The sequence below is a fragment of the Mytilus trossulus genome, chromosome 14 (genome assembly GCF_036588685.1).
Source record: "Mytilus trossulus isolate FHL-02 chromosome 14, PNRI_Mtr1.1.1.hap1, whole genome shotgun sequence".
NCBI lineage: Eukaryota > Metazoa > Mollusca > Bivalvia > Mytilida > Mytilidae > Mytilus > Mytilus trossulus.
In genome coordinates, this window is record NC_086386.1 from 19,278,895 (window position 1) to 19,400,790 (window position 121,896).

The 121,896-nt window shown below is 32.1% G+C and overlaps 6 protein-coding genes and 1 long non-coding RNA gene across 7 annotated transcripts in view; 5 read left to right on the top strand and 2 right to left on the bottom strand.

Moving 5' to 3' along the window:
- LOC134695814 (E3 ubiquitin-protein ligase TRIM45-like) overlaps positions 1-2,077 on the top strand; it is a 2,190-nt gene extending 113 nt beyond the window's left edge. The window contains exon 1 of the mRNA XM_063557232.1: positions 1-2,077. This exon is cut by the window's left edge and continues 113 nt beyond it. Within this exon, the coding sequence (XP_063413302.1) occupies positions 108-1,430 (1,323 nt within the window). The 5' untranslated portion in view covers positions 1-107 and the 3' untranslated portion in view covers positions 1,431-2,077.
- A 24,654-nt stretch (positions 2,078-26,731) lies between these two features.
- Positions 26,732-32,740, top strand: LOC134695843 (uncharacterized). The gene is made up of 2 exons (XR_010102853.1): positions 26,732-26,876; positions 32,565-32,740. It is a non-coding gene; the product is annotated as an uncharacterized LOC134695843 (long non-coding RNA).
- Positions 32,741-36,920: 4,180 nt separating this feature from the next.
- On the top strand, positions 36,921-43,418 carry LOC134696434 (uncharacterized). The gene is made up of 4 exons (XM_063558246.1): positions 36,921-36,965; positions 39,670-39,808; positions 40,258-40,817; positions 42,444-43,418. Exons 2-4 carry the CDS (start codon positions 39,672-39,674, stop codon positions 42,758-42,760), a joined length of 1,014 nt encoding a protein of 337 aa, XP_063414316.1. The 5' UTR covers positions 36,921-36,965; positions 39,670-39,671; the 3' UTR covers positions 42,761-43,418.
- Positions 43,419-47,018: 3,600 nt separating this feature from the next.
- On the top strand, positions 47,019-54,944 carry LOC134696097 (uncharacterized). Its single transcript, XM_063557690.1, has 4 exons — positions 47,019-47,131; positions 51,859-51,997; positions 52,747-53,306; positions 54,433-54,944. Exons 2-4 carry the CDS (start codon positions 51,861-51,863, stop codon positions 54,771-54,773), a joined length of 1,038 nt encoding a protein of 345 aa, XP_063413760.1. The 5' UTR covers positions 47,019-47,131; positions 51,859-51,860; the 3' UTR covers positions 54,774-54,944.
- An 840-nt stretch (positions 54,945-55,784) lies between these two features.
- Positions 55,785-56,964, bottom strand: LOC134697547 (uncharacterized). The gene is made up of 2 exons (XM_063559828.1): positions 56,896-56,964; positions 55,785-56,257 (listed from the first exon to the last, which is right to left on the bottom strand). The coding sequence occupies exon 2, from the start codon at positions 56,145-56,147 to the stop codon at positions 55,785-55,787; it is 363 nt and encodes a 120-aa protein (XP_063415898.1). The 5' UTR covers positions 56,148-56,257; positions 56,896-56,964.
- Positions 56,965-59,545: 2,581 nt separating this feature from the next.
- LOC134695836 (leucine-rich repeat-containing protein 74A-like) lies at positions 59,546-89,002 on the top strand. The gene is made up of 13 exons (XM_063557268.1): positions 59,546-59,835; positions 74,910-75,159; positions 77,067-77,257; positions 77,653-77,760; positions 78,646-78,739; positions 79,166-79,215; positions 79,879-79,960; positions 81,033-81,118; positions 81,673-81,867; positions 82,584-82,679; positions 83,244-83,507; positions 87,845-87,930; positions 88,420-89,002. Exons 1-13 carry the CDS (start codon positions 59,776-59,778, stop codon positions 88,907-88,909), a joined length of 2,052 nt encoding a protein of 683 aa, XP_063413338.1. The 5' UTR covers positions 59,546-59,775; the 3' UTR covers positions 88,910-89,002.
- A 4,342-nt stretch (positions 89,003-93,344) lies between these two features.
- On the bottom strand, positions 93,345-121,658 carry LOC134697332 (transcription factor SPT20 homolog). The gene is made up of 24 exons (XM_063559540.1): positions 121,518-121,658; positions 117,481-117,568; positions 116,530-116,600; positions 115,690-115,756; positions 114,556-114,711; positions 113,620-113,655; positions 113,116-113,154; positions 112,208-112,315; positions 111,159-111,352; positions 110,591-110,738; positions 108,780-108,836; positions 107,927-107,983; positions 107,262-107,419; positions 106,623-106,655; positions 105,859-106,045; positions 104,685-104,766; positions 103,919-104,036; positions 102,862-102,911; positions 102,180-102,374; positions 100,547-100,839; positions 99,763-99,856; positions 98,944-99,071; positions 97,317-97,461; positions 93,345-94,033 (listed from the first exon to the last, which is right to left on the bottom strand). The coding sequence occupies exons 2-24, from the start codon at positions 117,514-117,516 to the stop codon at positions 93,792-93,794; spliced, it is 2,694 nt and encodes an 897-aa protein (XP_063415610.1). The 5' UTR covers positions 117,517-117,568; positions 121,518-121,658; the 3' UTR covers positions 93,345-93,791.
- Between the last annotated feature and the right edge of the window lie 238 nt (positions 121,659-121,896).

Genomic DNA, 121,896 nt, shown 5'->3' on the forward strand with positions numbered 1-121,896 from the left:
TAATGTATTAAATAGGAATGATTATTCAATAGTGCACAGGTGAAATGCTATAAATAATCATTCATTGTTGGCTGACACAACCAGGAAGTTATATGTTGTAGCGTACGATGGCTTTATCAAAAAGTTTTGATTCATTTTCTTGTCCAGTATGTTCAGAAACGTTAAAATCGCCAAAAATATTGCCATGCTTACATACATTTTGTGAGCAATGTATTCACGAATTCATTTTGTCTACATGTCGGAACAAGGACAATGTAATAAAGGACTTCAATTGCCCCGTGTGTAGAATAGTGGTCAAACCAAAAGATGCCGAAGCTACAACAGACAAATGGGCTGCAGCGATACAGGATAACGTAATTATGAACACCGTGTTAACAATGGCTCATGATGATAAATCTTTAGAATGTCATGCTTGCAAGAGACACGAACAAACATCAGAGGCAACATTCTGGTGTAAACAGTGCTATGAAGCTTTGTGTGAGAAATGCAATTCAATGCACAGTTGGATGAAACTTTCGATGACACATGATGTTGTTCAAATTGAGGAAGTTGGATGTAGAACACTCGGCATAGATCTAAGGGCAGTTTCAGAATACTGTCCTATGCATCCATTGAAAATGGTCGACGTTTTTTGTTTTCAACATAAGACAGCATGTTGCGGTTTATGTGCAGGCATCAATCATAGAAAATGCGAAAATGTGAAGCCAATCGAAGAAATTGTTCACAGTAGTGGCCCGTATAAAACGTTGCTTGAAAAACTTAATGATATTAAAGAGTCAACGAAAACGGTTTTGCAGGCAAAGGAACAAGAAAAGGTCAAAATCAAAGAAATTGCAAAAAACACAGAAGAGGATGCCGCAAATTTCATCCAAAAGAATAGATCAAAGTTGGATATTTGCTTCGAAGCATTTAAGAAACAATTGACAGTGTTTAGTGAAGAACAAAATACCAGACTTAACGTACGTATACGGTTACTAGAACAACTTATTAAGAGTATCGAACATTGGATCAAAGTTACAGAAGTTGTTCAAACTTCAGGAACCATATTACAGCTTTTCGTTCATGTGGAAACAGTTAAACAACAAATCGAGGCTAGCATCAAAGAGCTACAAAATCTTTGTAGCACTGATACCAACATTAACATTCGTTTCAAGAAAAATGACACACTTCAAAAGTTTAAGAGTGTTGAGCAAATTGGTACTCTCAGTATTGAAAAAAAGGAGATAGAAAGTAATCAGTTGGATAAAGTTTACCAAATGTGTTCAAACTTTGGGATATGTACCCAAAAATTTGAAGACATAAGAATTTATCATACTGGAACGATGCACGTTCCTGGGACAAAATTACAGTGTGGCGTATGCATTGCTGATAATTACATTTTGCTGCCGGGGCGACTCTTCTTTCAAACAAAGACGCCTTCATTTGGTTAACAAATCTACAGGGTTGACAACAAGTAAAACAGAGATAACTGGAGATGTTAAACGCCTATATTTCGATAGAGACCTCAGTCGAATATTTTTTTCATGCTATTATAATGAAATATTTTGTGCTGATTTCAAAGGCGAATCCATTGCTAATATCAATAAAATGCCATTTAATTCGGGATCTGTCGGAGCATTATGTAGATTCGATGACTATTTATATATAAGTGGAAACAGTTCAATAAAGAAATTTCTTCCATCTGATCCAGTGAAAGAAATGACAAACATTTTTCTTTCCAACAACAATTCTGACGGACTGAATGGTCTAACCGTTTGGAAGGAGAAAATATTCTACACAACAACTGATAATGAAATAAAATGTTCCACTTTGGACGGTCGTCAAATATTCACACACAAGAATAACCAGATGAAACAACCAGTTAGTATTGCTATGTTGTCTACCGACGTGGTCTTATTTCTTGACAGAAACTGTTCTTTACATGCTTTATCTAACGATGGCAAAAAGCACGCTACTCTGTTGGAAAAGTTCCAAAAGGTCGTTGATCCTTGGGACATGTGGATTAACATTGACGACAATACAGTGTATATAGCTGGAGGAGAGTATGTAGATGTTTATAAAATACAGTTTGACTAGATGTTTCAGTTCTTTTCAAAACTTAGTCATTTTGTAATTTATTTAGGATATTTATAAAATGACTAAAAACACAGTCATTTTGTGACTGGAATTTTGAAACAAAATTCAACACATATTCTTGATATGAAAATAACTAATGGATCAGTAAAATTAAAGTTATTCTTAAAACAAACCGGCTCGGAAAATTCATTTTTATCACTTGTTCGGTTTAATGAACGACATGGTTTTTGTACGTTAAGAATGTATACGTATTTCTGATAGTAATTTACTGATATTCTTGTCATGATGACAGAAAGAAAAAGAATGTGTCCATAGTACACGGATGCCCAACTCGCACTTTCTATGTTCAGTGTACCATGAAATAGGGGTCAATAGTTATCAAAGGTACAAGGATTATAATTTAGTACGCCAGACGCGCGTTTTGTCTACATAGGACTCATCAGTGACGCTCATATCAAAATATTTATAAAGCCAAACAAGTACAAAGTTGAAGAGCAGTGAGGATCCAAAATTCCAAAAAGTTGTTCCAAATACGACTAAGATAATCTATGCCTGGGATAGAAAATCCTTAGTATTTCGAAAAATCCAAAATGTTGAAAACAGTAGATTTATAAAAATGACCACATTATTGATATTCATGTCAACACCGAATCAACACCGAAGTGTTGACTACTAGGCTGGTGATACCCTCGGGGACGAAACGTCCACCATCAGTAGCATCGACCCAGTGGTATAAATAGTTATCAAAGGTACAAGGATTATAATTTAGTACGCCAGACGCGCGTTTCGTCTACATAAGACTCATCAGTGACGCTCATATCAAAATATTTATAAAGCCAAACAAGTACAAAGTTGAAGAGCAGTGAGGATCCAAATTCCAAAAGGTTGTGCCAAATACGGCTTAGGTTATCTATGCCTGGGATAAGAAAATCCTTAGTTTTTCGAAAAATCCAAAGTTTTGTAAACAGGAAGTTTATAAAAATGACCACATAATTGATATTTATGTCAACATCGTAGTGTTGACTACTGGGCTGGTGATACCCTCGGGTAAAACTCTAAGTTTGTAAATATCATATCCTAGGGAACTTCACTGTATGTACTACGTTTCCAGTTGATTGGACTTCCAACTTATTAAAAAAAATGCTTTGACCGAAAACTTTAACCTGAAGCGACCAAAAACTTTAACCCGAAGAGGACACTGTTATTTTTCTATGTTGTCTGGTTATTGGGACCGTGAAATTGGTGTGTGGGGGGGGGGGGGGGGGGGGTAACAGTTTAATTTGACATTAAGATTAGAAAGATCATATCATAGGGAACATGTGTACAAAGTTTCAAGTTGATTTGTATTAAACTTCATCAAATACTACCTTGACCAAAAACTTCAACATGAAGCGGGACAAACGGGCAAATGGACAGACGAACGAATGAACAAACGGACACACATACCGAAAAACGTAATGTCCGTAAGTGGGGCACAAACATGTTCTTGAAATAGAACAAAATTACAAATTAACTAGAATGATTTTAACGATATACAAGAAATATATAACTGTTCACAGGTTAGACGTAAAAGAAGAACAAAATGGAAATCAGGCTTAGTTTATTGCAATTTTACAAAATATAAACCTCGGAAAAACCATATCATGATAGTTTTATAAGGTCGCTATAACTTGATTATATATTCTCTGCTATGAGTTCAAATCTATACTATTAAACGAGAAGACCTCATTTTGGGTGTCGCTTCTCTTCTTTCCACAATAAATTAATCTTCATGCCTCTGTGTTCTATGGTCTTCTATATATACAGTGCATAATCGCATTTGTCATCCATTCATATGATTATCCAGATTGAGTTGTTTTGGGAGAAAAACGAGAAAAAAGTCGTCCGGATATGTTTCCGTCATTGGACGAAATTTTAAGTCAGGTTAGACTTCCGGTTTGCGTTTTTCTGTATACTTTTATCATACATATATACAACGAATAAAGTGTATTTTCTGTCTAATATCCGTCATTGGACGAAATTTTAATTCAGATAAGGCATCCGGCTTGCGTTTATTGTATACTTTAAAACAAATACATATATACTTGGAATAAAGTGTATTTTCTGTCTGATACCATTTTCAAGTTTACTATCCACGGCGGTCACAGAGTTTATTAAATAGAGAGTGTCTGTATAATATATCAATGACCACAGTGGATAGATTATTAAACTGAGAATTGAATTTAAAAGAAAATACACTTTATTTATAGTAATAAATGAATCAAGGACCTTTTCGGGACGTCGGGAACGGGTGTTTTTAAGATCGAAATTTCAGGATTGACCTTTTCGGGATCCGGGATTTCTTTTTTCGAATTTCAGGATGTCGAGATATGTAATTTGTATTTAATTCGGAACCTCGGGATTTCATGTTCTAAAGACTGGGATATCGGGATCAGGATCCCTCCTGGTGCGATCCCCCCTTTTATGAATGTTCATAATATACAGAGTAAGCGCTAACATTATCCATGTGTCATAAAATTAATAGAGAACTAACAAAAAAAAAGGATATCTTGTGTGGAAAAAGGAGGAGCCGGGCTAGAAAAACAATCATGTCCCAAATTACCTATGACTTTTGATACCTTTTCTGAAATTCTCCAGTCATTAAATTTTTTACAAAAAAAGAAGTTGAGGTATGAATGCCAATGAGACAGCACTCCGCAAGAGACCAAAATGACACCGAAATTAACATTTAAAGGTCACCTTACGGCCTTCAACAATGTGCAAAGCCGATACTGCATAGTCTTATATAAAAGGCCCCGAAATGACAATGTAAAACAATTCAAATGAGAATACTAACAGCCTTATTTATTCACAAAAAATGAACGAAAAACAAATATGAAACCCATAAACAAACGACAACCACTGAAATACAGGTCCCTGACTTGAATGTTCATAATATACTACATGTATGTTCATAATGAAATTAATAGAAAACAAAAAAATAGGAATTTTGGAAATAAAGAAGGAGGTTTAAAAAAACATTTTCCTGTCCCCATGTACCTATTACTTCTGATACTATTCCTGAAATTCACAAGTCAGTAAATCTTTTACAAAATTCTTCCTACAACACTTTACATACTTTCAACCACGCTCTAAATGCCAGCGATTTCGCGGGTGTTTTCTAGTAGTCCTTTAAACTAGATGAACAATTTTGTCGTGAATTTTGATGCAGATAAAAACTAGAAGTAGCAAAAGTTTTATCATTAAAAAACATAACCAACAAATACTAGCATGACCAACATTGTCAGTGGACTACTTATCGAAGTTTTAAGAAATACTTTACTGTCCGATGGTGTAAGTTACTGCTAGTAGTCCTTTGTTGAGTTTTGAATCATTGTCATTTTGTTTGGTTTCTTCTTCTAAATATTCTGACATCGGACTCTGTCAGGGACTTCTTTTAAACTTTATGTTCACTGATTATCTGTACACATAAGACTCATTAGTGAGTGGGCTTAACCTGTTGTATTGCTGTGTATTTGTTTATTTTACATTTGACTATATGTATATGGGAGGTTTAAAATGTTTAACTCAGCCGCATTTTTTAAAGCCTAATCCTAAGTCAGTAGCCTCTGTCCTTTGTTAGTTTTATACGTTTGAATTTTATTTAAGTCCGTTTATATGTGTGACTTACATTTCACTGAACTAGTACACATTTCTTGTGTTCAGGAGTCAGCCGAAGCTCGTCTCCAGGTGCGGGATTTTCTCTCTGTGTTGGAGACCCTTTGGTGGGATTGGACTGTTTCCTGCTCGTAGGTTGGGTTTTTGTCTCTTTGACACGTGTCCAATTTCCATTCTGAGTTTAATGAAACAGCAAATATATCAGGCAAATTTATTTTGCGTTTAGTATCATAGAAACAGTTTTTAGCTAGATATGTAACAGACAGAGAAACTCTACAATCAAATAGCAAATTGAACCTTACAATTAAGTCAACAATTATTAGTAGACTCATTATAGGAGTTATTGCCCTTGAATGAATAGTTTTATCCAATTTTTTTTCTATTTTTAAAGAAGATAGAGGGGAAATTGTAAATAGCAAAACTAATCAGCTAAATAAGATCTACAAAACAAAAACATAAAAAGTGACAGAAACAATCAGTTCACGTATTCTTGGAGTTCCCTTTAAAAAAAGTTTGCTAAATTTTAGAGGTATTACCTACTAACTAGGAAACTATAAAAGATGGGCTGAATTTTTGAATAGAAAATTGAAAAGATTTATTAATTAGGATGGGCCTAATTCTTGACATTGATCACGAAAAACAGCTGATAAGTGGAACCGGTTCTTTAAATGTGCAGAGTATGCATTCCATAATCATTTTATAATTTCATTAAGAGCGCTCTTTATGTTCACAAATTACTGGAAAATCATAAGGTCAACTGCTTGCTCATAAAGGCAAAGCATAAAAGTTGTACAGTTCCAAATAGAAGAAAACTTCTAAAAGACTTTGACAGCAGATTTACCCCTTCCCTTTCATGAATTTGACCTACCGAATTATACTTTTTACCGGATTTGTAATCACATAAGCAACATGACGGGTGTCGCTTGTGGAGCAGGATCTGCTTACCCTTCCGGAGCACCTGAGATAATCCCTGGTTTTTGGTGGGGTTCGTGTTGTTTATTCTTTAGTTTTCTATGTTGTGTCATGTGTACTATTGTTTTTCTGTTTGTCTTTTTCATTTTTAGCCATGGCGTTGTCAGTTTGTTTTATATTTACGAGTTTGACTGTCCCTTTGGTATCTTTCGTCCCTCTTTTCTTTAAGCAGACCAATATTAATAAAAACTTCAATATCCATTCAGTCATTTATTATAGTATCCTATCATTGCTGTAGAAGCGATTAAATATCTCAGTTGATATCCTTAAATCTGTATACATGATATGGGAAAGCTCCTTGGTCTTGGAAACGTTCGTGCATTTGGACACCCTAAAAAATAAGGCAGTAGATTAGTGTCTGAAACAGCTGATATGCATTTCTATTATCATGTGTAACTATGTTAACTTGATTTTCCAAATGTATTGATAAATGGTGCTGGAAGAAAATCATGGACCACTAAAATTAAAATAGTAGGCTCACCCTTCTATTTTCTATGATCATCTTCTGTAGATTGTAGAAAATTGTTTTTCCTGACTTACACTTTTTCATTTTTCTATCTATAATTGCATTAACATGCTAATTAAGGTGGTATGGGAGTCTAAAATAAAAATGATAGAATTTGTTCTTACTCTGTCAAAATGTAGTATCTATTGATACATGTTCAAAAATATTATAAAAAGGATAGGTCACCGCGCATTTTCTCAAGCTACAGGTTGTGACAAAATGACAAATTTTGTATGGATTATACAGGAAAAAACAACATTTTGTGAATAGAAACTAAACAAAATGATAGAATTGTAAAATAAATTAGGAAAAGATTGCTTTCAGACAATGCTTTGAGAATATCAAAAGAAAAGATAGGGTCACCGTACGTTTTTTCCGGCTAAAAGACAAAATAGGAAAATTTCATGTAGAGTCCTTAAGAAAATGCACTGTTTTAGAGTTACCTCCCTTAAATTGCCAATTTGAAAATATTCAAAAACAACCAAAAATAATCTACACTTGTAAAAATATTAATATTTCTAAGTTATATTCTTATAAATTGGTTCTTTTAAATGAAAATTCACATTTAATATCTGCATTCCTGCATCAAATTTTGCTAACTTGATAGAAAATATGGACCTTAGATTCTCTGTTTTTTACAATCCAAGATGGCGAAAGACACCCATACCACCTTAGATCACCTTAAGATACATATATATATATACAACATCCCAACACTTTTGTTACAGAAAATATACTTAGGACAGTAATACACGAAAAAAAGTATATGAGAAACAAAATTTACGACATCACTACAAATGAGAAAAGACTATCAACGAAACTTATTTTCAACATCACCACATGATTATCTGATTTGCCGGAAATTCTGGAATTACACCAGTGCTTGTTCGCGTTTTTTGTGTTTGTGATCATTTTATGAACTTCGTGTCCTAAATGCTCTTCGCACTTTATTTTACCTTTATAACATTTTTTATTCGAGCATCACGAATGAGTTTATTGTAGACGAAACGCGTGTCTGGCGTACAAAATTTCAATCCTAGCATAAATGATGAGTTTCGACATGGTTTAGTCCATACGTGTATTGGGTTGGTTCAGTGGGTCGTGTTCGCTTGTCTATTGAAACTGGGAGGCTATTATATATTATGTCCCAAATTGAAAGGAGACCTTAGGTTGATCACTATATACCTTTTGTTTCAGTTTTTTCAGTTTCATTCTCTTGTTTCAGTTTTTATTTAATTATTTTTTTTTGGGGGGGGGGGGTGTACTAATGGTGTCGTTTTTTTCGCATGAGGCTTTTATAATGATAAGTTGAAACTTTTTTTTTATTCATATCTGAATATTGCAGTTATTGAAATTCACCTTATATTCTTTTAAGACCTTCCTATTATCACAATACTTCACCATGAAATTTTCAAAAAGTTTGCATTAAAACACTTGACCATTATATTAACTTCAACTGGCAATTATCAGAAGTTAAAAAAGAATAATCAAATAATTGTTCATCATTTGTTAGTTTTAAATGAATGAAAAAAAATATAGATGACATCTTATTTTGATCAAGTTGAAAGTTCCGTGACTATAGGAAGATGTGATATGAGTGTCAATGAGACAACTCTCCATCCAAATAACAATTTATAAAAGTAAACCATTGTAGGCCAAGGTACGGTCTTCAACACGGAGCCTTGGCTCACACCGAACAGCAAGCTATAAAGGGCCCCAAAAATTAGTAATGTAAAAAGTACCTTTCAAACGGAAAAACCAACGGTCTAATCTATATAAATACATACGTGTTTCACACTTTTTTCCATAGTACCCCGTTCCATCACAGTAACATTTGTATCCAGGTGATCCATACCAAGTTCTTGTAGATACACAGAAACCATTGTTTCTACATACGTCAGGTAAAGAACAGTAATTCGCAAGCCCTGCGTGCAGAAAAAAATGACTGAATGAAATGAAATAAATGATTTTTTTATGAATCCGGTCAAACTTTACAGCTATTGCGCTGATTCTTAATAAAAAAAAAAGTCATTCGGACGAATTAATTACTAATATCTTGAGTAAAAAAATCGACTAAAGCTAAAATATAAGCTTTTGGGAGCCAAAACATACTCCATTGTTACTCGTTATATTTTTTTCTTTTTACGTGATTATTTAACGATTTTTTATTCACATTTGAACTTGAAAAAAATTCTAATGATATAAGACACAAAAACATGGTTTCAACTGTTAAAAAACTAGCCAAAAATCAAAAATCAATCAAATTATTTAAATATGCCAAATAAATTCCATATCAGTTGAGCATGTGCTTTTATTAAGACAGACTTTTTTTTAACCGTAATCTATATTAACAAAATACTTTAAAAAAAATAAGGAAACTGTAGTTTTGCAATTGAATTCTTTTTCACCGTTTCCATGTATTTTTTGTATTATTTTCAGGAAAACAGTCTATGAGTGCATAGTCTTGAAAATATCAAATACACTGCTTATTATATCATGTATATACATCATGATGTAATCATTAACGTATTTGTATGTTCTGGTATAACTTGAGAGAATTAAAATATACGCGAACGATGGACCCCCCTTTTCCCCTGCCACATGGTCAATGATAAATACCATATAGCTCCAACTGACAATCCTCTAGACTGTTGAACATGGCAGGATTCTGACAATTATCAATGTCTTCTCTAAAAGTGCATTCATTTTCCATAATAGTCCATCCTTCGTACAACTGGTTGCAGTTCCGATCAACTGGGTTGCTATTTGTGGTAGTATCTAAAATAGACAAGATAAGGGTGACAATCTGAAATAACTAACTAAGGACAATCAGATAGATTTTTTTCTAAAATCCAATCTTCGTTTAAAGAAATCGGTTGTGCTAGCGAGGCGTAAAGGAGGTTGGAGGAATTTTGTCACTGGTGTAATTCTAGGGTATATGATCGTATATGGATGAACGTTCTTGTTATGACCAGATATTTAGAATTAGAAAAAAATAAACGACGACTTCAGTATGTACACTACAATAAATATAAATATAAATAGATTGCGACCACGTGCAGTAGGATTTTTCTAGGTCTGTTTGATTTCATATTGTATGTTAAAATGTAACTGTTTATCGTCGTTTTTATCGATATAGCATGTATAAAGGATGGTATTTTGTTGGTTGGTCGAATGCACTGCGGAATTAGTCAACCAAGTTGTGCATCCTTGGTTTACTTTCAATGTAAACATACTATTCCTTTGATAGCAGAAGGCATTCGTACTCTATCCACAGCTAAGGGTTAAACTCAAGATTACATTAATACGGATTCTACGAGGTCGAATTATTCACTTGCTAGTGAATAATTCATCAGCGATATTTCTTAGCATCATTAGAAAACAAAAGAACCAAACTGGAGGCTAAAAGTGAATTATTATTTCACCATTTCACTTGATTGAAAAAAACAAAAAAAAGATATTTCATCTCGTAGTTAATGCCCCTTTAATAAACATGTGTATGTGATCCGCTTTATTTAAATGTTTCCCATTCTTTGTTGTACAGGTAATCGGTAATCATGTTACTTCTTCAGATACATTTTTCAGATATCTTCAAAATTTCTGGGGCGTTTGTCAAATAATTTTTGAAAAAAAACACATTCAGTAGTACAATCAGGTCATTGCTATGGCTTCATTTACACGTAAATCTGTATTATTCAGATGTTTTATATGCATCATAATTTGTGCCTGTTTCTGCAGCTATGACGATATAATTTGAAAACCCAACATAGTAGTATGGAAAGGAGTTTGATGTATATCTTATGCATGGTAAATAGATCATCTTTTAGTAATAAACTGTTCAGTCGGTCACTGACCATGTAACGTTAACGTCATAAACTTATCTTGAACTTTACACACATATTCATAATTATTTTCGCAGAGAAGCATTGCTAAACTCTGAAAAGATAACTTTTTGTCCAAGTTCTATAAGCGTAAACTACGTGGTCCAAATTCGAACTGCATGAAACAATGCGATGTTCAGTCGGTCATTGGCCAACATAGAAAAACAACATCAAGCACTGAACGTAACAAACATTGTTACAAATATGATAAATAGCAGTAGCTCTGCCCATTTATAGTTTTATATAGAATGTCTTTGGAAAGCCTCTTTAACAACACTATATCGCATCAGTATAAAGTGCTGAAATTTAGTATATCAAATCAAGATTTCTAAATAGATCACACAGTGCGATGTTCAGTCGGTCATTGACCAACATAGGAAAACAACATCAAGCACTGAACGCAAAGTATACAAATATGATAAATATCATTAGCTCTGCATACATGGCATATATATACTGTCGACTAGAAGTCTTTTGTTTCGATCATGATACTTTTTTCGAAAAGAAATCTTTAAGCGGCTATCGATTATAGAGTCTCAGAGAACCGAACCGAATATTACACTATAGTAATTATTTTTAAATTCAACTCGGTTGCTATCTACGATCTACAGGTTGACCTTTACATTTTCGATTTTGTCCACAATTATTTTGCCAAAATTGAGGTATTTTGTGTTGCAGAATCTTCATTTTCTTTCTTTCCTGGCATAGTTTATTTATATTTTGGCTCATTCTTATTAGGCCAGCATATCCCAGGGGCGGATCCAGCCATTTAAAAAGGGGGTTCCTGACCCAGGACAAAAGGGGGGTTACAACTACATGGCCCCATTCAAATACATTGATCGTCCAAAAAAAAGGAGGGTTCCAACCCGGGACCCCCTGGATACGCGCCTGTATAAATTTCTTAAATTCGCTTGCCCCTCTAACGCTTGTTCTCCCAACGAAGTATGTAACTTTATGACCATTATTTAATTTGCCAACTTCGAATAAAATGCATAAAACCGTGATAGACAATTCAAAAATTCAAAAATAATATTTGAAAAAAGAGATTCATGGGAACACATTAAACTAATCAATGTATCAGTTAATTTAAACATCAATATAAATTATAACCCTGATACTGCGAGCTGGTGATAATACCACAAACTACCACTAACGCGGATAAGAATTATAACAATCTACAAATCCGTTATACCTTGAATATAAGTATTTTAAAAGTTTGGTCACGGCATGAAAAATTATTGCTAATATTTTACAGTTCCAAGATACTTATTTTATAAATACAAAAAAATATAATTCAATGATTAAAAATTGTCTGATCGGTGATTTTTTGCCACAAATTATATAATTAGTTAAACACCTTTCTCAAATAGTTAACTACTTACAGAGCAAACTCATCAAGAACAATAACCATCCAAAATATTCCATCATGTCGAAGCGCTTCCGTCGTTATGTTGTGTGCTAAACCTATTGAAGGGTTTAAGCTTTATCACGGAACATTTAAGATATAATCTAATTGGCGCGTTTTTGGCATATTCGCTAGGTCGGTTTTCAATGGTTACACATGATTACCAACTTTTCATGGTGATTATAAGTTTGTTGAATCAGTGGCATAGCAGTCATTCCCAAAAAATGGGTACAATTCGAATGTAGACACTGTTCAAAAATAAATTTCAACTGAGCGGAGAGAGAGTGCTGTTTTCTTTTGTGTCTATATCTAGTCTGTCATTTTTTTAATTTTTACTCACACCATTTTAGCTGTTTTCAAGTTTTAGCATTTTTTGTAAGACAAGGTAAGTATGAACGTATCGGAGGTTAGTGTTGTATAAAGTCATCTTAAAAATTGCATTAGAGAAAAACACAAGGTTTAAATCAAGGCCCATGTGAAATGGGTTACATTTACCACCATAACAAACTGATTTATACGTATTATTCTGTATATATTGAAAGCAAATACCAATATTAAGGTCTGACTTAATATACCGTTTAAAAAATAATTCAAATTAGTAGTTTTCACAACTTATTTAGTAATGAATTTAAACTAATGAAATGTTATGCTGTATAATATTTTAGTTTCATAATACAGCTTTCCAGGAAAAACCCTATTATATATGTTTTGAATCACTTACATATGTATTTTTTATGCTTGTATTAATCCACACCCCCATCTTTGTTACGGAGGTTAATATCAAACCAGTATCTAAATGCAGATACATAGTAACACTTAACTCTTTAATGCTAGCTTTTCTTAACAATTTATTGACATTACAAACTAAAAAACTGTTTTCTATCAAGTTATATGTTTTTATTTAGTCAAATGGACTTGTTTTGGTCAAAATCTCCGTAACGATTCACGAACTTTCAATCAAAAATATTTTTTACCTAAACCGAATAATGTTCAACTTAATTTTATTAGCTCTATACAGATAATGTCATCTTCATTCACACTATAATGTATATATTATACTCAACTATGAAGTTTTGGAGTCAAATAGTTTCATTTCAAAAATTTCTATCCTCCATAACGACATTTAAAACCTCCATAACGGACAATTCTAGTTCTTACCAACATCAAACATATAAATAAATGTAAATATTGGAATTAAATGACAAACAAGACAACAGAATTACACATTTTTCTAAGTAAATCCTTATCGAAGAAGAGTAGGTTCCTTTTAGAGAAAAACACTTTTTTTCCTTAAATTTCTATCCTCCGTAACGTAAATCAATGATGTCGTCTATGATTAACATCACCTTTAGATATTTATTAGTGATAATTGATGGACTGATTTGGTATCTATAACAATGTACAAGAATTTCAATTGGTATGATCGTGTTCACATGCATGTTTAGAATTTTTTTATTTGCATAACCTCCGTTACATTGATGGGTCCTAAATAATCTTGAAAATGTTTGCTATAAACCGCTGTTAAAGTTATGATTGTCGTCATTATGACACAAGTTGTGTTGTAGACTATTTTAAATCTAAGAAAATGGCTGATATAACATGTATTAAACGTTATAATGTTGCTCACATAATAGGGAAAAACAAGTTAACCTACCTTTCTCAAAACAACATTTTTTTCTCAAAATCTGTATTTTGTTTGTCTGTTTCCTTTATAATAAATGCTGTCTGGTACAAAAATGACTTTCGGCAGTGTCAGCACCGCTGATACTGATAAAAAAAAGTCTGACAACTTAACTGTAAATAACTGCGTCACGGAGGTTATTTAAACGGAGGTTAGTTTTATTTACATTATACATGGAAATATGTAACAATATTGTTGAGTTGCTTTCTCAAAACTGATTATTGAGAAGCTTTATGGGTGATTTCAATGAAATTATCATCATTTGATTTGTTCTTGGTAAGTCCGTTCCAGAATACGCGTTACGTAGGTTAGATTCGTATATCAAGGGGGGGGGGAATCTACGTCATCACGCAGGGTGTCGGCGGTTGAAATTGGACCACCATTTTGTCGCTTCAAGGTAAGAATTTTACTTATCATGCCAGTTATATGAGGGTTATGATTATACAAAATAGTCCACCAAAGACTATATAAAATAGGAAAATTAATGAGCCATCGCTCAATATTATTGGTTATCTCAATTTTGCAAACACTTCGATACCAGTTTTAGGAATTAGGTCAAACATGCAGGATATCGGCAAAAGTTTTCATAACAACATCTTGATTATCAAGAACCGCCTATTTTATCAACAAATGAACATGTCCGAATTCTTTATTGTACTTGGGAAAATACTTGTTACTTAGAAATATCCGTCATTATGGTCGAAAAACGTCTTATTTTTAAAAAAATGGAAAAAGGATGTCGGCAACACATCGATTATCGAAGGATGTCAGGGACACATCGTATACTATTTTTTAACACATATGTTATTCAACATGTGACTAGATCTAATTTCTTATTTGTTCAGGTAAAACTAATGGTCATGACAAGACGCAATTCAAACTTAAACGTGTGCAGGCGGAAACGATCGCGAATATAACCTGATGTTGGCCAGCCGACCAGATAGCACACTAAATCGCCATCCGTAAAAAAAATCAAAACCATGCAAATCCTCATGTCATCAAAATAAAAACGCCTTGCAAAAAAATATTTTCACCCAATGTCAATTACTGAAGAAATTTCAACAGAACCGCCAGTAGACTTTAGCAAAAGAGGGACCAAAGATACCAAAGGGACAGTCAAACTCGTAAATCTAAAACAAACTGACAACGCCATGGCAAAGGTCATGATAGGGGAACATTAGGGCCATGCATACGATTGTTTGCAGGTCAACTTCAAAACGACATGTTACATGAAATGGCACATGAAATAAAGGATCCCTCAAAATATGACAAACTGCAAGATTTCATATCACTTGCTCCTGCAGTTCTTAATCAAAATAATTGTGCTGATTCCATCGTTATAAGTTCTTCAAGGTTGTATCAGACGGAAAATTTCCCCTTGACAGTATTGCGTTTCTCTTATGAATAAGTAACTTTTAACACTTGTGAAATGCGTTACATGAACAGTACAAAAAGTTTTGGAAACTTGGATGGATATTATTTGGCAGCAAGTTTGTTCGATTCAATTCACCATTTGTTTTCTTAAAATGTCCTGTACCAAGTCAGGAAAATTGCCATTGTTATATCATATTTCGTTTCTGTGTTTGTTACATTCTAATATTGTATTTCTGTTGTGTCGTAGTTTCACTTTTATATTTGATGCGTTTCCCTCAATTTTAGTTTGTAACCCGGATTTGTTTTTATTTCGCGATTTATGAATTTCAAACAGCGGTATACTACTGTTGCCTTTATTAAACACCTGGTAGATGTAGGACCAGATGGAATGTCATATATGACACATATAAATCAATATATAAAAAAGAAGATATAGTATATACAACTCGTCTAAACATCAACCCAACAATGTTAGATCTGTAAATTTGCTTTCGCAAATTAAGCAAATTTACAGATCTAACATTGTTGGCTTGATGTTCAGACGAGTTGTATATACATTTGTACGCAGCCATGTATCACCATCATTGCTGGTGATCCGATGGATAAATCTGTTGTAGAGTTGTCACTGACTCAGACGTACTTATATATATAAATATTTATAGTATCAAAAAGACTTGGTCCAATAATCGACCCCTGTGAAACCCCTGGCTTAACTGAAACGAAATCTAATTTTCGCCTTCTAAAACTTTTTTTCCCCAACCATTACAAAAATTGAATCCTGAAATTAAGTGCATGAAATGGAAGCAAGCAATGAACACTAGACCTGTTCTTTTTTAATCGTATCTTTATATTAAATGGTTGATAAAACCAAAGGACATTGATAATATATTACTGTGTTCCCGACATCCTCCGATATTCGATATGTTGCCAACATCCTTTTTCCATTTTTTCAAAATAAGACGTTTTTCGACCATAATGACGGATATTTCTGAGTAACAAGTATTTTCCCAATTACCATAAAGAATTTGGACATGTTCATTTGTTGATAAAATAGGCGGTTCTTGATAATCAAGATGTTGTTATGAAAACTTTTGCCGATATCCTGCATGTTTGACCTAATTCCTAAAACTGGTATCGAAGTGTTTGCAAAATTGAGATAACCAATAATATTGAGCGATGGCTCATTAATTTTCCTACTTTATATAGTCTTTGGTGGACTATTTTGTATAATCATAACCCTCATATAACTGGCATGATAAGTAAAATTCTTACCTTGAAGCGACAAAATGGTGGTCCAATTTCAATCGCCGACACCCTGCGTGATGACGTAGATTCACCCCCTTGTATATGCGACAATCGAAAAAAAGAGAAAAAGAAGATTTTTTTTAATTTTTCGTTTTATTGCAATAAAAGTTAAAGGCAGGATTTTAATATTTGATGTATCAACTTTGCTAAAAGTAATTTTGAGCATGATATCCAATCATATAAATATGTTTTGACTGTACCTAAAGATACGTTACGCGGGTAGGTTATACGTTTATCGGCGACATTGGTTCATGGGTAAATCAAAGTGTATATTTTAACTTTTGATTCTAAAATATTTTTGTGGATAAAAATCAATATTGTGTCAAATAAAAAATGCAAATCTAATCATGATTTAGATGAAATAAAGTATTTTAATTCACACCGATATTTGGAGTTTTTCTTGGCGACATCCGGAAATCGTGTGATTACCGTATATTGAATAGAAAATCACACAAATATATTTACGATTTACATCACAAAAGAATATAATTTTATCTTAGTATACATATAAATCAGTTAGAACACGAAAAAGATTATCTGTGACATATGTTAAGTTTGCATTTAGTGGTTATTTGCCGGCGACACTGTTATCTTGTAATTGTACCCATTTTTTGGGAATGACTGATAGACACTACTGGCGAAATATAGCAAGCCATATACATTATAGTTTATAAGATATCTTCTAATCATAAAAAGCATATGATATCGATTTGAAACAGACAATTATAACATGTATAAAGCAGACACTTTTCTCTTTTCCAATTAATATTTTATAAGCTTATTTTGTTCCTGAACTTATCTCTCCTCCGAATCATAGTAGTATTTCAAAATTCTACTATATTTTTTTCTAATTTCACCTAAAGGACGACATCAAAAGATCAATCACGGTTACAGTAGGATACAAAAACTTAAATCAACTTGATAATTCATTGTAAATTTTTCTGAATTTGTTGATAATTTTGTACAGGCTCATAATACTGAATGTGATTTATGTACTGATGAAAATTTTTCATATTTAGACAGTGATATTACTAGTGAAGAAATTTTAAGTGAAATAAAAAAGCTTAAAAATAATAAATCACCAGGTGAAGATGGTTTATCAGGGGAATTTTATAAATGTTTATCTTCAACACTTCTGCCAGTGTTGTTAAAATTATTTAATGAAATATTTCACACTGGAGATTTTCCAGAATGTTGGTCTACTGCTATTATTATTACATTGTTCAAAAAAGGCGATAGAAATGATTGTGGTAACTATCGTGGCATATCACTTTTATGTGTTATAAGTAAAATTTTTATGGGTATTATTTGTAATAGATTAAAAGTATGGTCAGATTTGAACGAGCATTTAATAGAAGAACAAGCTGGTTTTCGCAGTGGCTATTCCACAATAGATAATATTTTCATACTGTGTAGTAGTATTATGAAATATTTATCAAAGAAAAAGGGTGTTCTGTACTGTGCATTCATTGATTTTAGCAAAGCCTTTGATGGCATCAATCGTTCAAAACTTTTTTATATATTGTTAAGTAAAAATTTACATGGCAGAATGATAAAGCTATTGCAAAACATTTATGGCAATGTCAAAGCAAAAGTTAAAACAACTGATGGATTATCAGAAACTTTTACATGTAATTCTGGTGTGAGACAAGGTTGTACTTTAAGTCCTTGGTTATTTGCAATGTATATAAATGAACTTGCAACTGAAATTGAGAACAGTGGTGGAAATGGCATCTTTATACATGAGAACTTTCATAACGTTATGCTACTACTCTTTGCAGACGATCTTGCACTTATAGCCGATACACCAATTGATCTACAGAGAAGATTAAACAATTTAGAAAAGTATTGCGAAAAGTGGAATATGACTATAAACATGGACAAATCAAATATTGTTGTATTTAAAAATGGAGGTAAATTATCTAAAAACGAGAAGTGGTACTTCAATAATGAACCTTTAAAAGTTGTCAGTTATTATAAATATTTAGGAATATATTTTTCCAATAGACTGAAATGGACTTACTGTTGCAAAACATTACGAATGCAGTGTGAAAAGGCTCTGAACATGATAAAACATTGTATGTGTAAACTTGGAACTAGAGATATAAATCTTGGATTTAAGTTATTTGACTCTATGGTTGCTCCAATTCTTTATTATGGTGCAGAATTATGGGGAACAGAGAAAGTGAAAGACATTGAAACTGTTCAAAATAAATTTTGTAAATGGCTACTTGGAATGGGCCAAAAGACTAATAATCACATAGCAAGAGGTGAATGTGGCCGTCATGAACTATATATAAATTATGTGTGTAAACCTATTAAGTATTTTCTACACTTACCAGCTTACAATGCATGGATGATAACAGACTTCCAAAACTATGCTATCGTATGATGTATAAAATGAATGAAAATGGACGTTTAAATTGGTGTTCTAAAGTGCAAAGACTATTATTTTCAAATGGATTTGGTGTTGTATGGGAAAGTCAAAGTGTTGGAGATGCAAAATTGTTTTTACATTTATTTAAACAGAGACTTACAGATATAAACTTACAATCTTGGTCAGATTATATTGGCAACTCATCAAAGTGTGCTTTTTATTCAAAAGTTAAGGATTATATTTGTATAAATGAAAATATACAGAAACTGTCATATAATCTTAGATATGAAATTTTTTCAATTTTATGTTCAAACCATAAGCTAGCTATTGAACAAGGTAGACACGAAAACCAACCAAGGGAAAATAGGTTGTGTAAAATTTGTAATACAAATGAAATAGAAGATGAATTCCATTTTGTACTTGTTTGTCCAATTTTGGCTGACATAAGGAGAAATTTTTTACCATTATGGTGTCAAAGTAATTGTAACAGAGACACTTTAACTAGTCTTTTTAGAACAGAAAATTTAATTACTTTGAAAAATCTGGCTGTATTTTTGAAAAAAGCTAAATGCTGTAGAGAAGAAGTCTTGTCACTATGACTTGATAAAATGAATATACTTAATAAATAAATAAATTTATTACAAATACAAGTTTATAAAACTTTTTGAAAATTAATAGATATATATATATATGTTGGTAATATGTGTGTGTTGTATTGTTTAATATATGTTATTATTGAACTGTAGTTGATATTAAATTGTGAATTTATAAATGTACCGTGGGCTGGAGGCCTGTTTTTGTACAATAAACTTGATTTGATTTGATTTGACATGGGAAATAATGATAAATTTGACATTAAATGGTATGATGTACCGACAACTTGGTCCGACCCTAACAATAACAATAATTCAATAGTCATCGAAATATTGGATAAGGAACAAGCATTGCAGTTCAACATAACATTCTTCGTTACAACCGGGACAATCAGGGTTCAGGGATCTAAGTTCATGACCTTTGTTCATTCTCACTTTCCTGTCCTGACACAAATCTTAGCCAAGGTGATTGATAATGCTACATACACGACACATGCTACAGTAGAGGAACAGTTTGACCTAGATCAAACCTTAAAAGATGTAAACGACAACACAATTTCATCCAAGCTTGATGATTCAATAACATCTATCAAATCCACAGTACACCAGGATGTGCATGAGCGCACAAATACACCTACCGTTACATGTAGCAAGTCTGAAAACACAAATTTAGTGGACCACTTTTGTCGTATTGAAAAAACAATAACTGAGGCGATCATGCAAACAGCAAGCCAACAATCAAATGATTATACCAAATTGATCACAGCAATCACCACTTCTTGTGAAACTCTAACTACCATAATAAAGGCTAACCCTAGAGCTAAAGACCAATCTGAGGTTACCTCTCTTCAAAAGACAATATCGACACTTCGAGATAGGCTTTTACATCTAGAGAACCAACTAAAAATTCAGAATGGTAACATTCAAATAGAAAGATCAAATAATGAAGTAAACATCAAAAGTTTACAATCACTGCTTGATGAAACAAGGAAGCAATTAAAGCAATCCTGTGAAACTTCCCAATATGAATTCAATCAGTACACCGAAAAAGTAAAGGCGAAAGATGAGGAAATACAGCAATTAACACAAAATATCCGTATACTGAAAACAAATCTGGACACAGCCCAGGATGAAGTAATCCAACTTAAAAATCATATTGCTGCCCAGCTTGATGCTAACATGGCCAAGGAGACATCTAGTAATAAGGCAGCAACTAATCAACAGCAACATAGGAATGACACACAGAGCAAACCGAAAGTTCTTTTTCTAGGAACATCAAACATTAAAGCCATTAACGAGGCTAAGCTGACTACTGCAGCTACTGTGGAAAAGGTAGTGAAATATACATTAAAAGAAACAGTAGCTTATGTCACTTCACATGAAGACCGACCAGATTTGGTTGTACTGCACTCTTTAACAAATGACTTGAAACATCTTACTCCACAGCAATGTATTGATGAACTTGATCAATTAATATCTTTAATTCATGACAAATGGTCACTTGCTAAAATTGTCATTTCTTTAACTACCCCAAGAAAAGATGATATTGGGTTTTTTACAAATGGCCAAATCATAAATGCCTTAGTTAAACAGTCAGTTATTAGTAATGAAGTCACGAGTGTGACATATTGTGAACATAGTAATATGCTGTTACAGGGAAATCCCATCAATGAGTTATTAGCTGATGATAAATTCCACTTATCTACAAAAGGGGTGTCTATTTTGGCCAGTAATATTAAAAAAGCAATACATTGGGCCCTTGATATTCCTATGCCTACCCAGCAAAGAGGGCGGTCCCAATCCAAGGGGCCAAGAGGTAAAGGTAGGGGCACAAGAAGATAAACTGGAAATAAGCTTGCTTCAAATATCAGTCAGTTAGTTGGTTTGCTTTTTTTTTTTTCTCATTATTTTAATATAAAAAATATTCACAGGGGAACTATCAGAGATTGTTTCCTCTTGTCTCTTGTTTATTTGAGGGGGCACTTACATATACATGCACAACAGCTACTTCACATGCACATAATTTCTAAATATTGAATAATATTATTATATCAGGGTATTGTTGTTGTTTTTTTTTTTAATATTTTGTATTTGTTTTGTTTTGTCGTTATTTTACATCTTACCTTGCTGCAACTATGTAACAATTAGCTATCAAAACTTTTGTGTGTGTATGCATATGTAGTATGCTAGCTACAACTCGTATATATATATATTATATTATATGCATAAATATCTGTGTGTTTATGATAAAACATTGTTCTATCAGTTGTGAAAATATTTTTAGCATTATTACTTTCATATCACAATCACATGTACATGTAGCTAAAACCCTAAAATTTTGTAGTATAAAGATATTGAGTTAGGATAGCCAGTATCTCATATTCAAATTCCTTATTAATATCTAAAATCATTAAAACAAGTTATTCAATATATATATACAATTCAAAATTTATAAGATAGAATTAAAGACACTCTTTTATTTTGTAAAATGACTTGTGATAATTTATCTTCCATTAAAATGGGCTTCTGGAACGTGGGTGGTCTAAAAAAAAGACAAAACAACAAGATTCAAGACCCCCTTTTTTTTAAACATATGGAAAATCTAGATCTAGTGTTCCTTGCTGAAACCCACTTGGGGTATGATTCTAATATAACTAATATAGGGTCATTCCATTGTCATCTTATTTGTAGACCTGTAACTAAATATAACAACAGGCATTTTGGAGGGCTTGCAATACTACGCAAGCCCTCACTAAAGCAACATGTGAAAATTCTAAAATCAACTATCCCAGATTTTCAGTGGGTGAAATTAGAAAAACAATTCTTTGGATTTGACAAAGATCTTTTTATATGTGTTGTGTATAACCCACCAGAGGGGTCATCATATTCCAAAGGACTTGACCATGATATTCTTACATGTTTAGAAAAGGATATTGCTTCCTATCAAAAACAGGGTAATATATTATTGTGTGGGGACTTTAATGCCAGAGTGGCTTCTGATGCAGATTTCATCATAGATGACAGTAATAATCTTTCTCCATTATATCAGTCCTATTTCAGCGATAAACAAATTCTTGAAAGAAGGAGCAAAGATGATAAACTTGACTCAAGGGGCAGGGACCTGCTTGACTTGTGTATTAGTAACCAAATAAGGATTCTAAATGGTCGAGTTCTTGGTGACACCTTTGGTGGTCTAACATGTTATACACCTAATGGAGCTAGTACAGTTGATTATGTTTTAGTGTCGGAGAGTATCCTAAATCAAATTTTGTATATGAGGATATGTAATTTTATACCAACACTATCAGACTGCCATTGTTTGTTAGAATGGTCATTGTCTGCAAAATATTGTTTAAAAACTGATTGTGATAGTGTTAATACTCATAAAATGTCACCAGGTTTCATATGGTCAGATGACTCACCAGCTCTTTTTCAAGATGCCCTTTTTACGGCAGAAATTCAGCAGCGACTTGAAAAATTCCTTAAACTTGAGCCTATCAATTCCCAAAATGCAATTGATAGCGCATCTCTAGAATTGACAGACATTATTAAAACTGCTGCCAATATTTCCCTTAAAAGGCGTAAAGCCCAAACGGGTAAGGGGGTTAAACACCAAAAGTGGTTTGACTGTAATCTTGCATATTTGCGAAAAAACCTATTTAGTTATGGGAAAATTTATTCTCGATTTCCCAGAGATCCTGCTGTTAAAGGTCACTTTTATAAACTACAGCGCTTATATACTAAGGCACGAAAACACAAATACAGAGAGTACAAGCAGTCTTTGTTGAAGCAGATAGAAACACTGCACGAGGAAAACCCTAAGCAGTACTGGCAATTGATTGATGAACTTCAGGGTAAGGAAAAGGATGATAAAAGTGCATTAGTCGCACCATTTGATTGGTTGAATCATTTTAAAAATTTGACAGAACCAAAAGATGAGTTTAAAGAACGACTGCAATTTTTGGAGGAAAAGCTAAATATTCTTGAAAAAAGAAAGTGCTTTAATGAACTTGATAGTAGGATCTCTGAAACCGAAATATCTACTGCTTTGTCATCTTTAAAAATTAATAAAGCAGCAGGGTTGGATAACATCTCTAACAGTATGCTAAAATATGGTCAAACCTCTTTGTTACCTTGTTTACTAAAAAATTTTAATAATTGCCTCTCTTATGGAAAATACCCAGAACCCTGGACTATTGGCTACATATTCCCAATTCATAAAGGGAATGATGCATCTGATCCTAATAATTATAGAGGAATAACTATTACTGATGCTTTGGGGAAGCTTTTTAATAAAATTCTTGACACCCGTCTTTGCAAATTTTTAGATAAATATCAGATCATTAAAGATAGCCAAATTGGCTTCACAAGGAAAGCGCGACCATCTGACCATATGTTCATACTTAAGACCATTATCGATAAGTACTGTCATACTAAAGAAGGTAGAGTGTTTGCCTGTTTTGTTGATTTCCAAAAGGCCTTTGACACGGTCATTCATCCAGGTATAAAACTCAAGTTATTAAACATTTGGCTGGGTACAAATTTTTATAATATAATTAAGAGTATGTATGCCCAGAGTAAATCCTGTATTCGATTAAAGAATAGAGTTACAGACCTTTTTCCAACTAAGGTGGGAGTGAAACAGGGAGATAATTTGAGTCCTAATTTGTTTAAAATATTTATAAATGATCTCCCTGATTATCTAGAAAAGTCACCTGATCCAGTCTTGGTTAACTCAAAGCCAGTTCATTGTTTATTATATGCTGACGATATTGTCATTTTTTCTTCCTCGGAAAAGGGGCTTCAGTGTAAACTTGATCAATTAAATAATTATTGTAAAGATTGGTGTATGAAAATTAATCTAAAAAAAACTAAGGTGATGGTATTTAACAAAGCAGGCAGGCATATAAAACATAATTTTTATTTTAATGACATGTTGATAGATTGTGTTCAACATTGTAAATATTTAGGTATAACATTTAGTGCATCAGGATCTTTTTCCTTTGCTCAGAAGGAATTGTACAATAAGGCATTGAAAGCATTCTACAAGCTACGAAAGGACTTTTTATCACTGAATCCCAATATTAAAAACAGCCTCCATGTATTTGATCATACAATTAAACCCATTCTTTTGTATAGTTCGGAAATTTGGGGCTTTTTTAATCCTTTCAAAAAAAAATTAAATTCTCAGACTTATACAGTTGATCAAGCTTATCCTAAACTTTTTTCAGATAGATTACATATGAAATTTTGTAAATTATTACTAGGTGTGGGGAAAAGAGCAACAAACCTTGCCACTCTTTCAGAACTTGGGAGATTTCCTTTACATTTTGATATCACCAAATCTATGATCAGATACTGGCACCGGCTTGAAAATTTGGGTTAATCCTTTCCCTTACTAAAAGATGCATATTTAGAGTCAAAGCTATTATTTGAATCAAAAATTCCCTCTTGGTATGGATCTTTAAACTATTTGCAAAAAAAAATTAATGGGGTTGACAGTCTAACCTTTGCAAGCAACTTTAGATTCAAAATTTTAATTAAAAAGTTTTTGTATGAGCACTATGAAATACAATGGAGAAACCAAATGCACAATTGTGCTGATGGGAAGCTTTGTAGCTATAGCACTTTTAAGACTCATTTTGGTCTTGAAAGATACCTTACTATATTACAATCACCTGAGCAGAGGAGAAATTTCACTCGATTGCGTATTTCTTCTCACAGACTAAGAATTGAACAAGGTCGCTATCAGGGTACTCTCCGACAAGACAGAATATGTCTCAGGTGCACCTCAAATGAAGTTGATGATGAAAAACATTTTTTATTCTCATGTACATCATCACAAGATAAGAGAAATTATTTGAATTCCACTATTGACTTACTATGCCCAAACTTTAAGCATTTGATTCCTAGTCAAAAACTGATATGGCTTCTTAATGTAGAGAATCTTGATATTTTGATATCTGTCTGTGAGTTAATTGATGAAGATAAAATATAACTTTAAAGATAAATATTTAATCAGGCTTTCTGCACTAGGCACAAGGTTGGCATGGTGGGGTACAGGACACATCGTACAAGTTCTATTACCTTCTTGTTTGCGATATTATTATTTTTTTTATTAAACTGGTAATATTTTATCTTTTTTGTAATTTGTGCACTTTGGCATGTCAATTAGCATTGTCCCTTGGTGCCTCTTGCAGTTGTGTCACTTTAAATAGTACTGACTCCTCTGCACCAGGCACGAGGATGACATACCATTTATGTGCAACTTCTTACAATATCTTACCATATCATTAATGTCCCGAAACACATTTTAATATGCACCCTCCATGCCATATAGCACCGTCCCTAGGTGCCTCTTGCAGTTCAGCTAGATATATTTAGACTACTCGCAGTATTCTTTTTTGTTACTTTCCAGAGGTGTGCCTGGGACAAAGGTTTTATATATATACTAATATGTGATAACTGTTGTTTCTTATTTGTGTTTGTAACTTGTGTTGTTTATTATATTTGTAAAAGAATATTATATTACAATGATATTATAGTATGCTCCTTGTGAGCCCATTTTATGGAAATAAAGCATCTTCTTCTTCTTCTATATGTATATTTATTTCAAATAGCAATTTTGGGGAAAGACATTTAGAAGTAGCATCTTTCAATTACAAGTAAAATGTTTTAAAATCAACAATTAGTAGTAAGTTGTGTGATTGAGACGAATGCGATAATGATATATTAATGTTTTTGGTTAAAGTTTAAAAAAATGTAAAAAGGGCACTATAGTTTAAAATTCCTAAAACGCACCTAATAATGACATCATCTTAATCTTCTCGGCTCTTATTACAACCATTTTCAACCACATATTTTAAGAGATAAAATTACACTGAACATTATTGTCCACAAATGCCAAACGGCGTGTTTCTACAGAGTTTATCATGATTAGGCTGAAACAAGAAAAATCAATGACTCCAGATGATGAGAAAAAACTAGCAAGAGCCGGAACGAAGCAAAATGTTATCCTATTTTTAGCTTTTTGTGGAATAATCCGAGGAGGTAAAAAGTTTCTCCTTTTATTTATCACCTTCAAAATTATATCATTCGAAAGGACAAAGATGTTAGTTATGCGTCCTTTTTATAAAAAAAAAACATAATGAAAACACTAAAGTACAATTGAATGAAAAATAATAACCACACAAAAAAAAATGAATAGACAATATAAATCATGTAAATAAGAAGTCTAGAAGTTGTTGAGACAGCTCTCCACAAAAGACCAAATGACACAGATATAAACAACTATAGGTCACTGTACAGCTTTCAACAATGAGCAAAACCCATGCCGCCTAATATTGTATGCTGTTAATACAAGACTAGTTGTCAATAAATCTAATACAAATCATTGGTCTGTAGTGGTGTTTGAAACTGACTTGTTATAAGATGGCAGTGTCTGCGCGTACCCGCATGCGGGTACGAATAGTCAAATTGCCGTTCTAGGCTGCGCGTACCCACATCCGGTTTTCTAATAAAATGCCATCGGATCGGTCATAAAACGTGAATATCTACGGAAATTATCAATAATATGGGGATATCGCGTAGAACGAGTGAAGAGTATGAAAATGATATTTTCAAATTGTATTTATTAAAAAATGATACATAATAAACATTGCAAAATTAAATGCACAATGATGGAAAATGAAACTGCACAGTCCCTGTAAAAGAAAAACATGATAGAAATTAATACTATTATAAAATTTTAATGCAAATTTAAAGAATACTAGAACACACCTGCGAAATCGCGTGCATTCAGGGCGTATTTGAAAGGATGTAAAGTGTTGTAGGAAGAATTTTGTAAAAGTTTAAATGACTTGAGAATTTCAGGAAAAGTATCAAAAGTCATAGGTACTTGGGGACAGGAAAATATTTTTTTAATCCTCCTCCTTAATTTCCAATATTCCCATTTTTTGTTTTCTATTAATTTCATTATGAACATACATGTATTATGAACCTTCCAGTCAGAAGCCTGTAATTCAGTGGTTCAGTGATATATGTTTTTCGTTCATTTTTTGTACATAAATAAGGCTGTTGGTTTTCTCATTTGAATTGTTTTACATTGTCATTTCGGGGCCTTTTATATCAGACTATGCAGTATCGGCTTTTGCTTATTGTTGAAGGCCGTAAGGTGACCTTTAAATGTTAATTTCGGTGTCATTTTGGTTTTTTGTCTCCTTGGCATTCATACCACATCTTCTTTTTTTGTAAAACATTTATTGACTTGAGAATTTCAGAAAAGGTATCGAAAGTCATAGGTAATTTGGGACAGGATAATTGTTTTTCTAGCCCGGGTCCTCCTTTTTCCACAAAAAAATCCTTTTTTTTGTTTGTTCTCTATTGATTTTAAAGACAGATGAATAATTTTAGAGCTTATCTGTATATTATGAACAACGGGCCCTTGCGTATGAAAATTTTTGAATCCGCCACTGCGGAGGGACCCTGATCCCAACATGCCGGGGTTAAAAACATGAAATCCCGAGGTTCTGAATTTATTATACAAACTAAATATATCGACATCCTGAAATTCGAAAAAATGAAATCCCGGATCCCGAAATGGTCAATCCTGAAATTTCGATCTTAAAACACACCCGTTCCAGACGTCCCGAAAGTGTATTTTCTTTTCACAGTCAATACTTAGTTTAATAATTGATCCTGTACAGTTCCATCATTGTGCATTTAATTTTGCAGCAATGTTTTTATGTATCATTATTTAATAAATACAATTTGAAAATATTATTTTTTCATATTCTTCACTCGTTCTACACGAAATTCCCATATTATCGATAATAAATTATTTTCGTATATTTATTTCACGTTTCATTCCCGATTCGATGGCATTTTATTAGAAAACCGGATGTAGGTACGCGCAGTCTAGAACGGCAATTTGACTATTCGTACCCGCATGCGGGTACGCGCAGACACTGCCTTATAAGATCTGAAGACATCTAATTTGAGGGGATCATATATTGACATATTATCCTTTAACCATCTAATAAAATCGTTTGTATTATTTACTTTGCAATGCTTTGGACTTGCATAAATGATTTTGGGTTAAACTTTGAAATCTGTCTTACTAATCATGCTAATTAGCACCAAGAAGAAAAAAATGGTGACTTGAAAGTTTATTTTCTACCAAAACAATAGATTTATAGAATATAAATCATCCGATTATCATGATTCATACTACCATATTATATACTAGTGTTATCAGTTCTCTAAAGTGTAACAATCTTTTTGCTCCGTAGGACCAATTCTTCAAATAAATGTGGTCAAAGCTGATTGTGTTAACTATGCTAAGTAGATATTTTTATTCATTTCCTATTATCATCACGTTTTTCTCTTGCGTAAATCACGAAATAATCAAAACATCTGTTGTTGTGTTCAATTTTGACATAGGCCATGATAGGGTGCAATTGGTCATCAGTTCTCGATAGTTGTGAAAAGTAGAGTACAATGTTTGGTAAGCATGTTTGATATCATCAATAGAAGATTTAAAATTATGCAAATTGAAGAAAGGTATCAATTACCTATCATTTGTCTCTAGAAAACATTTTTCTAGAAATAATGAAGATATTTGAACCTTTAACACATGTTTAACCCCATTAAAACAGTCCTGGGTAAAAAAATATATATTGCCCTTTTGAGGCTGAAATAAATCAAGATATACATGTATTATCTTATAATGTGAATTGAATCTTAAGTTTAATACATGTACACCAACCATGTTGACTACATAAATATTGATTCGTTCAATCTATAAATTTGATGAAAACTGAAAGTATATAATTATTCTTAAACTTATCCTTGATCACTTGATAAAAAAACCTTTACAGATCAAATATTATGACTTATTTGACAAAATATTTGATTGTTTTTTGGGGCATTTACTTCTCAATAATACATCAAGAATGCATGTTGTCCTGAAAATTGTTGATTCATGTATGTCTTACTTTCTTTAATTTAGAGGCTGTTATTGACATTCAAATCTCATGAATTCATTCATTTTGTTTATATAGATTAGACCGTTGGTTTTCCCGTTTGAATGGTTTTACACTAGTAATTTTGGGGCCCTTTATAGCTTGTTGTTTGGTGTGAGCCAAGGTCGTGTTGAAGGCCGTACTTTAACCTATAATGGTTTACTTTTTATACGACTGCAAATTTTGAAAAAAATTTCGTCGTATATTGCTATTACGTTGGCGTCGTCGTCGTTGTCGTCGTCATCGTCCGAATACTTTTAGTTTTCGCACTCTAACATTAGTAAAAGTGAATAGAAATCTATGAAATTTTAACACAAGGTTTATGACCATAAAAGGAAGGTTGGTATTGATTTTGGGAGTTTTGGTCCCAACATTTTTGGAATTAGGGGCCAAAAAGGGCCCAAATAAGCATTTTCTTGGTTTTCGCACTATAACTTTAGTTTAAGTTAATAGAAATCTATGAAATTTTGACACAAGGTTTATGACCACAAAAGAAAGGTTGGGATTGATTTAGGGAGTTTTGGTTTCAACAGTTTAGGAATTAGGGGCCAAAAAAGGGCCCAAATAAGCATTATTCTTGGTTTTCGCACAATAACTTTAGTTTAAGTAAATAGAAATCAATGAAATTTAAACACAATGTTTATGACCACAAAAGGAAGATTGGTATTGATTTTGGGAGTTTAGGTCCTAACAGTTTAGGAATTAGGGGCCAAAAAGGGACCCAAATAAGCATTTTTCTTGGTTTTCGCACCATAACGTTAGTATAAGTAAATAGAAATATATGAAATTTAAACACAAGGTTTATGACCATAAAAGGAAGGTTGGTATTGATTTTGGGAGTTTTGGTCCCAACAGTTTAGGAAAAAGGGGCCCAAAGGGTCCAAAATTAAACTTTGTTTGATTTCATCAAAATTGAATAATTGGGGTTCTTTGATATGCTGAATCTAACTGTGTATGTAGATTCTTAACTTTTGGTCATGTTTTCAAATTGGTCTACATTAAGGTCCAAAGGGTCCAAAATTAAACTTAATTTGATTTTGACAAAAAATGAATCGGTTGGGTTCTTTGATATGTTGAATCTAAAAATGTACTTAGATTCTTGATTATAGGCCCAGTTTTCAAGTTGGTCCAAATCTGGGTCCAAAATTAAACTTTATTTGATTTCATCAAGAATTGAATAAATGGGGTTCTTTGATATGCCAAATCTAACTGTGTATGTAGATTCTTCATTTTTGGTCCCGTTTTCAAAATTGGCCTACATTAAGGTCCAAAGGGTCCAAAATGAAACTTAGTTTGATTTTAACAAACATTAAATTCTTGGGCCTCTTTGATATGCTGAATCTAAACATGTACTTAGATTTTTGATTATGGGCCCAGTTTTCAAGTTGGTCCAAATCAGGATCTAAAATTATTATATTAAGTATTGTGCAATAGCAAGTCTTTTCAATTGCACAGTATTGTGCAATGGCAAGAAATATCTAATTTCACAATATTGTGAAATAGCATTTTTTTTTTTTAATTAGAGTTATCTTTCTTTGTCCAGAATAGTAAGCAAGAAATATCTTATTGCAAGAATTTTTTTTAATTGGAGTTATCTTTCTTTGTCCAGAATCAACTTAAATCTTTGTTATATTCAATATACAATGTATATTCACTTTTTACTACCAACTGATAAATTTAAATAATCTTTACCATTCAGTGATAACAAGCAGTTTTTTTACATCTTAATATTTTATGATGTATTTAAATGAGTAGTTATTGTTGCAAACTCCATTAGAATATTTTAATTGAGATTAGTTTTGGAATAAGGGAAAGGGGGATGTGATTAAAAAATTGGGTTCAATTTTTCTCATTTGAAATTTCATAAATAAAAAGAAAATTTCTTCAAACATTTTTTTGAGAGGATTAACATTCAACAGCATAGTGAATTGCTCTAAGAGAAAACAAAAATTTTAAGTTCATTAGAACACATTAATTCTGTGTCAGAAACCTATGCTGTGTCAACTATTTAATCACAATCCAAAGTTAGAGCTGAATCCAGCTTGAATGTTGTGTCCATACTTGCCCCAACCATTCAGGGTTCAACCTCTGCGGTCGTATAAAGCTATGCCCTGCCGAGCATCTGGTTAAATTGTTACTTGGATGGAGAGTTGTCTCATTGGCACTCACACCACATCTTCCTATATCTATTTAAAAAAAATATATATATCAAGGATAAATTCATCACCACTAAAATTCTTTAGAATCTTCTTAGTTATAATGTCACAATCAGATATGAATCGGAATGCTTTTTAGGTATTGTATGACAGCAAAAACATGTGGATAGTGAGTTGAGATGTTGGTCAACCAATTTGTCATGGTGACTGTAAAACATTTTTTATGGTCTAAATTAGTCGTTCTTCCTCATAACTTTGTTGAAGCACTTATTTGTCATGTTTGTGTCTGGAATCCTTTTAATGAAGTCCATTTTAACTTAAGTGTGGACATGCACAAGCATACAAATGTAGAATATTATTTAAGATCTTACATGATGATAGCACTATACGATGGCAGAAATTTAATTGAAAATAGAAATCATAAAGTACAAAAAAGGTTCTAGTATAGTCTGTTAATCAGTGTTGATATCCAGGAAAGATGTTGAACATTGTTTAATAACATGTTCAAGGTACAACATGACAAATGTTTAAATAAATATTTTTCTTTTTTTCTGTTTCAGTACCTTATGTCTTGAAGCAGTTTGAATGAAGAATCCTGCATATTTTGTAATGGAAGACTAATGTATGGTATAAGATCCAAGACAACCAAAACACTGCATGTAGACAGACAATTTATTTACTGTGTGATAAATGTAGTGTATGATTGTGTACAATAAATACATAACTTTTTGTTTTATTTAATGTGAAGTAAATTTATACATGGTTATATGCTCAATTCAATGTCAAGATCAACTTACTTTTTTGCTCCACAAAAATATTCAACTTTTTTTATAGGAGTTATTGCCCTTAAATTACAAGGGTCAAGTAAGCTGCTATACTCATGACTTGTTTTTTTTTTGTCATCATCCATTGAAGCTAGCAGTCCATTTACTTTCACATAAAACTTAAACTTCTTTGTCAGTTGGATCCAAATTTCGGTCACAATTATTACTAGGTTTCTATTTGAAAAAAGTGTCCAATGAGCCAGCCTACCATTTAACATGACTGAAATTGCTGAAAAAAATCGATTGTAGCCTAGGGATTAAATGGAAGTTTTGTCTATTATCATTGTCTTGAAAGTTGGTACAGATAGCCTTAGGTGAAGATCTGATGTGGCAGAACTGTTTAAAATATTGAGATCTACCTATTACCCATTTACCAAAAAAAAATACAAGTCCAATCCTAACCAGGATAGTTTAGTCCCTTCCCATAACTAATCTCTGTAACTTAATGGAGTCATTGTAGAGCATAGAAAAAAAATATTGAATAATTTGGTTGAGTCCACTCCATGCAATTATTAATTGAAAATAAAAATTTAACTTGTAAAAATGATCAACAAGAAAAGATCTACAATTAAGGGATGACACCAAAAGATCAATGAAGGATCTAAAACATAAATCGAATAGTTTAGGGAGGGGGGACGCAGTGAATGAACTATGTGAATTAAGTTTTTTATCCTACATTGGACTTTTGATGTCTTCCCTAAGTAAAATCATTGAAATACTTGGTCGAATCCTTATAAGAATCTTTTTGCTGAATATCTTGAAAACTAAAATAGATGAAGAGAAACTTGAAATAGAAAACGAAAATTACCAGCCGGACAAGATGTACAGATTTGATAAGATGGCAGAAATCTTTTGGAGTTATTGCACTTTATGATGAATTTTATTTAGTCTGGTATTTCAGTTGCAGAAAGCTTGACACAAGAATAGTGATCTGGCAGCAGCATGTTAAATTAGAAAAGCTAGATATTTCAGAAAGTAGAAGAGAAGGCCTGGATGCTTCATACATGTACTTTGTATACATTTATTCTTATGTTATGAAGTTTCTGCCATGTTCATAGTCCTTGACCTCATATTCACTACTTGTAAAAAAAGGTTAAGATTTATTGTAATTTTAATTTTTCTCTTACAAGAGTAAAAGTATAACTGTATTTGGTATGTGCCTACCTTGTGTTATCCTTATGTAGACAGTTTTCACTTGACCTTGACATCATTCCATGCATCAGTGAACAAGGTCAAGCTTTCGTGGTCAATTCCATATCTTGGATACTGTTATTAATAGGTCTACCATATTTGATGTATGGAATGATTGTAAGGTGTACATGTCTAAAAAGTAAAACCACAAAGATACTGAACTTAGAGAGAAAAATCAATTCGTAAAGTCCATAATCACATGGCAAAATCAGATAACAAAACGCATCAAAAACAAATGGACAAGAACTGTCATATTCCTGACTTGGTACAGGCATTTTCAAATGTAGAAAATGGTGGATTAAACCTGGATCTATAGCGCTAACCCTCTTACTTTAATGACAGTCTTATCAAATTCCGTTATATTTACATTGATGCGATAAATAAACAATAAAATAGTCAAAATATGGGTACATCAGTCATCATCGTATAACAATTTTATAAGGAACAATTTAACAGAACACAAAAATATCTACTATCTACGAATACATTGATTGATTTGAGTGTCTACTGACAGGTCTCATATGACCTGGACTCATTTTCAGGGTTCAGGGGTTCAAGTTATTAAGTTTCTGTGTTTGGTCTGTTTTTATGCTCCTGCTGTAGCGGAGGGGTCATTAAGTTTTACCCTTGTTAGTCTGTAAGTCAGTACCTCCCTAAATTAGTTTCTGTTCTCTAACTTGAGTTTGCCTCAACACAAATGTTTTGAAACTTATACACAATGCTTATTACAACATTGGGTCACTTTAACTGTTCTAGAGTTATGCCCCTTTAAAAACGAAAAAAATGCTAGTTTTTTAGTTTCTGTTCTCTTGCTTAAGTTTGATCAATCAAATCTTTTGTAACCTTAACACAATGCTTATTACCACAAAATACAGATCAAGTTTGAATTTTGGTGGTTCATTTTAACCATCCTAAGTTAAGCTCATTTGTAAATGAGAAAAAAATGCAAAATTTTAGTTTCCATCTCTCATGAGTTGCCTCACCCAAATGTTATGAAACTTATACACAATGCTGATAATCACAAAACACAGATGAAGTTAAATATTGGTGGTGTCACATTAACCAATATCAAGTTATGCCCCTTTATGAATTGAAAAATTGCAAATTTTTAATTTCCGTTCTGTAACTTCAGGTTGCCCAAAACAAACATTATGAAACCTTTACACAATAATTATTTCCACAAATATTCAGACCAAGAATAAATTTGGGTAGCATCACTTTTAATGTTCTTGAGTTATGTCTCTTTGTAATGTTGTTTGCAAGCCGCAGCATCATCTGTGTCCATGGGGACATATTCTTCATTTATTTTTAGACCTTATGCAATAGTTCATGTTTTCGTCGTATATTGGTATCATGTCGTCGTCCGTCGTCCGAAGACCTATTGTAGGTACATCACGAAAAGTTGAAACATTTTATAACGAGCATATGCATTGTTAATTGATTTCTTTGGGATGTATTTCAAGTTGGAAAGACGTTTTAGTACGTAAACATAAAATATTGGATTTTGAGTCGAAACAGTGTACACGAAATTGACAGCTAAAACCCGTGATAAACACTTTAAAATTAGAAGCTGTACAACTCTTTTTTTAAACTAGAATATTTGGATTTATTATAAAAAAAAAGATGTGATATGATTGCCAATGAGACGCTTCTCTCTCCAAAAGGAACCAAATGACACAGAAATCATCAATTATAGATCAAAGACCTTCAACAATGAGCAATGCACATACCGCATAGGCAGCTATAAAAGCCATCGAAATCAATAATTCAAAGCAATTCAAACGAAAAAACTAACTGCATAATTAATGTAAAAAACAATAAACGGGGGACATATGGTTAAACATAATTAATAAGATATTTCATATACTTTATGATATATCAATAATAATAAACATTAGAAGATATCTTATAAAGTATATAAGATATCTTAGAAACTTTATGAGATATCGCATATAATATATAAGATATCTTATTTATTAATTGACCAGGATTCAGCTTAGACTGTAGATGTAATAACTTGTCAGTGATAATACCTGCTCATGTAATATCAAAGGTTAAACCTACAAAATACAAACAATTTGAAAGTGGTGATCATGACACCTTATTTAATTTATTGATCTGGCCTGATAATTTCACATATAAGATCGATTTAATGTCCGTAATGCTTTTATTTTATTGTAGCTTATATTTTTCTTTTGCAGAGGGGGATTCAATCTGGTAATTTCGCCCAATCAGAGTCAAGATTGCTGACATCATCCATCCTGTTACCATAGTTAAGCGTCCTTTATTTCAAATTGATCAACGTAAAGAAATTCTCGATTAAAACTATCCTGCCGGCCGGCCTTTCTATTACATATTTAAATTCGTAATTCCACTGCAAATGATGGGTTAAACAGCGCTTATTTCCTCCTGGTTCTTATTCATCTATAAAACAACCATTACACTTTAAAACTGTGCAAAGACGTGTTTTGATTGATATAGACCGGTATACTTATATTTATATAACTCATAAACATATGAAAGTCTAACCTACCTGAAAACTTTACAGGGAACAGTTCGCAAAATCTGACTGCTACACTAACAGGAAAACCGTTAAAAATTGAAGATGACTGTTTTCATTTTTTGCTATTGGGCCAAGGACCCATATACGTCCCTGTATTGGGCATAACAACTATTTCCATTTTTAAACATGTAATAATGCTTTTCATTTTTTTTTCATTATTTATCTATTTTCTTCTAACATATTCTTCCACGAACAATTAACTACTCCATTCTTATTTCCGTAGTCTACACAATGCATGAGGTGTTTTTGACGTCAATAATTTCTTCCCCAATTAACACCTATCTATCTTTGTCTAAATAAAAGCTGCAGAAGGGGTAAAGACACAGTAAGAATATTTTTTTACAGTGGATGTTAATCATCTTATTGAAGCATTTTAAGATATGGTAAGAAAAACATTTTATACTTTTGAAATTAAATGGGTACATAAGGTTCGAAAATTAATCGAACAGACAATATTTATAAAATAGCTGTCATACCTGTGGCAGAATAAGCTAGCTAGAAAACTAGTTTTAACCCACCATTTTCTTTGGAAAATTCCAATACAAAATCAACAATAGTAAGTCGTATTTATCTGAATTGTTCTGTTTAATTAATGACGTTTGATTTTTTTCCAGTTTTTATGAATTTCTCCTTATCGATTTGCATTTGAGTCGGTATTTTATTTAAACTTATTTTTTATATACATAATATACACATGGAAAAAATATTGCAACACCTTGATTTGTAAACCTTGGACATTCAGCCTCCTTTGTTGGAAAGAATATGATAAAATATTTGTATAATGATATTGAATCATTGGCATTAAAATGAATAAATAAATGTATGAACAAATTTTGATTTACCACAATTTTGATTAAACAAAAATGAAATCATGTTTGTATAAAATATTCTATATTAAATACTTTTACTGTAATCGAACAATAGAATACCAGACATTTCAAAATAAATCTTAAGATAATTTTCCGCATCATGGTTGATCGTTATACGCCAGTGAATAAATACTTTGTATAGCTTAAATTCACACGGATAACCGCCTCTAAACGTCTTATCATGCCTGCAAACAGTCGACGAATTTGATGATAAGGTTCCAGCAACCTTTCCTTATGAAGGGCATTGTTTAATTCATTAAGTGTCTGAACTTAGGTGTTCTTTTTAAGCACTCTACGTCCAATAATGTCCCATATATGCTTCATATGGTTAAAATCCGGGCAACTAGCAGGCCAAGAAAGATTTGTATTGCTTCTCGATGCAGATAATCATTAACCGTACGGGAACGATGTGGCCTAGCATTATCATCAATGAAAACTGCATGGCCTTTTACCCAGAGGATGATTATCAAAATGAGGCACTACACTTCTCTCAAGAATGTCTCTTTAATATCTCTGATATCTTTGGCTATTCAGGTTTCAGGATTCAGCAATGAGTCGATCGCAAACAGTTCGTGTTCATAGTCCTCAGCATGGCAACCATTTCCTTCACAATGCTTGGTGTTTCCTAGCTGATGTTAAATTGGGTGTTCCTGATCTCGATAGATCTTTAACATCATGTGTTGCTTGAATTTTGTTCACAAAACGACTTGTAATGGAATGGTGATGACAAACAATACGAGAAATTTGACGACATACCTGAGTTTTCTCATGCCAATAATCTGGCGTCTAGTTGCAGGTGAATGTTGTCAAGAACCCATTACATTCTAACAATCACATAATTCAACAAATTTAAACTATTTTTCTATTGTTTACGAATAAAGTGGCTGCTTATGCAAAAGAGAATTTATCAAGTTGGCATTTATTGATTAAACTCATGTGAGGTCCTCTGTGCTCTTCAACTTTGTATTTTGTCGATTGTTTTTCATCTGAGCGTCACTGGTTATTCTTGTGTGTACGCAATGCCCGTCTGGCGTATTAAATTTTAAATCTGGTATCTTTTGTAAATTATTATTCGTGTTTTTCTCTGTCCTTTATGTTCTCCCATTTATTTGTGTTGTAGTCCTTTCATGTAATGTTGTCATTTTAATGTTATATTTAACATTGCCATAAAAGCGGAAGGTTTGGCATGCCACAAAACTAGGTTTACCCACTATTTTACTTAAAATGTCCTGTACGAAGTCAGGAAAATAGCCATTATTATATTATAGTTCGTTTCTGTGTGTGCTAAATTTTACTGTTGTGTTTCTGTTGTGTCGAAGTCTCCTCTTATATTTGATGTCTTTCCCTCATTTTTTGTTTGTAACACGGATTTGTTTTTTCTCAATCGATTCATGAATTTCCAACAGCGGTATACTACTGCTGCACTTATTTCACTAGTTCTTTTTCAATAAATTATATCACAAAACAATATAGAGTGTTTTTTTTAATTTGAAGTTCAATTCGGTGTTGCAATACTTTTTCCATGTGTATATATCGATGTTACAGGAAATAAATCTCGTCTAACCCATTTTTTTAAATGCAAAAGTTTTCTTGTAAACGGTATTATAGATAACAAATATGGTTTAATTGTGTATACCAGCACGATTAAAGGAAATGTATAAAGTGAGTCATAGAGACCTCAACACAGCACCATGAATGCTTAATATATACAATGTGCAACATACACTCAAACTGTATAAAACAACAAATAGATATGTGCCTGTATGCCGTGCCTGATGTACTAAAATTAAGGCGAACGACCCTTACATCTTGTCTAAATTTAGCATGGAGTTAAACGATACAAGTTTACTATTGCTTAAAGTATGTAAAAAAAACCAAAAAGAATATGTGATATGATTGGCAATGAGATAACTCGTTATAAAACATCCACTGACATAGAAATTAACAACCATAGGTCATCGTACGACCTTATACAACGAGCAACGCCCATACCACATAGTCAGCTTTAAAAGGTCTCTACATGACAAATATAAAACAATTCAAACGAGAAAAACTAACGGCCTAATTTTTGTGCATGTATAAATAGTTCGTTCGTATTGCATATTATGAATTTTTGCCTTTTTCATCAAACAAAATATGATAATTAGTAAGGGTGTGACTTTTTTTTAACAAACTGCCACATTACTGATGAATTATTTTATTTTTTTATGTATTTCAGATATGTTGCTAATTTCTGCCATAACTCTTGGGATTTACGGTTTTATTGACAGTTTATCTGTTACAGAACTGTCAAAATTTACAACATCTGGAAACTTTCCTCAATCATCAGTAAAAGTCGATACTTCTCCATCAGAAAGGTAAATCTATATTTAATATAGAAATGTTGCTTCATTAATCCTGATACAAAATAGCAATATACGATTATTTGTTGCATTTATCATTTGCAAATCCAAGAAAAAGCTTGTATGATAGATCATGTTGCATTTTTCTTCACAGAAGCCTGAGACTTACAACCCTATTTTGTCCCAGGTGCATACTTCCACAAAACCATTCATTTGGGAGAAGTTAAGATGTATTGCCCCGAATCTATATTGTAAAAGGGGTGTCAAATATACTAGTATATAAACTGTTTCAAAAGAAATCATAATGAAAATATCTGTAGCAAAACAGGAGTTCCAGTTCAAACGCGCCTGTTTATCTGTGAACAAAATATCTAATTATTGAATAAAATGTCTGTCTTTGAGTCTTTGGTGGAAGCGAAAGGGGTCACACTATTTTTTTATAATCTATTCTTTTAATATTTTAGATATCTTATATATGCGTCCGGAATACCAGATCATCAATGGGAAAAGGTCAATCCAAATGATGCAACTAATCAAAAATATAACATCAGTATTCTAAAAATACCACGGTATAAAAATGGAGCGCATGGTTGTGTTCCAATGGGTATGATTGGTATTACCAGAACAGGCGTAGCCATATTCAATCCGTTGAATGTTGACATGGAAAATGCAGTTGAAGGTCAAACACAAGAGACTTTTGACAGTTGTGATGGCCATCCAACAAACACAGGATCATATCATTATCACAAGATTCCAGATAGCTGCCTGTATAAAGGAGAGGTCGATGAGTTCATTGGTGTCGCTTTAGATGGATTTCCAATATATGGTCCAAATGCATCAGATGCTAATAGTCTGTTGACGTCAACTGACCTTGACGAATGTCATGGTAGAGAGGTTAATGGCGCTTATAGATATCATGCGACAGAGACATGGCCGTACTTTCTTGGATGTTTTAAGGGTGTCGTATTAGAAAATCTTCCTGGTTTGCAGTACATTTGCGAACCAGCAAATAAAGCATCTTCAGGTATATATTAATTTTATGCAAGTAAAATAAATGCCATTTATGCGCAACTACCGGCTTTAAACCAAATACTTTTACGATTTTTTTTACATAATATCAAAGTAGAAAATAATCATTATACTTTATAGGATATGCATCATGTTGATAATATGACAATCGGAGAAGTTATAATCAAAACCCATTGCCAAACAGTATTTCTTACAATCCACATTCTGTGATTCAAATTTGCAAAAACGAATACAATTTGAGGAATATATATAAAGCTTTCTGTCATTTATTCATGTATTTAACTTCGACCTTTAATGTCAAAGAGACAACAACCCGACTAAAGCGAATTTAACAGCCCAAGGTACGCATTTGTTCTTCAACTCAACGAGATGGACTTCCACATCCGGAGATGGGCTTCCGCTGGTCCTTGCATAAACACTACTGTAGACTTGTTCAGCAAAATGCACTGCACATTAAACTCCAAACTATGCAAATGCACAAATATTGAAAAAATACGCAAAACTGACAAACGCTAGGGATTGCTATCTTTGGGCATGCACAGAATGTGGCGTGGTTAAACACTGTTTGTGATATCTCACCTCCCTCCCATTTCTCCAGCCAATGTTGGATAGACAAACATACAGCAAAACGCACAATAAAACTAGATTATAAAGAAATCTTAGTCCTGTGTTAGAGCAGGTAACATATATGCTTGTTTTAATAAAACAAATTACCTTGAACGTTTTATATATATGTATTTCACTTTTCTCCTTGACATGATATTTACTGGAAAGCTGTCCATCATCAATTCCAAAGAATCTGTGAACATTCTTTTCATGCCGTCATCAGAAATTACTTATTTGTACCAATGTCAAGTGTTATATAGATGTACAGCAATAGTTTTTCAACTTCAGCCATTGCTCAGTGTACTCTTTTTAAGTGTTATCATATACTAGCGAACATAGTTATTTAACATCAGGCTTTGCTCATTTGTATCTTTGTAAAGTTTTTTAGTGGCAATCATAGTAGTTTTAAAAGCCATATTATAGAAAAAAGCTTGCAATAATAGAATAATAAGTGTGAGAGTTTGACTGAGGTTTACAGAATAGAGAATAATGAGCAAACAAAACAGAATAAAAGCCTTAAAAAGAATAGATACACATGGGGGTACTCAATGCTCTTCAACTTCGTACTTTGATTGGCCTTTTTAACTTTTTTGGATTCGAGCGTCTCTGATGAATCTTTTGTAGACGAAACGCGCGTCTGGCGTATATACAAAATTTAGTCCTGGTATCTATGATGAGTTTATTTAATTTAAAAGACCGAGAATAATTGGTGCAAAAACACAAAGAATAGAGAATAAGCGTCAAACTATATAATGCATAGAGAAAGTTTTCTAAATAAGAAAAAAATAAAGGATGCTAATCAAGACGCTCAATTAAACCGCACTGCACAGGTTTAGAAATTACAAAGGTTCACAAAACCATCGTCCAAGTTCAGAAAGGAAATCAGAAACCACTTAGCAGTTTAGAAATGAGAAATCTATGAAAAAAATCAATAATGCTACATTTCTTTTTACTTCTGAAAGGTGTTAATGTGAGTCAGAAGAAGATTGTTTCAAGTTATATTTAACTGTTTCAGGTTGGGAAGATTGGAAAGAATGGAACGGGTATCTTTGTAACTGTCCACCGCCAGAAGGACATGGGGATGGAAATATGCCAGATTCATTTCAATGTAGAGCAGATAACCCATACCGACCAACTAACTGCCCTGATGTTCAAGAATGCATGAACAATAACAATCCTCCTATGTTTTGTTACGACATATGCCAACAACAGGGAAATAGCCCGGAATTTTGCAAGACCTTACCTGCTAATGACAATCAGGCATGCCCAATAGCAGCTATCAAGATATTTACTATTCTTTTGACGACATTTATAGCTATATGTTTAATCTAGTGCAAACGTTTTGTTCAGTCCAATATTCCGGTGCTATGAATTCATGCGCGTAGCTACCTTTACGTCAAAACGCCCGGTCGTACACATGGATTTTTGAGTCTTTTTTTTAATCGGAATAAATAAAAAGAATTTGTTAAATTGAACCTTGTAGTGATATCTCTAATGGCTTGTAATTGAAAATAATGTGACGAAATGTAATTTCTAATTAAATGGTATTATGATTACGTTCATTTTCTGCAAAGTATGAATCTACTTAAAATGCTGCTCAGTGTCCTATTGTTTAAAGCAATTCCTTTAATATAATATCATTTCATCAATGAGCGTGGAGGTGTTTGGAAATCCGAGGGGTATAACAATTTGGGTTTTTACTAGGCAAAGTTTTTTTTATCAAATATTTTAATTTTGTGAATAATTGCATGAAGTTCATATGATAGATAATCGTTGCATAAATCACTACAAGACTTGATGTGTCATTTACTTTAAAACTATATCTTTATTTATGTCCCCTACATATGGACTATAAATATACGTGAATAGGTCTCGATGTATTCTGGGCTATTCAATCAATAACACCACAACTAACTTTGTGTTATGGATTCATACCGATGTTTTGAAAAAGTTTTTTACCTGTAAAATGTCAAAAAAATAAATAAATGATTGTTGCAGCCAATATCATCTTTGTCTACTTCGTAAAATTTGTCACTGTATAATTATTGGCAACAGTAGTATACCACTGTTCGAAGTCATTACTCGATTGACAAATTAAAACCGATGAAAACAGGAATACAACAGCAACACTTAAATGCAACAAAGAAACGACAATGCAACACACACAAAAAATAAACTTAAAATAACAACAGCCATTTTCCAAACTTGGTACAGAACATTTTAAGAAAAAAAATTGTGGATTGCACCTGGTTTTGTGGCTAGCCAAACCTCGCGCTTTTATGGCAATGTTAAATTTAACACTAAAATGACAATATAACATGACATCATTCCAGTACATATCATTGCATGAATATTCAGGACAGAAAAAAACGCAAATAAACAATACAATGGTACATTTCGACATGCTTCAAAGTACAGGCATAAAATGTAATACGACAGACGCGCCTTTCGTCTGCATAAGACTCATCAAAAGATCAAAATAGTAAGAAGTCAAACCAGTACAAAGTTGAAGAGCATCAATTCATACTTTTGCAGGCAGTAAAATTATGAAAATGATCGCGGACTTTTTCATTTATGCCATTTTTACCAAAAAAAATATAAATTTACATATATTTTAATATGTGGCATTAGAATGGAGATCACTGTATTGTATTTAAGGCTTGGCCTTCGTAAAACTTGATTTTACTGTCGCATATATCCGTTTACCTATCTCCGCTCCGCGTCGCTAGGTGAACTCAATTTGCGACAGTAAAATCTACGTTTTACGAAGGCCAAGCTTAAAATACAACACAGTTATCTCCTAATTCATGTCATCACTAAAGTGCTAACTAACCACAGAATAACTACCCAGGACAGCACACAAAAACCCAAAACATAACCACGCATTGTCTTTCAGACGACTAGATCGACGCCACAGGTAAATTAAAAAAAAATTGATATAGTTTAAGATCAGTCATATATCATTGGAAGTTGAAAGTTCTGTCGATTCTGCTGCGGAGAAAGAGGGTTATTCTTCTTTAAGCCGTGGTACACATACAGTTATATCTTAGTTAAATAATTAGTAGATGTTACAGAAAGTATTGTTATGAATAACAATATTATAATATAAAATAAACGATGACGAGATGTGTCTTACATGAAGGTAAACAATTGTCCGTCATTGTGACTCGTCCTTTTGCTTATAATTTGCACCAAAAACTTTCTGTGTTCAGTTTATTTGCAGGTCGAAAATCATAAATTGTTAATTTTGTACGAATACAAGGCAAAAGATATTTCATTTTTATAAATACTCATTAACGAACTCGAATACGAAAAGTTGAATGGTCAAATCATTATGACATTTGCGTGCATCGATTGGGATAAACAAAACATAGTGTTTTGAATGTGTTTACAATTAAAACGTAAATTAACAGAAATTTACTGTATCAATGCTACATGTATATTAAAGGAGCCTTATTCAGGCTCATTTTCCTCGCTGTTTTCGCATTGAATAGTTATAATCTATTATAACAAGTTCCACGTAAACTTCGTTCTGTTTGTCTATAAAAAATCAACCAAGAGTCACCAAATATGCCTAGAAGAATAACAAAATTCATTATGTTTTTGTAATTTGAAGAAAATGCATTTTGTTTTATAACATCCCCACCATAATCATGCTTACCTTTTCCATCATGTTACTTCTGCTTAAGTAGTCGAATTTATATGGTTAGCTGTGTATTACAAGTTCTCTTGCATTAGCGATTGCTTTTTTATTTGAAGCAACCAAAATTCAATCCTAATAGAACCAGAATGTTATACAGTACCTCAGGAATATATTACCTAAGGAATATTAGACAAATTTTGGGGAATTTTTGGTACTCAATCATCTTTAATTTCGTACTATATTTGCATTTGTTTTAAAAAATCCCAACTTTAATTATACTTACTTTTTCCATCTTGTCACTTCTGCTAAATTAATCGAATTTACTTCATTAGCTTTTAATTACATGTTGTCTTACATTGGCGATTGATTTTTTTTTATTTCAAGGAACAAAAATTGAATCCTTTTCCTTTGGATGTCCGTTTTGGTTATATTGATTTTACTGTTTTCTAGTATTTATACATCCGCGACTTGAAAATTTATAGGCGTAAATAAAGGCAACAGTAGTATACCGCTGTTTAAAACTCGTAAGTCCATGGACAAAAATCAAAATCGGGGTAACAAACTAAAACTGAGGGAAACTCATAAAATATAAGAGGAAAGCAACGACACAACATAAAAATGTAACACACACAGAAACGGACTAATGTTTTAAAGACAATGAAAAAATAAAATTGCCATATAAACTAAAGATTCGACTAGCCATAAAACCATGTTCAACCCACCATTTGTTCTTAAAACATCCCGTATCATGTCAGGAATATATGGATATTGTTATCAACTAAATCCGCTTCTGTTTATTGATGGCAATTGTCTTTTTTTGCAGTTCAGTGGTTTTTTTCTTCCGTTGTTTTCCTCTTATAGTTTATGTGATTCCCTCGGTTTTGGTTTGTGCCCAGGCATAGATTACCTCAGCTGTATTTGGCCCAACTTTTTGGAATTTTGGATCCTCAATGCTCTTCAACTTTGTACTTATTTGGCTTTATACATATTTTGATACGATTGTCACTGATGAGTCTTGTAAAGATGAAACGCGCGTCTGGCGTACTAAATTATAATCCTGGTACCTTTTGTAACAAATTAAATAAATTGTCAAAGATAGATATTTACTGTGATTGTTAAAACAATTTGAACAGCGGTATACTACTGTTGCCTTTATTTTGGTCGTTTACTCCTCTAATGTTTTAGCTTAAACAGGGCCAGCATGGTTGTTTAGCATGGTGATTTTGTCTGAGATGTTCTGAACCTAACAGGTAATAATACATGAAAGCACAAATATGTGTTCACCAAGAGTTTCTGCTTAGAAATTGTTATCATAAATCTAATAACAGGTTGTTATGGACAGAACATTATGACAAACGTATATCATAATACATGTAGACATGGTCTATTTCTGTTGATTTTAGTCCTGAGTGATATCGAATTACTGTATTTTAAGATGTATGGCCAATATAGATTTTTTCCTGTGAAACAGCAAACATGAACAGCAGAACAAAATCCACAAATAAGTTAACAGGGTTGAAACTGTCATTTAACTCCTTGTAAGAATTTTCGCCCCTAAGAAACGATGTTAACCTATTTTAGCTCACCGAAATGCTGTTTTGTTTTATTTCACTTCTTAATCTATCAGTCATATATAAATTTGCTTATCTGTTGAATTTCATATGTGAACAAATCCATATACCTCATAAGTATCACATCTGCTTACCTGTATGATATAAACCAAGAAATTGATTCATTCACAGACTAATGTACATTGTTATTCAAGCACAATTATTCAAATATATCCTTGCCGCATCATTCAAGATGAGGCACTAGTAAAAGTGTAACGTAACCTAAATTCTCATTCATTTACCATATTTGCTTTTGTTAATGAAATCACGATCTACGGGTTTTTAAACGTAAGCCTCAATTCTCAGTTATTTAATATATTTCCTTTTGTTAATGAAATCACGATCTTAAGGTTTTTAAACATTTTTAAAACAAACATTCTTTCTCAAGGGGAAGTCTATTATCGTCCATCGTTGACACAGTTTATTTTATTACGGGTATAAACAAATTGGGTAAGTTTCTGAACATAATTGTATTTAAGAATTGAATGCTTCTTTTTGTAAATTTATTGGGTAATAAAAGCGTGGACCGAAGTACATTTTGTATGAAGCGCGGAAGCGCTTCATTCTAAAAATGTACGCACGGTCAACGCTTTTACAACCCTATACAGTTTCAAAAAGAAGTATTCAATACTTATAATTACATTTTTTTAGCTAAAATCATGAAAACACGATTTTTATCCAGTTTTATTTAATTCACCTGTGCACTTTTTTTGTGGGACCTCGTGTCATCATGCATGATAAATGTTATTGTCTGATGCAATTTTTGACGGAATGACATGTTAGCCAATCAGAATAACGTATTATAATGAAACTTACATCTAATGTAATTATAATCAAATGAATACAAGTTATTATTTTCAATGAAATGTTTTCATTCTACTATCTTTTATCATTATATCATTATTTCAGTACACGGAGGTGGAATTGTTGGGTGAAAAATTGACATTAACAAGAACAGAAAAGAAATAATATCAAATCGTCTCCTATTACCTATTTAGTTGTAAAGTTAGATCTCCAAAAACAGAGTTTGAGTACACCGCTGTACGATTGGAAGTGATAAAATGAAATTTTCTAAAACAATTTGTAAACGGTATAAGTTATGAAATTGCGTCAATAACGGTTGTACTGAATTTACTACCAAATCAGATAAAATAAAGCCGCCTACTATTTTTACTTCATGTTTTTCTTACCAATCATACCACATATTCCTATTTTGATATTTTATCTTTCTTATTAACGATCAATATAAAAACCATCATTTTTTTATTAAATATTAATTCACAAAATCATACTATAAGTCGGACGACAATTATAATAATGCTTATTGTTATTTATTAGAAAGTGGGAGTGACCGGCAAAATTACTGTTTATACGGTATATTGAGCGAGGGGATGTATTCCGTCAATTATAACTTAACCAATTTAGACAAAAAATGCATCAACATTGCCTCATCTGATGTTGTAGATTTCCATTTGTGTAGCATTTATGTGCATGGATTATAAAAAAACATTGCAGAAATTCAAAATGGCCAAAGCTTTTTTTTACCTCCTATATGAAATTTTAAAGACAAAAACTGTTCAATGCGAATCGGATTTTCTCTTTTTTTCATGGGTAAAATGCACTAATGAAAATTCTTTTGTTTTGTTTCTTGCTATGGTTTTTATTTATGAAAGTCGAAACAACTCCTTGAAAAAACTATAATGCCGTTTTACATCTTTGATTGCAGGTTTCCCCCCCCCCCCCCCCCCCCCCCCCTTGGTTTTTCTTTATACACCAAAATAAGCAAAAAGCCTTAACTCTTTAACTCTGTAAAAATTGGTATACTGATACCTATTCCTATATTTATACATCAAAAAGAAATTCAAAAATAAACCTACTATAAAAACCACTGATAGGTAACCGTTTGAAGTAAAAATACGATGCTTCACTGACACAAAACTAGTTTATATATAACTTTAAGATTTTTAAACTGATAGACAAAAAAAAGTTCAATAGACAAACTTGGGATTTGGAAATGCTGAATTGAATACAATGCTAATAGAATCGGTAACTTTAATCAAAAGAATATCATTTCAAATGCCAGTGCCCTGTATTCAGTTCAAATATTAAGCTATGAACACTTTATTGCACATAACATGCCACTCATCTTCATCAATATTATCCTCATTTTATGTATTTTGAATTGAAGACAAACACAATGTCTCTCGTTTATATGTGTTGTCCTAGGTTAAAGTGCTAGTAAATCAAACTTGATTGTAAGATGTGAGCACTATTTATTGACCGTTTAAGATAAACTGTGACTAAGAATTTAATTACTTCTTTTTTATGGCTACTCGAATATATGACTAATAGATAAAAGAATAATAAGATGAATGAACAGGTATAAATATAATGCAATAGCAAATGGTATGACTAATCTAAAACAACACAGAACAATACGAATCACTAAGTATCACATGGATGTAATAAATGCACGTATTTACCCAAAAGGAATTTATATAAAAACACTATTCAAAACCTTTTATACACAGAACAGTGTTGTGTTAAGACAAAATCAGTGATATTTTGTGAAAAGGTGGTGAGTAGCTTTACCATATGCAAATGACAAAATATAATATAAGCTGATATTTGAAAAACAATTTGACCTTTTTATTGAAAATTATACTCCAAAAACCATAGGTAAGTTTGTTTTTATGATCAGATGATATGTAACTATCTAGATTCAGTGCACACAACAATATAAACATACAAAAGGTGTATGTAAGGATAAATATAACTACTGGTAATACAAATATTGATAACTTCATAACACTGTCTTAACCGTTTTTGTAAGGACTGTAAGAGGAGTTTCTGACGTTTATGATAGATATAGGAAAATGCGGTGTGAGTGCCAATGAGACAACTCTCCATCCAAATAAAAATTTAAAAAAATAAACCTTTATAGGTCCAATGTACGGCCCTCGACACGGAGCCTCGACTCACACCGAACAACAAGCTATAAAGGGCCCCAAAATTACTAGTGTAAAACCTATCAAACGGGAAAACCAACGGTTTAATATATATAAAAAAAACGAGAAATGAGAAACACGTATACATTACATAAACAAACGACAACTACTGTACATAAAATTCTTGACTTGGGACAGGTGCAAACATTTGCAGAAGGATAAAACGTTTTAATGGTACCAAACCTTCTCCCTTTTTCTGAAACAATAGCATAACATCACAACATAAAAAAACACACGATAAAATATGAACTTATTTAAGTCCTCAACATCATAATGTCATGATTGGAATTTCATTGCTGAGACTCCGCAATATGAAAATGCAACATGTTTGGGTATGGATAGAAAGAAATTGTTCACTGAAAAAAACCTATAAAAATGCATGCATGGGTTTTAAATCTGGCTTTAAGAAGTTTGTGCTACGTCAACAAATCGGCGTTATTAAAATGTAGGGTGTCTTTATCCTTTTTTAGCTCACCTGGCCCGAAGGGCCAAGTGAGATTTTCTCATCACTTGGCGTCCGGCGTCCGTCGTCGTCCGTCGTCGTCCGTCGTCGTCCGTCGTCCTGCGTCCGTCGTCGTTAACTTTTACAAAAATCTTCTCCTCTGAAACTGCTGAGCCAAATTAATCCAAACTTGGCCATAATCATCATTGGGGTATCTAGTTTAAAAATTGTGTCCGGTGACCCCGTCAACCAACCAAGATGGCCGCCACGGCTAAAAATAGAACATAGGGGTAAAATGCAGTTTTTGGCTTATAACTCAAAAACCAAAGCATTTAGAGCAAATCTGACGGGGGGTAAAAATGTTCATCAGGTCAAGATCTAACTGCCCTGAAATTTTCAGATGAATCGGACAACCTGTTGTTGGGTTGCTGCCCCTGAATTGGTAATTTTAGGGAAATTTTGCTGTTTTTTGTTATTATCTTGAATATTATTATAGATAGAGATAAACTGTAAACAGCAATAATGTTCAGCAAAGTAAAATCTACAAATAAGTCAACATAACCAAAATGGTCAGTTGACCACTTTAGGAGTTATTGTCCTTTATAGTCAATTTTTAACCATTTTTCGTAAATCTTGGTAATCTTTTACAAAAATCTTATCTCTGAAACTACCAGGCCAAATTTAAACAAACTTGGCCGCAATCATCATTGGGGTATCTAGTTTAAAAATTGTGTGGCGTGACCCGGCCAACCAACAAAGATGGCCGCCATGGCTAAAAATAGAACATAGGGGTAAAATGCAGTTTTTTGCCTATAACTCAAAAACCAAAGCATTTAGAGCAAATCTAACAGGGAGTAAAATTGTTAATCAGGTCAAGATCTATTTGCCATGAAATTTTCAGATGGATTGGACAAACTGCTGTTAGGTTGCTGCCCCTGAATTAGTCATTTTAAGGAAATTTTGCCGTTTTTTGTTATTATCTTGAATATTATTATAGATAGAGATAAACTGTAAAGGGAAACAATGTACAGCAAAGTAACACCTAAAAATAAGTCAACATGACCTAAATGGTCAATTGACCCCATAAGGAGTTATTGCCCTTTATAGTCAATTTTTAACAATTTTCATAAAATTTGTTAATTTTAACTAACATTTTCCACTGAAGCTCTTAGGCCAAGTTCAATATAGATAGAATGATTGTAAGCAGCAATAATGTTCAGTAAAGTAAGATATACAAACACATCACCATCACCAAAACACAATTTTGTCATGAATTCAAATGCGTCCTTTGTTTAATATTCACATAGACCAAGGTGAGCGACACAGGCTCTTTGGAGCCTCTAGTTCTTTATAATAGCGCCAATTTTCTCGATTATTTACATTTTAGCCGCCCATTGTCTTTTATTCTTTTGAGTATATTTTTTCTCATTCTTTATTTGTTTCCCCATTACTCTTTTTCTGTAACATCTACAGTTGATTGGGCAATACTTTCGATCGTTTAACCTTCTTTTTAAAAAATGGGACGTACTTCTGGATCTGTGAGATATTTGAATGCGAAGCAAAGCCAGGTCGGAACGGGGACGTTAAATAAAACATTTGGTAGATGGTTGACTCATTGTTAAGCATACATACCACATCTCTCAATTTTTATAATTATATGTCTGTGTAAGTAAAACCCTCCACCATGACTATTTATTGATGAATGATTACAATTTTATGTACTTCAGATATGTTGCTGTTATCTGTCATTACCCTGGGGATTTACAGCTTTGCTGACAGTCTTACTGTTACAGAACTGTCAAAATTTACAACATCAGGAAACTTTCCTCAATCAACAGTGAGAGTCGATACAACCCCATCAGATAGGTGAATGTTTATATATTATAAAAATGTTGCTTCATGAATACTGAAACAAAATAACAAGGTTATTGTTTGCATTTGTCTGTTGCACTTTCTAGCCACAGACGCTTGAGAAGGGTGCCACATGTTGAGCAGGATCTGCTTACCCTTCCGGATCACCTGAGTTTTTGGTGGGGTTCGTGTTGTTTATTCTTTAGTTTTCTATGTTGTATCATGTTTACTTTTGTGTTTCTGTTGGTTTTTTTTTTTTTATTTTTAGCCATGGCGTTGTCAGTTTGTTTTAGATTTATGAGTTTGACTGTCCCTTTGGTATCTTTAGTCCCTCTTTAAAGAAGCCTTTTGTTTAGTCGAATATACCTTCAATAAAATCTTCCATTTTGAGGAGTTTGAAAATACTGTTCTGCGCTCATGCAGTAGATGGTTGGAATGTATATATTAAAACGATTTCAAAATAATTACTGTTTAAGTAAGATCAAAGAAGAATTGAATAAAAGAAAATAATTAAGAAGTGATGAAGAGATCCTATTGATAGTATCTTTAACTGAAAAGAAAGGAGAATGAACTCTAAAGTGCCCATCTTTCTTTGCACACATGTCTATTTACTTGGTTTTGATAAAAAATATTTTAGCGTTCTGTATTTAACTGAAGAGATACGTTAACTGAAGAGATACGTTAACTGAAGCGATACGTTAACTGAAGTGATACGTGACTCTTTGAACTTACTAATGATTATAATCAATTCCTTAACATTTTAGACATAATATTTATGCATCGGGGATACCAGATCATCCATGGGAAAAAGTTAATCCGAATGATGCAACTGATCAAAACTATAACATCAGTATTCCAAAAATACCAAGTTACAATAATGGAGCGCATGGTTGTGTCCCAATGGGCATGATTGGTATTACAAGGACAGGCGTAGCCATATTCAATCCGTTAAATGTTGACCTTGAAAATGCAGTTGAAGGGCAAACACGAGAGACTTTTGACAGTTGTGATGGCCATCCAACAAACGCAGGATCATATCATTATCATAAAATTCCAGATAGCTGCCTGTATAAAGGAGAGGTCGACGAGTTCATTGGTGTCGCTTTAGATGGATTTCCAATATATGGTCCAAATGCATCAGATGTTAACGGTCTGCTGACGTCAACTGACCTTGACGAATGTCATGGTAGAGAGGTTAATGGAGCCTATCGATATCATGCGACAGAGACATGGCCTTACTTTCTTGGATGTTTCAAGGGTGTGGTATTAGAAAATTTGCCTGGTTTGCAGTACAATTGTGAACCAGCTAATAAAACCTCTGCAGGTATATTTTTATTATATGCAAGTAAAACATGTGCGAATATTATAAGGGAACGTCTTAAAAACTTTTTCAAAGAGACAATAACCCGATCAAACAGCAGACAATAGCCGAAGTCCACCAATGGGTCGTCAATGCTACGAGACCCTCCCGCAGATAAAAATAAAGATCAATTCGTAGAAATCCTACGTAAACATTCTACGCATACTTGCTAAAAGGCTGTTTAAACGAACATTATCTCTGTGTCGTTTATGTGCAAAATAAGGAGATGTGGTTTCATTGTCAATGAGATAACTATCCCCCAAAGTTCAAATGAAGTGAATGCAAGTCATTATAGATCATCGTACGCTGTTCAACAATGAGAAAACCCCTTACATTTAGGTAAGATGTAAAAAGGCTCCAACATGTAGACGAAACGCGCATCTGTCGCAAATATAGAATTTCAATTTTGGTATCTTGGGTTTATTTTTGAAACAATTCAATCTATAAAACGAACTGACAAATTTATAACAAAACATTTTACGAAAAAGAAAATGACAAACATGGACAAACGACAGCCACTACCATTACATGCTCCTGACTTGGGATAGGCAAATAAAAAATGGCGTGGTTAAACCTGTTTGTTAACGATCAACCATCCCCTAACATTTGATAGTGAGAACAAACTATAAAAAAACAGCTATAAAGGCTGAACTCGTCAGATAGATACAACTAGAAATCATTTGCTCATTTGTACCCTTGTCATTTGTGCACTGAAGAAATACAGAAATGAGAAATCTATATTAAAATGTCCGTGATGTTGAATTTTCGAAGATTTCAAAAGTTGGTTGCTAAACCGAAATGCTAAAAAGTAGGTATCTATATTGTTGCATATAACTTGCTAACTCGTTATGAAGTTCCTTTTATTTGATGGACAAAAAACTGTAGTCTCAAAATTTGTTATGGATAAAGTATATTGAGACAAATGTCCAGCAACCAATCAAGACAAAAACCATATAAATATATGTTCCTTCTAACAAATACTTTCCATTACATTCTTGTGAATACTTTTTGTCTAAGATCTGTTTGAAAAGGTATAGTATAGTGTTTGTTGGATTTCAATATCGTTCTAAATCACATATAACTGTTTTAGGTTGGGAAGACTGGAAAGAATGGAACGGATATCTTTGTAATTGTCTACAGCAGGGAGGACAGGGTGGTGGAAATATGCCAGATCCATCTCAATGTGGACAGAATAATCCAAACCGACCAGCTAACTGCCCTAATGTTCAAGAATGCATGAACAATAACAATCCTCCTATGTTTTGTTACGACATATGCCAACAACAGGGGAATCGTCCTCAATTTTGCCAGACATTACCTGCTAATGATAATAGCGACGCACCTGTAAATGATGGCAGCGACGCATGTTCAGTAGCAGCTATCAAAATTTATACTATTCTTTTGACATTTATAGCAATGATTTTTATCTGATGTAAACATTTGGATCACTTCAATATGCTGTGCTTAAATGGATTTCAATGCAATAATTATATATGTAAATCATTTTTTTCTTCAACATTATATGCTAAAGCAAATGAAGATGAGTGCTTAACCAATTCTGCAGACAACATTGCCGAACTATATTTGGCAAAACTTTTAGGAACTTTTTTAGACACACGCGCGACTGGCGCAAATACAAAATTTCAATATTGGTATCTGGATGAGTTTATTTATAACCACTGGTTCGATGTTGCTGTTGGTGGAGTTTTTATTCCCCGCGGTTATCATCGGTCAAGTATTCTGCACTTCTGTGTTGACACGAATTATCATTGATATGGTCACAATTATAAATCAAATGGCTTTTCTACATCAGGAATAGATTACCGTGGCTGTATTTTGCAAAACTTTGAGGAATGTTTGTTCCTCTGTGCACTTCAACTTCGTACTTTATTTGGCGTTTCTGAACTTTTTTATGGGATTATTAATTCATTTGGTCGATACAAAGCATGAAAACAATTAACAAAAATACAAACCAGACGTGGCAAGGTACGTATTATACGTCCTTACACCAAAATAGACACTTATTATAGATTGAGAGTTCTTGCAGTTACTGAGACCCAGTTATTAGCCATTAACAAGTAATAAAAAAGCATGTATCTAAGACTAAAGTATCAGTCAGTTCACATCTATAACAACTCTTTTGGGGTCTCTAGTGGGTGTCTGTTGCAATTTGAAATGTTTGAAAATAACCTACATATGCATACCTAATTTTTAGATCCATTTAAATTTATTCTTGTCAAGAGCGTGCATGAAATATTTGCCACTGAATGTTAAGCAAATGACAATCATTCTTTAATATCCCTCATTATCACGTAGATGATTCTGACCGTTATCGACCAACACTTAATTATCAAATTTAAAAATACACGCCATTCTTTTGAGTTAATAATTATCGTGATTATTTCTGGATCTTATAGTTGTTGGAGGAAGATTGAAATACTTTTATTTTGAACAAACAACACACGAAAATGAGTCACCATTTGTATACGGAGGACACTGTAGCGATCCACATTCTGCGACTACATTGAACACACGTTTACCGCCATCATTTCTACTCCCTCCTCCCGGTACACTTTGATGATTTATATCAACACATATATACATTGATCCGGAAGTATAAGAATGGTGACTGGATCCTAAGTATCCATGGTATTTAATTTTCCATCCAGTCTGACAAGTGTCCTTTCCTGGGATCATTATGGTAGTGGACGTACGCTGGCTTCTACAAACGGCACATGGTAGTTCGTTGTTAAAAGGGTTAGGATGTTGTCCCCAGAAGTTTGTACCGTATTCTGCTCCGTACATTCTACCATAATCATACCCTCCTGTTGTTTCTCTTAGCTTGGGGTCAGTCGGTAAGCACACGAACTCAGGTGATGCTCCAGTCTCATTGTAATGTCCTCCTCCAACAAAACCTACATGATGAGATAATAGGTTTGTATATACATGTATCTTAAATAACATTCCAAATTTTTTAATAATAGTAATAATTATAATAACAGAAGTTTTCCGTTTCGAAAACATAGTTGCAGCTAAATATCTTTTTATAAACTCAAATGCGGAATTTTTCATTGAAATGCAGTTGAGCTTCTCTACGCAAATAATCATTTCAAAATGTGCACATTCTTTTAACGGTATTATATTAACAAAATTTGACTCGAGATCTGTAAAATGAAAATTATTTTATAAGATGCTCGACACAAAAGGTTCTCAAAACTTTTAAGGCATACTTGTATCAGTAAATTTAATAAGGTCAACGTACGTTTTATTTTACCAAAAACTAGGAATATGACATTTTCTTTTTCAAAAATTGCACTATAATCATGCAAAACTGTTAAAATTTCAGTTTTTCTTAGAAATTTGATTGCCAAAAGATATTCGTCCAATCACTTTTATAACGGATTTTATCGATACTGTATTGGAAACATGTAAACATTATAACTAATTGAAAGCGCAACAAACCACCAGAAGACGGAATCATCCTTGATTGATTTATGTAGGAAGTTTCAGTTTGACAGGACTGTAATGATAGCCGTTGTGATAGTTAAAATACCTGAGTAAACAAGTTCTGTATCTTTCGACTGACAATCACTTCGTCCCCAATGAACGAAAGTTGAGCCAATTGCTGAAAAACAGTACAGTAATACAACGTTTAAATTATGACATTCCTGTAATGATAGCCGTTGTGATTATTAAAATACCTGAGTAAACAAGTTCTGTATCTTTCGACTGACAATCACTTCGTCCCCAATGAACGAAAGTTGAGCCAATTGCTGAAAAACACTACAGTAATACAACGTTTAAATTATTTCATTATGCTGCTCCTATCATAAGCAAACTGTTACTGAAATATCGATTGTAATACTATACGAAATCAGTAAGGATCGCGCCAGAAGCAGCAAGCTAAGATACATTGACAGCTGATCTGCCTTTTTTTGCATTATGTATATAAGTTTAATGTGGTTGGTTTAAACAGGGTTGAGAGCGCCAAATCCCCCAAAAATTATATATACAGTAGCTTATGTTATTACTTGAGTTTGACAAAAGATAAACAATAAGATATTTTCTCTAGTGACTATTGATGCAATGTTACTTGTATAATATGTTTATGTTTAATACTCAGCAACAATGACACATATAACAGACAAGAATAACTACCAATGAAGTGGTACACAGCTTGTAGACTTCTAGTTTCAGACATAAACATGCAGTACAAATATATGTAACTAAACTATTTCGAGTGCACTCTTTCTAAGTCAGTGATGTAATAACAAACAAGTAGACATGTATTGTATGGGTAACAATACTGCGTACTTACAATCCTGTAGAACATACAGTTTTTGACGTTAAATTACTGATTGTATATAACAAGCAGACACATGGTACATGTGTGGGTAACAAAAATATTGCGTACTTACAATCGTGTAGAACAGACAGTTTTGACGTTAGATTACTGATCGTATCGGACTGGTGTTTAATCGTCTCTGCCTGTTGGTGAACTAGATTTTCGAGAATACCAAGACGTTGCAGTACATCTGAGTCATCTATCAAAAGTCGTTTTTCACTTAAAGAATAATTTAAGAAACTGTAAATAGTCAACAACAATAATATAGCCATATCTGTTCTATATGTAGGGTTCAAAATCAGAAATTTGTCTGTTATCTTACTATCAATGTTCTGACTTATTTTGATATGAACTCCCTGTATATACGTACACATATTTCATGTGTACAATGTATGGCTGTAATATAAGTTATGTATTCAACACTCCACTCTCTCATATCCACACACCGCTGAAGACACTAGATTTGATAGTCTATTGCTTATAACGTAGCAATCATAACATGCATATTCAGAACAAGAAGAAATTAAACAATAAATCTAAAAGTAAGTACTGCAAAGTGATCACCACTAACAGGAAAGGAGTATGAGCAATTTTCCCTCAATTTTTATATTACTCCAGTGCCATTTTCAATTTATATATTTACTTAAAAGTCGTAGTACCACCGTTCGAACTGTTTACTTTGAGAGCTACAGTAGTTTGGCTGATTTCAACATCAAATTATAACCCTTGATGAATGCCTACAAACGATTTTTTAAGAAATTTGATAAAAAATGAAATCTTTATCCTAAAAATGCAAAAAGCACATCGCTAACCAAAGTCAAAATTATTTCAGATTTTGAGATATATATGGTCTTACGGATACAAAATACAATCATATCGGTAATGGGGTGTTTTTTCTATGAGGGATTTGACAAAAGCTGCTTTCAAAAGCAACATGTATCACTGACAGATTTTTTGATAAAATGAATTGCGAAACAGTATATTCATATTTATTAAATAAATCTTATACTAAATGGCTAATATGATTTGATAGTTGTTCATCTTGTGTGGGAAACAATTAGTGGAAATTCGCCTTTCACCTTAAGACTTCCACTAGAGAAAGGTCCCATCCAAGTAGGGACCGAAAACTTACCTTTCAACCTCTTACAGATTTGTATAAAAAATATTTTATCGACAGAACGTGTAGTACTTTCAAATTATGGGGCATCATCCAGCAAATGTATCTGCATCTTAATACATCTCCTGCATCCAAACTTATGTCCATTTAGCAAGGTCCTGCTTTTGTGTAGTTTTTTTCAACGTAGGGCGTGGTACTCTCCCATCATGGGGCATCGTATTGAGTGTAATCACTCTGGCCAAATATGTCCGGATATTTATACATCTGGAACAGTCAAACTTATGTCTGTTGTCAAAGATCCTGCTGTTGGTAGAGTTTTGTCGGCAGTGAGGTACTCTCCAATCAAGGGGCTTAGTATTCAATGTTAGCAGGTCGTACAGGTGGATATAATTGCCTTCATCACCCTTTCGTTTATACTGTGAGAGTTGTCTCATTGGCAATTATACCAAATCTCCCTATTCTTATAAGAATTTTTATTGAAGAATTTATTAAAAGAATACTGAATATCTATCAACAAACAATACATGCAATTGTTGTTTATTTGTTGTTTTGTTTTTTAATTGTTTCTATTTTATGTCATTTTATGTATTGGTTGACTTGTTCTCGAGTATGCAAGCATATACTTAACTCTAACTTGGATTACAATGGTTCTGTAACATTGCTGATCGGATCGGGGTCAACGGCGTAAGATTAAGCTACTTAGTAGTTTAAATCTAATTAATAATGATCGAATACCAAAATACAATGTTAAATGTCTGTTAACCTTTCACATATGTACCAATTACTTCACCCTACAATTAAACTCGTTGATTGAAACTGATTATGATACAAGAAAAAATAAAACTATAATTGATATACGTTATGATGTAAAATGTTTAAATACCGGGATTTATAATTTCATATCTGTTATTAAAAAAACCAGCATGCATAAAGGAAAGTGCGTGTATGAGATATAAAATATTTGAAGGACAATGGATATTGCTTTAGCTCGACCACTTTCTGCACCAAAATCTAAGACAGAAAAGTCACAGGTAAGAAATAGATACATAAGTTAAATTCAAATTGATTCCAATTCATATTTTATAGTGTGTCTTTCTATGTTGTGATGTTACTCTATTGTTTCATATTAGGGTGAAGGTTTGGTACGATAAAAGTTTAATCCGTGTTGAAAACCGTACCTTGACAAATAATGGTTTACTTTGATAAATTGTGACTTGGATGGAGAGTTGTCTCATTTGCACGCACACCAAATCTTCCTATATCTACCTATATCTATATACATTTTTTATTTAAAAATACTTTTTTTCTCTACATGTTTTGTATACACGATGTTTAGATGTATGATAGAAATACATTAATTGTCACCCATATCTTCAACGTTTCATGGCACCAAAGAATTTTGATATCCGAGACAAAGTATTAAATAAAATATATAAAAAAAAACATTCTGGCGGGGAAATATAAGACAATTTGTACCCCTTTCGTGCAAATACTAACACTTTCACTCCTTTCTTTTACACCGATATTCTAATTTTCTTGAGTCAATAAAGTAAACTCTCAACTAAGATTTGTTTCAAGCATATTATCATTACAGAAGATTTTAAAAGATATAATATAAAACTTAACCTCCTTTATAATTTCATTTGGTAAATAAATATTTAAGCATGCACATCTTTCTTCCTATTAAGCGGTCACAATCAATTGTCCATTATTCTGTCACTTTTTTAATGACAATATATATGTCGTTTCTTTTTCTTTTTGTTTCTTTGTATTTAATTCATAATAAAAAAAAACACAACAACTTTTTCAATAAATTGTTATGACTAACCTTGCGTCTGAATATTCTTTTTACGCGACGTATTCAGATATATAAATTAAATAATAAGTTTTTCAACAAAACTTTTATAGAAAACATCAATTTGTATACTATTCTTTTATCAGAAGAAATCATTAAAATTTACTGTGTTGTGTTTTTTAAAATGTCTACACGTTTTAATGCCAATTTTACAACGAATATAAAGCAAGGTGATGATGTAGGATTGCCAATTAAACAACTATCAACCATAGTTCAAATAAGTGGGTATAAGCCTTTATTTGGATTAAAGGATTTTTAGAAATGTTTAATACTTTCCGCCTTTTGTCCTGTGTGACCTTTTTGAATACTAATATAATTTTTGAACTGATATTTACCAAATATGTATATACGGATCAATGACGTACTATAATAGCCAATAAGGAAATTTCAGCTTTATTTATAACAACACTCTGTCAACCCTTGAAAAAGTTATAGCGATTCTTTATAACCCCTCTCTGATGTTCTAAAAAAGTTAAATCACAAAAATACTGAACTAAGAGGAAAATCTAATCGGAAAGTCCAAAATCACATCGCAAAATCAAATAACAAAACATGTCAAAAACGAATGGACAACAACTGTCATATTCCTGACTTGGTGGTACAGGCATTTTCAAATGTAGAAAATGGTGGATTAAACCTGGTTTTATAGCGCTAACCCTTTTAATTTGATGACAGTCTCATCAAATTCCGTTATATTTACAATGATGCATGAACTAAACAGACAAAATAAATAAAATAGGTAAACTATGGGCTTAGCATTTTGTATTCATCTCTGGCGTTTATTGTCTTCGTTCTTCTGAGATTTTTAAATACAAATCGTCTAAAAGCATTCAGCAAATTGAAACTTTCCGTTTCTAACAAATGAATCATTTAAAGGAGATAAGAACTGTTAAACAACTTATTTTCGTGATTATTTTTTTCGCGTTTCCCTCCTTCGAGACCACTTCACGAAGAGTTAATTTCGCGATTCTCTAATTTACTTAATGTAGTTTAATAAGGAAAGATCCCAGTTTTACATATTTGCGACGATTTATATTCGCGTTATTATTCTTCTCGCGAAAATTGCGAATGTAAATCGCTCACGGAAATATGTTGGTTTACATTACACAGACTTGCAATGAGTTATAATGTAAAACTGATTTAATATGAAGAAAATGACCAAAGACAGAAGTGGTCGCCCTTAAGTTACAATTTGTTTTCATACTGTTTAACCCCGCCACATTATGTATGTATGTGCCTGTCCCAAGTCAGGAGCCTGCTATTCAGTGGTTGTCGTTTGTGTATGTGTTATATATTTGTTTTCGTTCATTTTTTTATATGAATAGGGCGTTAGTTTTCTCGTTTGAATTGTTTTACATAGTCATTTCGGGGCCTTCTATAGCTGACTATGCGGTATAGGATTTGCGCATTGTTGAAGGCCGTTCGGTGACCTATAGTTGTTAATTTCTGTGTTATTTTGGTCTCTTGTGGACAGTTGTCTTATTGGCAATCATACCACATCTTCTTTTTTATATTAAGTACTCTAAACATGCTTCCAGTAACTTAGATTATTATTTAACACTGTAAAGCGTTGTTTATTTGTTTATATTTTTTGTTGTACTTATGATGTTATTACTAATAGCTTTTAAACCTTGTTCAAAATTTCTCTGTACTCATTTTTTAATGTATGTAAATCTTTTTAGTTTTTTGTTATTTCACTGATCGAGATGAAACGAGGGAAAGTAGATATTTTAAAATGACGAAATAGCTTAAAACCCCTTCTCCACAAATTGATTTACCAATATCAAACCAGGTTTTGCATCAACTCTAAATTATGCAATTGAAAAAGAACCAACAACATATCAGTGGTAGAGTCTTGTGTAATATGTTAACGTTGTTTTTTTTTTATTTGGAGAATTTTGAGTTGATGCCATTTTGGCAAATCTTTCATACTAGTTTCGGTTTAATTATATAAAGCTTGTTTAGTCAAGAGACAGTTTAATGAGTTTGACATATCATCTCTTTTTCTATTGTTGTCTGTTGACTATATGTTGACCTTTATAGGTTTTAAGTCACTAGTATAATTTCATCTTCAAATTCGTTCTTTGTTTGGCATTTTTTTTTATTCGAGCGTCACTGATGAGTCTTTTGTGGATGCGTAAATACAAAATTTCATTCATGGTATCTATGATTAGTTTATAATCATAAGTTTTTGTTTAAACTTTACGTTATGTTTTCGAAATCAAAATTGGAATGTTCCATCTTTTTTTGTTATGTTTGCTTTCCTACTGTTTTGACGATTGATGTGTCCGTCTTATGACAACTTGTGCTTTTATTCCAGAATGAATGATACATGTTTTATAGTTTTCGAAATTTCTAGCATGACTCGGCCCTGTCGTGGAAAAGTTAGCAAAACTCGTGCTTTTGGTGGGGTGGGGATGGGTCTGTTTGACTGTACAGGATATAAAAAACGTAGCATAGTCCGGCATCAATAAGGACGGGACGAGTAATGCGATGTCTTATTCAAGGATGATAACTCGCTCTCTGCATGCGATTACTCTTTTAAGGCTCAATAGGTCTAATATTGCGAGGCAAAATAATTAACCGGCAACCAAGCAAGCATCTATATGACCATATGATTTTTATTATGACAGGTTAGTCTTAACAACTTTTTTATTCACTCCACTGCTGGTGGGAGTTTCTTTATCTTACCTCCTATACATTTCTAGGAATATGATTTGTTAAAAGCAACCGCGTTGAGATCGTGTATATTTCATACTGGGTAAGTAGGCGTGGTTTATTTCAATACAAGTAGTTGGTAATGGTGTTGGCTTTCTAAACCAATCTGCTTCCAATACGCCTGAGACTTTGATTTCGTGCCAACACCCCTTTTCCTGGATCCTCACCTTATGAATATATTTAGTGCGGTCTTATTCGTGATCATTTTCTAATAACTTCGTATATCAATATCCGCTTTAGGTCGTTAACCAACTTATAATCCATCAATAAAAATAAATAATAATAGTTTACACGTTTATGCATTTCAAACTTAAGTTTGAGATTTAAATTGACATTTTAATTGATTAAAGTTAATTTCTAGAACTATAATAGTTCTTACGATTTAAAAATTAATTTTGACATGAGACATAAGATATATATTTTTAACAGTATGTAGAGGTTCTAAGTATAATTATCGGAATTCAGAGCTATCATTATGGTATTATGTACAAGGATGCAATGCATTTAGGACGCCTCCGGGTGTGAGAATATCTCGCTACATTGAAGACCTGTTGGTTATCTTCTGCTGTTGTCTTCTCTATGGTCGGGTTGTTGTCTCTTTGACACATTCCCCATTTCCATTCACAATTTTATTTTTATCTTAAGATGACAAAAATAAACTTACTTTTAGATATAAAAAGAAAATCGTGATCACGTACAGGTTCCATGATTTAGTTGACCTTTATACTCTTCTCCTGTACTTATGTTATAATTTTCCATGATATAACTTATATTTACTACTATAGACAAGAAATTTAGAAGAAGATTATTGATTTCATTTGTAGGTTAAAATAGAGTTCAAAACATAATAAAGATCAAATGACAATCTTGATCACAAGAATAACTTTTCATTATACCTTTGAAACAATTGAATGGATATATAGTAAATAAATATGTTTGTTGTACCTTTAAACATAAAATAAGTTTATTTTGGATAAAAAATTGTAATTCTTGTTGAGTTGAATATGGATATAGCAGGCGAAATGTCAACAGCAAGGACTCCTATTTCTAGAATATCTGAGGTATGATATAAAAAATCTACTTTTCCAAAAGTTTGCAATTTATCCATTTGAGTGCAAACTGAAAATTGCATATTTAAACAGTTTGTTTAATAAAGCTTATCACACTTTTTATTTATCTTAACATCACTGGCTTTCAGATGTTTGGGTATGGTCGTTCCTGATGGAGGTGAATCCGGAAAAGCCTTTCAGACCAGACAAATGAAATTTACATGCTAATAAAGCCGTTAGTTTTCTCTTTTGAATTGTTTCACATTGTCATTTCGGGGCGATGATTTATATCTAACTATGCGGTGTGGGCTTTGCTCATTGTTGAGGGCCGTACGGTGACCTATAGTTTTTAATTTCTTTATCATTTTGGTCTCTTGCCAATCATATTACATCTTCTTTTTTTATAATTAGTCTTTAGTTTTCTATGTTGTGTCTTGTATATACTATAATTTGTCTGTTTGTCTTTTTCTTTTCGACCATGGCGTTGTCAGTTTATTTTCGATTAAGAGTTTGACTGTCCCTTTGGTATCTTTCGCCCCTCCCTTTATAAGTGTTATTTTATTTGTCGTTATTAAACATAGTTCTAAATATATGTATATTTTTTTACATTGATCAACGTGTTCGTCCGTTCGTTAACTCACTTCTCACTCTTTGGTTTTCTGGAAGATTGATATAGCACGACAAGACAAATCTATCATATTTTACACATTGTCACGGTCCACAAGATACAATTAGATTTTATGGATTTGACCTTATAGCCCAAAAGCGGTGCTGAAAAATGGCGTTCAAACACAAAAAATCAAATTTTATCAAATTATTTACCAAAATCAAAACCCTTTGTTATCGATAGGCAATGGAAAGACTGGGACTATATATACTTATATAAATAGTAATTGTAACAGTCATATCTTGTCATGTGCACAAATCATTTTATACTATGCATACTTATTTCATTCTTTGTACCAATGTGTATACAGTGGTTTTAAAGAATAAAATTGTGTGTCTTGTCTTGTCTCGTCTTGGACCTAATATGATATTACTCTAGGTCAAAAAATCATTTAGATTTGCTTACTATAGTTTAAAAATATTTATTTATAGTGGATTGGGAAACAAGTTATTACAACTTATATAAATCCCTCTCCATTTTGCGGGTGCGAGTGCTGCCTTTGTAGCGGCATTAGCCTACCCTTTTTCGAAATCTACAAGGGTGTCTTTTACGTGCAAGAGATATTGCTCTCTCTCACACGGGTCAGCCATTTATCGTCCCCATACGACGGACTAGCATCGTTTCTCAAGACCAAACTCGCAAATGGTGTCGAGGGAGAGCTAAAAAATTCAGTCCCTGCAATTTTCTCCCCGGAACGAGGATCGAACCAGGAACCTATGTACTACCATGTCACAAAGGATATAGATTTCTATAATATCCATTAATAATAGCAGTAAAACAAATGTTATGATACAGATGTATGCTCGGCCATTGTATCACATTAAAAAGTAAGCACTCATTTCAATGTGTATGTTGGTTTTACAACAAGTTTATATGTCCATGTTTGTACTCTTTAAAAAACCAAAACTATGTAAAAGCATGTACCTCGTTTACACGTAATTGTAATTGTAATAAGTACATGTAATTCGAATATTGAATTCGAATCGAATTCGCTAGTCGCGTTCACACACTATTATTTTTTAATTCGAATTGATTCGAATTGGTTAATTCGAATTATCTAATTCACATTAGAAATATGCTTTTGTCAATACGAATTAAAAGTTAACGTCGTTTGGACAGTAAAGTGAATTTGACGCTCATTGTAATTCGAATTAGAATTGACGTTAGGACGTAAAACGTTTCGAATGCAAATTAAAATTATTCGAATTGGTTAATGCGAATCGAATTCGAATTACGTGTTGACTCAGCATAAATACGTAAATGGCATAGGTAGTCTCACATGTTCGTCTAACTTGAAGAATGAACAACCGTAGAATTTTATCACCGAAAACAAACCGTTGTGCGGAATATAGAATTTTTCTTCGAAACCTTTTATGTTTATCATTTATAATTACTATGTGTATCTTGCCTGACAAGCGCCCATAACTGGCTTACATTTGTTATATGTTATAAAAATGTATTATGTATAATAGTTTGTTTTTTTTTACCTATTTCGCCTATTTCTGTTCATCGTGAAGAAATTGACCGATCTTGCAACAATTCTTTGATTATCTCTGGTTTTTTTTTCTATTTCCGCTTCGGCTGTTTTATTTTATTTCCCAATCGTATTTGAAATAATTTTTACGCTGGTTTATGAAATCATGAAAATAAGGAAAAAGAAAAAAAGAAAAAGAGAAATTTGTAAACTCGGTATAAAATGGTAAACTAGCACTTACGGTTTGAAATATATGGCCTAAATAATTCTTACCTTGTATCTTATTTGTTTTATTTTCATTCGTTCTCCTAATGTATTTAAAAGAAATTTAAATCATCATTGACATCAGTATGATATTGAAAGATCAAAACCCTGGTATTATGTTCTCTTTTAAAAAGAAACAACGATATTCAATTGAAGAAATTGTGATATTTAAGATAATTATAATTATATATCTGACAGGTGAAATAGAAATACCCAATTAATTTTATGTTGTTCAATTAACGATGAATTTCGATAGCATTATATTTTTTGAACCGAAGGTCTAACGTAAAATTATACATGTCATGTTTTATGCCGAATTGAGGAATTTTGATATTCTATTTAAATAATTTTTTCTCCCCTTCGCTTTTAAATTAATTTGTGTTTGTTAGGATACATTCTTTACATATTGACACATATAATACATAATACAGCTATATTATACAGCATATCCATGGGCATGCTAGCCTAAGTGCGAGCGGTCGTTGGCTGGAAACCTGACTTGATCAAAACAAGTACTTGATATTTACGGCTTCTTCCCTAATCCCGTGTTAGTCAGTGGACAAAGGAGACTGGTCGATTCAAAGTCAGAATAACTTCAACATTACCATCACACCTTTTGTCATTCCATCTAGCTTTTACCCCCTGCTCCATCTATTTCTCTCGCATTTTCTCATTTTTTTTAAACAACAGGAATAAAATTAAGGATGGATATGCGGAATGAGGAAATTTGTTTATGTATTCCGAAACAACCATTATAGCTTACGATAAGATTAAGTATTTATACAAAGATTATTTTATTATGATTTAAAAGTAAAGAATTAAGTCAAATGATAAGTTTATTTTCCTGTCATTTAATACAGGTACACACAATAAGATTTCATATCGGTTAACGCTTTTTTCAATAAGACATTCAAATGCATTCATTGGAAACTTGTTCTTCGTTCAACGCCATTTAAAGCAGTTTCACTTACTGAAATTTGAAATTTGTTATAGTTAAAGGGTTGTGTATTTGCCCCAAAAAGACAGCAAGTAAACAACACAAACAAGAAACGTAAAATCATAACGAAAGGTAGAAATTTTGTTTACCTTTATATATAATATCTAAAGCCTTTAAAATGCTTTGTTGCTTCTCTGCACAAGGTATTAAAGTTTACTTGATATATGATGTAGTGATTTGATAAAGTTTTACATTCACATTTGTTAATAAAAATTAAAAAAAATCCTTAAATTATCTTTGTTGGACTAAAATTACCGTATTGTACTGATTAAAGTACGTACAACGAACATAGGTCGGATACCTCCAAGAGCAAAACTATGACAGGAAGGATCAAAATCAAAAGACCGTTAAAAGAATACAATCAATCAAGACCACTCTTCATATACATGTTACTGTGACGTTTCGATTTTTAGTGAACTATAAGATAGATATATGCATAGGTTTACTTGTACGTACTACATACTATATTTATTTAACTTCAAAATCTTCAATAACAAAGAGAGAAAGATTAAAATTTACACTTGGACTTAGTTAAAAACGTCATGTAGATCTATAGTTTAAAGACACATCTACGTATAGCCCATGGTCCTGTGTGTTGTTTTTCTGTCCTTTAAATGCTGTTTTGTTTATGTTATCTAAGTTTTTTTTAGTTGGGATCTTTTCTGCACGTTATATAAAAAGCTGTATGTAACACCATAATTATTCGCAGATCTATTTATAAAAAAAGGCTAAAGTAAATTGATTCTGAAAGTTGATCTCCTGTTTAAATGTCATTGTTTGACTTTTTTATCCAATAATGGCCAATCGGAATCCATTAAAAAAAGGTTATCTTCAGTTCATATGAACTTTCTCCGGAAATAGGAGACAATTACGAACTATCCATATTAAATTCACTGATGACTTAATTGACTCTTCTGTAATCAATCAATAAAGCATAATAAAAGATATTTAAATGGATGTTTGATAATTGAATACATCTAGCCAATGTAGAAAAGTAAACGCATTACAATACGCACATTAAAATTCAGTTCAAGAGAAGTCTGAGTCTGATGTCAGAAGATGTAACCAAAGAAAATAAACAAAATGACAATAATACATTAATAACAACAGACTACTAGCAGTTAACTGAGATGCCAGCTCCAGACTTCAATAAAACTGACTGAAAGATTATGAAAACATCATATGAACATCAGGCACAATCCTTCCCGTTAGGGGTTTAGTAGCATACCATCATAACATATATGAGAAGAACATAACCCGTGTCATGCCAACAACTGTTTTTGAATAAATGTGTTAAGTTCCAATGCAAAGACCCTATAAGTGAATCAATATTAACGCCAAAATATGCAATCTTTAATGACCTGACAACAGTATCGTAACTATAACTCTTCTTAATAAGTCTATTCAAAGGTTTTGTTAGTTTCTGAGGTGAATACTGACACCTTTGTGCTTTATAAAGAAGATTTCCATAAAAAATTGGATGTGAAATACCTGAACGTATAAGAAGTCTGTATGTTGAGCTATATTTACGAATGATGTCCTTATACCGATGAAAAAATTTAGTAAATGTTTTGACTAGTTTGTGATATCGAAAACCTTGGTGTAATATTTTTTCAGTTATACATAAATTTCTCTCGTTAAAATCTAAAACATGAAGTTACATACACGAGCGAATCGTACAAGATGAGATATATAAACACCGTAAGATGGTGACAAGGGAACGTCACCATCTAAAAATGGATAATTAACGAAAGGAAATGAAAAATCATCTCTTTTATCATAAATTTTAGTATTCAGCTTTCCTTTAGTGATATAGATATCAAGATCGAGGAAAGGGCAGTGGTCATTGTTAGTATTAGCTTTATTTAAAGTAAGTTCAACATGATACATTTCTTTAATATACATACTGAAGTCGTCATTATTGAGAGCCAAAATATCATCCAAATACCGGTATCTAAAAGTATTATTACATTTGTTTATCAGATGTTGTTTCGATGGGTCTTTGCTTATTTTTGTCATAAATTGTAACTCATAACAATACAAAAACACGCAATAAGTGGTGCACAGTTAGTCCCCATTGGAATTCCGATAATCTGACGATATACGGAATCCCCAAAGCGAAAAAAAATGTTATCTAGTAAAAATTCAAGGGCATATATAGTATCAAAGCATGTCCAATTTACATCGGTTTTTTGTTTATTGCTACTAAAAAAATGACCTAAAAGAGTTTGAACATATATATTCACATATATTCATAAATAAATATTTATTTAACTTCAATTACGAAGAAAGAAAAATCGTACAACTTGCAATTTTATAGGTATTTATGTCACCCTTCACAAGGTTTTCAAGTTATATAATATGATACTTTTATAAAGTTGTACAATCAAATATATTAGGGCTGATAAAAATAAAATATCCATGAAATTATTTTTGTTAAACTCTAAAATTACCGTATTGTGTTGACTATAGTGCGCACAAACACATGCTGCTAGAATATTAATCGGGTAAACCCAGAGCAAAACGTTGACATCACGGATCAAAATCAAAACACTATAAAAAGAAAACTCAAATCAATCAAGACCACAGGGAATAACAATGTTGCTGTGTTGTTTCTATTTTTATTTAACTATAAGATAGATCGATGCATGAGTTTACTTGTACATACTACATGCATATTTATTTACCTTCAATTTCAAAGAAAGAAACATCGTAAAACTTGTTAAACCCGCCACGTGTCCATGTGCCTGTCTATACATAAAGCTGTATTGTTAGATATGCAACACCATAATTATTCGCAGATCTATAAATAAAAAGGCTCAAATAAATTGATCACGAAAGTTGATGTTCTGTTAAAATGTCATTGTTTGATTTTTTTATCCCTAAATGGTCAAACGGAATCCATTATAAAAAGGTTATCTTCAGTTCATATGAACTTTCTCCGGAAATAGGAGACACTTCCGAACTATTCATAACACTCCGCTGTTTCCTGGGTATAAAAAGTTATACTAAATTCACTGATGACTTAATTGACTCTTCTGTAATCAATCAATAAAGAATAATAAAAGATATATAAATGTATATTTAATAACTGAATAGATGTTTTAATGGTCAACGTAGACAAATAAATTAACAGATTTAATTTAGACAACCATTGATTAAACAAATCAAACTTTTAAAATTCTCTAAAAAATGAAAATCGTCAGGTTTTATTTATCTTACACTTGACACCACAAAGAATATCCATGACATTATCTTTGTCGGACTCTAAAATAACCGTACTGTGTTGACTATAGTGCGCTTAACCACATGTTTATAGAACAATATTCGGGTGCCCCCAAAGTAAAACGATGGCAGGCAGGAACAATACCAAAACGCCGTAAAAAGAACACTCAAATCAATCAAGACCTCGCCGAATAAACATGTTGCTGTTTTGTTTCTATTTTGAGTGAAGTATAAGATAGATCTATGCTTGGGTTTACTTCTACACACTACATGCAATATTTATTTATCTTCAATTACAAAGAAAGAAAAATTGTAAAACGTGTTAAACCCGCCACGTGTCCATGTGCCTGTCATAAGTTAGTGACTTTTCTCATAACTTAAATGCTTTTTGTTATTTTTGTATATTTTAAAAGACATTGAGACTTGGACGATTAAAAACTTGACTTAATGTTTTTGAAGGCTGTATGTTGACATTATATGTCTATTATCTTTTGTGTTGTTTGGTTTCTGTTGCATTGGCGTGTCCCCGTATCGCCTAATATCCACAATCATACTTTACACAAAATATCTACGTAGTCCATGCTCCTGTGTGGTGTTTATCTGTTCTTTTAATACTCTTTGAAATTAAATTATCTTTGTTTTCTTTAGTTGGGAACTTTTCTGCTTGTTATATATAAAGCTGTATTGTAAGATATGCATTACACTAATTATTCGCAGATCTATAAATAAAAAAAGGCTAAAATAAATTGATCATGAAAGTGGATCTTCTGCTAAAATGTCATTGTTTGATATTTACTAACCCTTAATGGCAAAACGGAATCCATTATTAAAAGGTTATTTTCAGTTCATATGAACTTTCTCCGGAAATAGGAGACACATACGAACTATTCATAACACATTTAACTGATAAATCCATCATAATCATCAACTTCAACATTACCCTTACACCTTTTGTCATTCCACCTAGCTTTTACCCCCTGCTCCATCTATTTCTCTCGCATTTTCTCATTTTTTTTAAACAACAGGAATAAAATTAAGGATGGATATGCGGAATGAGGAAATTTGTTTATGTATTCCGAAAAAACCATTATAGCTTACGATAAGATAAAGTATTTATACAAAGAATATTCTATTATGATTTAAAAGTAAAGAATTAAGTCAAACGATAAGTTTATTTTTCTGTCATTTAATACGTGTACACACGATAAGATTTCATATCGGTTAACGTTTTTTCAATAAACTTTCAAATGCGTTCATTGGAAACTTGTTCTTCGTTGAACGTAATTTAAAGCAGTTTCGCTTAATGAAATTTGATATTTGTTATAGTTAAAGGGTTGTGTATTTGCCCAAAAAAGACAGCAAGTAAACAACACGACAAGAAACTTAAAATCATAACGAGAGGGTAAACTTTTGTTTACCTATATGTTATTCTAAGCCTTTAAAGGCTTTGTTCTTTCTACTCTGTTAAAGGTTTTAAAGTTTACTCAATATATGATGTAGTGATTTCATAAAGTTATACAATCACATTTGTAAAGACTAATTAAAAAAAAATCCTGAAATTATCTTTGTTGGACTCTAAAATTACCGTATTGTACTGATTATAGTACGTACAACGAACATAGGTCGGATACCTCCAAGATCAAAACTATGACAGGAAGGATCAAAATTAAGACCGTTAAAAGAATACAATCAATCAAGACCACGTTCATATACATGTTGTTGTGATTTTTCGATTTTTCGTGAACAATAAGATAGATATATGCATAGGTTTACTTGTACGTACTACATGCAATATTTATTTAACTTCAATAACAAAGAGAGAAAAATCGTAAAACGTGTTCAACCCGCCACGTGTCCATGTGCCTGTCATAAGTTAGTGACTTTTCTTATAACTTAAATGCTTGTTGTTATTTTTGTATATTTTAAAAGATATTGAGACTTGAGACGATTAAGAACTTGACTTAATGTTTTTGAAGGCTGTATGTTGACATTATATGTCTATTATCTTTTGTGTTGTTTGGTTTCTGTTGCATTGGCGTGTCCCCGTATCGCCTAATATTCACAATCATACTTTACACAAAATATCTACGTAGTCCATGCTCCTGTGTGGTGTTTATCTGTTCTTTTAATACTCTTTGAAATTAAATTATCTTTGTTTTCTTTAGTTGGGATCTTTTGTGCTTGTTATACATAAAGCTGTATTGTTTAATATGCAACACATTAATTATTCGCAGATCTATAAATAAAAAAAGGCTCAAATAAATTGATCATGAAAGTTGAACTTCTGTTAAAATGTCATTGTTTAATTTTTTCTATCCCTAAATGGCAAAACGGAATCCATTATAAAAAGGTTATCTTCAGTTCATATGAACTTTCTCCGGAAATAGGAGACACTTACGAACTATTCATAACACTCCGCTGTTTCCTGGGTATAAAAAACTACTAAAATTACTGATGACTTAATTGACTCTTCTGTAATCAATCAATAAAGCATAATGAAAGATATTTAAATGGATGTCTAATAACTGAATAGATGTTTTAATGGTCAACGTAGACAAATAAATTAACAGATTTAATTTAGAACAAATCAAACTTTTAAAATTATCTAAAAAATGAAAATCGTCAGTGTTTATTTATCTTACACTTGACGCCAAAAAATAGAAACACATGTAAATTTTCTAAAAAAAATGAAAATCGTCAGTGTTTATTTATCTTAAACTTGACGCCACAAAATAGAAACACATGTAAATTCTCTAAAAAAATGAAATCGTCAGTGTTTATTTGTCTTAAACATGACGCAACAAAATAGAATCACATGTAAATTTTCTAAAAAATGAAAATCGTCAGTGTTTAATTATCTTAATTAGCTTGACGCCACAAAATAGAAACACATGTAAATTTTCTAAAAAAAAAATGAAGTCGTCAGTGTTTCTTGACGCCACAAAATAGAAACAGTCAGTGTTTATTTGTCTTACACTTGACGCCACAAAATAGAAACATTGTGTATTCCTGGTGACGCCACAAAATAGAAACATTGTGAATTCCTTGTGACATTTATCTAGAAGAGATTAATATAACACATTAAAACATGATTTATTAATAATATTTTGTTAAATCAATACCAAAGCCAGCTATAAGCTATTCTTTTTAAATTTTTGTAACATTTATATCATTCGTTCCATAGCTAAGTAGTTCTTAAATGGGTGGAAATTAATAATATTTTGAAAATGGATTTAAATGCATTTAAAGATATTTGTGTATTCGATAATTCTGATTATTTTACACCTGACTTCGTGAATCATAACACGTGTAGTATCGAAGACAATATGAGAATATATAACAATGTAAGTAAATTGTTATATACATTAGTAATATAAAATCATTTTGTTAACATTATTTATCTTACAAAGTTTTTTTGTTTTGAAAACATGTCGTTTTGTATGATTATATATCAATTTCAAGTTATAGAAATAAGCTATGTTTTCTGTATTTGACACTTATGACAACATAACAGGGTGGCAAACAGCAAATTTAACAAAGTGTATTAAACATAATTGTACTGTTATCATGGTAATTAAAAATTATTTGGATTCATTTATTTTCGTGGGTATCAATTTTCGTGGATAGAGGAAAACTTGCATTTTGATGGATATTTGATTTGGCGAATTTGTCTCAATCTTCATACAAAGCCTATATAAAATGTGTAATTCGTTGAATATTTGAATTCGTAGATCACATGTACCAACGAAACCCACGAAAATTGGTATCGCACGAATAATAATGAATCCACAGTACTTGTTTTTTTTTAGAAATATATTAATTATAAATATTAATACATATTTTGTCTGCTTTTCAGAATGACAACCGAAGCCTTATTAAAAGACCACAGACAGCATCACCGTATGTCATGGCGGTCAAATACAGAAATAAGGCGAAGGTTGCCAGTCGGAAGACAAACCGTGCGATCATTACACGACGTCGGACTGGACGACGAAAGGCTTCATTAATTGACAGTGAATATGGAGGTTGTGAATCGTCGTTCCATACCTATAATACTTCATTAACAGACTTATTTGACGAGTTCAACGACGATTTCGACTTTGATGGTATGCTTATATAATTACATTTTGACGATCACTTTTTATGTTTTCGTTTACAAAATAATATATACATTTTAGCCAAGATAAGATGCTTCGTAAAAACATAAAACTCATATCATGTTTTCATTCACTTTAAATGTTCGTTTTTGTTTACTTTAATGTAAAATGTTACGAAAGCCGTTTTTATGACAAATGGTGTGTCACTGTTCATAACTTTTTGAGTTTGATAATTTAAGAATTATCGTTCTTTGTTTAAAAGAATTGGCAACAGGGACAAACTCAGTTGAGCTAGAACCGTGTTCAAAACTAGACACAAAACAAACATATAGAGACTACGAAGAAAGCTATGTGACGACGTCTCTTGAAAGCTGTTCCCCGTCACCTCTATTGGCATCTAGAACGTCATCAGTAGGAGGAGTCAAACGTATACATTTGTTTTATAATTAGAAATGGTATAGGCTATTTTGGGGATGGCATATGCATGCACTATTCTAGTAGAAAATGGATGTTGCTTTAGACATTATGGGGGCTCGCGGTTCTAAATCATTTTTTTTTAATTTAATATAGGATTTCTCTATATTTTTCTATGAACTTTATCTTATACCAAATAGAAAAATAAAATAAAATAATTGGGTCACCGTTCATTAACGCTCATAATCTGCCTTCGAAAGAAGCATACATGTTTGTCAATGTCCATTTTGTTCTGTTGAACTAATAGCAGAAATAGCGTTAATATCGAAATAAAAAAAAACTAAATTACAGAAATCGCTTAAATTTTACAATTATTGAGTTTATGTACAGCTTTTTCGAAACCAACAACAAAAAATAAAGGTCACTGATAAGTTAAAAAAATTATTTCAATTTTAATGCCAAAAAATGACATTTTTGCACCAAAGGGAGATAATTTGGAGCATTTTAAATTTTAAAAGTCACCTGGTGCCAACACGAATTGATGTTTTTAAATGATTTTTGACAAAATTGTTTTGTACCATATGATAAAGTAACAACTATACAAGGTAATAAATAAAATTTGTAATAAAACATAAATGTTTGATTTTTTTCTGAAAATCTTATACCCGCGAGCCTCCTTAAGTGTAAATTTATACAGTTTCGTTGATATAACCAATCGTATTTATATTATATTGCAATGCGATTTAGTTTTGCTTATTCTTTGTTTTAAATATGGTATGGGCTGTTGTGGCGATGGCATAAACAGGCACTATTCTTATAAATCATAGTGCTTTTAGCTAGACATTAAGTGTAAATTTTACACAGTTTCGTTGATATAACCAATCGTAGTTGTATGATATTAAAAGGTGATTTAATTTTGCTTGTTTATTGCACAGGGTACTGGTTGATATATGATTTTGCCACATAGTTTTGTTTGTTTTTTTATTTTATTTTTCTATTACAATATTATGCAGCGCAGTTAAAGCTTCCATGTATTGTATTTAGTAGTAAAAACAAGGTCTAGCTTTACTATAATAATTTAATAGTTGTATTTTGTGATCACTTTCATCTCGACGTTAAAGATATGCAACGTTAGGTTACGAATCTGATTGTTTATCATGGTAAATTGCTTTTTTCGTAATATTAAACATTTGTGACAAAGATTCTCCTATTAACCTTATAGGATTCTTATAGTTTTCAGAATTAGTGTAAATCAAAATGAAAATAGCGAAACTTTGTTGCCAGAATACTCACTCTTCACTCACTCTTTAAAACTTGATAACCAATCAAAGTTTTAATGTACCTTTTTTGAGACATTCAGCAGAATTCTTAATTTTTGCATCAGTGAATATTAATGAGTAAAGAAATAACAATGATCAAAATTGCGAAACACTACTTTAAATGTATTTATTAAATCGCGCAGTTCCATATCACTTACTTATGTACACATACATATATTTCAGAGGAGGAAAATGAATCCAGATCAGATAAGGATCCAGCATCTTATTGTGAGAACCAGTATCGGCGGATGTGTAAAATGTTAAACATTTCACCAGTGTCATCCTTCATCCGGGAACTGTCGAAAAAGAGAGTATCAGTCAGGCATCGTTCTCTCTGTCCAAAGGATGCCAAAGCAATGTCTGTTGCTCTTCTTGTAAGTATATAAGAGCTAATTTTACATCATTTTTTTCTTTTTTAATCAACAAATAAACAAAGACATATGGAAATTATTTAGTTTGCCCATACAGACATTTTCAGTAGTTAACCCGTTAGGAAGTCTAATACAAGGGAGCTACATAGAATATTTCGAAATATTTCCAATATCTGTGAGGTTGATATGTAATTAAGTTGAACAACAAAAACATCATTTACAAAATATTCTTATCTTTGTGTTACCTTTTTAATATATTCACCTTCATCATCACTATGTGGGTAATGCACAAAACAATATTTCCTTAAAACTGTTCTTACATTTTATTTTTAATAAATTGAACCTGTATGATTTTATAAGTACCGGTATAAAACAAACTGTGTGTTTGTGTTTTATAGGAGAATCCAACAGTACAGATCTTAGATATGACAGACAATGAAATAGGACCAAAAGGTGCTTTGTATTTAGCTGAAATGTTAACGGATAACAGAATCATTACTGATTTAGTAAGTTTACTCACACAACTTCACAATGCACATATAGATTACTAGTATATAGACTATTAGTATTTTTAATCTTTTAAATATGATGAACATTATCAATACGAGTGCAAGAGTTTTGTCATGGCAGTTTGTTACATTAAAAACCTTTTTGCAACACGTATAAAACTCAGCAAATGCCGCTCTTGTTACCAAAGCGTGTGCAGCAGTTTGATGAACCAGAGTGATGTTAAAGAACGTCTCGTCTTTTATTCTAATGATACCAAACCTTGTTGATAAATATGATGGACTTGAAGAATAGATTATAGGTACTGACGTTGTTTATTATCTTAATTATGTGTTATATTGTTCTTTTCATTGGCTTTATATGTTTTGAACTTTTAATGTGAAAGCACTTTTTCATAATATCCATTTGGTGTGACGGGCTCGGTATTAATGCATTCCGCTATTGTTTGATTGTCCTATGGTCATATTTTGTATTCTTGTCTTTCCCTTTTGCTTATTTGCTTTGTCTACGCAGTGTATTCATACAATTTTGAGTTTTCTATGTTGACCCAGCTGTTTGCTTTTATAACGATTAAGATTATAACAGATGTAGCACAATGTAGACTGCTGTACCCCAATTTTTGAATTTGTTACCTATCATGTTTTGCCTACACATTGTTGTCCATATAATGGAATTCTAAACCATACAAGTGAGATCAGGTTTAGACATCTATAAAAGCAGGTTTAATGTAATATTTTCTACATTAGGAAATGCCTGTATCAGTTGTTTTCCATTCGTGTAATGTGTTTGAGCTTTTGGTTTTGCCATTTGATTAGGAACTTTCCGTTAAGACTTTACCTCGGAGTTCGGATTTTTGTTATTTAACTTATTCTCATATATTTAAGAACTTATCGGACAGTCAGATTGGTATTGAAGGTGCTAAACATATTGTGAATATTGCAGTAGAGGTTGATAACTTTACCTCATTGAATCTCTCAGGTAGGATTTTATTGTAAAAGTCTGTATTTTTTTAAAAACGAGAACAGTGGTGTGCAAATATCTATCAATAAGTGTTTTAAAGTAATATAGTATAATTAAATCATATATATATGAAAGAAAAACAGAAAAAATAGAAGAAAAGAAGAAACACGATGAAAAAACAATCAGGCTTACGAAAGATTTAGATAAAATATTCAACTGATGAAATTTTAAAGCTCTCAAAATTGCTTTTTCTGTGTCGTTACCCTACAGATAGTTTCATTCAGTTTTTTTTTTTATGAATAGGTCGTTTATAAAGATACATGGATTTTTTTCTTTTTCTTTCTGTCTAGTTCTTACTCCTTTTTTTTTTATAGAAATTGAGACACAAATTATACATTTTATAAAAAAAAATCTGAAATCTATACTTACTTATTTCATTTTTAGGAAATGGTTTTCGTGAATTTGATGCAATACACTTAACCAAACTGTTCGAGGTAAGTGGTCAACAGTTTGAAAATTAATCTGATTTTGAGCTGGACAATTAAAAACAATTTTTTGACTTTTTAGCGCAAAAATTGAATTAATGCCCATATCATTATTAGATAAATTTAATTGTTGCATATACAGACGATAATACAGCCTCGCTAGCAGATAACGGTTGACTTATATATAGCTGGTGTTACATCTTGTGAATTGTGTGGGTTTTTTTTCTCCAAATGAGTTCATTTGATAAACAGATAAAAAGTAAAAGAAATACCTCCGAAGCAAATTCTGAATGAAAAGTACATAATCATACGACAAAATCAAAAGCTCAAACACATCAACTGAATAGATAACAACTGTCATATACTTGGTACAATCATTTTTTATTAAAAAAATACTTTGCAAATTTTATGCTTTATTAATTTCTTAACGCAATACTATGTAATCCAACAGTTGTTATTTATATATATATAGTTGTAAAACCTTATTACAAGTAGTAGAATCTAAGTATCTTTGAAACGATCTTTACCTTATAAAACCAATCATTAATATCAATCATTCGTATTATAATATTATCAACTATAATTAAAAAAAGTTAAATATATGCACTGATGAATGCTAACTTGTAAGCATTCACACAGGGTAAAGATATAATTTCGTTTTGTACATTTTAGGATACACATAATTTACTCCGACTATCTTTAAGCCATAATGAATTTCGTGAGTTTGGAGGGAAAGTCATAGGCGATGCATTAAGTAAGTGCATTTCATTTTTATCTCTTAATCTTTATGTTAAAATGTTATAATGAAGCCTGATGTATAGAAGGTGTCAGTACAACATTCAAGACGCACAAATACAAATAGATCTTACTATAACAATATCTAGCTTGAACTTGAACTTGCGATTAATTCAAATTAGTAGTTTTATATTGCAACAAATAAACTCATCATAGATACCGGGCTTAAATTTTGTATTTACGCTAGATCGGGTTTCGTCTATAAAAGACTCATCAGTGACGCTCAATCATTGCAGATTTTGTATGCCAAATACCATGATATGATCCTAGTTCGCTCAGCTAGAACACGCACCCTATTTTTAAGTCTGCTTCAAGGACGTTATTTTCAGTCCTTTCTTTTCAAAATCAGCATTCATACAAAGTACTGTATCTTTTTTCTAAAAGAAAACAATTTTATATAATTTAAAGATATATTTATGTGTTAATGTCCAGTTTATAAATAAATGTAGTTAAGCAAATTCCTCTGGCACTGTTGACCTTTTACGTTGTGTCTCTTTATGGAAAATTCCGGTTTCCGATTTACAAATATGTTTTTTAGGCACTTACATTGGCAAGCATCAACAATGATATTATATTGATAGTACCTTGTACATTTACTGTCCTAATTCAAATGTTTACATGTTGATGCTTGGTGGGTTTTGTCTGTCAAAATGGGCTCTTGCATTCATGACGAAATTCCAAGATTAGCGCCCAACCAAATATATATGTCTGGCAAACCCTGCTCTTGCATGACAATCGCTCATATTCCGACTTAACATTTTCCATATTCTCATCATCTTTGTATATAAAGTCAATGGTTTAAATTAATCGAGGAGAACAGGAACATTTTTACTTAAGGATATCGACAGCCTAGTTGTCAGCACTTCTATGTTTACATGTTTTATCATTGAAATGGTCATAATTATAAACTAATTGTTTTCAAAACTTTGAACTTGTCTACCTCAGGAACAGACGAAATATGTGTCTGGCGCACTTACAATATTTCAATCCTGGTATCTATGATGAGTTTGTCTTAAAATATTTTTTTTCAGAAATCAATGACACATTAGAAGAATTAGATCTCAGTTGGAATCATCTACGGTTTGATGGTGCTGATGCTATTGCAGACGGATTAGCAGTAAGTTTTTATACATGTAGGTATCGAAACATGGCAATGACTTAAAGTTTACTGAGTAACAATCGCACTAAAGTAGTTGGTCTTTAGCCACAGTACATAAATATTATATTTGATTGCATTTAGAATACAATCCCAAAAATGTACAACATATAGTCAGTTATCACAACAAAACAAAAAACGGTTGCAAACGCCGATTTAACTCTTTGATAGTTTTGCAGACATGTCATTTTCAGTGTTATAATTACAATGCATATTTTTTTAATGTTTTGTTTCATTAAGATTCATTGAAACATTTAATTTTCAACAGACTCGAACACAAATTTCAACATAGATGAACACAGCAATATGTTGACATGTTTAAGTTATTATCACCTATAGTGGCTTCATACATCAAACACTTGAACACTTAGTTCAAATATGTGCCAAATGCGAATAGGGGTAACGCATATCTTACTGTGTCTATTAATAAATAAAACGGGTTAATTGTTTTATATTTAAATTAATATTTGAATTTTCTGAGTATAATGACTATTTGTTTTATTCATATTTTGCAGTTAAATCAAGGTTTAAAGAAATTAGACATATCATGGAATGGATTTTCAATGCGAGGTTGTGAAACTCTTGCCAAAGCTTTAGAATTTAATGAATATTTAATTGAACTGAATTTGGAATGTAACAGAATAAACAAAGATGCTTTAGAGAAACTTTTAAAAGGAATGAAAGCTAATCAAACTTTAGAAGTGTTGAAGGTATGCATGTTTAATCTATATCCATTCTTCTCCTCTTTTCTTATAACTAGATAGTGTTGAAGAAATACAAATTAAGTTCAACATGATGGTGCCCTTTAAACATTGGTTCAGCAAAAATACATATACATATATGACAGTTCTTGTCCATTCGTTTTTGATACGTTTTGTTATTTGATTTTGCCGTGTGATTATGGACTTTCCGAATTGATTTTCCTCTAAGTTCAGTATTTTTGTGATTTTACTTTATACATAGATACACAAAAAAATGTACAATTAATTCAAGATTGTACGTAGAACTTCTTATTGCTACTATGCATGAGATGATTTTCCTCGAATACGTAGACAGTTATAACATTTCAGGAATGATTTATGTCATGATTGGATCTATGACTTGAAATGCAATTGATTTAGCTAACAGGGTGTATATATATTGCGGTTAATTTAAATTTGAATTAATTTTTCTGGAAAACTAGTGGATAACTTTTTCTGGAAAACTAGTGGATAAATGTATTCGAATTGCTTGCGCTCATAATGGTAGAATGCAAGGAACGGATAGAAACACGTCCAAATATAAAACAACATGTGTATCATATAGCAATAGACAGGAATTTGAAAGTTGAGTGAGCTTTAATGACTAGAAGACGGAAATTGCAGGAAATTAGAGGAAATTGCCGGCTTTGTTTTCATTACTAATCATATCCTGTCTTTCGTTTTAGTTGGGCTGGAATCCTATCACGACAAAAGGTGCACAGATGATCCTAGATTTTATCAACGATAATCCTACCTCTGGGCTAAAGAAAGTCGATATTCGAGTAAGCTTTGAAATGGATGTAGAAATCCTGTTCTTTAAAGACACCCAAAGGACCAGATCTTACCACAGATTGACGAGAAATACATGAAAACCAAGTCATATTCTTTGATAGCATTAAAGCTATTTTTTATTTACACTTTGAAAAACAGTTTTCATGATTTAAATGTTCATTTGTTAATTAGTTTGGGTTTTTGTACAATCGTTGTAAGAAGGTTTGCAAGTTGTAGTTTCATTCTGTTAACAATATATGCTGATTTGAGTGGACATATGTTAATATTTATAACAGTGACTTGACTATACACAAGCAAATCAACCAACTTTTGCAGAACCCTCAATTGGAAATATATATCAATAAGGAGAACAGCAAAATTTCTCGATTGCTCGGATCATTGATTTTATTACTTGCTTGTACATCAACTATTACAATAATTTTTTAAACTGAAAAGTGCATGCAGTAATAAAAAAAATCTTCAGATAGTTCAAAATATAAAGTGTGCATCTATATGTAGCTTATTTTTTAATTTCGATATATAATTCTTTTCTCCAACTTTATTTTCTTTTATAGACGCAGCTTGTAGAGAAAGAATTTTCAGAGAATGTGAAAAAAATGAAAGAAGATAAAGACATAGTATTTATTCATGGACCAATTCGTGGAGATCATGGTTCTGGTGAAGATGATGACGAACTCTCCCTTATAGACGAAAATCCTATAATAGTGCTTATGGAATTTGGACATATGAATGGTTTCCGGCTAACGGATCTCTTTTCTGTTTTTGATAAAGATGGAAGTAAATCTTTGGACTTGAGTGAAATAAAAACGGGCTTGATGGTATGTTATAATTTGTTTGCCAGTTTATTTTAAATCTATGAGTTTCACTGTCCCTGTGGTATCATTCGCCCCTCTGTTAATATGTTCAAAACTATTTGAAGTTACCAATTTAATGGGGAAAGCAATTCAAAGACGGTATACAATGGATATCAAGAGCATAATACACCTTAATCTTCACTGCTTTCATACCTTGTCTTTGACTCCTGCATAAAGTTATAATTTCTAGAAATGGGGATAATAGTTAAATGAAATATTGAACTCTGAGGTAAATTAAAATCGAAGTCCTTAATCAAATTGAAAAATCAAAAACTCAAACACATCAAACGAATGGATAACAAGTTTCTTCTTATAATTATTCGGCAAGTTTTATGACATGTCTGCTTGTAGTAATGCACATATAGTAACTTTATTTTACAGGGTATTTATAAAGTATGTTACTTTCTTTTATTGCCTGCTTATAGTATTGTTGGGTTACTAGCTTGTGTGCTGTTAGTTTTATGATGCAGATTGATTTCTTATAATTTAAAGTTTTTGTATGTCTTTGTTTTATTTGGAAAATGTGAATATAAATACGAATATTGTTTTAAACAAATTCCACAGCAAATATATTGTATTTACAAAAGAACAAATGTCCTAAGCTAAATAGTTCTATATTCTTTAAAAACAAATCCCATAAACATATATTTTTAAATTATCAAATGGTCTCAATAAAATTGAATCATAACTATTATTATTATACGTTTTATGCTCGTGCATGTTTACACTATACCGACTTTATATACAGGAATGTGATCCTTACGCAGAAACTGCCCCAACAGATTTATGAGGACGGAAGATTTCAAATGACAGTCCGTCATATATTATGGACACGATCACGAATTGGATGATCTTTACGATGTGTCCATGTCTAAACTAACTAACGACAATTTTGCCACGTCTTAGACTGTTGTTTACCATCTGCGTCGTATGTCTGATATATACCGACCGTGACCTATATGCCTGGTCTGTCTTGTGCTAATTCGTATCGTTATACGACGTTTCTCGGTATACTGGTATTAAATCTTAAATTCATGTATTCAGTTATTGTTGTTCGGTTATAAATTGTTATATGTCTTATCGTTTGTGGTTTGAATTCTGTATTTTCTATACATTTCAGATGTATGTATTATTTGTCAATATAGTCGAGTTAATTTAAATTTTCAATGAAAAGTAAAATATTGTGCTAGTCCGAATAAGTATGATGTCGTTACAGCATTACATTGACATAGTTTTCAAGACCATCATAATCATGATAAATATTTGGACTAGTATTGTGAAAAAAATTGTGAATTTTTGGATAAACTTCCAAAAATTGAATAAATTAGCCTGTAATTCAGTGGTTGTCGTTAGTTTATGTGTTACATATTTGTTTTTCGTTCATTTTTTTACATAAATAAGGCCGTTAGTTTTCTAGTTTGAATTGTTTTACATTGTCTCATCGGGGCCTTTTATATCTGACTATGCGGTATGGGCTTTGCTCATTGTTGAACGCCGTACGGTGACCTATAGTTGTTAATGTTTGTCATTTCAGTCTTAGTGGATAATTGTCTCATTGGCAATCATACCACATCTTTTTTTTTTTATATATTCAAGATAATGTATACGTCACAAAAATACTTCAATGTTTATGGTGTCCTGTGCTGTCGTCAATGGGATATGTCCGTTGTAATTCTACAGTTTACCTGTTGTAATGTACTACCGGTATTATATTATTTGTTTATGCATTTGGTTGTGCTGCGTTTGTTTGTTATGTATTCTTGTCACGTTTTGTTGCCATTTTAGCAATATGTTTTTCTTAACATTGCCATTGCCATATAAGCGGGAGTTTAAGCTAGCTATAACACCGTTCATCGCACCATTGTTTCTAACAATGTCTTGTAACAAGTCGGAAATATGGCAGTTGTAATCAAATAGTCCTTTTCATATGTTGGCGTTTGTTTTTGGTTTTCATTTCAGTGTTTCTGCTGTTCCGTTTTTTTCTTCTTATAGTTGACGTCTTTCCATCGGTCTTAATCCGGATTTGTTTCTCTTTATTGAATCATGGCTTTTGAACAACGGTAAATTACGAATGCCTTTATTTGACAATATGTATTTATTTTTCTAAAAGTTTTAATTTATTTGCAGTGCACTGTATAGTTTAGAGGCAGCATGAACATCTTGTTGACATTTTGTTCCCTTCAAATTATACATGTATTTGTCAAAAAACGATATTCTTATACTTTATGTAGATTTCTTGAATTACTTATTCATTTCATTGGACACGCGGCATTTTTACTTTTCACTACCATTTGTTAGTCCCGCCCATCCATAGCAATATGTGATAATATAAGCAATGAATGTTAATGTCTAAAATTAACACCCGCTTAGCCGATCAGTAACAACTAATGTCCGAGGTTTACCATTTCATATTTCTACACCATTTTCATACTTTTGATGTTAGCATTAGTAAACTGTCTTAATTTTTTACTTCATTTTTGTTTACAATTGTCCTTCTGATGATAAATTGCACACTTCAATCATAAGGCATTCAGTATCAAAAATTAAACTCACCGCACTTGAGTGGAGATGCTCGGTTAATAACACACACTCGGTGAAAAAATTATTACGCACAACCTCTTCTTGTGTGATATTTTTTCCCTCGTGAGTGAATCTACTCTAACATATTTGTCACTTTGCAGTTTGTCAGATATAGAATTACTTCATATAAATTAGAACAGAAATTTATGAAAACGCGTTAAAGGTTGGGTTGCTATCTGATGACATAAACACCACATTTTGTGTTGTTGCATACATCTGGGGTCTGAGAGAGTTGAAATGAAAAGACACAAAAATAAAACAGACCTAAGGACAGGAATTGTTTCGTTGTTTTGATGTGGTTCAGTGTAAGAAAGTTTTAGTGTCTTAAACGATCTTAAACGATGGATATAGATGTATATTGCACAGTGGAAACATAAAGTGCACTCATAACTTAGCAATGCGAACATGTTCATTTGTAATAAAACATCTGTAACACGTAAGATTAATATGCTAATATATCTTGAATGTATATATATGCAAACACGTGTTTATTATTTATCACCGAATTTAAAGATCTGAAAGTAATTGTATTCCTTTGTTTCGTTTTGAAATAAATCTGATAGCTATTTCTTTATTCCAAGATCTCATTAGACATTAAAATAAAATTTACCGTAAATTTACCATCCGAGATATGTATAGCATGTAAACTTTATTGGTGTTCTTATTTTTTATTTTTATTTTCTCGAATCTTTCATAAAAAAATATTTTCCAATATTGTTGAATACTTTTGTTTTTTCAATTAATTGTTTCCCTTCCTGTATATTTCGTGTAAAATTAGGGAAAAGGTCAATATAAAAAATACCGACATCCAAGTAGAATTAAAAGGAAAGTCCATAATCAAATGGAAAACTAAAAAAACTCAAACATAACACACTAATGGATATCAACTGACGTGTTCCTGACGTGGTAAAGGCATTTGCTAATGTAGAATATGAAGGATTTAACCTGGTTGTATTACTAGCTAAACCTCTCACTTGTATGAATGTCGCATGTATTTCCGTTATATTGAGGATGTTCGTATATCCTATACTTTTAAGAGCAAAGTTGGTGGTGGTTATAATTCTGTAATCAAATATTAGTAGTATGATTTAAATGTACATTGGATTGGGTACACCAATTACAATTCAATTCCGCACACAACACAACAAAACAACAAAAATATTCATTTACACGGATATGCATATATACCTTTATGATACCAAATATTTTGTAAAAATATCTTCTCACATAAACTTTTTGAAAATCTTCTTATTTAAATGTTATGTCGTCTTTATGTTTCAGGATGGTATTCTTATAATTCAAATTCTAAATTGATATTGCGTGCAAAAAAAAATCAAATAGTCTTTTTATCCCTCTTCACTTCGGAGGGAATGTTCTGGGTGAATATCCCTAAAGAAGGGAAGTATAAAGGGTTACCTCTGTCCCTTCCTTCATGTGTCTTTATCAAATCTGTCACTTTATTTTCCCCAGTAAAAACATATGATAGATTCTTGATATAGAGCATAACACTTCATGTATGCTTTAGATTTTTATTTATTTCTATTGATTTCAATTTTTTGAGGATTGATGCAAAATAAAAAAGAAACTGTGTAATTCGTTAAATATTAAAACTGTAGTGTTCCTTTACCAACGAAAACCACGAAAATTGGTATACCATGAATAATAATAATAAATATTTGTATGGTGCATTTGATCAGTTATAGAAGTATTTGTATTTTCAGATGGCAGGGATTCCTTTACAAGAACACTGTTTAGAAAAATTAATAGATAAACTAGATGATGATGACAGCGGGGAAATAGAATATGCGTATGTCTTTATTTCTACACATAAAAAAGTGGAATCACAAAAATACTGAACTCCGAGGAAAATGCAAAACGGAAAGTCCCTAATCAAATGGCAAAATCAAACGATAAAAGACATCAAATGAATGGACAACAACTGTCATATTCCTAACTTGGTACAGACATTTTCAAATGTACAAAAAGTTTATTTTTATTTGTTTGTAATTTAAATTTAATATTGCTTTAAGAACCAGTAACTTATAAATCTGTTTCTCAGCAAAATAAATTTGTCATTATAAGTTGACTATGGCGTAAGATTAGTTAATATACAGTTCATGACACATGCGTTACTTTCCTACATAATGTATATTTATCTAAACGCAAATTCATCTGGTCAGGTTGTAAAATTAGATTTTTGAGTATTCAGAAATTGCACATACTATGTTTCAACTATGCAGTTTACACGTATTTGGGATACATTGATAAGCATTTTATTTTATGTGGTTCATTTTAGTGAAATGATGCAAGCGCAGATGATTCATAGAAGACAAAAGGCTCAAATGATGAAGGATATAGCAGATGGTTCGGTTGATATAGAAAAGACAGAGGTTGGTCGAGTAAGGGGTAAATTACATAAACTAATGGCTAAACATATGGACGGAAATCCTGCTTTCAAACGCCGCGTGGATGATTTTAAGAAGTTACTGGAAAGCTCTCAGAAAGATGAAAGTCTTCGAAAAGAAATGGAAAAGAAGGTAGCAATGCGTAAATCATCTAAAGTTGAGCGGGAGAGAAAACAAGAAATTACAAAGGCAACGGAAGAAGCACTGCAAGATATTATTGAAGCGGACACAATTGAATCACAAATGCACGTGGATACAAATAAACTGTCAAACTTAACACTTGAAAAAGTCGACAAAGATCATACATCATTAAATAATGGGACAAATAAGACACCGCGGTCTAATAAAAATGAAAATGATTGGATAGCTTTACATGTTTAGTTCGACTGATCTAATTTATAATTGTGTTCTCGTTGGTGTTCAAACATGTTACAGATGTCAAGCTAAATTATTTTGTTGTATTTTTTTAATAATTGTGCCATGTCTCATTGTCGTATTAAAGGCCTTCATGAAGCAAAACTGTTATTGTTGTCTGTCTCAGCGCCGACTTATAATTAACACATTTGAAACATATACTGGTATTGAATTATAGTGTATCCTTTTGAGCAAGCCTTGTAAACTTAGCCACTGTCAATCGTCACTTATAGCTAGACAACGTTGTCGAATTTATGTTAATGTAACGTAAAAAAATCACCTAATGAAATAAAATAAAGAGGTCTGATTAACTGAGCAATCATTGGAATCTATAATACGTATACAGGGCCTTATACATAATGGATATTCCAAGCCTGAGGCACAGGTTTATTAATGGTAACGACAACCAAGGAACCGTAATGAAAATTCCTAATATCGGCCTTGATTGCTTTCCTCGTTTCTGACTTATCATTGGATAGTCTCCATGTATTATTGTTAAAACAATAAAGTTAAAAAGTGTTTCACGCGAATAATAGTTTTATAGACTGATAGGATTTTTTTTTTGATAATTATTAGCCGCATTTTATTTCAAGCTAAAACTAAAAACTGCAAAACTTCGATCTCAATTAAATCAGTTGTTATTTTTTGCTGCTACACCTAAGAGGCAGCGTATATACAAAAAAAGAAGATGTGGTATGATTACCAATTAGACAACTCTCCACAAGCGACCAAAATTATTCAGAAATTAACAACTTTATCACAACATCGGATTTTAATCAGATTGGAAAACTTGTATCCTCGTGTCATGGGTTTTCGTTCTATTAAGAATGCATTGTGACGTCCCACTTTCCATTGAAAAAGCATGTATAGTACGAATGCATATGAAGTACGAAAACATGATCTGACCATACAATTTTAGAACAATTGATCAACTGATATGGAAGAGATCGGTTTGCAGTGTCGACTTCTTGATTAAGGCGTATTTAACGAAAGACATGATATCTTAAATCAGTTTTTAAACATCTGCGTTGGTTCCAGTGCTTGGGGAGTTCCTTTCCCGAGGAAATCACCTTCCGTGCAAATATATTTAGTCTACCTTTTGTTACATTGACAAAAGGTAGACTAAATAAAGGTAACAGTAGTATGCCGCTGTTCAAAACTCGTAAATCCATGGGGAAAAAAACAAAAACGGGGTAACAAACTAAAACTGAGGGAAACACAATAAATATAAGAGGACTAAATGATAGAATATCAGTATGTGGTTATAATGAATAATATCTGTAGATATAAGAGTTCAAAAAGAGGCGACTACAAAGTCCTATGGTTGTAATTACAAAATGATAATGGTTTAAGTATTCTATCGAGTCATTAATGCGTTTAATTGATCGAAATAAGATATTTCAACTCTTCTATCTGGTCTGAGTCATGTTCGTCAACAATGTATGTAACCAACGCTTCATCATGTTTAAGTTTAAAACTTTTATCATTTATAACGAATGAAAATACACATCTATGAGAAACCAATTCACTTCCTCTTATTGATATATAATAATGCAAGGACAAGAAGACGGCTATGATTTCAAATATAGCAGCTCAACGACTTTATAGACGCTCGCGTGGAGTTTGATGTGTTTCAGCTTTTGATTTGTCATTTGATATAACTTCATATAAAAGAAGGACGAAAGATACCAAAGGGACTGTCAAACTCATGAATCTTAAACTGACAACGACATGGCTAAAAATGTAAAGACAAACAGACAAACAATTGTACACATGACACAACATAGAAAACTAAAGAATAAAAAAGACACAACATAGAAAACTAAAGAATAAAGAAGACTTTCTGTTTTGAATTTTTCCCTGGAGCTCGGTATTTTTGTCATTTTACTTTTTTATATAGATAGGTATTTAATCCCATTCTATCAACCCATGTATATGAAATATTACTCTCTCTCGGTTGATATAATATTCTAAAGATTGTGGTACGTTACGGAAACCTATTATGGTCTCATTGAAAAGAGTTGATACAGACAGGAAACTTTTAAAACAATGGTTATTAATGATTAAAGCTAATGAACCCATGCTTTGAAATGATAAATTAAGGTAACAATAATTTACTAATGTTCAAATGTCATAACTTGATTAGAAAGATACAAATCAAAATAACAAACACAATCTTAAGTATCATGTTAAATCAAAAGATAAAAACAAGGGAAAAGGTTCAGGAGTCTCCTGAAATGCATCACATACCATACAAATCCTCACTCAAGAGTAGGACACAATCGAGAGAAAAATACAGAGGGTGTTATATAACATAAGACGTAGCTTCACTACTTCTTTGTAGCTCTGTTGGATCCTGCTTATGAAGTCCGAGAAGTGTGAATATGCATGCGCGTAACGTATGAATTAAAATACTAGATTGTATTGAATACATCGGAGTGGGCAGAGGGTTTGTAATTGCTGATCATGAGAAACCAGAATATGACGATTGGAAAGTTGAAATCATCACATCTGTCAATGATTCTAGCTACCACATATCTTGTATGTCAATATCGAGAAAACGTTCAAAACATGAAGTAGATATTGTACTTTTGTTAATTGCGTTATTCTCCAGTTCGGTGAGATATATGAGATACAAGTTCTCACTTAGATGTGAGTTATTGATCGATGAGTAACAGGACATTTTCAATATATCTAAACGTGAAATTGATTCAATTTGCATTTTTAATTTTATTTTTTGTCAGTCATGTATTTAATAAAAGATGCTTAGTACGAGTACAGTAACGATTAAGCATGCGAGACTGCCAGTAAGTACCAATAAGAAAACAGATTATAAATAGGTGTTATGTCCAAGAATATCTTAGGAAAGCTATCTTGACTAAGATAATTGATAAGTGCTCAGGTGGACATCAGGGCATCATCATGTACCAAAACCAACTTCTTATATCAGATTAGCAAACAATGCAATTCTTTTAATCAGTAAACTCTGATGAACAGCAGCGTTGCTTGATTCAAAGTCATTGGGCCATACTCTTGTGGGCTGTGAAATTGTCAACAAACTGAGATGTACTGATAGCAACTTTTTGTAGAAAGTATCAGTGATCTGTCACAAGTAGGTCTAAAGCCTCTGATGCATGTTTTTTTTCTATGTTGAAGACCCCATTGGTGGCCTTGTGCTGTTTTTTGCACTTTTGGAGAGGTGGGTGTCGCTTTGACACATCCCCCATTTTACTAATCAGACGGACTTAAGCAGAAAACTTTTAAATTAAAAAATGCTTAATAATTCGAAGTCACTGGATTGTGACCTAAGGGCACAGTCTCAAAATATTATTCAAACTGAAATATACTGACAGTAATGCTACTTTATTTCAAAAATCAATGATCTATCTTCCCCTTTGCTAATGTGCTTTCTGTCTTTTTTGTCATAATTGTTTGTGTTTAAATGTTGTCTGCTGTACCCCTATTTTTTTATATATTTACTTATGTTTATTTGTTTTGTTTACACATTGTTGTGAATATAATGGAATTTGAATTGACTGTCATATAAGTGAGAGGTTTAGCTAGATATAAAACCAGGTTTAATCCACCATTTTCAACATTGGAAAATGCCTGTACCAATTCAGGAATAAGACTTTTGAGCTTTTGATTTTTACCAATCGAAATTACTAAAACAGAATACTTTACAATTCTTGTCAGGACTGATGTCACATTCACCAGAAAAGTAATCCCTATATCTAGAAGCCAAGACAAAAAAACATCACTTTTTTATTTTTATTAATTTTATGTTTTGTATTAGAAGGAATAATTTGAAAAACAGGGTTTTTGTTGACTTACATTAATTGACTCAGCCATATTTGGCATAGAGATTTGGTAATTTGTATTTCCAATGATCTTTAACTCAACATTTGTTTAGGCCCTTTATATCTTGATAACTGTGCCAATGGGAAAGTATATAAGAACAAAAGGTGCATCTTGTTGTTCAATTTTAGCCCTAGATCTTCAATGAGTTTTTACAACCACTGGGTAATATTACTACTGTATGATGTTTCCAAGGCTGTTAACAGTCCTCTTTTCAGCAGACATGATTTAACATTGAGTAAGTAATTTACAAGAAAAAATATGGTAATGGTCCCAGGATATAACAAGTGTGATAATTATGTTTTTACTTTCAACTTCTTCTTGGCAACTTCCCTTGGTTTAAGTTACTGTTTTAAACTTTTTATTTTTTGTAGTAATAAATCAATTTTCAACACGTTTTGGCCATTGGTTGAAAAGTCTTGAAAATTGGTTTATCAATACAATAATTAAATATATGTTCCCTATAGGATTTTTTGATACAAGGACTTTGTATTTTGACAAGATAAACTCAATGCTTCAATATTATATTATATCATTTATTCTATTCATATAAAATACTTCATTATCATGTAAATTGTTCTTAAATAGTACATGTGTACAAACAATAAAAATTTAAATCCTAAATTTCAACATATACATAATCTCTCTATAAAAACAAAATGCACAAACATTCAACAATTTAATCCATACTCAAGTCTATGTACATTTAAAAAAATAGGCCAGACATGTGTCATATTGTATATATCAAATAAATTTCATCCATACATTCTCTATATTCAATACCAAAAAAATGTGTGTAAAAATTAAAATTCAAGAATGTAAATGGCTACTCTTCATGCTTTAAACGAACTCAAAATTTCATATTTCAAACTAGTAGAATTTATTGTGAGGTCATTCATATTCATTCATAATGACCTTGATAGTAATTACAATTATAGAGGCTTCTGACAAATACCATACATAAAAATAAGTCCTCTCAATGTAATATAATCTAATGTTTTGGTGGTGTTGGTGTTGTCCTCTTTTTACTTTTGGGTTTTAAGTTAGACCCTACAGATGTTACTGGTGTTGATGGAGGTTTAATTTGGAATGGCTGCAGCTGGAATTGTTGTCTTTGAATCTGCTGTAGCATCAGTTGTGGTGGCATAGGACCTCCAGCTGGTTGTGGCTGACCTGGCTTTAACTGAGACAGTGCCACCTGGTGACCACCAATTGTTTGAGCCGTCAAAACACCTAAAAGAAACATTTTATGTGAAATTTTTGAGTAACAAAAAATTACTTCATACAAATCGTCAATATAAAAAATAAGGAGATGTGGTATAATTGCAAATGAAACAACTAAAATTGAAATGAAGTGGCTGTAGCATTTTTAAGCAATCATTCTCCCTTCAAGTATGAGAATAACCCATTCCATGTAGTCAGCTATAAAATATAGTGGGCTTCACTCTGCTTCCCACTTCAAGTTTTTAGTTTTTAGATGGCTCTTGTGACAGAAATAAGGATGTTCATGTAGGTCACATGACATGTGTGATGGAACATGTCAGATACCTGTGGAGGTTGATAAATATGAGGCCTTTTAATAAAAGAAATTCTTAAACAAACAAACTAAACAATGATTAAGTTTTATGGAAAGGTTCTATTAAAAATTCACACATTTCTATGATTTTTCCTAGCAGATGATAGTGGATACAGACTGATATAAAAAAAAAACATTTATCAAACAGGAAATTAGTATTTTTTCATATCAAAATTACAAATTTCACTATAATTTGGATATAAAATTAACCTTGTTTGGGAGTGTTTGTGAATACCATACTTCATATCATAAATATAATCAAAGAGCTGAAAGGTCTGAAGAAAAATGACGCCACTGTCTCTAATATTGGGATAGTTTTTATGCAAGTCTTGATTTTCACATACCGTAATTAGTTTAACAATGCAACATGTATCGTAAGCATATAATTGATATTCGTATATGAGTGTGTGTGTGTGAAGTGAAGGTGACAACTGGCTGGTTTTTTAAGACAAATGAATAGGTCAAGACTACCTGAATTGTACAAATAAATACCGTAGAAAGGCTTGTGTATTTCTCACTGGTACATAGTCTGAATCCGGGTTCGTTCGCTTCCATTCACCTTTGTGCCACTCATGTTCACCCCCTTTCACTTTCACACCCTACATGTTCGCACCCAATCTTAATTGGTTTTGTGTTTAATAACTCTGTAAGCAAGTGTTTTCTCATATGCTTAATTGTTGTCATTGTCTCAAAATAAAGTGAGACAGCATTTTTTTTTTGTGTTGAATAAATCTTAATCATGTTTTGGATAGCGTATTGTTAAAAATAATAATAATCCTTTCTAAATAAAGTGGTATTTTGTCAACGTTTTATTTTGTGTTGAATAACTCTTAATCATGTTTTGGTTATATTAGTGGATTGCTATATTTTGGTTTCTATGTTTTATTGTTTCGTTGTTTCAGATCAAAGGGACCGAGCTGTTAAAAACAATTATCTTTTGTATTTTTTCTTCAAAATCTTCAATGTTTTACTCATACCAAGCTATAAATACATTTAGTATTTACACCAAAGCAATTTAAAACAATAACCATGATTTTCCAATTATTCAACTTGAATTTGAATTAAAATTGGGCGCAAATGAGTAGAGTGCGAACGGACCTCGGGAACGTGTAGGGTGCGAAAATGTTTAGGGCGCAAACAGACCTGATACCACATAGTCTGAACCCCCTTCTCCCACAAAATATTAAGTAAATAATGAAACTCAGATAATTTCAAACATTTGTCAAAGAATTCTAGTCAAACCGGCACCTAGTTAAATTGGCATCTGGACAAATCAGCACCTGGTTAAAATAGACACCTAATATAGTCAATTCGTCACCCATGTTAAATATATATTTTTAACAGTATTTAAAGCAAAAAGAGTAAAAATAAGAAAGGGGTTGCCAGAAATTTTTTCAGTATTTAAGCAAAAAGAGTTAAATACTAACTTTCACATTTTTGGGTGTTCATGTACATCTTGTATATATTTATTTTTCTCAACTAAATGACTTTTTTGGTGTATTTTTAATGATATATATAAATGAGTAGTCCAAATAATTGTTACGTCTGGCAAGGCTTTTTTAATTTTATTCTGGAACACCTTCCTATGACCGCAAGGCTATGTTAATTTTTTTCTGGGACGCCTTCCTACGAAAATAAAATAGCCTTGCCAGACGTCATAATTATTTGGACTAATACATGAGATATTGGATATTTTTCTACATTATTTTATCCAGTTGAGCATTTTACAGGATTGTTTGTATAATGCTGTTTAAACTTTACTGAAAAAACACCTTAAATTTGCTAATTATTTGGCATGAAAGTTTGATTTATTGAAAGGGACTAATAGTTTTCCATTTTATTTAAATAATTGTCTAATTGTTAAAACAACAGCTTTGGTAAGGGCTTCGGTGTTTACCTTTATACACAACAACATATTCACTTTCCTTTCGTTGTTTACCTAAATACACAACAACATATTCACTATGTACTTGGTAACAGTAATTAATTAATTGAATAGAAAATATTACAACAAATATTATTGGATGCCGAATTGACGTCAAATAGGTGCAGATTTGACTGGATGCCAATTTAACCAGGTGCTGACTTGACTTGTACGTTTCAATTCCTCTGCGATCGTTTGCGGTATTTTCTTGAGAAAACCTATTTTTCATCATCAAAGAGAAGAAGAAACTGCTTTAAAATGATTCTGGAACGCTTCATGATTGTTAAAAAAAGTTTAATTCACTCAAAAAACAATTTTAAAACTTGCGATGTTTAAACAGGAAGTTTCAAAAGCACGTGTAAAAGAAGAAAGTAACCGGTGAGAGTGGAAATCTGTATATGACAGATATCACTATAGTACGACTTTGAAAGTAAAACAGTTCAATTCTTTTGTAAAACAGTCTTTAATATACCTATCACATTAATGTGTGAAGGATCTTAAGCTTATTCAAACCATATAAGTTGGTATGAAACACCAAAACGGAATGAACAATAACCAATTTCGTTTTGTAGTTTACAAATTCTAAACTGGTTCCCGTCAAACTACAACACTTTGTTCGAGTGTAGTGGAATACAAGCAGAAACCAGTTAGTTTGTAAAATAGTAAATATGAAACCGAGTGTAAACTGGTTCCTGGCTGATTACTACACAATGATCATGCATAATGATAACACAAGCAGATTCCAGTTTGTATGGAAAATAGTAAATATGAAACCAAGCGCGATAGGCAGAGAAATGTAATGAAGTTCAGGTCGGCAGTAATGGAACAATGACTACGTCATTTTCCAAAAAATCAAAAGATTTTTAAATATAGTGTAAATTTCTTGGAAATAAGTTTTATTATTATGATGCATTGCTGTTGCTAAACTTCCAGAGGTAGTTATTTCTATATTTTTTCCCTGAATATATTCAAACAAGCATTACAAACAAAGCACACATGAGAGAAGCATAGTTTACCTGAACTAGGAATACTAGTTACATGTTTGCCTCCTATATGTATTTGACCAGCAGATTGTGTAGCAAGAGTTGCTGTTCCTGGTTTGAGAGGGGCTCTTTGTTGTTGAAGATTTAGAAGCTGTAATCCACCAGGCTGACCTTGGATCTGTAAAAACAATTGTATTGTCAAAAAACATTGGTGACAAGTTCGTGTTGTAAAAAAAATTATTAAAAAAATCAAAGAGTTATGTCATGAAATTTGAAACATAAAGAATACACCTACATGTGATTAATTGACAAAATAAAAGACAAAACTGAAGAAGAAAATATGTACAAGTTCACATTTCAGGGCAATAACTCCTATAAAAATTAGTCAGACATCAGAAATGACCAGCTGCTAGGTCTCACCATTCTGAATATTTCTGCCCCTGTCCAATTTTCTCTAATTAAATTAGTTGTCTAGTAAAGACAAAACTTTGCCTTTTCCCCCTTATGTTCTATTTTTAGCAGGGATGGGGTAATCCTTATCTGTAATCGTAATTGATTGAAATTGATTAAAATTTTCCAAGTAATTTTGAGTAATCTGTACTTATTTAATTATTTTTGTGGCAGTCTTTAGACATGTCAAACATTTAGGTGGCAGTAAAGGTCATTGTCTCATTTTTTTTAAACAAGATGCCCCAATAATGAGTGTTGCAATGTTTGGTAAAATTTGGTCCAGCAGTTTCAGAGGAACTGATTTTTGGAGAATTTGACAACAATTGAGGACAATGGACAACTCACACTAAGTGATAATAACTGGTCACTAGACCTGTCGGCCTGGTGAGCTAAAAATGGTTCAGGTAAAGTTGGCTTAAAATAGTTACATTTATATTTATGATCATTTATATTTCAAGGATCAATGAATCCTTCCAAACAACAATAGTCACTTAACAATCATTCCATACACAAAATACAAATGACCTATTGCTTATAGAATCTGAGGAATTATAAGACATTATAAGTACCCGGCCACCTCCACTTGTATTTTTGTCTATCTGATGAGTTAAGCCTTTTTCAACTGATTTTTATAGTTCGTTCTTATGTTGAACTGTTATACCACTGACCCAGGTTAGGGGGAGGGTTGGGATCCCGCCACATTATTTATGTATGTGCCTGTCCCAAGTCAGGAGCCTGTTATTCAGTGGTTGTCGTTTGTTAATGTGTTACATATTTGTGTTTCATTCATTTTTTTAATTTAAATAAGGCCGTTAGTTTCTCGTTTGAATTGTTTTACATTGTCTTATCAGGGCCTTTTATAGCTGACTATGCCGTATGGGCTTGCTCATTGTTGAAGGCCATAGGGTGACCTTTAGTTGTTAATGTTTGAGTCATTTTGGTCTTTTGTGGATAGTTGTCTCATTGACAATCATACCACATCTTCATCTGCTGATGGAATTTGTCACTTGTCAACATAAAATCAATTCAAGTCATGAGAACCTGAACTTCATAAGCTTCAGAGTAGCATCTTAATCTAATCTTTAAATTTGGAAAACATCTCAACAGCCTTAAAATAAATAATGTTGTTTTGATAGCACTGTAAATGAACGTTTATCAACTGTTTTCGATGATGAAGTTCTGAAAAAAATTGCTTATGAATTAATAATACCTGTAGTAAAGGGAGAGAATTTGTTCTGATTCCAGATCCAGATTGTGTTCTCATTCCAGCACTGACCAGAGGAGCCAAACTTGCTATAGAAACTGACAACATCCCTGTAGAAGTAGGTGCTGTTGAACCTATAAAATAAATTTAAGACATTTAATATATACTGCTTACCTTGGTAGCTATAGGCACTAGGGGGTTTGAGGGAGAAGTTAATGGTCCTTATGTCAAACATAACCAGGAGTGAAGAGAAGAATAATTTATATTCTACACCCAACATTATATCTTACACCATCATTATTTTATTTTACAAAAAAGGAGACAGTGTGTTGAATCTGCCACTGGTCACCGTTGTCTTACTCGAGACATTTTGGAATCTAAAAAGTAAAATAAACAGACAAGGTAGTGACTTTATTCTATTGTAATTTTCAACCAAAAAATATATCTTCCAAATGCTGTCAAAATAAGTTACCTGATGTATTACCTGGCCATGTAACTGGACATAGAACTGACCTACCTGATGTTGTGTTGACCACACTACTGGACACAGAACTGACCTACCTGAAGTTGTGTTGACCACACTACTGGACACAGAACTGACCTACCTGAAGTTGTATTGACCACACTACTGGACACAGAACTGACCTACCTGATGTTGTGTTGACCACACTACTGGACACAGAACTGACCTACCTGAAGTTGTATTGACCACACTACTGGACACAGAACTGACCTACCTGATGTTGTGTTGACCACACTACTGGACACAGAACTGACCTACCTGATGATGTGTTGACCACACTACTGGACACAGAACTGACCTACCTGATGTTGTGTTGACCACACTACTGGACACAGAACTGGGTAGTGCTGTTACAAATGTCACTATACTGGGAGCTGATGAGGTCACACTGTTGGCCTGAAATTCATATTATATTTACTTATGAAATATATTAAATCAATTGTGTTTACCCCTTGTAATGCATCATCTGATATTTGACTTCATAAGAATTTTATTCATTCAATATTGAAGAATTTGTATTACTCATCGTTAAAAATTTTGAAAAATATTATAACGTTTTGTTGATATTTAAACAATTGAAATAAATGGTGAACTTCAAAATGTGTTTCATAGGGAAATATCCTGATTATAAGTTTACATTATCTTTAAATAAACATCATAAATTGCTTACAATATAATTGGGCAAGAAACACTCTTTATAAGCCTCCAATTTATTCTATTCTATTTTAATCATGTGCAGAAAAAGAAAAAAAAAATGTCTTATGTTATTTGAATTGAAAATAAATAATTAATATAGGCAACAAATATAACTCATTTATATTTTGAAAGATAACACTCAATTAACAGGATTGATTTACAGTTAACAAGAATCTTTTCACAAGTCATTGTTTTCACAATTTCTATTTACGAAACTTTTCCAGCATGAAATTTAATTCCAGTACTGAACATGAGGACCTTGACATAATAAATGTTGATCTGTACTAACTATTCATGTGGTTGATATTTACACATTTTTTTAAAAACAGGTCCTGAAATAAGCTGTAATAACCTCAACACTAAAATGTGTATGTTTACAGTAACTTGTACCTGCTTCATCTGTGATAATGTTGTTGGAGCACTACTAGATACAGTCACTAGACCAGGAATTGAACTAACAAATATTCCTCCTTGATTCTGGAGCACCCCAGCATTAGAGCTGACAAGAGATATAGGTACAGGTACAGCTATATTAGACATCTGTAGGTTCTGTAGTCCTTGAAGGTTGGCAATATTGATCCCAGACAGTCCTGTTATATTCTGAATGTTAATGTTAGGGGGAAGTCCACTAAAGTTAATACTAGTCAAACCTTGGTTAGTCTGCCCTTGACTGTTTTCACCACCTGTTTACATAAACAAAAACTAAAATAAGTACAACATTTGTTAAAACATTTTATCGTGTATGAACTTAACAACACAAATTTAGTGTCCACTTGAAAGTTAAAAAAAATTATGCAGAATTGTTAATCAAATTACATGTAATTCATAACTACGGTACATGATATATAAAATGAATTTTAAACTTCCAGTTTTTATTTTCTGTTTTAAAATTCATGCATGATTGATTTTATAAAGTTCCATTGTTTCAATTGTACAGTGTAAACGGGCACATTTTAACTATGCCTTGTTCCAAACAAAAACAGATCAAATGACATTATTTATCATGGCTAAAAAAAATATCATACTCTTATTGGAAAATTTTATTTGCAATAATTATTATTGGGACTATCAAAATAGTTTGTAAGAATTTATTCTAGTAGTAAACATTATTTTATAATTTCATTTTATATATCATGTACCATGTCTCTTGAACTGAATTTCAATGTGTGTATTGTAATGCGTTTACTTTTCTACATTGGCTAGAGGTATAGGGGGAGAGTCAGGAGCTTCTGGCCTTTGTTAGTCTTGTATTATTTTAATTTTGGTTTCTTGTGTACAATTTGGAAATTAGTATGGCGTTCATTATCACTGAACTAGTATATATTTGTTTAGAGGCCAGCTGAAGGCGACTCTGGGTGCGGGAATTTCTCGTTACATTAAAGACCTGTTGGTGACCTTCTACTGTTGTTTTTTTCTTTGGTCAGGTTGTTGTCTCTTTGACACATTCCCCATTTGCATTCTCAATTTTATTATGGCTATTTTACGAAATTTTCCTTTGATCTTGCTGACTCGTAATTTCCTTTCTCAGCAGAGTCAAGTGATATGAAAAATTATTGCTAGAAGTTGAGAGTGCATGTGGCACTGTCAAAGAAATTGACATGAAATTGACAATGTCTTCATAGGTAAAATAGCAATAAACAGATTATCTATCATTGGTCATCTCAACTCAATAACTTTTCTCACTTTCATTTTACGGACTCAAGCAAGAAAATCAATCTTGTTGAGATGACCAAAGATAATCTGTAACTATAATACATTTATTGATGCTTATGAATAGATAAGATTATGATTTGAGATAAATATGTTGATTTAGTTATTTTCTTGGACACCAACTTTTGTAGATTAAAGAAAAATGTAGTTTTTGTTGATATTTGATTAGATGATTTCAATCATTTACAAGCCAATAGAAAATGGTACTTCATCGAACATTCAAATTTGTTTACATGTTCCCTCAATATCCATGAAAATTGGTATTCCACGAATAATAATGAATCCACAGTAAACAAAATAAATTTTGACCTACTTTGTACAAATGCAATGTTTCCTGCAGTACCAGACTGTACTTGACCTTGATTAGTGACGGCTGCTGTGTGACTAGATTTCTTGGAGACGGTTGCTGTGGTAACTGTTGACATGGATGGAGGTGATGAAATGAAGAGGTGTGATTTAGATGAATTGTTGGTCAGGTGATGGGGGAACAGTTGATTCTGAACTGTAGCTGATAAAATAAAAATCAATTAAAAAATATAAATTACTATTAATTTGTCTCCTTTTTTACGGCAAAGAAAGATTATTAAAAATAAATCAGGAAAATATAGATGAATCTAAATATTGTGTTAGCTGTATCTTGAATTAAAATTTCAAAGTGAAAGTATCATTTTAATTGTATAAACGTACAAAAGAGATACCCTCCTTTCAAAAATTACATGTATAGCAAAATAGATGAAGATTTTCAAAAATGAATTGATTTCCTATCTCAAATTTTGCATATTCATTGAAGATAAAGAAAGACTGTTTCATTTTATTATCCAAGCTGAGGAAAATGGCTGATCTGCTAATACAGTGATTTGTCAAAGTTTTTATACTGTTTTTTTCACACAGAAATCTATTATATTCTATGTTTGATCATTAATAAGAGTCTTGGTGCCAAAATTAGAAAAAATAATTAAAAGATTCCTGCTATCAATTTAATAAAACCATCATACCTGATGTGGGTGTGGTTGCAGGACTTTGATTTGGAGTGTTAGACGCAGATCTGAAATAAGAAAATGTCAAAGTTAGGTTCATACTAATAGTTCTTATCTAGGTTAAATTGAGAATGGAAATGGGGAATGTGTCAAAGAGACAACAACCCGACCATAGAGCAGACAAAAGCAGAAGGTCACAAACAGGTCTTCAATAGTGTGTATTGAAATTTGTGTATGAACAAAAATAATTTGTCCTCAATTCATGAAAATTAGTGCCCACTAAAATGAATTAATTCTCAAATTTATAACCAAAAAAAATAGTGCTAGTAACTAAAGTATGAAAAGTATACAAAGATTTGTTTTTTCATTGATTTTGCAATGAAAAGATCAATCTGTCCTTAGACAACCTTTGAATAAATTTTTTGATAAAAAATATTCATGTAACAGGCAGAATGGACTGATCAAGAAATGAGTGTGGAGAGGCTGTATCTTGGAGTTTCTTCAATGGATAAAAGACTCAATTCAATACCACTGCAAGTTGACTATATGCTTCTAAGGGTATGATTAGAATAGTAGTCAGTACTGACATGATTCGCAACACATTTTTTCTAAAATTCACCATTGATGGATTAAGAGATTATTAAATAACTAAGGCAGTTGACTGGAGTGGGATAAGTCAAATCTCTTCAGATTCAATTTGGTTATGTTTCTAAATACACATATCTGACTTTAAAATATTTAGGTTTGAGAGTGTTCCTGATGAAGGTAAACCCAATGAAAGTGCTTCTAAGGCACTAAATTTCTAAAGTGATAATTAGATTTGAAGGATTTTATCATCCTTACAAAATAGAAGTACAGCTTTGCATTTTTTGCAGCATTATATAGTTTTATAAAAGGAGTTCAATTTCCATCAAATAATTTTAGACCATTTGAGTTTTGCTAAAAAAATTTGAGCAGTTCTAAAGGTGTTGTTAAAATGAAATATAATTACTTCTGAGAACTGGGAGCTGTAGAAAATTTACTTCTCTGAGCAAACATTTGAGATTGGGAACTTATAATTTGTTTATATATTTACCTCTGGGAACTGGGAGCTGTAGAAAATTTGTTTCTCTGAGCAAACATTTGAGACTGGGTACTAATGGTCTGTTTCTGTATGTTGAGTTGTAACTGGTTCCCTGTTTGTGCATTTGTTCCTATTTTGAGAAACGAAAGAACAAACTGCTGGTAAATAAATTGTCTTTTCAATAAATATTTGTTCAGTTTCAAACTGAAAACAATCCCTTTGCAAAAATACATGATATATAAGCAATAAAACAAACTATGTTGTGATGTTACACTATTGTTTCAGGTAAGGGTGAAGGTTGGTACCTATTTAAACTTTCAACCCACTCAATTGTATTTTAATGTTTAACCCACTGCATTTGTTTATACCTGTTCTAAGTCTGGAACCTGATGTTCAGTGGTTGTGGTTTGTTAATGTGGTTCATAAATGTTTTGAATTTTTTATATAGATTAGACAGTTGCTTTTCCTGTTTAAACGGTTTTACACTACAGGTAGTCATTTTTTTGGGCCCATTATAGCTTGCTGTTCAGTGTGAGTCAAGGCTTGAAGACTGTACTTTATACCATAACGGTTTACTTTTACCAATTGTGACTTGGATAGTGAGTTGTCTCATTGGCACTCATACCACAGCTTCTAATATCTATATATATCTTATAATTTCGAAATTTTACTAACTACCTTTATCTTTTGAGACGCATTTATGTAAATGAATAATACTAATTAAGTTATCTTTAAAGATGCATTTATGTAAATGAATAATAATAATAAAGTTACAAACCAGCAGGAGCCAGGGTGAGTGATAATTGTATTGGTACATTTCTCTTGGCCATTAGTAATCCTGGAGCAGCAGTATGTTCTAACTACAATAACACAAGGTTAAATCAGAGGTCATTTACATGTTACTATATTCCTATTTGTATAATCTGGCTGTGGCTTTTAAAAGATCATAAATATAATTGGTCATAATCATATTTATATATGACTATCAAAATTATTTGTATCTCTCAATTATAAACAAAATTATTGTAATATAGTACTTTGCTCATGACGGGCCCATTAATTGGAACAAAATGTATCTAAATGTTATGTGATACTTTTATTGAAAGTAACCAGAGACTTCAAAAGAGTTGGAATGGAATCTAAAATAAAGAGATGAAATATGTTTTTAAACAGAGAAGTAATCTGGTTGACACACCAATAAATTGCCTGTCGAATATGGATCGAAACCAATTCTAAATAAGGTTAAATCCCTTTTGAAATATAAACAAAGGAGTAGGTCCAGTTAGGACCGATTTTGGCCTCAAAATTCAGGTTCATCTGACGAAAGTTTTGACCACTTTTTAAACACTTAAGTGTCTATTTCATTTGAATCAATAAGTTAATGGGGAAAATCTTAACTGATTTAAAAACAATCCGATTCAAGCCCACATATAAAAAATCTACTAAATATGCCGAAAATTTCACTTTTCAGATGTTCTTTGTCAAAAATGAAAGTGGCTGCATCCGTGTTCATCCTCAATCTATATATATATGTTATGTATTACCATAAAATACAACTTACATTTCAATATTAAGGATGAACACAAATGCGGCCACTTTGGTTTTACACGAAAACCGTCTAAAATTTAACTAAAATGCTAGAATTGTGACGATTTTAGTAATTTAGCATGACTTTATGGTGCTAGTACTCGATAAATGTACATTATTATGTTAAAAACAGCCCATATTTATGTAGCAGAAGCATTCTACTGTATAATGAACAACTAAAAGTTTACATTTTCACAATTTTGTAAAACTGCTATATTTTTGGGCCAAAAAGGGGTCTTACTGGACCTACTCCTTTAAAACATAGTGATTCATTTAAACTTAATTATCTCCCTTATGGACCAGAGAGAGTTGGTGTATCTTAAGTATCAGCTATAAATGTCAGTGATTAAAATAGACTAACTAACCCCCGCAGAACTAGAGCTAGGATGGTGTGTCCCTAACACAGCTGAAGCACTAATATTAGTTATTCCTGAACTGGTAGATGATGTCTGGGTGTACTCTATAACAGCAGGCTGACCAGGAATCTGTTTTGTTATTTTTACAGCTAATCTACCTTCTTCTGTGAAGATTTCCTTAAACTGCTGAAGATATCTAAAATAGTAAATACAGGCTCAACTTAAACAGAATATTACAAAGGACACAGTGACCAAATTTTAAACTTAAAGGTATAGTCTTAATTGTATATGGCCCCAATTTCAATAAAATATTTTATACAAAATGTTGTATTATGGTTTAAGACACGTTAAGGATAAATCTGATTATCAACATTTTCTGAAATATACATTTGTGTGCAATCAAAAACCGCTTGCCTTATTGTTTACAATTTTGTTATCATAAATCATACCAACTTATTTTCTGTAATATATTCTTTGGATGCTTAGTGTTGCATTTTTATAAAATTCACTTACTTTTTACAGTAGAAATGAATTAAGGTCTTCAGTTATGTATTTTGTTTTGAATCTATACAAACAAGTCTTAAAACTTCAAAACATAAGCTATCTTAAAGCTTTATTGTAAATGAAAAATCTGAAAAAGTAAATAAACTGCTGTGCATGAAGACTTATCCAGCTAAATATTACTGAAAGAATGAATGTTTTCCACTGGCATTTATTACTACAGGTGATGTGTCTTAGAGTTATACTGATACCAATGATTAATTTGTACTCACTTTTCAACATTGCCTTTTGAACCCAGTATGAAACTGAAATAGGAAATTATTTTTTCTATTAAAATATAAAATAAAATAATAGTTGAAAATCTACATTTTTAATTTCATAAATTTGTGTTGTTTCTGATTGTTTTGTTTTAGTTTAAATCTCTATAAATATGTTCATACTATATGTGAGAGATTATAACTACTGGAAGTCTGTATTGCTCTGACATCTTATATCTATGCATAAGTCTGTTTTATGTTCCTCTAGGATTTAAAAACAGCATTGTGCTTTGGTAGTTGAAAAGCCTTAAAAATCTCTTCAGAATAGTGTGTGGAGGTGTTTGTCATAGCCAACTTTATTTGGGCATATTTATCAATGATTAACATTATGAATGACACTTTTAGTCATCTGAAATCATTTGAGCATTGAACAAAACCATGGACAATAAAAAATAGAAAGAGGGAGTTTATCTACTAGAGTATTGGTGAAAATATAGCCACTTGATTTAAATAATGGTATTTGCACCCCCTTTATTCAAATAAAAGAATAAAAGCCTTTATGGAAACCCATCAATATCAGGTTCTGACTTTATCCTTTCTATTCAGCAACATCCAAAATGTACCCATTGTTGGATCAAAAATACTTATACTTACGTACAAGATGAACCATGAGAACCCTCTTTATGATCATGATCTATGTATAGTTCTCCGTAATATACATGATCAGATTTACGTTTTAATATAGATAACTTGGCCATAAACTTCTTTTCTTGATTTGTTCCCCTTTCCAACATCTGTTCTTCTACAAGATCCTGAAGTAAAAATCAATAGATTTAATTATTTATACACTAGTCAAATAAAAATGACATGACAGGCACCACCAGTAAAAACGTTGCTCAAAATTAATTTTTCTGTCTAGTGTTTTGGAGAATTGTTGTCTTTTTGTGGATTCTATTTTTGTAAAGCTGCAATGTTTTTCTTTGAAGTCTTTTTTAGTAAAGCCATTTTTTCCTTCTTGACTGAAATGGACGATAACATAACTTTACTAAAATTTTGTTTGTCACCCTAACCTTTATTTGTGTGTGATAATTGTAAACTGTTGATTTTTTTATTTTCATAAGTATAAATTTTTCAAAAATTTCAGGAATATTTTATGATTGAACTAAAATATCCTTACAATCCTAGAGAAAATTTATACTTCCCTTAACATTTAAATTCAGTTTACTTGTACCCATGATATCAATGAAAAATTTTACCCACAAAAAAAACCCCACAGTAATAAGTGTTTTTAACCAACCAATAAATACATTAACATTTACCAAATCATTATCAGCTACATTATCTGGCGACTCCATAACTGTCGCATATTTCTCAACCTGTAATCAACAAAATGAAATTATTGTGTATGGTAATAACCAGGAGTATATTTCATAGGAAAATCTTGTTTTGTTACATGATTCTCGGATAAAGCTTAACATAATGACTTCATCTTTGGTCAGCAGCTCAACAGTGGCGAGTTGTGACTTGTGTGCACTTTTCATATCTGTAAGACAAATTACTACTTCTTGTTTTTGTACTCTAAATTATGAGTGCTGGCCTTGTGGTCATTAAACTTTCAAGCATGATTTTTGTGCTCAGACTCAAGAATCAACCAATCAAAATACTGGATTTTCAAGTTTCGAGCATGATTTTTGTGCTCGGAGCACTGAGCAAAGTTTTATGAATTAAACCCCAGGGCTCTCGGTCATAAAACTTTACTCAGTACTCTGAGTACAAAATAAGTGCTCGATACACAAAATCCGGTATTTTGATTGGTTCATTCTTGAGTCTGAGTACAAAAATCATGCTCGAAAGTTTTATGACCACAAGGCCTGGTATGCATAGATGCATTCTTGTTGAAATCGATAAGCATTGCTTCACCAGTCCAGAATCTATTCTCTATTGACTTTTATTACAATAAATAATCAGAAAACAAAAGCTAATAAATAGACTTTTATAGGTACATAGAATTATGAAGCTGACAGTAAAAAAGTTGAAGAACTTTTATAATAAAATTCTTCAAATAGATAAACAGAAATAAGAATATTTAAACAGATTATAATTTTTTTTGTCAAGTAATCAAAATAATACCTAGCAAATAGAAAATACACTATGTCTGCACTATAAGCATACCTCAACAGTTTCTGGTGTAGAAAGCTGAACTAACTTTTGTTTCCACATGTCAACATGCTGAAAACAGAGAAAAACAAGTTAAAATGAGTAGAATTCTATAAGCAAAAAGCTGATTTGCAGTGAATCTGAAAACATATGACACAGAAAAGTATGTTCACAAGAAGTATGATAACAAATTTTAAGAATCTTTTACTTGTGGTTTCCAATAAAAATGCTACAAAAATTTTAAAGATGGCCAGTACATTTTAGAATATATATTATATATATATATTTATCACTACTTTACATTTCTAAGCAGTCAAGTGGTATAAAAAAGAAAAACTATCACTATAAATCAGGGAACTAGCGCCATTGTGAAGGAAATTAACAATGTCTTTCGAAGAGATCAGATTAGTAGTTTCTGAGAAATATGCAGTTAAATGTCATGGGACATAGGGACATGTGAACAGACAGAGGTATAACAGTATACACCTCCTTTGGAGTGGGTGTATAAATAGCTCATCAATGATTTGAGCCTTTCATTTTAATAACAGGAAAGACAAACTGTATTCAAAAAGCATGCAAAACACTTGAGTGCAATTCAATATTAATTCACTTTTGTGTGAACTGATCATTAAAACAGACTGTCCAAAAAAGTGGAACAACTTTACAAAGACATTAGTCACAATCTTAATGGGAAGGTGTATACAAAAGTAGCATGACTTTACAAAGAAATTAGTCACAATCTTAATGGGAAGGTGTGTACAATATTATCTTCACTTTCATAAGTGAACAAACATATCAGAGACAACAATACATGCAAATTGACACAATTATTCTCTATTTCCTTAAGTTACCAATACATACACAATAGTTCTAAAAGAAGAAGAGTAAGAAAAAAAGCTTATAAACTATTAGTTTAAACCATAGTGGTTTAAAGCTGGTGTTCATAAAAAAAATAGGTACTAGTACTTTGCATTTCATTGAGTACAGCCATGTATTCAGAATAAAATGGTATGAACTGCTTCACTTTGTTTAATTAAATAACTTAATTGTCAGTTCCATCTAATTATCAACAAGACTCCTATTAATCCAATCATTAATTGGCTAATTTACCGATACATATTATCATCTTACATTTACACTTGGTGCTGTGTTTTTTTTCCAGAACAGCCTTAGTCGTTTTTGTCATTCTGTGGATTCATTAATATTAGTTAGATACCACCAATTTTCTCGTATTTCATGGGAACAGGGGAACCACAAATTAAAAAGTTCAATTAAATACAAATTTTCTAAAGGAATGTATGCAAACTTTTCAAAAACCTCAAATTTAAATATCAACGAATATGCAAGTTTCCCCCAATCCACGAAAAATTGGTACCCACCAAAATAAATGAATCCACAGTATATCAGACTGTGTGTTTTTGGTTTTAATTGTTTTACATTGTGTCAAGTGCCTTTTAGAATTATAAAGTAGTGGTTTTCTCATTGTTGAAAGCTGTACAGTGACCTATACTTGCTTAAATCCACATTATTTGGTTTCTTGTGGATAGTTGTCGAATTGGTAATCCCACAACTTCTCCTTATTTTATATCAAGAATGTACAATTGTCAGATCACACGCCCTTTTTAGAAGTGCATTTTGTTTATTTTAAGTTTTATTGAAATGTTCTTTGGATTTTTTTTGGCCTCTTAACCTTTTTCTTTTGATATCTCTTGTGTTTTTTGTAAACTTTCTTTTTTTAGCATAACCCCTTTGTTTTGTTTTATTGTACATAGATAAAGCTAGAGACATGAGAGAAGATATACAATATTAACATGCAAACTACATACAGCTTTTCCAACCTTCAGGTTCACATGTGGGTGTGACCTAACACGCTTCTTGTGTACAAAGTCATATAGACGTAATTCTTTTGGCGCTTCAGCTTGCTCAAATTTTCGTTTTCTGTTTATAGATGCTTGTGTAAATTTTTTAACAGATCTGAAAAAACACAAAAAAATAGAATAATATAAGGCTTAAAGTTTTCATCATTCACATAAACATGTAGTTCATAATGACATCTAAGAACAAAATTTTTAAATTGTAATGGTCAGATCATTAAATTTACACTGATGGAAGTTTTATATTGACAACTAGGTCTTTTTTTTTAAGGATAAATGAACTATTACTTATGTGCAATCCCTGTCCTAAATTATTCTTGGGACTTGTAATAGAGGGTTCAATAGGGTGAAAAGTAAAATTAAATTTATTAAATTTAAAAGGTTAAGCATAGTTGTAGACTTTCAGTATTTAATTAGTCTGATTATGGTATTAAAATAACTTTATGTTATTCAAATTTAAATCAGAAATGCCAGTTAATACAATTATTTTCCAAAAAACCAGCATGGATGAACTGTTTACCTTTTAATCATTGGAGTATCAAGTACTTTTCTTTCATACTGGAGTCTATTGGCAACAAGGTGAACAGCGGGAGATGGATCCAAACATATTGGCTCTTCTGTTGCCAATAGTAACTGACTTTCTAATGTAAACAGATCCTCTTGGGTCCATCTATGTCCATCACTGCTAAGGTTATAAATATCAGCCAACAAAGACTGAAAAAATTAAAATGCATTATGTCTGTGTTCTGTTCAAATTAACACCTGGGTTTTACAAAGTTACACACAAAAATATATATTCAATTCTCTGTGGATTTTTGTGAAATGTCAAATTCCATAAAAATAATACCCCCCCCTTTTTGACAATCAATGCATTTGAATGGGAGCATTAAGCTGGACCCCCTCCCCATTTTACTCTGGGTTGGGACCCCCCCCCCCCCCCCTTATTTTTAAATTGGCTGGATCTGCCCCTGTATATAAATATAATTAACTGTACTGGTGATTCATTGTACATTTTGTAATTCGTCTACTACCAATTTTCATTGTATTCATGGGTACAGTTAAAACACAAATTCAAATGATAAAAGAACCACAAATTTTCTATCAGGTTGTATACAGACTGCATCAAAACAATTAAATCTTATACCACAAATAGACAAGTTTTCCGCAATACAAGAAATTTGGTACCCATGAAAATAAATAAATCCACAGAACATATAAGAGGGGGCTGATGGGTTAATTTCGTTCTTCGTGATCGAGGATGTTTTCATTTCGTGATCCGTGAAAGATGCCAATTTTTATCGTGATCTGTGATTTTGAGGAAATTAAGTCGTGATTTGGTAATGTTAATTTTTTGTGAATCGTGATTGATATTTTTTGTTTTCTGTGATCCGTGATGAGGACCCCCCATTAGGCCCCTCATATAAGATCGAGCTATAATACCAAATAGTTATAGTTAAAGAAATGAACATTCGATATTTTCTTGATTTCTAATTAGGTCCCCTTTTCCTCCTAGTACCTTGTACTCTGCAGATAGGACAGACATTAACATCTTGGAACAGACCATCTTACCTGTGATGTAGGCTTCAACAACACATAATCAGTATCATATCTGCCATCATTAGCTCTACGATAATCCCGAACTTCTAGTATCACACAGCCACTGTAGAACACATTTACCTTGAATAGAGATAGAAATATGGAATAAATAGTTTTATTATTCCTGTTTCAAAAACGCAGTAAACTAGAATTAACAATATTGCGTGTTCTGTAAACTTCTTTCTTATGGTGGTTTAGGTGTAAAACTACAAAAGGTTGAATGCCATTCCTGTACTCACTTAATTTCAACCATTTCAAAGTACTTTTGGGCTCTCATTTATAAAACTTTACTCAATATACTAAAGATATTTTCGAAACACAAAATGTAGTATTTCAATGGGTAGAATTCTGATTCTGAGTACGATTATCATATACAAAATGTTAATGACTTCATGTAAATTACCTATAGACTTTGTACACAAAATCAGCCACAAGCACGAATTTGAATGTCCATGAAAATGCAAGTTTTTCCTTAATCCAAGGGATTGGTCCCCAGGAAAATAATTTAATCCAAAGTATGATACATGTATTGTTATGCATCAGTAGGTTGTCTATGGTTATATTGATTAATGATTCAATTGTAACACTGCAACAATATACTTTCAACTTCTTAAATAATACAGTTTCACTTCACTTAACTATTTACATAACTGCTTCCACTTTTATAATGAAATGCCCCCACACAGCAGAAGGGATATGGATTCTTCCTGAGACTCCTGGATTCAGAAATGAGGTTTCAAGAATGATTTCCAAGATTTAACACCTTATTCAAAGCATTTTTGATAAATCCCTCCCACCATCTTTCTGACACATTTGCAATTCATATTTGCTTTAAATTAACCGTAGAATATTTCTTAAACATTTCTAATTTCTAAACATACCTGTGCTCTTTCCAGTAAATCCACAAGGAATGGGGGAAGCTGAAATAGAAACAAATTAAGCCCATGTATGAATTTGGAAAATGGCTGTATTGAATTTAAAATTTTGAGATTTTATTTAGTTTAACTGACCAGTGATTGAAAATTAGGAAGTCCTGACTTTAAAATCTGAAAGTGAGGCTGAAAAATTGAACTGGACTTTGTGCTGAAAATGTTTTTAAATTTGAAAGTTGAAAAAGAAATGAGGATCTAGTAGGTTATGAATCAATGTACCTGTACAAATAAAGTTGACCTACAAACCACACCTGTCAGATTTTTTCAATAGTCAGGATTTTATATCATCCTTACAGCACCACCGACTAAGGTGTTACAGACAGGGTTTCAAATATATAATAACAAAAGACTATTGTTTTATCAAGATTTACACAAACAAAAATATGATTTTTTTGAAAATCTCTTATTTTTCTCTGGACAGATTTGGTACTTGACTTTTATAACTAAACTTACTTCTGAAGAGTCAACATGTTCCAGAAACTCTGAAGCCTGAAAAAATATAAATAATGGTCACATAAAAACATTTTTTTGACAAATACTTCAGTATTGAAGGGCATTCTTTTCTTTAAATAATCAATATTATTCTTCACATAAGAGATATTTCTAGATTATTGATGGTTTTCCAATCAAAGGATGTTTCTCAACTTCAATCTTATCAAAGGATAACATCTATGATTTTGAAAGATTGATGATAATCTGTTTATAGCTGAGCATTTTGTCTATGGCATCATTGTTGTTTCTGATGATAATTTGTTAATTCGTTGTCCCACTTTAAAATATAAAGGGGGGGTAAAGGGGTCCTGATCCCGAAATACTGGGCTGAAAAAAACGAAATCCAGAGGTCTCGAATTTAAATAAAGTAAATCCCGACATCCCAAAATCCAATAAAAAGGATTCCCAGATCCCGAAAGGGTCAATCCCGAAATCCTGAGATTAAAAACATATGATAGCGGAGTCCCGATAGAGGTCCTATCCCCCTCAAATATGCAAATCCAATATTATTTGGTTGTCTGCATATTAATATTGTAAAACACCAGCTGCAGGACAAAATATGGATCCTTTTTTTACTTGTTTGCTGCACTCACTCAACAAAAAGATTCATATTGTGACAATCACAGCTAATATTATAAAATATCACTATCCAGACAACATGATAATTGGTACATCTCAGTAGTATGATATGAAAAAATTATAAAATAAAATTTACAGGAAAAGTACCCAATATAGTAATAAATAGAAAACATTGTTCCATTCAATTTTTTTTTTATACAGACAGAGACAGTTAAATATCTAATGTAATATTTTAACCAAAAGGTAGTGTATCATACCTTATAAAACTGTACATACATGTAGTACAATGTAAAAATTCTTAATCTCAAAAAGACATACCTCATATGGTAATTTAAGTGTTTCTGCCTCTATTCCATTTCTTCCTTTGATCATTAAAGAATACCCTTCATTTCCAGCGAACAGATTTAACACCAAACATTCTAATTTATCACGCTTTACCAACTTTCCTAAGAGACGTGAAGCATGGAGCTGGCCCTGAGAATAAAATAACAATAACAACATGTAAATGAAATAGAAAATTGTTCATGTATTCCGGTTTTCTATTTATACATGGATGTTTTTCACAAAACCCATAAAAAAGCTGATGTATTTTTCAACCTCTAAAAAAATTATATCTTAAAAAAACAAAATTGCTTCAGAAACAATGGCCATACATAACTAGGACATCCAGTTTTTGATAATAAGAAAAGAGATTGGGTATAATTGAAAAGGCGATAAATGTGAATGATTATCAAAAGACATTAGAAACAAGAATGTGTCCAAAGTTAAACTGATGCCCCACTCGCACTATCATTTTCCATGTTCAATGGACCGTGAAATTTGGTAAATGATCTAATTTGGCATTAAAATTAGAAAGATCATACCAAAGGGAACATGTGTACTAAGTTTCAAGTTGATTGGACTTCAGCTTCATCAAAAACTACCTTGACAAAAAACTTTAAACTGAAACTCCCACTTTCATTTTCTATGTTCAGTGGACCTTAAAATTGGGGTTAAAAGTCTAATTTGGTCTTACAATTACAAAGATCATATCATAAGCAACAAGTGTACTAAGTTTCAAGTTGATTGGACTTCAGCTTCATTATAAACTACCTTGACCAAAAAATTTAACATGAAGAGGGACAGACGGACCAACGGACTAACAAACGGACGGACAGACTAACGCACAGACCAGAAAACATATTACCCCTCTACTATCTTAGGTGGGGCATAAAAAATTGTACCATTCCTGTTGAGTCTTATTTCTGTGGGTAAAAAATTATTGTGGCTTGAGGAAAAAAAAAATTCACGGTTTTACCAAACTTTTGCATACAACCTTAAAACAAATGTGTACTTTCTTGAACATATACCCAAGAAACCAATGCAAATTAAAATTATTATCCCACAAATAATACTGAAAAATAGCTATATATAGTACTTCTGTAAATAGTGAGGTTATTTAATTGAACTTACAGATTCATCTGTGTCTTTAGCTTTCTCTTCTAAATATAAGTCGGATAATTTCTGATGTATAGATTTTCTGAAAAAACAAATGTAAAAAGCATTTTTCTAATACTGATCATTCAAATAAAACTTATTTTACCCTGTTTTTTAAAACAAAAACCTCAATTTTGTAAAAGATCTCCAAAATGAATCTAGCGTTAATTGAGTTAGAACTTGTAAAAATAAAATAGGGAAACAAATTGTAACAGATACTTTTCATTCTAGAGCAGTATGTTTTACAGACAACAGTTTGCCAAAGATTCATATATAGGTTAAAAGGTAAAAGTACAGCTGTGTTTTTTTTAATGGATTGTAATATTTGAGCTATCTAAATAACTAATTGTTCTATGCAAATACTCCAGTAAGCAAAAAAAAACACCCCAACATAGTACATGTATTATTATTATTTAGAAAACCCATTTATTAGAACTTTATATCTTTATTAAGACCAATGACAAAACTTCTCAACTATAGAGGTGAAGTAATAGCAATGTTTAATTTACTATTGTACCGAGGGTCAGCTGTGAAAATTAACCCTTTACATTTAAACACCTAATATTTTTTTTTAAATGTAGAAAGTTATATTTTTTTTAATGGTAGAAAGTTAATGTCATGAACGAATTACATGCATGTGTAAAAATTATATTTTCTTTTTTTAAGCAACCTATATCTAACATCTGTTACATACACACACAAAACAGAAGACAAAATCAGGCAGAGATACATGTAGAAGATGTGCTATGAGTGCAAATGAGACAAATCCCTATGTTTTTCAGGCTTAAATGAATATTCAATAAATTAAAATATTACCCCTTACTCCCTAGTGGTAGCTCTGGGTTAACAAAGGCTCCTGGATTCTGCTTTACTTTCTGGATAATGTACTGAAAAATATTATAAACAGTGGATAAAAAATGTACTTTTAAACACAGATTTCAAATCTTATTAATAATGTGTGATATTGACGGCTTCAAGTGTGACTAAACATGCTAAAGGTTTGTTTTCCAAACTTAAGTATGATAAGTTGATTGGTGATGTTTATGGTCAAGGACAAGGCTAAGTCACAAGAAAAATCAATGGATTTGAAAATGGAGCCCTCATGATTTTAAAAGAAATCTGATATAAGGAAGTCTTTTTTCATCCATTTTTATGTGTTTTCCATACAAATGTTCACCTATTTTGAAAGAATTCAATCAGTTATATTTCAGAAAATAAGAGAGATGACTGCATTTTTTCACGATTTTTAGCATGTTCAGTTTTAGTTCAACCAGCAAAATTTGTATACAAAATTTTGATACAGAGATTAATCTAAACTTGTACAATTGATTCTCCTAAAACCAAGCTACATGTATTATGTCCAGGGTTCTCACTTAGGCTAGTCCATGAGTCCAAGACTCATTATAATCTGTCTAGACTCACCATTTTCAAAACTGGTGAGTCCAAATTAAAACTGCATCAAAATTAAAATAGATTGTATAAACTGAACACACATATCATATCTTTTATAGCAAAAGTGTAAAAGTAATCTGAATTTAATGCCATTTATTTGCTCTCTTAGGTCATGGAGACTAAATTAAAATAATATATTATTTTGCAATAAAATATCTTTTCTTAATTACTGTCATGTGACTGAAGTCGCCTTCAAAAATACTTAGTAAAAACCCTGACTGTTTATCCCTGAAAATCAAGCTTTTAAGTCAAACAAGCTACATGTGTGCATGTATTATGCCCAGATAATCATATCCCTGAATATTTCTAACTCACCTCTGCATACTCAGCTGCTTCAATCTGTTTTTCCATCTTCCATTTCTGCTACATCTTTAATCCAACATTGTTAAAGATTAAGTACTTTCTAAAAATAAATATGAATCAATCTATTTTAATTTTGGCCAAATGCATGTTGGACATGTTAGGTAGGGAAAAAAGGAAATTTGATTGATATGCATGTTGATTGTTGTTTGAAATTTGAACTTACAGGTCTATTAAGGTTCATCTAAACACTTTAAAAAAAATGGCTATGTTATAACCATTGATTTTTTTCTGAATACAGACAAAACTGTGTAATTTTAATAGTTTTGAATCCTGATTGATGTCACTATTTATGGTAACTTTTCTTGGGGCAATTAATTTCCAAGATGTTTGAATCCATGCACAACAGTAAAGGATAAATGTTAGTAGTATCTTTTTATGAAAGCATTTACCACAGAATAGAATTCCCCGTCGATTTATATAATAACAATATTTCATTTATAAATTTGATCAGTTAAATTAGAAAATAACGATTTTAGAAATGTACATGCCTTGCAAAGAGGTGACAATGACTCCACTCAGTCTAAAGCATAACCAGAAAATCCTCTCACAGTTTTCATTGCAGAATCGATCGTTCTACTTGTGTACATGTAGATTACCAGCAGGCCTGTGTATGTATCTTTGGAGATATTTACTAGTATTTTTGAATTGGAACTTTCATGTGGATTTACTTAAAACAATAGCAACGAATTTCACATATACTGTAAACTTTAGTAGATGTCTAGATGTAAGATTTGAAATATTCAAATTTTAAATATAAGTTTATTATTTATTAAATGTTTACCTAACAATCGTCGTGACGTATTTCTTATGTACCCTAACACAATCGTTTGTATGAAATTTTGTCAAATGAACTTGAATTAAAGATAAATAGGATTACTTTCTGGACAGATTCAACGATTGTGTTAGGGTACATAAGAAATACTTCACGACGATTTAAAACATTCGTACTCGTAGCAAATAGATTGAGCGTTATACAAAATACAACATCACTAGATCAGTGGCGTCACGTTGACTCCAAACAAAACCCTGCTGATATAGCGTCAAGAGGCATTGAAGCCTGCGATAGGAAAAATCTTGATATTTGGTTGAACGATCCAAAGTTTCTTCATAAAAACTCTGAGCACTGGCCAAGGAACGTACTAGACAAAGAACTAGGGATATCTGAGACTGATACTGAAATCAAGAAGGAAATAGCTGTACATGCTACAACCACTAATGCCATCGACAATTTGTTAGGATACTTCTCCGACTGGATAAAACTCAGACGAGCTATTGCATGGTTTAGGAGATTTAAGATTTATTGCAGAAATCGTTACCTTGGACATCATTTGCTGTGTAACAATGGTAATCTTAATGTAACAGAACTTCGGGAGGCTACCGATGAAATATTAGCACATGTCCAAATGAGTTATTTTTCAGATGAAATAACAAACCTGAAGAAAGCAAAGCCCGTGAAAAAAGGAAGCCGTATTGCTTCTCTCAATCCTGTTTTGGTTAATGAACCTATCCGATCAAAAGGTCGCCTAAATTATGACTTAAACTCTTGTCCCGTTATACTGCCAAACAAACATCAGGTAACTACGCTTATAATCCGTTATTATCACGAAACCACGGGACACATGGGAAAACAACAGGTTCTTGCAGCTTCTCGTGAAAAATATTGGATATTGAAATGATCCAGTGCTGTGAAGACAGTTATCGATCGTTGCGTACCATGCAAACGACAACATGGTCCGTTTTGTAAACAGCAGATGGCACCCCTACTCGAGGAACAGATGACTGCAGACAAACCTCCTTTTACCTTTGTCGGAGTTGACTACTTTGGTCCATTAAACGTTAAACTTGGACGGTCAGTTGTTAAGAGATATGGAATAGCAGGATGCCTCTTTACGTGCCTTACAACAAGAGCGGTTCATATAGAAATAGCACACAGTTTAAATACAGATTCTTTTATTTCAGCCTTTCAACGCTTTACAAGTAGACGAGGCATTCCCGAAAATGTCTACAGTGATAATGGAACAAATTTCGTTGGCGGTGAAATTGAACTTCGAAAAAACATTGAACAATGGAATAAAGCAACTATATCAAATTATATGCTACACAAGGACATTATTTGGACATTTAATCCACCATATGCAAGTCACTGCGGTGGTGCATGGAAACGAATGATTCGTTCAACAAGGAACATTTTTAAAGCACTTATCAATCAACAACTACTTAGCAATGAACAATTACTGACATTTATGGCAGAAACTGAGCGTATTATGAATGATAGACCTATAACAGCAATAAGTGACGATTGTCGTGATTTACCCGTTTTAACGTCAAATATGCTATTATTGATGAAGAGCAACACGTCAACACCACAAGGTGTGTTTGACAGAAAGGATATATATGCAAAACGATGGTGGAAACAAATACAACACCTAGCGAATGAATTCTGTAAACGTTGGTTGAGGGAATACTTACCTACCCTACAGCAAAGAAGCAAATGGCAGAGGGAACAGCGAGATGTTAAAATAGACGATATTGTTTTAGTTGCTGATGAACGTATACAGAGAGGACAATGGCCTTTAGGTAGAATAGTCGAGGTCACAAGGAGCTGTGATGGTCATATCCATAGCTGTGTGGTCAAAACTAGTCAGTCACAGATTTTGAGACCTATAAATAAACTATGCTTACTCGAGTGTTCTAAATAGAACTATTTTTTATTGGTGACAAAATTGTATTATATTTTTCTAACTGTCATGACTGTATTAAGAAATTATTTGGTAGTTTAAGTTTGAGGAGTGTAAGATTTGAAATATTCAAATTTTAAATATAAGTTTATTATTTATTAAATGTTTAACTAACATAAAATTGAGAAAGGAAATGGTGAATATGTCAAAGCGACAACCACCCGACCATAGAGCAAACAACAGCCGAAGGCAACCAATGGGTCTTCAATGTAGCGAGAATTCCCGCACCCGTAGGTGTCCTTTTATTCTTGTAAGAATAAAAAATACAGTTTTTACTATTTATTTATGAAAGCGCTAATGTAACGTTGCGCTCTTTTGAACAACACATTTTCCCGTTTCTGTTTTATGACTGACGTTATGACTTTGACGTGCGCTTCGTCGTCTAGACTTTATTTTGATAACATACAGATGCACATTGTTTTATTAGACAGATTAAAGTTGGTAAGAAACTTTTTATGTATACTATCTTTTTATTATATCAAAACTTATTTAAAGAGAGAAAACATTGTATACTATTTATTAGAAATATGCGTAACTTTTAATTATTATTTTAAAAGTAATTTAACTTTCGAGAGAAATTATGATACATGAATGAAATGGTTTTTATTGTTTGTTTAGTTTAATATGAATACTAAAACATGTACATCTTATTATAATTTATGTATTTTTACTTGTATGAAATTATTCTTTATTTGTAGAGAATCGATTGTTAGCGACCATATGATTTTTATAAAAGAATAAAAGATAGATACATGGTTAACTCGCATACTCATCTCTTCGCCCTAAGTTAAACTTTATGTGATTCGTACACTAGATCTTGACTAGTAATTATTTTGATTATTTATATGACACTGACAGATTTGTTCATATTTAAAGACATAACACCTTCATGTCCATGTCATTGGAATTGTAGCGGGGTTGCTTCCCCTTAGTACAGGTAGAACATATTAAGCCAGTCTTAATCAACTGAGCTAGGGAACTGATTCTTTGGCTCAGTGGGTTAACACACTGACTGTCACGCAGACGACCGGGGTTCAAATCCTGGTGGTTAAGATATGACTTTGTAGAGTAGATACATGCTCTCCGTTTACAATTGGCGCCTGACTAAAAAAATACACTATGGTTATCTGGAGTATAGCCAGCTGGGTCTGTGTTGTTAAGAATAAGAGTCATATTATACGTGCTCTTCGGTTACAGAATTATGGGACACGTTCAGACCATCATAAATCACTTAAGGATATATTTACTTACAATTTCTCTTGAAGAAGATTAGCAGAACAAATCTAGGGGAACATAAATTAACAAATGTCAAGTTTCTCGTGTGTAAACAGGCGGTGTAAACAAAACTTTTTCCCGGTTTAGCCCACAGCGCCATCTAGGGGTTTAACCAATAACCAGAATATGAATCTAAAATATACGACACACTAACAGGTACATTATTCGACACTCTATTGCATAGAATTTTTCAAGTTAAATCACTAAATCTTTTTGTTTTCAGTGACGAATCCAGAAATTTCATAAAGAAAAAGGGGGAGGGGCTGATTGCTCAAGTCATACTTGATTTGAATTCATCATTACTCGGATGATCATTAATAGATCGAGCCTCTGTTCACTTGAATTTCAGGACACA

What these genes read in the sequence shown, in the direction of transcription:
- LOC134697547 (XM_063559828.1), bottom strand. Translation starts at nt 56,147, where the DNA reads ATGTACGGAGCAGAATACGGTACAAACTTCTGGGGACAACATCCTAAC.
- LOC134696097 (XM_063557690.1), top strand. Translation starts at nt 51,861, where the DNA reads ATGTTGCTGTTATCTGTCATTACCCTGGGGATTTACAGCTTTGCTGAC. An exon ending in GATACAACCCCATCAGATAG is followed by an intron (nt 51,998 to 52,746) that starts GTGAATGTTTAT and finishes TTAACATTTTAG; the next exon opens with ACATAATATTTATGCATCGG. An exon ending in AGCTAATAAAACCTCTGCAG is followed by an intron (nt 53,307 to 54,432) that starts GTATATTTTTAT and finishes TAACTGTTTTAG; the next exon opens with GTTGGGAAGACTGGAAAGAA.
- LOC134696434 (XM_063558246.1), top strand. Translation starts at nt 39,672, where the DNA reads ATGTTGCTAATTTCTGCCATAACTCTTGGGATTTACGGTTTTATTGAC. An exon ending in GATACTTCTCCATCAGAAAG is followed by an intron (nt 39,809 to 40,257) that starts GTAAATCTATAT and finishes TTAATATTTTAG; the next exon opens with ATATCTTATATATGCGTCCG. An exon ending in AGCAAATAAAGCATCTTCAG is followed by an intron (nt 40,818 to 42,443) that starts GTATATATTAAT and finishes TAACTGTTTCAG; the next exon opens with GTTGGGAAGATTGGAAAGAA.
- LOC134695836 (XM_063557268.1), top strand. Translation starts at nt 59,776, where the DNA reads ATGGATATTGCTTTAGCTCGACCACTTTCTGCACCAAAATCTAAGACA. An exon ending in CTAAGACAGAAAAGTCACAG is followed by an intron (nt 59,836 to 74,909) that starts GTAAGAAATAGA and finishes TCTGCTTTTCAG; the next exon opens with AATGACAACCGAAGCCTTAT. An exon ending in ACAGAATCATTACTGATTTA is followed by an intron (nt 77,761 to 78,645) that starts GTAAGTTTACTC and finishes CATATATTTAAG; the next exon opens with AACTTATCGGACAGTCAGAT.
- LOC134697332 (XM_063559540.1), bottom strand. Translation starts at nt 117,516, where the DNA reads ATGGAAAAACAGATTGAAGCAGCTGAGTATGCAGAG. An exon ending in TCTCATGGTTCATCTTGTAC is followed by an intron (nt 106,656 to 107,261) that starts GTAAGTATAAGT and finishes TTCCTATTTCAG; the next exon opens with TTTCATACTGGGTTCAAAAG. An exon ending in TGTGGTCAACACAACATCAG is followed by an intron (nt 99,072 to 99,762) that starts GTAGGTCAGTTC and finishes TTTATTTTATAG; the next exon opens with GTTCAACAGCACCTACTTCT.